The 120,237-nt window shown below is 38.1% G+C and overlaps 9 protein-coding genes across 18 annotated transcripts; 4 read left to right on the forward strand and 5 right to left on the reverse strand.

The window, feature by feature from the left end:
- Positions 1-13,329: 13,329 nt before the first annotated feature.
- On the forward strand, positions 13,330-30,490 carry apln (apelin). The gene is made up of 3 exons (XM_086158171.1): positions 13,330-13,563; positions 25,807-25,979; positions 28,433-30,490. The coding sequence occupies exons 1-2, from the start codon at positions 13,497-13,499 to the stop codon at positions 25,971-25,973; spliced, it is 234 nt and encodes a 77-aa protein (XP_086014297.1). The 5' UTR covers positions 13,330-13,496; the 3' UTR covers positions 25,974-25,979; positions 28,433-30,490.
- A 21,843-nt stretch (positions 30,491-52,333) lies between these two features.
- Positions 52,334-65,915, reverse strand: vimr2 (vimentin-related 2). Of its 2 annotated transcripts, XM_086158487.1 has the most exons (11): positions 65,770-65,915; positions 65,351-65,495; positions 65,061-65,219; positions 64,766-64,885; positions 62,912-63,007; positions 61,050-61,181; positions 59,739-59,870; positions 56,290-56,400; positions 56,044-56,168; positions 53,307-53,367; positions 52,334-53,191 (listed from the first exon to the last, which is right to left on the reverse strand). In XM_086158487.1, exons 1-10 carry the CDS (start codon positions 65,877-65,879, stop codon positions 53,325-53,327), a joined length of 1,173 nt encoding a protein of 390 aa, XP_086014613.1. In that variant the 5' UTR covers positions 65,880-65,915; the 3' UTR covers positions 52,334-53,191; positions 53,307-53,324. The 2 variants fall into 2 exon arrangements, with proteins under 2 accessions (XP_086014613.1, XP_086014612.1); XM_086158486.1 differs by having other exon boundaries at positions 52,345-53,367.
- Positions 65,916-66,527: 612 nt separating this feature from the next.
- Positions 66,528-84,308, reverse strand: ocrl (OCRL inositol polyphosphate-5-phosphatase). Of its 6 annotated transcripts, none has more exons than XM_086158580.1 (24): positions 83,861-84,308; positions 83,171-83,242; positions 80,514-80,605; positions 80,167-80,205; positions 79,501-79,614; positions 78,757-78,942; positions 78,411-78,648; positions 78,158-78,331; positions 77,929-78,030; positions 77,710-77,824; positions 76,876-76,992; positions 76,553-76,734; positions 76,168-76,279; positions 74,963-75,072; positions 74,585-74,720; positions 73,170-73,280; positions 72,861-73,026; positions 72,292-72,527; positions 71,605-71,628; positions 70,140-70,259; positions 69,650-69,734; positions 68,922-69,049; positions 68,655-68,766; positions 66,528-67,946 (listed from the first exon to the last, which is right to left on the reverse strand). In XM_086158580.1, the coding sequence occupies exons 6-24, from the start codon at positions 78,917-78,919 to the stop codon at positions 67,822-67,824; spliced, it is 2,556 nt and encodes an 851-aa protein (XP_086014706.1). In that variant the 5' UTR covers positions 78,920-78,942; positions 79,501-79,614; positions 80,167-80,205; positions 80,514-80,605; positions 83,171-83,242; positions 83,861-84,308; the 3' UTR covers positions 66,528-67,821. The 6 variants fall into 6 exon arrangements, with proteins under 6 accessions (XP_086014706.1, XP_086014703.1, XP_086014701.1 ...); XM_086158577.1 differs by having other exon boundaries at positions 78,158-78,328; positions 83,171-83,249; positions 83,812-84,308; XM_086158575.1 differs by having other exon boundaries at positions 83,171-83,249; positions 83,812-84,308.
- A 1,329-nt stretch (positions 84,309-85,637) lies between these two features.
- LOC147227832 (protein eva-1 homolog C) lies at positions 85,638-91,351 on the reverse strand. Of its 3 annotated transcripts, none has more exons than XM_086158568.1 (8): positions 91,226-91,351; positions 89,834-90,039; positions 89,626-89,749; positions 89,107-89,259; positions 88,718-88,861; positions 88,562-88,633; positions 88,403-88,483; positions 85,638-86,834 (listed from the first exon to the last, which is right to left on the reverse strand). In XM_086158568.1, the coding sequence occupies exons 1-8, from the start codon at positions 91,323-91,325 to the stop codon at positions 86,449-86,451; spliced, it is 1,266 nt and encodes a 421-aa protein (XP_086014694.1). In that variant the 5' UTR covers positions 91,326-91,351; the 3' UTR covers positions 85,638-86,448. The 3 variants fall into 3 exon arrangements, with proteins under 3 accessions (XP_086014694.1, XP_086014696.1, XP_086014695.1); XM_086158570.1 differs by having other exon boundaries at positions 89,834-89,960; positions 91,226-91,344; XM_086158569.1 differs by lacking the exon at positions 88,403-88,483.
- Positions 91,352-92,886: 1,535 nt separating this feature from the next.
- On the forward strand, positions 92,887-97,709 carry clic2 (CLIC family member 2). The gene is made up of 7 exons (XM_086158598.1): positions 92,887-93,024; positions 93,123-93,211; positions 94,547-94,656; positions 95,165-95,290; positions 95,427-95,527; positions 95,789-95,964; positions 96,844-97,709. Exons 2-7 carry the CDS (start codon positions 93,158-93,160, stop codon positions 97,003-97,005), a joined length of 729 nt encoding a protein of 242 aa, XP_086014724.1. The 5' UTR covers positions 92,887-93,024; positions 93,123-93,157; the 3' UTR covers positions 97,006-97,709.
- On the reverse strand, positions 97,620-99,270 carry urp1 (urotensin-related peptide 1). 2 transcript variants are annotated; one of them, XM_086158600.1, is made up of 5 exons: positions 99,152-99,270; positions 98,775-98,894; positions 98,641-98,678; positions 98,441-98,546; positions 97,620-97,747 (listed from the first exon to the last, which is right to left on the reverse strand). In XM_086158600.1, the coding sequence occupies exons 1-5, from the start codon at positions 99,252-99,254 to the stop codon at positions 97,716-97,718; spliced, it is 399 nt and encodes a 132-aa protein (XP_086014726.1). In that variant the 5' UTR covers positions 99,255-99,270; the 3' UTR covers positions 97,620-97,715. The 2 variants fall into 2 exon arrangements, with proteins under 2 accessions (XP_086014726.1, XP_086014725.1); XM_086158599.1 differs by having other exon boundaries at positions 98,775-98,897; positions 99,152-99,254.
- A 2,701-nt stretch (positions 99,271-101,971) lies between these two features.
- Positions 101,972-104,777, forward strand: c1galt1c1 (C1GALT1-specific chaperone 1). The gene is made up of 2 exons (XM_086158538.1): positions 101,972-102,112; positions 103,179-104,777. The coding sequence occupies exon 2, from the start codon at positions 103,189-103,191 to the stop codon at positions 104,143-104,145; it is 957 nt and encodes a 318-aa protein (XP_086014664.1). The 5' UTR covers positions 101,972-102,112; positions 103,179-103,188; the 3' UTR covers positions 104,146-104,777.
- Positions 104,778-106,731: 1,954 nt separating this feature from the next.
- On the reverse strand, positions 106,732-108,593 carry mcts1 (MCTS1 re-initiation and release factor). Its single transcript, XM_086157987.1, has 6 exons — positions 108,385-108,593; positions 107,662-107,814; positions 107,494-107,591; positions 107,284-107,417; positions 107,040-107,107; positions 106,732-106,948 (listed from the first exon to the last, which is right to left on the reverse strand). The coding sequence occupies exons 1-6, from the start codon at positions 108,393-108,395 to the stop codon at positions 106,867-106,869; spliced, it is 546 nt and encodes a 181-aa protein (XP_086014113.1). The 5' UTR covers positions 108,396-108,593; the 3' UTR covers positions 106,732-106,866.
- A 1,052-nt stretch (positions 108,594-109,645) lies between these two features.
- On the forward strand, positions 109,646-119,828 carry cul4b (cullin 4B). The gene is made up of 20 exons (XM_086157696.1): positions 109,646-110,247; positions 112,248-112,363; positions 112,465-112,568; positions 112,663-112,732; positions 113,323-113,396; positions 113,485-113,647; positions 113,861-113,950; positions 114,941-115,023; positions 115,098-115,165; positions 115,292-115,410; positions 115,943-116,135; positions 116,236-116,340; positions 116,437-116,547; positions 116,659-116,744; positions 116,925-117,032; positions 117,141-117,254; positions 117,342-117,447; positions 117,536-117,708; positions 117,806-117,958; positions 119,280-119,828. The coding sequence occupies exons 1-20, from the start codon at positions 109,788-109,790 to the stop codon at positions 119,373-119,375; spliced, it is 2,592 nt and encodes an 863-aa protein (XP_086013822.1). The 5' UTR covers positions 109,646-109,787; the 3' UTR covers positions 119,376-119,828.
- Positions 119,829-120,237: the final 409 nt, after the last annotated feature.

Below are 120,237 nucleotides of genomic sequence, written 5' to 3' on the forward strand. Positions count from 1 at the left end.
TGGTCAATAATCATTGCATGGAGGGAAGCAAAGGGGATGATTAGCTGCTGGAGGACCTATGTCATCTAAATGTGAAAAGCAGAGTGGTGATTGGTCCCATTGGCACCCTACACTCACTGCCATGCTCATATGGGATAATGTGGAACCAAAATGATGCAGCAGTTGAGAAGCCCCACCAGCTGGTACTTGTTGAAAGGCATTGTACGGTGCACCTTGGACCGGTCATCAGTTGATCACAGGGCCACATAGTGAGATATTCAACCATTTACTTCCGCAATCACACGTCTGAACAATTTAGGGTCTCATATTGACCTTCCACGTGCTTTTGGACTTCAGGAGGAAACCTGAGAACCTGGAAGAAACCAAAGAACTCGCAGGAAACCCACAGAGGCACGGGGAGAATATGCAAACTCCTCACAGAAAGGCCCCCCTGTCAGAATTGAAGTCAGACCTTCTTGCTGAGTCAAAATTGCTAACCCCTGTGCCAGCGTGCCACTAACTGTTATATTTTTGAGTTGAAAAAATAATTCTGTGTGTTTAAACTAGCATTAATTTGGATTATTTGGGGGTAGAGCCAGCCTTCCCAGTTCCTCAAAAAGACAACCATGATTTGAACAAGAGGGTTACCTCAGACACAAAAATTCAGTCCACTGCTGCAGTACTGAACTGCAAACGCTGACATTAATCCTGAGGTTAAAGTAGCCCTTCCTGTGTCTCATGAAATCTGAAGCTTTTAAATGGCTGCCCCTAATGATACTACCTGACCGTTTTTGAAATAAACAGCTATGACTTCTGTGAATCTATTTAATAGCACACAGGTGGCCAACAACAGAGTTGTATCTGCCCACCCCCCACTGTTGTTTCTCCTAAAGATTTTGAATCCTTAGTGATTATTTCAACAGGTTTTAGTGATGAAACAGGGTCCTGATTTTACTCCTGATCAAGATTACCAGATGTGATACACTCATTATTGTATTTAGAATATATTTTGAATGATATGTTACAACATATATTATTTTGATTTGCAGCCAAACATCTGATCCATATTGTTTGTGAAGACTGAAGCATTGGGCAATTGTCAAAGAAAAAGAAGGACCACTTCTATTCTGAGGCCTCAGAATATGAATTTATGTTTATTTTTTTACCCTACAGAGAGTGAAATGAAAAATAAAGCCAATAATTAAGTTCTTATTTCTGTACGCTCTCCGATGGCCAGTAAATGGCAGCTCCATTTTGAGAAGGTCATTCGTCCTAAAATGATTCATAACCTTCACAAATGGGTTTGAATACTTCATTTGTAAAATTATGCTACTACAGAAAAAATACAGTAAAAGACATTATGGTGCAAGTCAAGTCACCACCATGGCAGATGCAGAAAAGCCCACAGCCCACTGTTTTGTTTGCAAAAGGTTATAAAAAACAAAACAAAAAAAGGCTATTCTTTTCTGTAGCCCTTTTTTGTAACTACACATAAGACTGTATTAATGCTCCTCAGATAACTCTACCATTGTGAAACATTTATTTAAAATCAGTTACAGAATATTTGTAAATGAACAATGCTCCCTTTCCCCCCCTTTAAGTTCCATTATTGTTTAACCCTAACAGTTTTATAACAGCTGAAAACTAAGAATCATTATAGTATCCCTGACCTTTTTAAGTTAGGTTTGGTGAAAATAAAATGGGAGAAACAAAGTAACATATCACTATCACTGTATTTCAATATTTCATGTTATTATGTTCATGGAGGCTGGGTGTGTATACACAGATGGATTTTAAAAAGTGGATGCACAGTACTAACATCAAGCTGACTAGGTTAACCCATGGCAAAAAAAAAATTGTGTACACTATTTTCAAAAATCAGTTTTTTACTCACATTCCTGGAATCTGCCATGTGGAATTATTTTCATGTGTTAACCAAAGTTGACCATTCACTAAGTTTAGTATCACTTCGACTTACTAATACTAATCGAAATAAGCTTGATTTTTACAACTTCATGGGGTCAAAATTTTATTCCCAGTGTTTGACACGTAAAAGGCAGCACAGTGGCACAGGGGTTAGTGCTTTTGCGTCACAGCATGAGGGACAGTGGTTCGATTTTTCTCCGGGCCCAATAAATTGGAAAAATTGCCCAGATATGTGAATGAGAGATTAAATCTTTGTTTACCTCTATATGTGACCCTGTGATCGAAATGACAACCGGCCCAGGGTTAATCCCGCCTCTCGCCCAGTGTCAGGCTCTGTGCAGAATAACTGGTAGATAATGGATAGATGGATGGATGTTTGACAAGGAGGAGTGTGTATTTGACTGCAGCCTCTGTTTAAAGGGGGCTATATCTGTTTAAAGGGGGACATATACTGACAATATCTAAGTATATGTCCATGGGTATGCAAACCAGGACCAAAAGAATGTGGCATAGGATTGGGAAATTAGAAAAAAACATCTAAGGTTTAACAAAAAAAAAAAAAAAAAGCTATATAGAGCGCCATTTTACAAGGCTATTCTCAACTTGATTTGGGGTCCAGACACACATTTGGTTGTGAGGCTGACTCACAAGTTGGACAGGGATGAAAACACTATCTGGACGTTGCTTCCAGCTGACTCTTGAATTTGCTGCAGTCATTTGGACCTTAATTACAAAATTATGCAGAAAAGCCCTTTTTTAAGAAAAAAATAATTATACTGTGATGACCATTGTTTCTGAATATGAGAATGGATGGAACACACCAACATCCTCGACAAATTAAGAGACAACATAGAAACATGTACAGACACTGGTCGATTTTGGCCAACTGTCTTAACTGTGGACACTTGGCCCTGAAATAATTCTGCATATGTATTCCATCATGAACTCTGTGTTCTTGCCTTTCATTGCAACAATTGCAATACATTTGGTCACTATCAATCAATCCAAAACCTGTGCACAAGGAATAGAAGCCAGGTGGAAAAATACAAGGATTTGTTTTTAGTACTGAATATCACTTCTTCCCGCCAGAAAAAAGATGCTATTATTTTATAATCCTCCTTCTCAGCAATCTTTTATGGGTCTGTTGGCATTATCTTGGAAATAATAGGATATGTTATGTTGTAGAGAAAATATACAGGACTTCTCCTACATGTAATTTAATATAGGATATATTATATGTGCAGCTACAGTATTTAGTTAATTTGCCCTTCACTGGTTATTTGTCTGTTTTTCTGTGAGTCTTAATTCCTTAAGTATAGCATATACTGTAAAAAAAAAAATTGATTGCAAAATATTTGATGATGATATCAAAGGGCCTTAATTGTATTATACTGTGAAAGCTCGGTACATATGTTAATGGCCATAGTATTTATTTCTATTAAGTCAAGTATTGTATGTTGTCTTTACTCAGAATGTCAAGCAATCATTCTGTTTCAAAAGACATTAGACTAAGTCAAGAGATCTCTGGGGATATATTTTGCTTCTCACAGCTGGATGAAATCTCGAAATTTGAAACTGCATAATAGCTGAATTGATTGCTTTAAATATATGATGTGTGCAATCTTCCCAAACCAAATAAATCAATTAATTTACAACCTGCCAGGCACTGTGAGCAGTCTCTCTTGGACTTTTTTGAAACACTGTCACAGTGAATAAACAACTGCAGAAAGCAGCTCAGATCAATTTCTTTCATGTGAAACAAACAATCCAGCAACCCGCAGCGGCACACCAAGACTGCTGCCAGGGAAGATATTGTGTGAAAATTATTTTAAATGGGTTGAAATCATGTTGCAAAACCAGATGAAATTGGCTATTTCACACACTTTAATAGTATTTGATAGTGACAGTTTTGCAGAAAGCTCAAGAAGATGTTTGGTTGTTATATTGCTTGTTGCAAAGTAATTTTGCCAAAATGATGATAACAACAACAAAAAAAGGTAACAAATTGCTTTACAGTGCAGCTGTTTGCTATTACATTTGGTGGAAAAGATTTTTCAAACACCTTCAAATTAGTCAGTGCATTTTGCATTCTTACTGCATGTTTAAAAGTCACATCTAACTTGCTAAGTACCCTTCTTATCTGAGCTGAAGAAAGTCCCAGAGGACAGATCAGGTGCAACACCCTGACAGAGAGTGACCACAGGAGGGGTTACCATCTCTTGATCACAGATTTATCAGGGAATGAATGTTCTGCCATGTTGGATATCTCATCTCGGCCCATCAAACACCTCACCATTGTTCTCCTGAGATAATAGTTCCCACAACACCTCACCTGGATGACCTGCGTGGTTCAGGCATAACTGTAAAGACCTTCAGCGATGCTGCTGAAATCAAGACAGATACTACGTGACTCAGCTCAAAAAGCCTGAAGCAAGTAGTGCTGATCCCTAATAAATAGTGCCTTCCATGAATTGCACACATACAAAGAGTGTAAACTGCATACAAATGGAAATGCAAAGTACATATCGAGAAAAAAAAAAAAGTTCAAGAAAAAGTAGTTCACATGAACAGTTGAAATTAGAATATGGACTAATTGCTCTGTCTGTGACACTGAATTGGTTTTTGAATTCAAAATTCTCGCAACTATGCATTACCTGTGATGAAGGGAGATTTGTAATGAACAGTATCAGTACAACCTTCTGTGTCTGTTAATCCATAGAGAGCTGTCCATAAAACTAGCACACTGTCACACTGATCTGTTGCATGTCCTGCTGAGCTAAATTACGTGATTATCGCTCTCTTGGTTAATGCAAAACAGATAAGATTAGCGTTCTGTGCCGGTAGGATAATTGGGACACCAAATGCCGATGAAGTAATGCGCGGAGCTTGGATTCTTTAGGATAGATGGGAAATAATGGACAGAGACAAAATTACTGTATATGAAAATAACCCCCACTCCCCCCAAAAAAGTTGACCTTATTTTAGATGTGTGTAAATGTAATTTTAGATTTACATATATAAAGGTCCATATAAAAGTGGGCTGCAAGGGTTTGATGAGAATGTTAAATGTCTCTGACAGCTGTAATCTGAAGCAGGAGAGGTGAGAGTGAACATGCAGTACAGCCAGATGCTTAACACACCTCTGAAACTATGAATACCTCACCGGTCGTCTGAGTGACTCTCAGAACCTTATAACATCAAAGAGCAGGACAGTCAAGTTTGAAATACAGAGACTTTTGAAACCTGCTCCAAACTTGGGGTCTCCAATGTCCTTTCTGACCTAAAGTATAATCACTAAACACTATAAAAACCACAACTTTATGTGTTAAACCTTTCAATTTATCTGATGTTTCTCTTCCCAAACCAAGATTTATGAGGATTTGCAGCAAATAGCATGATACTGTAGTTCATAAAAAAAAGGGTGCATGGGGTTTACCTTACAAAATGATTTGTAGCCACTTTTTAAGGTAATGTTTATTCTCTTGATGGTTAAAAGGTTTGGTTTGAGTCTCGTGTATTATTTATTATATGTGTTTCAGAACTGCCACAACAGGGTTTGTCCTATGAGTGTATCATTTTTCATCAAAATGAATCATCAACAAGTGTTTTGTAGGTTTTTTTTTACAGTAAAAATGTGCTCACTGTACATGTTGACATACTGTTAAAGGTTTGACTCTAGTGTGAAAGACTCCAGTCTTCCTGTGTTGATACGCCAGAGTGGTTGTGTACATGTGCTTCGTGTGTGAGTGGTGAGAGTTTAAACTGCGGCATTAGCCATTTGTTGTTCCATGTCACATGTAATGTCAGAAAAACAATGTGGCTGGCAGTTAGCAAGACCAAATACGAGGAACTCTTCAATTGACACTTAAATACAAGCTTGAGAGAGAATGTTTTAAGAAAATATTATCCCTCTTATTCTAACAGAACTCTTGCTTGGGTCAAATCACAGCTCTGGGCATTGACCTATAAATTCAGTTTCTAGCACTTTTAACATTTCAGCAGCTATGTAGCTGAGACGCGTCTCAGCTACTAAGAGACATGGTTCCTTTAGAGACTTTCAGTCAGCAAGTCGTCACAACATTTCCAGTATGAAGAGCAGTATATCTTTCAGTGGCCAGATTTCACTCTTTGTTTGTACCATATATCTCTGATTTGATTTCTTTAAAAGTCACAAGATGACAATATTTCATTCTTCTATTTTTCACTAGGTGTACTTTAAGGGAAACTATTTTGCTTTTGCATTCTGTAAATTGAGGACATTTGTATACGTCACAACCAACTATTGAGCAAACTGAACGAACAAGAAAAAAGTTTCAATTCATCCATCAGGAGCTCTCCATCTGTATTTCATTGAGGTATACATAGAGGTCTATTTAATGGGTCTTTAAGCTCATGTAGAGAAATGCCCTCCATCTACCTCAGGTTAGGCAGGTGAAGACCCAGGTAGTTCTCATAAAACAGAAACAAATTATTGTCAGGATACCTGAAATTTCAAGTCGACATAAAAATAATGTGTCATTAATGAAGTTGCCTTTTGATGCCTCCTCGCTGCCTCTTTTTGTTCTTAACAAAGCAGCTGGGAAAACAGTCTGTGGACCTCTTTAAACTTTATAGTTTGAGATACCATCAATTGCACAATATCAGGAATATAATGAGGGAAATGTTCAAATGGGTGGTGGTGGAGGTTTTTGTTTTTTTTTCCCAGGGAGACTTCATATTAAAAAAGTGACTTTGCATCAAAGAGAACATCTACAAAGAAGAGACAAAAGGACAGGGGATTCAGAATATTCAAATTCAGAATATAATATACCTGCTTTGTTCTGCCAGAATCTTTTCATGTTTTTTAATATTGAGTATTGTCTTAAAGTCCTTTGGCCTCAAGAGACAATAAAGCAAAGGGGGTTAACAAGAAACTTAAGGACAAGATTTTTTTAAATTCAGTTCAATGTCCAATGATGATCATTTTCTTAATAGCTGTAGACATTATTATACCATTTCATGAATAAATTACATGACAGATGACATTTTCTCTGTGTAAATGCCTAGAGGTTTATTGCACCAACAGGACCTGCCAAAATACGTTCAATATGTGTGTCTCAAAGGTGCAAGTCAAATTTCACCAATTTCATACTTTCACTCAAACGCAAGGAAATCCACCGGCAGTGGTTGTATTGCAGTGATGCAATGAAATTAATCGGGAAATTTCAACTTGCATGTTGCCTAGGCCTTGCACCTGGTGGCAATTGCTCTTTTCTAGAGAAGAAAAGAAAAAATGTAACCGTTAGCCAACTGCAGCAACCACATTATTGGCCGTGTAGCCAATGCCTGCTTCAAACCCACCTGTTTTGATGTTATCACTCAATTTAAAGCACATTATGATTAAATTAAGGTGTTCCCTTACAAGAGAGGAATAAGGTCTGGATCATTAATCATGTCTGATAAAACACATCTGGATTAAAGATTACTTTCAGAAGTCTGCTGCCTTCTAGAACAAAATATATAGATATATCATGTCAGAAATAATATTTGTTTTATGCTGATGAAGGTTAAGCTTGAACACATAAAACACATGGCGGGGGACACTATGGCTTAGATAGAAGCTAGGGTTAAGTTGGTTAAGGGAACATACCATCCCATGTCCTGTTACCTTGAAAACAGAACAAATCTGACAATCGCAATTGTTTTTAAACTGCTTGTTCATTTGGTGCCTTCTAATTCAGCTTAACCCAGCCACAGTCAATGAAAACCAGCTATCTCACATGTTTCTTGTTAAAAGGAGGACAAGCTGGTTGCCACAATTGAGAAAAAAAATCCAGCATGAAGTAAGCAAAAGTATTCAAGGCTGTGGTAAATAATTTGTTAGCGGCACAAGAGTATTTTTTACCCCAGCATGTACCCTTACTGTCATTTTTGTGAATGCAACATTGCACATTCTTTCACTTTTTTACTTTTGCGGGCCAATGGTCTGACGATGACTACTTTTTTACAGCAATGCTCATTCCATAGCTGTTAGAAGGGGGGACCAGACCAATGTGCTTTGCCAGTTTGCAGAGGACACAATACCAAATCCACATTCCCAACAACAAATGGTCATAACCAAGTATTGGACTGATAAAGCATGTAGCATATAGACCTCGGTTGAATTTACCTGAAAGTCACCTCTTTTTCCTGTTTTTTTTTTTTAAAAAAAAAAGGTTTCAACTTTAAGAATCAAACGCAATTTCAAAGTGATCAGGCATGACAAAAACAGATAACCTGTTAATCTTACAATAACCTGTAGGACATGATTTTGTGTCATTGTGATGCAAATGTCAACAAAATGTTATCAAAACATATTTTCTACCGGCTCATTGAGCAATGGGGGGGCGGGGGGGTTATTTCTGTTAATTGTTTGTGTTATTATTAAAAGGATCTATGTTATTTTGTTTTATTTAAAGGTGTATTTCTCTTTAAAACGTCACGCCACTTGTATCAAGACTGAAGAATGTAATGAGAGATTGGGTGAGTTGTTTGTTCCAAGTGATGTTGATCTTCAGATCCTTCACCATACAAAGCAAATTTAGATTTCAGGAGATTTCGAATACCTTTTCGGAGACATATCGTGTATGTTTTCGGGGTCTGTCGTCTCTCACGGAAAACAGTTGCTTACCTCATCTGTCAAGTCATATTTTTCCATCAAGAAGAGCTTTATGTCAGACGGACCAAGCCCCGGCACGCACAGCCCTCAGCAGAAAAAAAAGGAAGAAAAGAGATGCACTCATAAGAGAGAAATCAGCCTTTTCCAAACTGTGAATCACTGATTTCACTTCAGATAACTGCAACAGTGTAAAAGGGGAAGGGAGTGGTTACCCACTTTGGATTCAAAATGTCTTTCTTTTGAGTTTTTTGAGGTTGTGTCTGATACTGTGTTATAATGTCCACCATAATTTCAGAATACTTAGGAACAAACAACATTTAAAAACTGTGCACACAGGAGCCAGAAGGTTGGTGTATATGAGAAAAGCTGGCTAGCAGCCATGAATTCCCCCCCACAGTAGCACAGGCAAATGCATATCAACTCCTCCTGCAGACTTAGAGGTGAAGAGTCAAGTTGAAGATAGTTTCTGACAACCGCTGAGGCATTCAACAGAAGCAGTGAAACATAGAGCTCTGAGGGTGCTGTCAGAACCTGGTCAGTTATCACCTGCCGTCAGAAGAAAAGCTTCAGAAGATTTTCATGTCTGATTAGATGGCTCAAAGTGCCGATGAATTCCTAAGATATCTGTTATTTGTTGTTTTACAATATCCTAATTTGACATGTGCATGAGGGTTTGAAGCACGCTCTTTCGGTTTAAACCGTGCTATTTTTCACACAATGACAATGGACATTTTTTTAATCCTTATTATCCATTTCATCCTTTTTTATCCTTTATCCTCAAGGTATCAATCTAACTTTTTAAAAATATTTTTTTCCCGACAGTTGCAGTTGCACATAAATGTTCTTTACTCTACGCCTGGATCCAAATAGAATATTTTAATAATATATGAGAATACCAGAATTAAGTGTCCTGATGCCTTTAATTTTTAGGTTGTTATACGGTTGAAGTTTTGTTTGGAAAAAATGAGTGAGAGGTAGTTAGCGCTTGGTTTTTAGGGTGGTATCAGGGAAAAAAAATCAATAATTTGGATGTTTCTTTTTTGAAATGAATATTACATTACAAAGGACAATACAGTCTAACAAGTGAAAAGGTGGAAAATGAAAAATTACATTGTAATCGTAGGAAAAATTAAATGCATTGTTTTCTACTCTAACTGTCAGACCAACGATGTTAAGGGTCAGACATTATTCTCAGTTTGCAAATGAGTCTAGAGCCTGTCCAACTTTAGATGAGATAATCTTCAGCTGGTATCAAAATCTAGAGGACTTATCTGTCATTTTTTTCAAGATTCCTACAGATTCATTGCTGAATCTATAGGAAGTTACTTCTAGAAATACTGAATGTGTGCTAAGTGTGTCTGCACTGCAGTGCAGACAAAACAAGAACCAAGGATAGGCAAAAAGCTATTGTTCTATTTTCCAAGGAGCTATCTAAGGTCTGGGACATGTCTCATTTGACTGTGAAAAGCAGTACTTCTGGTCACAATTAAACCAGATTAAATGCGTATTTTATTTTTGACATTTCATGATATGAAATGCAAGACACCTGATTCATCTCCTGGTTCAAATTCAACTCAGATGAGAAAATACAGCTCATGAAGATGCTTATGAAGATGTCACAGTTTCTTTTTTTCTTTTAATCTCTCAAAAGAATCTTAGTCGCAGTCACAACCTGATGTAGCATTGAAATTCGATATTCATTCATGCTGCTAAATTTGACCCTTGTCGTGTGGTTTATTTGTTTTCTATCTTAATAAAGGTGTGCTTTATCTGATGGATGATCTGGAAATGGAAACGGAAGTGTGGGGATCAGTTTTGCACAACAATAACAAGATGCACAGCCTGCCACTGTTCATTCAATCATCAAAACAACACAAACAAACATCCGTTCTCTTCATTAGCATTTCAGATATCAGAAGCTTTAAATAGAACCGGATAATCAACAGGAAACACATGATTCGTCAATATAGTGAATAATGCAATAAATCTCTTCAGAGATCACTGGACTAATTTATCCACCATTGAGGGGCCACCTGTTGACTGCCCAACTAAATGCGGAAATGAAAAGCTACATTCTCCATCATCTGTGCTGCACTTATCTGAGGAATGCCGGCATGTTATTAAGAACTTGGGAATCAGGAAAGACATACAAGGCATTCCTTCTCCAAAGTTCCTGTAAACAGCCAAGTGTTTCCTGTGTTGATGAAAATGTGATTGAATTGTTGCCCCCTGACTTCTGTCCATGTTGTGTTGCCAAGTTTTGCTCCATATCTATGGATGTTAAAAGCGGTCTTGCACTGGCTTATGATCACGTCATCCTACAGCCTACCGATGCACTCAGAGGAAACACCATCTGTTACATTTTCATTACAAGCTTTGCTTCGAGCTAAGACAATTAAAGATAATTGGGTACAAATGTCTGAATTAATACTGCCAACTATATAATGTCACACATTTTCTTATCTGGATCCATACAGAGCTTTAATGGCTTTTACATCTACCTTCATAAATTATCTGAGCCAGCACCTGGAGTTGTATATTTGCTTCAATTTCAATTTCGATATCCACCTCTGGTGAATAAAATGTTAATTAAAAATAACTGCCAGCATTTATCTCACTGTAATTTAAAATTATTATGGGATGTTGGTTTTATTTTTTATTTTGCAATAACTCAAACTACCGAGTAGGCTGGTAATGGCACCATAATCCTTACATTTTCTCATGACTCGTCTCACACGATGTCTTCTTTTAGTAATCAGTGAGTGCATTTGAGAGAATGCTGTGAACAGAAGATGTGAATTATCTTTTTGCTAAAAAAAAGGACAGAGTTAGATAAGCATCTTTAGCCCTGGCCATCCCTGAGGTGAGAGGGTTGCTTCCCATAGTTAAGGCTTTTAAGTACTGCATGTAAAAATGGAAAGTACCCTTGTTGTTGGATTTTGAGTGGGTGATATAGACATGTTGCCCTCCGGGTCCAGGGGCCTACAGGAGACAATGGCTGGGCTGTGTGAAGCAGTAGCTGGAGAGTTGAGGGTCACAGGACCTCTCTTCTCAGGTCTGCACTACTAAAGTGACTGTTTAGTGACAACACATAGAAAAGGGGTTGTGTGGAAGCCAGGTTGAGGGGGGTTGGTGTCTAGAGGCTGTGACCAAAAGCAGCCCATCCATCATGTGTCACTGCATTGCCTTTTTGAGTTGAATCAGCCATCTCAAAGTGAACAGGCAACAAAACTTAATTTGACTAAATATTTGATAATATGAAGATTATTTGCACAAAAGGCGGGTCCATTTTCTTCAATCATATCCAAGTATTTAACCATTGAGGCAGCCACAATCATTAGTCCTACTTCAGATGATAGCTCACTGTGTAATGCTGTGGTGTAGAGAGTGCAAGGATTGGGCGGAGCACCCAAGTTTGCTAATGTTTCAAATATCCTTTGTGCTGTTTAAGATGAAATTGATGGCTCTCCCCAAATTATATTCTTCCCATGGCAGAATAGCAAAAGATGACGCCTTGATGTTGCTCAATGGCTGAACGCGATAACAACTTGTTGTAACTCCAGTGCTTTGCTTGGGGTTCTCACAATTGAGAGAAAAATATAGTCTTTCCTGTTTATTGTCTGATAAACAACTGAAAAGCATCATGAGTTGACTTATATTATTTCCATGTAGGGTGGTTTGCTTGCAGCTTTTGTTCATGAAAAGAATATAATCAGCGAAGCAAAATAAAACAAATGACTTCTTAGGCAATGAAACATAGTCTGAGCACTGGGATCAGGCAAAGTCTGATATGTTTTTTCCTGGGGTTACTCCCAGTGTCACGGTCCCTAACTTCAAACGGTACAAATGATTTAAACCATACCTTTAGCTCGACGGGACTACAAGAACTGCTGGTGAAAGAATAGTGTGAGGAAGAAAGGTCTATTCATCTGGCGTAGATACAAAAGCAGGAAAGCATGAACCTCATCTCACACCTTCCCTTCTTTCATCTACTTCCCCTCATAAGCTGGTATTTTGATTCCTGGATTCCTGGCAAGAAGCCCTGTTTGCAATTCAAAGACTTTTCAGCAAGAGCATCTGTTTGGGTATTATCATAAACCTGCATGCACCCCCACCCTTCACCTCCCTCCTCCCCCTTACTCACCACCCCCCCTCCCCTTTGCCACCTCCCACCCCTTTCTTTCCTCAGCTGTGTGCACTTGCATGCGTGCGTGTTGTCGGAAAGGGGTGGAGAGGTGGAGTTTGGGGGGTGTTCCGTGACCCACAGAGTCAATGATACATAAGCCACATGACCACCTAGTCTCCTTATCCAAGCCCAACAGGACTTATACACACGCAGACACATATGCTGACAGACAGATCTTCAAGCTGACTCCCACCACACTCGCAGATCCACTGAACTTGGCTCAAGCTGCCAATTCTCTGACAGAAGACACATACACATATCTGTGGGAGAGCTCAGATAAAGACGTGCCTTCAGTCTTGGAGTGGCGCTGTCACACACTGATATACAAATACGCATTTAGATAAATACACAGGCACAGTCAGGGAACCACAACGCACATTCCCACAAATTGACACACTCATTTGTTACATACACATACACAGGAGAGCAAATACTCTCCCTCTCTTTCTGTCTTGCTCAGCTTCTCTCTCTCCTCTCTCTTTCTCCTTCTCTCCCTCCCATCCACACACACACACTAACACACACACACAGACACACACACGCGCACACACATACACACACACCAGAGCGTGCACGCACGCACGCACGCACACACACACACACACACACACACACACACACACACACACACATACACACACACACACACACACACACACACACACACACACACACACACACACACACACATACACACACACAACACACACACACACCACTACAGTATATCAGCGAGTGACTAGCGGAGAGCCAGAGGGGAGTGCAGAAATGAATGTGAAGATCCTGACGCTGGTGATTGTGCTCTTGGTGTCTCTGCTGTGTTCTACCAGTGCTGGTGAGTACAGGAGCGGCCAGCCTCGTCGCAGGTTGTCTCTTTATGCTCTTTATTTCTCTCCTCTTTGCTCTTTGCTCATAAAGGCAGCTGTAGTTGATCAGTTACCCAGAATGGTTAGCCTTGTGTGGGCTCTATAAAGGCAGAAATATAAGCACCTGGCTGTGTACAGTACTGCACTGCAGTGGTTATACCGTGTGCTATTGTACTGCCATTGGGTTTATGATAAACTTGAATGCGAGCTTAGATGTGTCATTTTTCTCTCTGTCCCACCTTGATGTAAGCAGAGTCGTTGAGTTCTGGATAAAATGTTGCGACTTTTTTGTTGATGGGTATTCTTGTGAAGCAATATGTCTCAGTGATTGATAGACTTGACAGATGTGTAATTGTTGTGGCTATTATGAAATGTACAATGTGTGTGGCACATGTTCTGTAAGACGTTGAGGCAGATCGGAAGAATATGATTCATTTATGGCTTGATGTGTACCATCTGACCTGAGAGCTATGAAATGATCACATTGCTCTGATTGCACATCAGGGCATCACAGCGGCTATAAATGCCCGCTTGCCTCCTTTGGTGTTGATAATGAGGACTATAATTGTTGTATGCATCAGTGTGGGGGACACAGATCCCAGATGCATGGATTGTCTCCTGAGGGTCTCAGTCTTGTGTGACAGTAAATTTCCATAAAATATAGCTGCATCCCTGTAGGCATTGTTGGACTAGATATTAAATTCCACACTAGACCTAAAATGCTTAATATCTGGAACAAAAATATCCACTTGGGACAATTGTACTGTGGTAGACCACATTTCCTCAGATTGCTAAAGGGAGCAATAGGGTTTTTAGAAATGTGATTGGTTAGTTTTTAGGACTGATGGACAGCCTGCAGATGTGGTGCAGGTAACACTATGGTGTGAAAAAACAACAGTCAGGCCTGTGTAAATGTCTGTACCATTCTTGAGATTATCACCTACCTACCAACAGTTGGCTGGAAGACACAAGGGAAGAAGCTTGAGTGTCCATATGTTTTACATATATATAGATGTAAGATGTAGAAAAGACCAAGGGTTTTAGATCCAAAGAATTGTATATAGCATTTTAACTATAATAATGGGATGCCAAACAAATTACATGCTGGAAGATACAGACCTTCAAATATACAGTGCAAGATGTTGTATAAGATATATTTGGTTCGGCACTGAATGGACTGTGGTTGTAAGATGCTCTGTAGACTTTTAGCTTGGTAGATACAGTCCGCTCTGTGTATCGATCCATAGCCACAGAGCTCACAGTTCCCATGCCTCTCTGCACATTTGTTACAGCGACATGCTATTTTTGTCTAAGGCTCTCAGCACATGAGTAAATGGGAAGCAATTATCTAGCATCATGGTTAGTGTCGTTTTTCATGCCCTGCGTGTGGCTAAGCATGTTCCACGCCTGAGAGCCCGCTGTGCTACACCAGAGATGGGAAAACAAGGCTGCCGTGCCTTGGGCTTTCACGAGAGCTTATCCTTCCAAATGCTGTTCAACTCATGCCGCTTATGTGTTTCTCTGTTCCCTAGCTGCTATCATAGTATCAGCACTTCATTGACAGAGAGAACTGAGCAAGAGGAAGGGATGCACAGTGTGTTGCACCGCTGATGGGTGTGGGGAGGGATGCTAGCTGGAGTGTGTCTGCTAAGCACAAGCCTCTGCTACAGTATGCGCTGTCGCGTGAAGGTGTCGGAAGAGACTCTGCATGTAGGCAGTGGGTGTGATGCCTTTCATCTTGAGACAAATACTTTTCCAATTCAGAGGATGCTCTCTCTTCCTCAGGTACATATATATGGATATAAATGTCTCAGAAAACAAAAGATAGTCATCATGAGTAAGAAAAGATAAATATACTTGCAGCCATTCATTAATATAGGGATGAATCTAGATGATATAGGGTGGGGTACTTTCCAAGAATGTGAGTCTGGATGGTATAAAAGGATGGTTCTTTATATCAATGTAAACCTTCAAGTGCAACAGGCAATTTAGCCCTACAACCTAATCCCAATCATTCATTCAGTGCACTGAACAAGTTGTGACCTTCTCTGTGTAATATTAGGATCCTTTGGCAACGCACTTCAATTACCCATCCCTGAAAAGCACTCTGGCTCAAAAGTGGGCTCCAGCTTTAGCCATGTGGTATCCATAATTCATCTCAAGGCCGATCACTCTTTCTCCCTGTCTAACTCTTAAGACTGGTATATAAACAGACCTTATTCTCAAAACATTCTTGTGTCTGTCACAGCCTCTCAGAGATAACACCTTATTTTCTTCACCATGGAAACACCCCGTCAATCCCTACCTGTGGGCATTCAGAATAAAAACAATGCACGGACCAACCCAAATACACTTATATGGGAAAAAAACTGTTAATTGTCCCTCCCAATATAGACAGGTGAGAGGGCTCCAAGCAGTAGTGGAGAGCAAAGCCCAGTCAAAGCTTGTCTGGCAGAGACGTTGACTGTTCAGGAAGGGGTTGACTTTATGAGAGCAGTCATAGTGCTATTATTCCATATTAAACTTTGATGCATTATTTGGGCTGGCTATTCTGTTGCACAAGTATTCATGCTGTACTGTTGCTGGCCTCACTCAGATGTTCAATCAAGTGTTACAGGTCAAAGTACAAAAGAGGATGGCTACGGTCCAGGCAGCAACTTATTAATGCACCTCTTGGCAAACATCCCTTTGCAGGGTCTGATTGTTTTGCAAGAAACAAAAACAAAAAAAAAAACAAAAAAAACATCCATCACCCATAGTCCCAAAGTATAAAGGAAGCTTTAAATCATTTAAAGCAAAGAAGGTATTTGTGTCTGTGGACATGATTATGATGACACAAGAGAGAGAGCACAAGCAGCAAAACTTTTCCAGATGTCCAATAACATAACAGTAGGCAAACAATTGTTTCAAAGAAGGCACAGTGGAAAGGTAATTATGGGATTTTGGAGAATCAGAAAACCTTTATTTTTTGAGACACAGGAGGTTTTGAGCCCCAGCTGGGTGTATGTCACACACACACGACACACATGTAAACACACTAGGCAAAATGAAACACCTCATTTATGAAGAACCAACATTTCCTTGTGTTACAGCTTTAGCATGAAATAATTGAAATAGAACAATCAGTCAACAACAGTGGAGTAGTTTGAATATAACAGAAAAGACACACAAACACATGCATAAACACACACACATGCATAAAGACACACACAAACACACACACACACACGCACACACACAAATAGCCACTGCATGGGGTCTTTGGATGAGCATAAAAAAGGGTTTTGTTTTTGAGTTCCAGATTGATCGACTGTCTGCCTAGATAATATTGGATGTTGAATGGCTTTGCCAGGATCTTGCCGGGAGCAAATGATTGATCAATAAATACCATTAGAATATATAAATTAGTCAAGAGGTTTTGCACTACTGCTATTGAGATATCTTGAAACTAATACATGTCTGCCTGGATGCATTCATTATGGACAATGTGGCAAGTTCCTTTACGGGGAGGATTTCAATAGATTCTTTTCCACGAGCGTGATCAAGTTATTTTGGCAAATTATTTTTCACATCCATGATTTATCACAACAGCAGAGTATTATTGCAAAACATCTGTATAACGTCCCCTGACATGAGCTTGGTGAATGGCACTCACAATTGCCCTAAAGTGAGTGGGAGATGAGGAAGAGATTTAGAGAAAAATCATAATTCATTTGGTAGGGATATGAGGGTAACCGCTGGGCTAAAACTCCCTGGAGACCTCAGCTGTTGAAGACTTTGGCATATGTGAGTGTTGAGCTGCTGTAATGTAATTCAGAATCCTTTGAATGAATAAATCTACCCACTTAGATCTTCCCTTGAGAGAAAATGCAGTGGAGAAAAAAGTGCAAAGGGAGAGAATGAAGGGCCATGGGACAAAAAATCAAAGGGCCAACAGAGTGAGAGGCTATGTCAGAGCTTAGAAGTTGCAGTCTCTGCTGAAGGAACTAACATCACATCTACAATCTCATTGCTGGTGATGTAGACTACCTTTACACATTTCATATGTGAAGACATTACACATCTTAGCTGTAAAAAGTCTGTTTCAGTATATTTATATACTCAGTATACGCAATAACTTGAGAAATAAAATCCAACTCAGCTTTAGTTTTCTTTGCACATTGCTGATCCCGGAGCCACCCAACCCCCCATTTGAGTTTGCAAAGCCATAACCTGAATGCTTGGGCATAAAGCTTGGGAATAGGGGTGCAGAGGTCCTGTGTTAACCAGACCTCATCTGATCACCAGACCCTATCCTCAGGGTGCTCCTAACAACTTAATTAGAGCCAGATATTTTTAAAAACTGTTCTGTTTTCCACCAATGTCCAACAATATACTGATTTATGAGTCTCTTTTTGCGCATTAAATGTTACATATGAAGCAGTAGTTTCAGAAGATCACATTCCTGATCGAGATCTGACTTAAGTTTTATTGACAAGAGTGCCATTCTTCAGATGAAAATACTATGGGGTTGGGGAATGCAGGTACTTCAATTAGTTTTAGGTTCAATTTGCCGACAACCAGAAAGAAAAAGTATGGGTTCTGTATATTACTTTATAATAGATATCACAAATCCATATTGCTATATCATATCATAAAAAATTGCTCTTCAGCAATTAAATTAAATTGCTAATCAAATACATAGAGATTTGGGTATTGATGCTTTTATAGCAATATCTCCAAAAGTAATACTATGGAAAGCAGCTGAATTTATTGGTGACCATAGGCAACACACAGCTGGCTGTGGTTAGGCTGATCTCAGGAAGATGAGGGATTTCACTGTTGTGAAGATGGCAAAGTTAAAACAAGTGGTGGTGAGGGATTTAGCAGATTTTGGATTCATTTACTGATGTTCCCTGGGGATTCGATGAAACTCCTCAGGCGATAAGATGTTTCTCTTCTTTAAAGAAAATTGCATACCAACTTCCACATACGCAGATGCTCTGACTGAATAAAATACTTGAGAATGGATAGTCCAAGTCACCGTCATGACAGCTAAGACATTTATTTTTCAAAATAACACATTATTCACTGCAATCAGTCACTTTATGAAAAGGTGTTCTATTCACAGGAAGACTATTTTATACGAATAGGTATCTTCTAGACCTGATAAATCAAATGATTTGCCACAAACTGATAGTACAGACCTCCCTGGCTGCTGTTTCCTTGATCGTTGCAGGGCCCCCTTGCCATATCCTAAGTAATGTTTTATATAAATGTTCACATATCCATTATATTGTCAATTTCATGACACCGTGGGATTGTGAGAAACGTATTCTCAATTCTTCTGTATGTCCAGTGCATGTGGAGAAATTTTCAATAAAGCTGACTTTGAACATTGATCCTTCTGTTTCACATATTGTAGAGACTAATGGCCCATAAACATAAGCAAATATTTACAAAAACGGATAAGCAAAGCAAATTCTAGAGTTCATAAACACTTGAGCACTTCAAACAAATTGTTTGTGTCAACAGTGATCGAAAACTTGAGAAAAAAAAGTAAGTAGGTGAACATGTCTGAATCCATTAGTTGAAGTTATCATGACCTAAAGTGAAGGAATATCTGAATACTTTTGTTGCATAAAGGGGTTTCTTTCCACCAGATATATTATATTTGTTAATGATTGGAAGTATTTACATTCAGTATGTGCTTGAACTACTGATTGAAGCAATACTAGTATGCCATTCAAACAGCAACTGTAGCAATCTGTAGCAAATTACAGGATTATTATCATGAAAAAAACACACATTATGGCCATACGTAAGAATTGAAATGTTTCCTAAAAAAAACATTTTTTGTAAAAGATAATTCTGACTCTCACATACTATCGATTACACAATCATTTTTTGTCATCTTTTTCATTATAATTACTCCTCTAGGAATTCAAATCATGTGTTAAACATCAATATCTTTACATTGTTACTGGACAGAGGATTGCTGTAACATGACAGCTAGTTTTCACAGTCTAATACATTTACTGTGAGTGATGATATCCTGTTTAAGTGTCAGAGCCACTGTTTAGATTTGTTTAGAGTGGCTGTGGGGTACAACAGCCTGATGCAATGTTGATGCTGTTTCCCTTTTTCCACAGTATATGCAGTGGAGAGAGGCAACAGCCCCCCTCAGGCATTAAGAGCTGCAGTGAACCTATGCAATGATGTTTTTCCCCTCTTTCTGTTTCCCTCTCCTACATCTCTAATGGGAGTAGACACACAGGTTCACAGCAGGGGGTGATGAGACAGGAGAAGGAGGGGCTGCATTTCACATCTGATTAGCGTGCCCATGGAAACGGATGGTTGGAGGATCCCTTTGCCCTTGACATACAATCTCTGGAGATTAGGGCAGGGGTTGGTGGCCTCACCTACCTACTGTAGTTGCTATACGCTCGCATCTATCCGATTCTGTGAGTGGAAACAGCGACGCCAGCATCTCTGTTGTTCCTTTCGAGGCACAGGGGAAAGTTTGGAAAAGCTATCTCCCCTTGGAGTTATTTTTTGTTTGTTTCTCTGCCTGCTTGTGTTCGGAAGCTCTCAACCTCCAGTAACCTTGTAGCCACAAATTCACCCCACCATAGCAGTGCGACTGTGAATAATCTGACAGTCATTTGAGTGGTGATGGGGAATCTCTGGCTTCATTAGCTGGCTCAATGATGCTGTCGGCCCTTTGAACTGGAGGAGCTCTGATCATAACAGAGTACGCAGTCTCACACCTAATCATTTCATACACTCCCTAATTCAGGATCATATATGGCACCACACTTCACAAGTGGCTGACTGACTCAAGGGGGGCATCTGCAGAAAGCCAGAAACTAGTGGGCTGCTTGTTTTTAATTAGTTCTGAACCTCCAGAGTGAGTGGGGGTTGCCTTCAGCGCAGGGTGGGCAAGGGGTTAAGTGTAAAAGCTGCAGTAAAAGGAGAAACTTTTCATGCACTTTAGTTTCCTCACCGGAGTTTTTACAGACAAAGCCGTCTTTCAGCTCAGCTATAAGCCAAGCGGTATCAAAGAACAACAATGCTGCATAATAAACAGTCCCCAACAGGAATAAAAGAAAGACCTCACAACCAAAACAAACCTCTCTTGAGAGCAACACTCAAAGGCCACAAGAGGTTAACCACCACGGACGCAGTCAGAGAGCTGATCATGAATTCAGACTGTGCACTATGAAATTGGTAAATTTAGAACCTGTTCGACTTCAGCTGACAATGTCATTCTTTTTGCTCTCAACTGAGCGCCTTTCATGGTGGCTGCCATGGTAACGTGGTCTGAAAGTCGGCAAGCAATTGGTACCAGTTTCTGCCAAGGCCCACAATTACTGGGAGGCATGCGATAAGCAGCATTTCTGACACTAAACGTTGAATTGTGAAAGCTGAACAACAAGGGACTGCCTCCTTGTTTAGGCACCAGTCCATATGCCCTGGATGAATTTGTCGGGAGGCTTTCGGGAAGCTGACAAATCCCCAGTATAATGCTGTTGCGGTGCAAGGAATTATTATAGGTTAAGAGAATGTTTGGATTGTTCTGGCACAATTAACACATTTCATCCTTGGCTAAATAATCCTGATCCTCTAATGTGCTTAAGAAGTGGGAAGCATCTCTGCATTGACATGTCTCTGTCTGGCTGTGTGGGCTGTCTTGGGTGATAGCATGCTAGAGGAATTCATTAGCTATGGCTACTCCTCTCCTTTTAGTGAATGAAGGAGGAGGCACATGATGGAGACAACAGGCCCTCTGCTCCAACGTCATGGTAATAACCATGGCTACACACACCAGGGTATTTATTCTTCCTCTCCCCCAGCTAAGACAAATATAGTCTAGTTACCCACAAGGATTAAACATGCACGTAACAACCGTCAACAACCTACTGTAAAAACACAATAAAAGGCGGCTGCCTTTATATTACACTATGGAAGGTGTGTAAGTACGTGAGAATAGTGATCAATTAATTCATATTAAGGCTCGTGAACAGGAATTTACATGTAAAAGGAGGGATAAGCCTTCACAAGATCTTTGCTCAGTTTACTGGCAGGTTCCCGGCAGGTGCTTTGTTATCAGATTTCTCCATAATATTGTTGAAATGCAACATGCCAACAAGCAATATCTTACTTAGTGATGGGTTACTTTACATTAACATGTATTTCTTTGATCATGATGTGTTGACGGAAAACAAATACATTCTCAATTACAACACAGAATGAAATTTACTTCTCTACTTCAAGTCCCACACCAATCCATCCTGATTCTATCAGCCTTTTCTCACAAAACAGATCTGTACATCTGGCTGTGAGGAAGATTTGTGACCAGGGATGTCAGATGTTGGGAGACCATGAAAAAAAAAAAAAAGATAGTCGTTTTTGAAAATGGATCAATGAGATTGGAACACAGTTTAACAATTATCAGTGTAACCCGAGCGACATGCAATGAAAGTGAATGTACAGATATCGAGATTCAAGAGGACAGTGAATCAATAGGGTTGCCACAGAGAAAATTAGCCGGTATTAATGAAATTTTGCTGGCCATGGTTGAATGTGCATGTTTTCATTCAGTGAAACACTTCAAACACAGCCCTCTGTGTACTTGTTGCTATTCGACAAACAAGTTAATCTCTTAGTGGCAGCAGGACCATTATGCTGTGGCTGCATTTACAAGTGCAGACATTTGTTTTGTGGTTGTTTTGGCAGTGGGCGCACAAATCAGCTTTACAACTATTAATAAGAAGCTCCAAACCATTTGTTACGCTGTCTCGGGCTCTGCATTGACTCAGCACTGTGATATACAGTTTGCTCTTGCCAGCCATGAGGGCAGTTGATGAACTTGCTATTAAGCCGAAGGACAGACATTTTTCTCCTCCGTCTAGATGGACAAGTGCTGGAAGATGTATATCTCTCCAGGCTCCACTGATGAGCTGTTGTAGAATCAACAGGGATAAGCTGTCAGTATCCATCTTTTGGCTGGGGCAAAATAAGATTGAGAGTCAGCCATTCGAAAAACAACTACATAACACATATCACCCAAGGAGCTGGTGACAAAACTAGAGCGAGGAATTAGGGGAAAGCAAACCAGTTATTTGCCATTAGTCTGGAGAATGGTCAATTTGTGGCTCTTTCTATTATCTACAGAGTTCCTGTCATTCGTATACCCACTCATTTTGAAGAGCCAGCTGCAATAGAAAAACAGCAACAAAAAACATGAACCCATGAAATACCAGCTTTATTAAACTTTAATAGCGGAATTACCAACTTGGAAAACATGTATTTAGATGGGTTATTAGATGGTAAAACCAGGGGGCCAAGGTCACCAGAAATAGCGATAAGAGGATTTTGAGTCATGAAACATGTGTTATCCAGCCATTTTACAGTGTTACCAGAAAATCATGAAATTGAGCTTCCTTAGAAGAAAAACTCAAATAAGACACAGCAGAGACTGTTTCCAATTTCAGGGCAATAAGATGGATGAGATTACTCTGTTTATGAAGATGAAACAGGAGTTACCCAATGACAGGCCTGCTATATTACTAATGAAAAGGCCTTATGTATGTTGGTTCAATATTTGTCCGTTACACAATAGAAGGACAGTGATATAATGCTACATGCTATGCTATGTCATGTCATGCCACATTGCAAGCTTTTCCTTTGGGGACTGCAAGAGTTAAACCATACTACCAGCGTTGTCACTGGGGCCTATTTTTGGCAGCTTTCATCACACTTTTCTATCCTGTTACTAGATTGGATATTTTGAAGGAAAAAAAAAAAGGAAATGACAAACAGCTAGAGTCTGTTGCCATCGGTTACATTGAAATTTGGATAGTGAGGTTTACTCACAGCACAGTGATGTATTGATTCCATACTCATATATGCAGTGGCCATCAGTTGCTATATGTCTGCTGTGCATCAGTTACTAATCGCAGCAGTAGGACATTTGATATATTTTTGCTTTAATACAACACTTGGGTGTCTCTCCCCTTGTACTCTTTACTGAACTTAACAGAATGTATCTAACAATTACTTATATAGGCTGTCAAAATTTAGGTATTTTTACTTCTTTCTCTTTTGTGTGTCCACCCATGATCTCTTAGAGGCCATAAAAAGTTATGCTTTGCTTTTATGGGCACAATCAAGTATCACAATTTAGATCAGATATAGCATTTTTTTTATGCTCAAAAATAGTGTTGAGTCAAAGAGCAGACCAAGAGTACAGTCTTGACTTTCAGTATCTCTGACTTGGAAGGGTGATGGTGTTATTCAAGGGCAAAAGAAAGCAGGGCCCTCTATAATTCTTCTGTTAGCCTCAAAATCTACTCAAACACAGACTGTATTGACATTCAATCTGGTGGATTTGAAAGAAATGAGCTGAATGGTTTCAGAATGTGTGAACGTCCCTCATTCATTCTGTATCTGGAACAATAACAAAAGGATAATGTGCAGATTAGGGCTCCTAGAGGCAAAGATGGGCTTTAGATGCGGAAATATGCAACACAGGCTGTATGAATAACTGCACTGTTCTGCCACAAATATAGTGTGTAATATGCTTGTGGAATAAGATTAGCGTGGAAATGGAACTTGAGATGTCTGGCATTTCAGGGATATGAGCTGAAAACATTCTAGGAGCTGTAGCACGCAGTCATGCTGTTTGAGATGCCTTTGACTTATTCTTCTTTTGGTATCACAGGCTCATTTAAAATTTCCTTCAGCTTTTAAAACATGATTTTAAATTATTCTTAGTTCAGTGATACAGAGAGAGGATGACTTTCATTTTCTGCCATTATGGGCTCTGCTCTTGAAAACCACTTTTCATTCAAACATGGATTTCAACAATCACAAAAAAAAAAAAGTTTAAGATTCTCAAGGTGGTTACAGCTGCACATTTTCAGAGACCAACCTGAAAAACAAAGAAAAAAGCTGTTGTAATTTTAGATAAACTAAATGCCTTGTTTAACCAAAGCTTCGGTTAACATTCTAAAATAAAGTGTTACCTATATTAATGCTCTTCAACAACAGTTGACTGGAAGACTTATCTTAAGCAGCTACCTTGCCTAAGCCTTTGTAAACCTCATGAAGGTCATTCTCCTGGGAATTCTAAAAATGGTGCAGGAGTCTTAGGGGAAGACTGGAATGTCATGACCCTGTGTGAGTAATGTCAATCAGCTTTTTAACAGAAGATGCCACATGGAGATGCGCGCTTCTTTGAGCCAGAAAAAGGTGACCATCTACCTATGACGAGGAGCTGAAGTACCAGAGACTGTAGTCTGAATACGGGAAAACAGAGATGCAGTGCTGAGGGGATTATTTAAAAATGTAGTTCACTGTTGCATTACTCTAATCAAAACATTCGTGCCTTGTTAATTCTTTAAATTGCCACCAATGGCATAAACCATTAATACAAATGTTGCAATTTTTGATTTTGTTCATCAAAATAATTATCCACTTTTCACTTAAATACACTTGTCGTAGTATCAGCAAATCAGTTTTATAGCCCTAAATAACAACTACTTCTCTGAATTTATTGGTTTAAAGGCACTAAAGAGCTGATAACAGTGTGTAAGGTCACCTACAATAAATATCCCGTTACAAGTAATGACAGGTTCTTACTTTCTGAAAAGTAAGTGTGTTATAGGTTTGAGGGTTGTGGACGTGCAAGCAATCAGACTTGAAGGCATCAGATCACACTTACTAAGAACATCTGCAATCTCTCTCAGACACACACATGCATATGATGTCACACAAAGTCTTTGCTGTGGGCTCTCAAAGAAATACACTGTCATTATGCTCATCTATGATCTTGAACCAAACACTACAACGATTTGTACCCCCACAATGTCTGTGGTGGTGTCATGTTTTTAGTCTGTAGTGAGAGTGACAAGAGGCATAACACAAGGTTTAGGATTTTGCGTTAGTTAAGCTATGTTTTTTCTGTGCTTGGGTTCTGCCACATAGACAATGCTGGGTTGCTGGGTGGGCTTAAAACAGCCCACACACATACACACTCTCACATACTTATCTTTACATGTCACTTGCTTCCTCATCCGTTATCCCTGTGATTTCTCTTTCAAATGTACTCCACTATTTTCTCAGAAATTCACTTTGCTTAGAATCAAGACTTGTCAAGGTTGATATTTGGCAGTGAAATGGCATTATTTGGAATATAAAGTGTACTATTTTTGTCTGTGCATGCATAGGTCCCATGGCCTCCACAGAGCATGGCAGAGAACTAGAAGAGGTGGCCACAGTGAGAAAGCTGGTCCAGCAGAACCCTATGAGGGGTGGTCAGAGCCACAGACCAGCCGGCTGGAAGAGGAGACGCCCCCGGCCCCGTCTTTCCCACAAGGGGCCCATGCCATTCTAGAGCAAGGTGAGTTTTAATAAGGGGGTCAGAGGACCCTTGTTGTAAGCAAAGCATTCCTTTTAACCCCGGAAAAAATGGTTGCCGTCACACATCAACAGATGTTATCTTTACTTGGGTTCTGCTTTGATATGATGCCGGCCCACATCTTCAGGATTTGTCTAATACCCTGTCAGCCATTCTTTCAAGAAAATTCTTATCTAGAAGCGAGAAGTTAGCAATTCTTTTGGGATTTAATATCAGGATGAAATAAATTGGCTGAATATTTTTTTGTATATGTGTATATGTTTCCTGTAATGAACTAGGAAGTAAGGCTCCAATATGATTCACAATTCACAGCTAGATCAACGCAAGTATATTGTTTTTGAATGAATGAATGCATTTCTTGAAAGAGGGATATTTGATCAAATAGTAACAAATACTTTTGATCTTATCAAGTCAATTACATTCCTTAACCAATGGCGTGCATTCAGGCACCAGGTTTCTCTCCAAGCAGTATAATGCTGAAATCATCATACAACATAAGAAATGTCATTTCATAGGCAAATTGATAGTATTTACAAATCAACAACAAATATGACATTGCTTACATCTTGTTTTTGATGAAGACACTCAGAGACAACTAATAATGTCTGTACATTCAGAGACAGTAGATCCATTTACTTGTCTTTTCTAGATATTGTGAGAGGAAACTCAGCAGGAATACAATATCCCTGTTGGAGGTCCCAATCAGAAAACATTGACCTGCAAAGTCTCACTATAAATTAAAGGCTTGGTTGGATGAGGCCAGAAAGTGACAAGGCATGGTTAATGATCTTAAGAAAAAATACGATGAAAGCCATTGAAGTTTGGAAGTCTTTTTTTTTTTCTGAAAAGGGGCCAGGACGCTTTTACAGACTATAGCAAATTATGGGTCATTGTTTTGTTTTTTTGTGTTTTTTTTATTTTTAGGTGAGGTAAGAAGTCTTTTGAGCCAATTTTTCCATCCCTTGCTGGATTTCAAAGGCAGTTGTAAGTTGAAAACAATGTGTGGGTCAAGCCATGGCAGGATGCACTTGAAGGACATCATGGGTCCTCCAATTTTCCTTGGTCTGCCAATAAAATGTGAGAACTGGTCTGCTGGTCAGTGCCTCTGTTTATTGCCAAAGTGCTGGCTACACAATAAGGGGAGCTTCACAGAATGGTGTGAAGCTCTATAAAACTGAATGGCTCAGTGGATCACAATACTGTCTGCAAACATTACTCAACCACAACACTGTGAAGATATCCAGTTCTTCACTTCCCTCCATCACCTAAAGTTATTTTAGTTAAGCATGCATGCTCATATGATCACATATTATTTTACCTCAGTCTGATCATAGTCCAAATTAGCCCATGGGTTTCAAGCATTGAATTGGAAATGTGTTCCGCGTTTCATCTTCAGTTTCACCACCAAGAGGAAGCTGAGGGCACATTTCATTTAATTCAAATTTAAGTATCTATGTTCAATCCCAGCCTTCATTTGAGATATCTGATGATTGTGAGGCTCACAGTTGGCCTTAATTACTTTGCCATACGCATGAACATTAAGACAAAAATTGGTAGGTATTCACTGAGTGTATCCAGTTTAACAACACCATGCAATTTCAATGTCAAAAACAGCTCTGCTTTTATTCCCTGATACACTGAACACAAAGATTACCTTTCCATCATTGGAGACTCCTGACATAAGCAACCCTGAGGAGAAGATGATGTCCAAGGTCATCCTCTTGAGCATTTAATTAGACTCATACTCGAACATTCGATTAAACACTTACAACTAAGGCTGACGGTCTATAAGATGGCAGGATATTGCATAGTTAAAGCCACGGGCAATTTATGACGCCTTAGTGGCTCTCCATGTGAGTGACATCATCATGTGGATACAACAAACAAAGGACACAACAACAACAAAACTCAGTAGATTAGATATTTACATCACTTCTCTTGACATTACTTTACTACAGAAATATGTCAACTGGAAAAAGGAGCTGGTCCTTATCAGTTAACCTGTTGTAATGCAACAAAGCTTACTGCACTCCTCAGCGATCTCAGGAAACTATCATAGGACAGGAGAAGATAAAACGCAATAGAAGATAAAAGATTCCTTCATCAACAAGAACTGATTCCAGTGCCCCGAGCACAGAATAATGTTGGGCTTGTGTTCCACAAAGAGAATTGTTTTCTTTCTCTCTTTCGCTCTCTTCTTTCTCTCTCGTTTTCTATCAAAGACCATGAAAGCCGGTCGTAGCATGTCCATGTTTTCCAGTTGTTTGAGAGCAAGACAATATAGGGTGTATGGCTGTGAAAGCTCTGGTAGAAATTCCCTGAGGAGGCCCTTATTAGAGAGGAAATTGAAATGTCTGCATGACTCGCGTGTTTCTAGATGACAAAAAGCACATGCTGATGGTATTTTTTTGCCGTTATTTTTTTCTGTTTTGCAGGCACTGCTTTGAGCGCCCACCCCCAGGTTCTGATTTCTCCGCTCTTCCTTTGCCTTGGGGGGCCTTGCAATGAAGGGCCTACGCTTGCCCAGCCTGAAGAGTGATGTCCATAGCACCTGCTGGTTCTTCAAGCAACTGTCCACAAAAAAATCAGGACAAGCCGCTCACCCTCAGCTCTAGGTGGCATTGGGGACAGGGGTGGGGGGGTGGGAGGTATTGAACTGGAGCTATGCGATTCTATTTCTCTGTCTCTCTCCTTCTCTCACTCCCTAATGACTTATCTATCTCTGTCTTCTCCCAAGTGTTTTTTTTTTCCTTTTCTATAATTTGCTTAATGGAGCCCAATCATAGCAGTCTCCTTGAGTGTCTCACACACTTTGCATGACATCTGGTGGAGAGGGAGCCAGTTCAAAACAGTCTCTCTTAAAGCATCTCTTACTTAAGACATAGGTTGCTTACCCATGGTATTTGTTGACCCATCTTTCTGATTAAAGGCTACAGTAGCTGCCAAATCCATTGCCGCGTAGTTGATCAAATTTTTAAAGATTAATAAATGACCACATCAATTAATGAATTCACCCTGAATGTCTGCTGCAAAAAGTGATAAAATATTCATTGTTCTTAGACAAGCAAGACTGTTTCACGTGAATAACATTAAGTGATTATGATTATCATTATTAGTAACGCTGCCTCCTTTCTAATGGCAGTGTATCCACATGCAAGAAAAGTTGGACTCAGAATAGAGCACACAATGTTTTGGTGACAATAAAATATCTTCACATAGAAGACTCTTTAATCCAAAGCTATTTTGGTGTTTTTGAACTCATTAACACCTTGGGGGAGGTTTAGTGATGAGCTCAAGGTTACTGTAACATGTCCCACTTTAAATGAGTCCTTTGACCCCAGATCCCAATCCCATCCCTAACCCCCAGCCTTTTCACCATACTGCTGCCCTGCGCAGTTGCTCTACACGACTGTTAACTGGCAGTGGCGATCTGCTCTGCGGACAGATTGCCTTGCCTTTTAATGAAGTGCCAAATCATGACCTCCTCCACAATGCTGCCAGAAAAGAACAAATGAAAAGTTAGGGAGAAATGAGAAACACATTACCTCGAGTTTAAAGTCTTGATACACTGATACATTATGCATTTAAAATGGTTCATAGCTGAAAGCTATGGTGACACAATGTTAGCACGGAGGATATTAATTAGACCAAAAAGAAAGAAAAAACAAAATAAAACAAACAATAGCATCAACTCAGCTAGCATCATGTTCAGCCTACCAGTAGTGCTCCGGCTGCGTTGATATTCAGCAAAACGGCGGTTAGAACCTTATCTTTCATTGACAAAATGCTATGCCTTTCCATCATACTGGAATATTACTGTTTATGCTTATTTCTTTCTTTGAGTAGTTTCGTTTTGTTTTGTTTTTTTGTTTGTTTTGTTTTTCTCAGGGTCGTGTAATAGAGGCTTGTATTAGAGAAGTCTATTTTGTGCATTTATTTAAACAAAACACAAGCATACTATATGTTTCACACTTATATGAGCATATTTTGGTAAACTTTATCTTTACCTTACCTGTATGTAAAAAACACTATAACCACGTATCCAGATTCAGTCATGACACTCTCCTAGCATTATATGGGGTATAGTTGCCTTTCCAGTCTGCCCTTCCACAGCACAGGTGGTCGAGGCTTTGATCAGTTCGTTCATTAAATCCAAGAGTTAATCTTTCTCAGATGGATCTCCCCAAGGCTGACCGGGGCCACTTAGTCTGAGCTCATTGTTAAATTGGCTTAGACTGACACCACACCCTTCCCCCCTTTCCAGTCTCTAAACCCCTGCTGATTCAGCGAGTAACCATGCAAAATAGCGAGACTGTATCCTGTTGAGCTGGTAAGTGTGCAGAAAAACTTCCAAAATATTTCGTTTGAATTTAGAGGAAAAAAAAAAATGATGTGAGTACATGCACAAAACCTTGTAATCAGCAAACAATCCATGTTCAAAACAGTTTTTGAGTGACTGGCAGGTTAAAAGAGATTTTTAACACCCTTCCCTCTCGCCATATCTCATGCAAATATTTTAATAAAATGCAGAGTCTTCACAGTCAAAGCATGGGAGGCTTTTATTAAGAGAGCATCTAAAATCACAGTGGTAATCCACATAGCCAAGCTCACCTTGATTAAAAATGTATTAAATCCTAGGGCACTGTGAAGAGTAATAATTTCAGTTCCACCATTATTTTTTCATATCCTCTCAGACAGAGATGTAGATTTCATTAATGCTCCTCGGGTATGAGACAGCTTTGCTCAAGATGCCTCATGTATTATTGGGGAAGATAGTAGGAAGATATGGGCTGGGGATGGAAGTTCTAAGCTGCAGGATTCGGTATGCTGGAAGCAGAATGGGTCATGTCAAGGGGTTCAAATCAATATTTCCCCATCTCAGAAGTTGTTACGGAGCCGAACGTCTGTATCCGCACTGTTCTTTATGAATGTATCCTCACCATCTGCACCAGCCATGCTGCCCTTTCAGAGTCCAGAGCAAACCAATGTAATTGTAAAGAACCATCTGAATCTTGGAATGTGATTATCAGATTAATCCAAAAATCAAAGCCAAATATAACATTGATCCAAAGCCTCTGGTGTTAAATTGTCCCAACAAGTGCGTTGTAGATTTGGCTTTGCTCCAAGACTTCTCTGTATGGGTTTGCAAGGCTGCACTTTTGCAATTCCATTATGCTGCTGGAAAAATACACCCCGAAAACAAGAGTCTCTTGATATGGAATGGTTTTCCAATGTATTGTGACAATTTTTGTCTGATTCTTGTCTAGCTGGTTGTCCAAAGCTTACTTTTTTTAAATACAGCGTGAAAAGCTGAATCTTTTGTGGATTTATCAAAATAGAAAAGTAGTCTGCAGCACAAAATGTCGTGGACACGTGAGAGCTTTCAGGCATTCTTTTCTTGTAGATCATAGCCCACATAGCCCTCCCCTGCACATCAGGTTAATGGGCCTTGTGGTACGGAAGGACAAGCACGTCCAGGCTCAAGCTGAAATGGTAAACCAATACATTATGCTCGGGGAGCAAAACCATTTTCCTTAATGGTCTTTTCCAGCAAGGCTTACAGAAGAGAAACGATTACTGTCCTCTCAATGTTTCCTCTCCAGTTCCTCTTCTCTGTGACCATCACAAGGCCTGAGTAATGTTCCTATGCACTTGTTAGCATGTTTTCCCGGTAGAAAAAAAAATGTTTGTTCTGAGAACTTGCCCCTTTGTGTTTAGTTCTTTTTGTCCAAATGTACTTGACTGGGAGTGTGTATGGTGCTGGGATGACAAAAGAAATAGGTGTGTGGTAGAGGTGGATGAAGATGAGAATAATCTAGCGGCAGGTTAGACAAAAGTAGCTTAGCCATTGATCTTTCTTTCCCCGAAAGCTATAGACACAACCCCCCCGTTCAATAACGAAAGTTTTTTTTTTTCATCCTTCTGTCACTCTGTACTGTTTGTTTTGTACCTGACGAACATATTCCAAACATTTCACTCACTATGGAAATCCAAACAGATCCAGTGCAACACATTCCATGATTTTAACCTTGTGAATCTCCAAGCCCATCAAACTGTCTCATGTTGGCCTTCAGTGTGGGAGTCTACAGGATCAAGTGGCTGATATTCAATCCGTTGTATTCATACATCTCCTCCGGCTTGCCAATCCAAATGATAACTAGATTTTATCTACTATGAGAAATGACTATAATCGGTCATTATCTTGGAGCCTCAAGAAGACTCCATACACCTAGAATAGCACATGCCCGTTCTGCCTTGATCATGACACGTTCTCCATCTACAACCTTTGTCTCCAGCATCAAATATGTCCGGAACAATTTGAGGAGAGATGCAGTCTGCAGGCGTACAGGCCATAGCAACAGTGTTACAAGATCTCAAACAGATACCACTTGAAAGACAATGTATTACTCCTGAAACTTGTATTCTGTTTATGGTGTGTGCTCATATTACTCACCAGGCCAAATGTACAGTCCCTGTCTCTGTTTTGATGTTGAACTGGGCAAAAGTAAATGACATAAACAAATAAATGAATAAATAAATGAATAAATAAATAAAACAAGTGTATCAGAAATGGTTGAAATACTGTGTACATATTTGAACTTTTGGTTTCTAATTTATAAAAGATAAGCTTTAGCTCTTGGAGTACTTATTTTATTTTTTTTCCTTTCATGCGTAGCTTTGTGTTTTTATTTTCTATTTCTGTAAAGTGTGTAAATATATCTTTATGATAATAAGTAATATTAAAAATCTTATTTTAAGAAAACACTGTGTCAACTCTCCTTCTTTCGATAATGAAAAAAGCAAATGCAAATTAAACATAAGTGCTTCTCAATAAATTATAAACAGCGTTTCGACTGGCCTACTAACACACTATTCAAGTATGATGTCAAATGAAATATGTGGTGCATTCTAGCTGCCTTACATGTGATTCATTTGATTTATTTTGTCACTTCAGAAATGATAAATGCCTTGATATACACCAGATTAAAACAATTTTATGTACATGCATTTTGATCTCACAGTACAAACCCAGCATGCTTACAATGCATACCACCTGAGGCAAGATGTAGGATACGGCCAACAAAGTGGTCCTTCAGTTGTGTAAGTCGCACTAGTGTACGACCTACACAATGTTTCAGTGTCCCCTTTGGAATGCTCTGAGCTGCTTGTGTGAGAGTGTCACGATAAATTATATACACATCATCCATTTTGTAAGCATTAAACAGTACATTAATGGGGAAAATGACCAAATCAGATAAAATGATGATTTGAGAAAACTGTAATATGGTAAACGTTAACATGACAATATTCATACACATTGCCATCTGAATAACTTTTCATGTTGACTACCGTTTTCGTTTAAAGTGTATCTTTTTGAAATCTTGATATTTTTACGTAGGGAAGAGATGTACATTAACATTCTTATTAATGTCTTGTTTCGGTTAACAAACCAATGTCTCAGCACATAGCCATATTCAGGGTAACAAAGGAAAATTCCATGAATCAACTGAAATACAACATGGCCTCCTGGGTGTGGGGTACTGCTGTGCTTGTGCACTATATTTAGGTCATAAACATTTGGCTTAAGATAACACAGATAAGTTAATCCACACATACATCACAAAATGCCAGAAACACCCTCCATAGACTCAAGAGTCTACATCTTTCATTGACATTTAGAGTTAGTCATGTCCACATAAGTGTTGTCATTGTTAAAAGCATCAAAATCAAAAATCAGCCAACACAATTTCAGATCCAACACAACTCATCTAAAATGTTTTAAATTCTAAGCTCATAATGTATGAGAAAATTCAGAGTCACTGGATCTCATGAACACTTTTAAGCTCAAGCCATACTATACCAAGAAAAATGATCTCAAATCAAATTCGTTGGTCAGGTCTTGAAAGCTGGGGAAAGAATTCCTCAGCAAAGCCATCTCAAATTCCCTACTCTCTTAGATTGTTTTTTTTACTTCCTGTTTATTTAACAAAGGAACTGCACTGAATATGATGAATAAGAGAACAAAAAAATTAAACATCACGAGAAAATAATTGCAGACAACAGTAGCAATACAAATATATACACAAACATATATTTCTAAATATGTCATGTTTTTCACATTTCTGTCAAATATTTCAGTGTTTCTGTATACTCTTTTGTATTTAAGTTATGAATTCAACTTCTTTGTTTTTTGATGGCTCCAAAAAGCCAACTGTTTTTCTTTTGTGGTGAAATCTTAGTTGAATGATCAATTTATTGCAAGAAGAAAGGATTGTGGAGATGTTCCTGAAGAGCTACATGTCATCGTAAATACTTTAACGAATGTAGGTTTAATTTTTTTTGCACATGTGCGGAATTGAGTTCCTGAGTATCCTTAAAAAAACAGCCATATTTACTGCAGGAACCACCCTGTATACTAGATTTGAACACAAAAGTCTTCACTCCCCTGTACTTGTACCTTTTCAAATGTAAATGAACTAATCATCCTTGAAGAGCAGCAGCACCAGGGACAGGTAGCCTTTTCAGGGCTTTGGTGCGTTGTAGTACTCCTGCAATCACAGCTGTTCATAACTGTTGATGTGTCTAAATCCAGTGAGACTGAACATGAATGTATGTGCTATCTACATGGAGGACCATAAAGGCTTGATTGCAACTAAGAAGTGAAAATACTGATTGTTCAAACATAGACACTGTTTTTCTGCATTTTGGGAACATAGTATTAGATTCAAGTTCGTGACGTCAACCTTTTTCCATTGAACACACATAGAAACCTTTGAATTTCAGAAGTAGAGAAAATTTCAATGCAAGTTGCAACATTTACATATAGAGTAGATGTAAAGTAAATCTTACAGCTATGCATTGAATTGTACAGAGCCATGCATGAGAGCCACTCTTCCGCCTAACCCCCCACTGGGACCACTCAGGGAAGTGTCTGGTTAACGCATAGAGCTGACATGTCCTGATAGACAAGACGTGCACCCCTGAGCCCAAGCAGCCCCAAAAGACACTCAAGGTTATATCATCAAGCCTGGGTCAGCTGTATAATTGAGCTTGGGGTCAACGGGAGGATATGGAGCGTGACAATGAGGCTATAGGGTTACAGTTTGTTGCCAGCCAGTGAGTGCCGCCAGTGTGGCATTACTGTGAGGCCAGGCGTCCCTTTAAAAAAGTTCAAGGTCCATCTGTGAGAGTGGCTCCAGCCCTGTGCACTGCCAATGCAGGAATGTGTGTCACTGCCTGCTTGCCACCGGTGAACTGCTGGGAGGGAAGGGGGCCCGGTCGAGGGAAAAGTCGAGTATATCGGGTTTATATAGAAAAATACAATTCTTGGGATCATGAGCAAGGCACTGTGGATAATGAATGTCAGACACAATTGTTAACTTTTGTAATGCCCTTTAATTATCAGTGACTACCCCTCGGCTTGAGAAAGGGAAAAAGAAGTAGGATTCAAAGATCAGAAGTGTTTTTGTGTCTTCTGTAATTTAATATATGTATGCATATCACAGAATGAGACTTTGGGAATTCAATCTGGATGGTTCTTTGTCGAGACTGTAAAAATCAGCTTCTGCCTCAATATAAAATCTCAAGTTTTGTCAGCTGTTTCAAACCACTAAGAAACCCTGGAATCACTGAAATGTACTCTGGATGGATATTAGCCAGCTCACTGCTGCTTGTTCTGCCACCTCGGCACAAACGAAACATGAAAATTCTTTAACTGATCAAACGTACATGTTAGGAGATATTGAATAGATTATTTAATTATTTCTATTAATTTAATGATTAGGTAACTACAAACAAAGAGATTAACATATGTGTTCTAAAACTCAATGCATCAGCTGTCAAATTTCATGTAAACTGGGCTCTATTCTGTTGGTCTTTTAGATTTCAATTCTGTAGATTGAATGGTTTGAGGTATAAATTATGACCAAGTAATTCTTGTCTATTGTTTTATTCCAAGAGTAAAGGGGGAGGGGGGGGGGACATTAGATTATCAATACAAGAAATGATAAATATGTGGCTGCACATGAAAGACCAAAAGAAAGAGAAACAAAAGAATCATGATAATTTTTCATTGTCTTCTGAGACAAACTCACAGATAAAACTCAGAAATACAAACAGTCTGGAGCCAAATAAGAGGCATGAAAATAGTCTGCGTAATGCATCTCAGCTGTGTTAACACCAGCAGCTCTGCAGTGGCAACGGATCAGTGGAATGGTCATAAAAACAAAGTCAGCAAACACAGAAAGGGGTTTGGTTAGTGCAAATGCTATACTTTGAGGCGAGTGACTTTTCTTTCCCTCTATTGTTGTTTTATTTGAAATTCAAGGTTGTGCTCAAACTGGCCTAGTCATCATTTGGACAACAGTTCAATGTTGTTTATGATTTTGCACTTCGCTCTGAACTTCAGTCCCTTGTATACGAGCCAAGACTTCCGTCAGGATTACCCGGCGCAGCTTAGCCACATTAGCCTTAACTCACAGGTCAAGAACAAAGTGAGTGCACTAGCCTGTAGGGTAACATAATCAGGGTTATAACTTTCCCATCCTTATACTCCTGCATATAATAAGATGGACTTCAGATACAGCCCCCCTCTCTGTGAGTAGTCAAGTGTCCTTGTAGTCTACTAATGGGGCACTTGCTTTCTTATTCAATATATAAATGTTGACAACCCTCTCCCACCCTCCATATAAAGCTCCCACAAGGATAAATGTGTGATATGAAAGAGATAGAACTCACTTTGTGATATATTGTGACTTTTTAAGTCCTGACATTTCCAGTTGTGACACAGCAATATTTCCCAGAGGTTTTCCTGGCACTAACTGTCTTATCACACATTATGATGATTTGTAGAAATAATTAGATTCAGTTAAGGTTAGGTCCAGTGACAGAAGCTCACTCCTCTTCAGTTCAAATGCAAAGTATTTAAGGAAACACTTCTTGAAAAATCAGGGGAACCTTTTGGCATTATTATCCTGTTAGGGCCAGTTAGGAGGCCTTTTCTTTGAGGGCTGTGTTGACCCTGTCAGGAGGGGCATCACTTTACTCTGTGGGCTTCCGTGTCACCACAGGCATGTTGATGGTCATAGACAGCTAAATCATTCTCCTCATGACATTCAAGGACAAAAATCAGTCAAGATGTTCAACAGCCAAAAGACTGAGAAGACTACTATAGACTACTATAGCTGATGAATGCTCTTAAACAATATCTGCTATACGTTTATATCACTAAATATATTTTTCCAAACCAAATAACTGAACTTTTCATTTGTGAGGACAAGAAAAACACTGTTTTTTAGGAAGACATTGCTGCTCCAAGAAGTGCTGTGCAACTCACTTAAGTAAAGCTGAATTGGCCTAAATAGTGGGTGCCTTTGACTTCGAACCCTTACCCGCAACTATATTGTTCAAAACATTTGTTGTTGCTTTTAGACCGAATCTCTGCAGTCATGGCCAAAGGTTTTGAGAATGACACAACCATAGAAACATCTGGCAAACACCTAAAACCCCTGAAGGAACAGACTTTGTGAAAGTGTCATTCTCAAAACTTTTGGCCATGACTGTACACCAGGCATAGGGTGAATTTACAATATTAGACAATGTTACAGTGATGTGCCAAAAGAGGTTAACTCTCATATCTGTACAAATCGCAAAACAGAACAAAAATTGAATTGGTTATACAACGTGTTCGGCTTCAGATAATAAAGAGAAAAAAAAAACACAAGATGGCGACTATCAGTGGGCGCTTCGATTGTGACATTTACAGGGTGGACAATATTCTGAGACAGAACTGACCTGTAATTGCCGACAGCAGAGTACTGAGGGTCAGTGATTGGCTTGCACTTGGGGTCCCGTGGCCTTAGTGGCTGAGAAACAGCATGCAATTGTCCAGGATCACCAAATCACTGTCAGATGCTCTCTGGTTAGTTAACTCCAGAGAACATCTATTTACCAATCTGCAAAAGGCAGTTGCAGCACACAATACAGATAAATTGTCTACAGGAATAGAGGAATTGTGTTGGGATGTTTGAAGCACAAAGAGAGTAAGATGGATTAAGGTGCGGAGGGTTGTACTTTGAATACCAACTCCAAAGACAGCTTTCTAAGTAGGGAAGTATGAATAAAGAAGAAATGGGAAAGTGACATGTTGTATTATGCTGTAACTTTCATTCATTCACTAACCGGTAACAATATAGTTAAACTGTGTAAATAATACACAATTGTGACGGAGGTAATCAAGACCAGCACAGCAAGGAAGTATTGCAGTTATAGTCTCACATTTTTCTCTTCCAACACATATTGTTTGAGCTGAATTTTAACCATACAAGCAGATTTTGTTAAATTATTGTCACAACTACACAGTGAAGCAAACGCTTGAAGATGCTGAAGAGAGCGGTACTGATTAGCCATCAGGCATTTACTGATGACTTAATGCAGGTCATCCAACAGACCTGCAGCTGCAAAGTGAAAGACAGAGCAGGAAAAGGGAGGGGGTATGGAATAAACCCAGCATCAGCAGCTCTCCCTTTGCCTTTCTCCTTATCTGCCCACACAGCCAGATGAGAGGCATACAGACACAGCATTCTCAAGACACAGCCAAGCTTTCCTGGCATCTCTCCCCCACTACAGAGAGATAGGTTTGTCCTCCTATAGACACCTCTGTGTGAAATCCAACACATATCAAGCAGCAGCAGCAGCCACAAGCACTTTAATTGGCCACCTCTCCTCAATGGATGGTGGTTTTAATTTCTACAGAGTGTGCAGACAGCAGGTTTTCAACAGTGGCTCAAGCTACGCAGCAGCTCACATTGAAAACCATAAACAAGAATGCAACCATGAGCCATAATGCAAATATAACAATAATTCACTGTGTCGCCCCCACATTTGAAATGCAACGATATCACCACAATTTCCTCTTCATGATGCTAAGTGATTAAATATTCAACATGTGACAATTCAGAGTTTTTGATTTTGCAGCCATAAAATTAGAGCCCAACCCCCTGCAGTAAATCAAAGTTTTTGCTAATTATCTCAGCTACATTGTTTATCAAAGACAATTCCTGACAACTATGTACTCATTTCCCTTTGTCTCTGTATATCGGTGTATGCATTGGCTGGTGACATCTTGGTGTAAGGCTAATAAGTGCAGGCATCAGCAATATAAAAAGCACTCTGACCCTTGGAGTCCACTGGGGTGCACAGCGGAGATGAGTCAGGGGGTCCACAGGGCGGAGGAAATGATGGAGGTCAAGCAGGTCAAAGCTGGAAAAAAAGAACATGTTGCTTCACTGAGATATTCAAAAAATGTTCTGGATGTGTGATCAGAATTCATTGGTATGCAGGCTCCATTGTACGAAATTGAAAAGTAGCTTACACTGCTAAGGTTGGCCCCCCAAATGATGAAGGACAGCAATAAAATGATTATGTGAATATACCCACAATTTATTAATTTCAACTAGTATGTACTAGAACATGTGAGTCACAGAGATTATGAGAGATGAATCCCGAGAACAAACTTTGTATACCCAGAAGCTTGTTCAATACAAAAAGCATTCCAACTGATACTTGTCCACTTGCATCATAATAATGAAACAATCACCCCACTGGATGATGAAAATATTGCTACCTGGCCAAGTCTGTTCACATCACAAAAATGAAAAATAAATGGTTTCTTTTTTTATCTCTAAATTCATACAATGACTAAATAAGATAATGAAAACCTATAGATCCTGCCTCAAGTTAAAAATGACACATCAGCTTTTCTGTGTCCACAGAATTATTTCCCACTCAGCATGACAAATCTGCAAGTACACCAAGTACAAGCTGACATGATTGTATTTCTGTTTGTTTCCGTGTTGTATGGGTTCATTGTAGGCGTGTATGTGTGTGCGTGACTTTGCATGTATGTGCGTGTGCATGTTGCTTTATTCATATTGCAATAAAATGGTCCACAACCAAGCTATTTCTTTTCCTTTTTCATCTTGAACAATTAAAGGACACCACAATTTCCTTATGCTAATGTATGTTAATATGGGTCATAATTTCATGGGGCATTTTTGATTCCAGTTTAAAAAGGGCATAGAGACAGGTGCTAAAGTAGATGCCATTTAGTCACATAATTGTTCCTGGTGCAGGTCATTTACTGTAACAAAAAACGATGGGTTTTCAGAGCTCTGAAAACCAGCCACATTGTTTTGTTACTTTTCCTGGGGAAAATCTGGCTGCAACAAGTAAACGTTGGACAGACCACACACATAAGCCCAAAGCCAGAAAACTATTTTACACAAAAGCACAAAGCCAGAAGTCTAACCAGAATCCACACTGATCACTGGGATTTAATCAAGATAAATGTGTTTTGACATGATTGATCATTTAAGTGTATGGGCTTTCACTGAAACACATTATCTAACACAAAAGACATCTATATTACCAAGGGTAGAACTACATTATTGTTCTCTCTGTTCAGGATTCAGAGGGCTAAGGTCTTGCGAGACAAATGGAGGTGTTTTGTTAAGTATTAAAAAGTAGACATTTTCAGTTTGTGTGCAGTTTTACAATGTTCCACATGACAAGATATAGTTTCTGTTTTTATAATGGGCTGCTCCCATTATGTTACAAATCATCCTGCTCATATTTATATGACAGCATTTATAAAATGGTACCCACATTTATCATATTTCTTGCATTTCTTGCATTTTTCACTATCACTATTGCTATTTTAATCATACATCTTTTTTTGGATTCCCATAGATGGCATACCACCTGCCCCTGAAAATGGCTATCACCATAATTACACACAAATTTACACCCATTATCATGTAAATGTCAAATTACATGTTACACTAAATTAGCCATAACCATCAAGTAAAGGAGTGCAGTGTTTTGTTTTGTTTTCAGAACATGAACTGTGTTGGGAAAGAGTTGTTATTATAAGTCATGGATACTCAACATAGATGATGTGAAAAGAGCACAATTATCTTGTTCATAATGCTGAACTCCACAGTGTTGTGTGTTTTTGTATTTCAGTAAACCGCATTTGTGTCTTGAGGCTGTCCTCTGTGCCATATCTCACAACTGTGACCTGTGTCTGAAATTTTAGATGTAAACTTCTTCCAGGGAGACCAGCCATAAAACCGCACCTGACACTCCAAAATCCTCAGGTATTTGTATACCAAACACATGGCTTAGAGAAGATATACAGAGAAATTCAATGGCACTTTCTCAACTTTGGCTTAAAGATAAATCATGGAGCTGTGTGGCTCAGGGGATTGGATGTGAACGCCATGTGTTCCTGTCATCTCCAGTTCAAAACTACCTTGTGACCCCTGCTAGACATCATCTGTTTCCTTCCCATATATCCTGTCATGTTCAAGCATGCACAATCTAGTGAGGCAGTACTTTAAACACCAGATAACATTGATATTCAGGGGATTACAATGAATTGTTATCGATGTATTCCTTGGGAAAAAAAAGAAGAAGAAGCTAATTCATCACAAAAAAGCTTTCATTCATATACTTAATGTCAATATATCCACTCAAAATGTATTGCTTTTTTTTTTTTGATAAGCATAATGCTGCATTACACCACCGTCAGTCACCGAAGAGCTGCAGGAAGGAATGACAGTCAAATCCAGGAAATAATCCCTCAAATTCACAGAAGATTACAAGCTTTACAGAATTTATTCTAATGGAACAGTTGGTACCATTTGGTTTTGAAATCTAAAACAACTTACAGAAATAGGAAAAGTGGATATGCCATTTCAACTTAAATAATAATAAGAAAATACTGTTGAAGGAATTAAAAAGGATTTAAAAGGTTTTAGATAAAGGGTTGCTGTGATTATGTTGAATTTAAGATATGGGCACCTGGAAAGCCAAGACATTGAAGAAGTGTCGGCAAGTTGGAATATTTCTAACCACCGGTGGGGTTTGAATTCACTGCCGAGAAAATGATGCCTGATTGAAAACGGGTATATTTTATAATGCCCAGCATCCATCAAACCATTTTTCTCAGATCAAAGTGTCAGGTCCACCTCTATCATACCACACTTGAAAGTGCTTTACAGTAGAGGTGCACAGTTTTTTTTCAGCACAGAAAATTTTGGTTGCTATGATACAGAATACTCGCTGAAGAAAAAATGTCAGCTCTGAAAGAAATAAAACCAGGGAGAGGGAGGACCCACTGGTGCCAGAGGGTTTTTTTTAGGAAAATGTCTTAAAAAAATGCCATGATTGGTTCAAGAATATTGTCATAGTTTGATGGTGAGATATAATGGCACAAGGAAGCACAGCATTGTGCCCAGATTTGGTTAAAACAAAAAGAAGTTCTTGATTTTCTGAAGTCAATTTTCAGTGGAAAGTTGTAAAGATGAATGTTTTGGCTGCCAGGCTAAATTTGTTGTGATGGGTTTAGATACAGTTAACAGAAACACAGAAATTTTTGCCTTTCCATGTACTACTCCCAGAAATAATATCTGATCCCGTACTGCCGTATTTCTGTGTGTGCTCTGAATCAGTATGTGGTCAATCTTCACTAGAAACACACTTTCATGACCTCAGACACTGGCAGCTCCCAACAGACATTTCACTGCGTGCCAGAAACATAACTCAAAAAGGCAACAAAAGAGAAACCCCAACAAACCTTTGGCTTTTTTTACATAGTCAGCATCTCCTGAGCAGCATCCATCTCAGTGCTCGGAGTGCACATCTGACAGCTTCTTATCCCATTAGATGTGCTTCATTTGCAATCCAGACAATATACAAAGCCCACTAATTCAGGCTGAAAGATAAAAATCTGCTTCTCCTGGCTGGACTAGTGCTTTTTCAGCTTATAAATGGACAATTATGTCTCTTCTGAATGTTTTTTGTGCCAGCACTATTTCGAACTATCCTTTCACCATTCTGATGTGTTTTGAAAACACTGTAATGTCGGCATGGACGTGCTCAACCATGAGGATTTGGCAGTTAACTAACATATCTTTATTTTTGTAATTAAAGAACAGTGACTTTAGGCTCCTATTCTTCCTTCTTTTTGGACTGTACATCTAAACCAGGTCCCCAGTTCTTACCCCTGACCCAGTGACGTGCGGTGAGGTTCATGGCCAGTGAGCCACTGACATCATTAAATTCAGATTTACAAACACATGAACCCTACAGAGTAGCTTATTCACCATTTTATTGGCAGCAGTTGACATGTTTTGTTCAAAATATCATATCCCCATTCTTTACATCCAGGACTGTCTCAGAAAATTTGAATATTGTGATGAAGTTCTTTATCTTCTGCAATGCAATTACAAAAATAAAAATGTCATACATTCTGGATTCATAACAAATCAACTGAAATATTGCAAGCCTTTTATTATTTTAATATTGCTGATTATGGCTTACATCGCAAGAAAACTCAAAAATCCTATCTCAAAATATTAGAATATATTAAGAGATTTTTGTTCTTTTAATAGCATTACAGAAGAGAAAGAACTTTATCACAATATTCTAATTTTCTGAGACAGTACTGTATACAAAGTATAGCATAGAAAAAAAAACACAGGTAAAAAAAACATTATTATCTCTTACCTTTACTTAGAAATGAAGTCCATGCGCCGCTCCCTCTGAAAGAAAGCATCGATAACTTCCTTGTAGAAGTCTACCTTATCCTTCTTCAGTTTTAAAAGTCTCTCTGTGTCAATGGAAATCGCTGCCAGTGAAGACAGTCGCCCTTGATCGGTCATGTTCCGACTGAATGTTTTGAGTCTTTTCGGTGCCGATGCTGTCGTAGCCGGAACGGTGACCACCGGCCGGAGCAACTTTATCGCCTCAGGAACAATTTGAATGAGATCCTTTTAAGACAAAAAGTTGAGAAACTGCCCAGGAGATTTACATTCATCCCTCACCCTTTGTGAGCTATACAGCCCGATGAGATCGGCAAAATAATAGCTGGATGGCTGCACTTGACTAGCTAAGTGTTTGCTGTAGCGTGCTATTGCTTATTCTATTATTCTGTGTCCGAGTAGTAAGAAGGATCCCTGGGATCAGCGGTGCCCCCTACCATGAGGCACCGTCACTGCCTGCCTCACTTAATGTCCCTTCGCAGTCATTTTATGATTATGAGAAATACATTACAGTTGTTGACAAAAAAGATTAGACTCATCAGCTAAACTATGGAAATTTAGTACATATATTAAAAGTGTTGTTTTAATAATTACATCCAGAAAGACAGTAATACGGTCTCAGTGCATAGCATGGCAGCACAGTTGGCAGAATCACTGAGCCATCCATAGTGGGCTCCGCTGGCTGCCGCGTCACAGCACGTCACTTCTTCATATTTGAACGGTAAATGAGAATTTTTTTTAGTGATTTTGTAAAAAAAAAAAAATCTAAAAATGGTGAAACTACGTGGAAAATAACTTTATCCTGTATCAATGAGGGCTATGCATGGAGCCCCTGCCAGGTTGACCGTGACATGGCAAAAATCTCCTATGTGAGTCCACCCCACCACCCTTGTGGATTCGGAGGTATCATCCACTTTTGAGGGGAGTGGAGCTCCTCTCCCCCATCTGTACAACTGGGCCCTGTCCTGCGGAGATGAGACGAGGTGGGACACCTGTGTCTGCATTGTTCCTGTTTCACAGACCCTGGGGTGTTTCCCCGAACGCCTGACCACTTGGTGCACCGCACGCTGATATGGCCGGGCTGGCCACACACCCAACACAAAAGAGGGCCCCGATGAGGGCGGGTGCTGCTGCAGGGTTGTCGCAGTGATACACCTCTGATCAGTTCTGCCAACTCATCCACATATATCCACATATTTCCTGGACCCGGTCCATGAAGCTTTCACAACAGGCCCAGCCACGACATAGGCCTCCCTCTCTAAGGCCAGCTCCAGTGCCTCCTGTAGAGTCTAGGGATGCGCTAGTTGTGTCTGTATGTGCAGCTCCCTGGGAGTTAAGGCCTGGAGGAACCGGTCTCAGGCCAGCTCACTCTGTACCTCAGCAGGCATGTGGGCATATGCTCTCCTCACCAGGGTTTCAATGTTATATGCCAACACACGGCGCACTTCCTCGGCCTGTCTCTGCCTATTCGATAGCTTGGAGCATAGAACATCAGATTGGTGGGACTGACCAAACCGCCAGTATAGAGACATTATCCCGACACCGCTGGCCGCTGCACTCGGTGAGCCAAAACCAGCATCAGCGGTTAACTTCTTTACCACTTGTATCAGGCAAGCACAATTCTCTGCAGCTCCATCAGATTCCACCTCACGTCTAAAACACCTTCACAGCCAGTCGAAAAACACAGAAATCAGAACTTCTGCTATAAGTACTGCAAGGCCCTTAAAATATTTTTTGCAGAATGGGTAATAAAAATACCAAATTTCTTGGCGTTGCTTTCATTACAATTATGCAATTTGACCAAGATGAGTGTTTAAGAGTCATTTTGATGGAGTCGAGGGCAGAAATGCACTAATGTGGTAAATGGATTCATGGCCTTAAATCAGATTTTCATAAATAAGTTAAACGCATTGGTGAAATGAGGCCAGTGACTCTGGAGCCTCCATTTTTAAGATGAGCAAATTGTTCCTTGTCAACTCTGAATATTTAAGAACTGTCAGCAATGGGTCGAGTGCTCCTCTGTGTAATGAAATCATACGGTGGGGATGAGAATCATCTGTGAAAGGATCACTGAGACATACCCCCCAAAAGCATAGAGAAAAGAAAGGGAAAAGTGAAGCCTGAAAACACATCCTAATCAAGTATTCCATAATACTACTGTATATAAAGGTAAATAATTTGTTCATAAGTAGTCGATAATTGATAATCAATTTTTTTTTTTTTTTTTTGAAGTTTCCCTGCTCCTGCTTTGCGAAGCTAATGAGGCCCACAGTATATTTTTTACTTGAGAAAGATCTAACTATTTGAAAGGAAAGGTGCAAACAGCAAATCCTTGCTTTAAACTCTTATCAAGCAGTTTACAGTGAGTTCCTTCTGCCATCAGACTTCACACATGTTACATCAAGGGAAATGCTGCACTCGATGTATGAATATCAGCTCCCATGCCCTCATTACAACATGAGGGTCCATTAAGTAGTAATTCATTTGTGCAAACAAGAACGGTCTCTTTCTTCCAATAAACTTTAGCCACAAGACCTTTATCAAATGGGATTATTCAAGAAGGGTTACTGGCAGGGCAGCATCAGCGTTGCATGTTCAACATGAGGGCTTCAGAAGTCAGACAGTTCTGGTTATTTTAACTGCTGAAATACCATCTTCTCCACAGGCAGGGCACGCACACATTAAGGAATGAGGACACATGGTGCAAAATATAGAAATAATTTATTTTCACAGGAATTACCATTTTAACCTCAAACAAGAGTGAGGTATTGATAGCCTCTACACATGTTCAAAGATAAATATTCCCACCGATGAGACCTACATCCGGCTAAAATAAATTGAGTTTTTTTTGGTTTGGTGTGTTTTTGCTTGCATGTTAAGCTTTCCTTTTCAACAAGGTATTGTATTTCCTGAAAGGTTATATAAATATAAAAATGGCCAATAAAATGAGCTTTCTCATAGAACTGCTATCACAAGATATGTTTGGATTAAAAGGAAAAAACGGGTTTTAATTTCCTTTATTTCTAAGTTAGGAGTGCCAGGGATTTATATATGGAAACTCACAAGGATGTAGTCTGACTGTTTATTAGAGAATTATTCCCTCTAAAGAGTTCAAACATGCTGTAAATTTTCAGGTTCTTTGATTTAATAAAGGCTAATAAATCAAAGTGTTACCATTCACAAGTAATTTCCTACTGATGTTGAAATCCCTCCAGGTTTATTGCTCATTAAATGGTCCTGTAATATATATATATATATATATATATAGGAAGTCATATGAAAATAATTAAAACATATTCAATGCAGTGCAACGTTAATATGACGCTTGAGACTGTTGGAAAGAATAGTGGAAAATATATCCCCCTAAACATTCAGTTTATCAACAAGGGGAATTAAATTAGGGGTTTCAGCACTCACAGATCTTGGGGAAGCAGATTGGCTGCTCTGTCTGGCCCTCTCTCCAAACATTTGTCTTCATCTTGAGGAGGGCTGCTGGCTCTGGTCTCTCTGCCAGCTCCCTCACTGCTTGTTTGATGATTAAATACATTTTGATTTGCCGAGCCATGTTGTAAACTTCCTGTGTGGTTGTGCCGTCAGGTCTGCGTTCCACATCGTTGCTCCCCGAAGGCCTTGTTCGAACAACATTATTACCCCTGCAAATTAGTCCAGTTAACCCACCTCTGCTCCAGATCACTCTTTGTTAACCTCTCATTTTTCACTGTGTCTGGATGCTGGACAGAGGGTTTTTAGGAGTCAAGGCCCCCTCCCCACCATTACCAACAACCCGTACCCCAGCAGATCCCTAACTCTGGTGAATATTGAGTAGAAAGGCTATAGGCTATAGGAATGCCCCGTGTAAATTGGCTGCAGATGTTGTTGAGGGGATTTGGTTGTGAAGTGTTTTGTCTGTAAATGCGGCTGTAAAATGTTGCAGGCCTGACAGGTCCACTGGTGATCATCTAAGGTGAAACAGCACAAGGGCAGTGCTGCCCTGTAGCCACTACCGAGACTCACTGGTGGCTAAACACTCAACAATCCACTGAACAGTCGTTAATGAAGGATTTCAAAGACAAGCTAAACTAAGAGTCTTCAGGTTGATGTGCAACACAGACCGAGTTTGTGTAAGATAATTGAACTTGTCCAACTTCTCGATACCGAAAAAGGGATACTCCGTGGTGAAACTGGAGCATAATTGAATAACAGTGTATCTCTGTTTGGGTTTTGCAACACAAGGAAAGGTTTTTGTCAAATTAGAATTTAGTTGCCAAATGTGGAAATCACATCTATTTAGACGCAGATTGCTTTTTAATGTATGTTAGAATTTTAGAAACCTACAAGGAATTTACAAGGAGAAAACGTTCTTACTTGCCGGTCATGTCAGTTTGAGAGAAAGCAGACCTGAAATGTCAGGGTGTCTGGGAAAAGGTAAATGAATGGAGTGCAAAGAAAATGATTTTGTAGTTTGTACAAAATTCTAAACCAGCCATCCCTCCAAGCAATGGCTGCGGACATAAACTGTGACACATGTAATTTCATATTCCCACTCAAGATTATGTTGGTTTGGACTTCTGGCACTCCGGCTGGAAGTGCTTGGAAGTGCAGGAAGAAGAACTGATTGTAGGTTCACAAATGTCAGTGCATTTTAACAGGAATACAAGCCTCTGAGATTTCAAATAAAGAGCAAAGCATTCTCAAATCTAATACATGGCCTCCTCTATATGAAGTTCATCTACTTTTTTTATGAATGATCAATGTTTAAAACGACTGAAGAGGACACAGATGTTAGTTATTGTGACTGATACAAAATTTTCACACAACTCTGCAGCTCCTGTTAGTTATTGGGAAGATTCAGATACCTTTAGTATGATTTATTTTTTAAACTCTGCATAGATTATGGTTCTTATAAAGATGCTCTAACACAATGGTTAAAAGTGTATCTTGAATGTTATTTGTCTTACTGTCGAAAATGAGGAAATAAGATTCTCCGATAGCGGTGGCTGATGCCAAGCTTTTTTTGTCTGTAGCTTATCTGGTTGCTGCGGTCAGACAAGAAGCCACCTGACATCACAAAAGACACGACATCACAAAAAAAACAAACAAAAAAAAAAAATCAAATTGAGGAGTCTTGAAAAGAGTTCATATTTAAAGTTGTGGTAGTTGTGGGTGATTCCTGAATTTGAACTGGTCAATTGATAGATATCTCTTATGTGAAACAACATCATTAAACTTTTAATATTAAATTGTAAATAAACAAAAGCTCTTGGAGGCTCTTCACTCAGTGGACACCGTAACAATATTTATTTAGTTACAGTCTATGAGAGTCATATATCTTCTCTGGAACTCCAAGACAATAATAGCAGCATTAAAATGAATTGTGGAAGGATCTCACACTGTAAATATGGAATAAGCTTTAAAAAAAAAACAGATAAGATACCATTATAACGAAGACATACTTTGTAATATGCAGGGTAAGTGCAGGGAGCAGCCCATTTACTGGCAAGGTGAAGCTTAACATGAGAAATTCACGGCAGGCCAAGATCTATGTGGGCCATCTGCCAAGAACCCAATACCACAAATGGTTGGATCTGTATAATCCCTAAGCCGACAATAAAGTTACAATACTTAAAAAGATGCTAACATCCTTTAATGGGTATGAAAGCCACTACAGAAGATTACAAATCCTGGCCTTTTTTTTGTGTGTGCTCCCTGTCGTATTGTTACATTGTACTTTTATCCACTTCCACCCAGCAAGCCCCATGAAGCTGAATAATTGAACACTCAGGGACAAAAGAGAAACTTATATCAACTTTTGAAATGAAAAGAGATTGAAAAAAGCAGCTTTATCTTCTGAATGCCAGTAGAAGGGAAGTGTTTGCCAAGAAATAAAGGTATCAAAAATTCACATAGGTGGCAGATCAAAGGGAAGGTGGTGTTTACCACCTGCTTTGGGGCAGACATGGAGTGAGGGTGGGGTAACTGTGGGGTCACAGCTGTCAGCAGTCTCTCAGTTATTCAGGCCAAGTGGGACTTCAGGTTTGAGGGGGGGCATCGATGATGACAAGATGGGGGAAGCTGGGTGTAATAGGGTCCCAATGCAGCTATCTTTTTTTTCTATAACTGTAAACATTCAGTGAGATTGTTTGGAAATGTATGAAACATATACTTAAGAGATTCTTCATTCAAGACTCCCACAGTGAGAACCTATAAAGAAAAGAGGGATGCCCACTTCCTGCTGGTCTCTGGCATACGAGTCCTGCCTCAAGGGAGGCCCCATAATTCATTATTCGTTCCTCTCTCATTAAGGAAATACTTTCTCAATAGCTCTTTTTCCTTTGTATATTTTTACTTCTTCTTATTTTCTTCCTCAATTCAACCATGTCCTTTTCTGTTTATTTGCTTTCTAAACACCAGCTTGCTTGGTCACGTCTACACTGCCATGAGGAGACTTTAAAAATTACCTTTGTCCTTTCTGAGGACAGTGTTTATTTGTCTTTGTGAAGCCAAAGGGTATAGATTATTTTGTTGATACCTACGCGTCGGTGACAGGCCAGCTGACTGTTACAAGCTGACCTTGGTTAGCATTACCGCAGACCTTAATCAGATTCCTCAGCTGCAGACCAAAGATATATAGACTTAAAGAATAAGCTTGGGTGTCATAACCTAAAGACCTGTGCTGCCACTCTTAATTCTTTAACACATTCATTCACCATGTGATGGTGATGATATGTTATGTCTATAATATACTGTTTGAAATTGCTTCTTTCTCTGTTGGTCAAACGTTATCCAATGGGAGCCGCAATTCCAGTGCTCACTTATTTTTTATTTTCTCTTATATTTTGCTGCGCTGCTTTTCTTCACCCTTCGTCCACAGAAACCATCAAGACTAAAGGGATGAAAAGGCCAAAACACTCTCTGACCATTGATCCATGACTCAGCTTTGAAAGTCTCCATGTTCTAATCAAATTGTCCGGCTTCAAGGAGCAGCTATGCTGAAGTCCTGCTCCAGGCCACTCAATGTCACCATCCAGCACCAAGAGGTTAATATGCATTTTTCCTGTTGTCACAGACTTGTGATGGGTTCAAAGAAATACAGAACACAAAGGTCTCCACTCCACTGTCACATGAGTAAAGAGTCTTTGAAATTTTAAATTGTGTAATAGAAGTAAAAATGCAAACCCCAATGTATGTTTCTTCAATTGCATCTTACATATTGTGCTATGTTCCCCTTAATGGCTTGTCCTCTATTGCTCTAAATATTTTTTAAATATCAATGATTTTGCTCTCATTTTCATACCCTGTTTCTGATTCCAGTCATAACATCGATCTTAGTGTTTCTTTAGAGATATCTCCAATTGTGTGCAGTTTTCCCACAAGAAAATATTCAGGGTTGTCATTGCCTTTTATACATGATCGCCATGATACTGATTGTTTACACTCAAATTCTCAAGTTCTCCATGATTTTATAAGAAATGAAAAGAGTACCATGATTCAAGTCTGTATTGCCAGTTATACTGGTTCAATAATAACTGCAGAATATAAATTCTCAACACAAATGAACTTAGCTGACAGTGAGCATCTAATTTCTTTTGATATATGTACCAAATGGTAAAATCTGGGGCTTGTAATTTGAATTGCAATACTGAAATGACCCCAGGTCAAGAAATACTTATCTAACAGTAGCAGAGTAAAAAAAGGTCAAAAGCCTAATAGAAGAGAAAAAAAATACAACCCAAAACTCTACATTATAGATATTGAAAATAAAGATGTAAAGAAAGAAACACCGTCCATTGAATTTAAGTGATTATCTACCACAAATTAACTTTCTGGTTAAAAGACATTTGCAGTGTTTTCAGTGAATAAGATGTACATTTGTAATGAAACATAATCAGGTGGTCTTTTACACATGAATGATCGGTTTCATATTAAGAACTTCGGTGAATGGGTGATTTTTTTAGAACAGTAATAACTTACAAATCTACATGCAAAGCATAACCAGGAAACCTTGAGCACAATCAATCGTTAGCGTTGTTCAGTGGCAAATTGTGATGCATCTAGTATAGATTTAGGTTCCCTGTCATGTTTCTATGACCATCAAGATCAACTTTTACCCTCTTACAACTATTGTTAATCATTTATTCTGCTTCCTGGGCAAATTATTTAACTACAGGTGTGCAAAGATCATAATACATTTCCTGGGAGTTATTTTACTGTGCATGGTTCATGTCAGACTTATGTATTCCAGTCCACCTCTTTTTCCTCAGGAGAGAAGATTCAAAGAAGAGGAAAGCTCTTATTTTCATATTTACCACATGGCAAAGACAGTTTTAGTCCCACAAGGTCAGAAATATCATGCAGCTTGTCAGCTCACTTTCCTTCAGAGATACAAAGCGGACACTTGGGGAAAACACATCTTCTTGCTTCCCCTGATTGAGTTGAGGCCCTGAGAAAACAAGATACGGAGGCTTCCTCTTGGAGCATCCATGTTATAGAATGGGACTATTATACAAGTCCCTGTATACCATTTGCTCTCTCAGAACTCAGGAATTAGTTATTATGGAGTCTATATCATCTCCACAGGTTCACCAAATGTTGCTAATATTCAGATTAATTACTAGCAGCATTTTCATCTTTGTGGCAGCTCTACCTTGTCTTTTATATCATTTAGACCTAGGAATTTTCAGATATCATGTTATGTAGGGAGATGAATGAAAGAGGGAGCAGAGAATCAGTCTTATTCTCGCATAGTTATATTTTGCTACAAAGGTATTGAGCCAAAACAGTCAAATGCATGGAACAGAGGAAATCAGGGCTACAGTCTTGAAGCAAATAGATTTATTGAATTTAAATCTAAAGCATATTCTCATGCTTGTGCAGAAGTAGCCAAAGATAACTTATCACACTCGGGCTGATATCATGGGGAGAGTTGGAAATGGATTATGGCGATATTAGATATTTATTACAAAATTGCTTTGAAAAAGACAAGGGTGATAGAATGAATAACACTGGCTTTTTTTTTTTGATAACATCAAAGTGTTTTCAAAGAGCTTTTGCAAAACTGCAGAAAAACACTTTTATGAACCATTCACAAACCAAATAAAGGGCACTTCCATTGTCAGTTATACAGTTAAGGAAATACTGAAAAAGCAAAAGGAAAGTCAATTTGTCTTTTTGTCAAATTACTGAAGAGAGACTTGCCAATATATTTATTAACAGTGCAGAGAGCAAGGGTAATGAACTAGAAATCAATCTATGTTGATGAGACAGGGAGGGCACAATCAGGGAATGCCTTCTCAAGACAGTGCATGTTCTTTTGAAGATTTCTATTTGTATATCTATGTGCACTTGGATCTGTTTAAATGAAAGCACATTTCTGAATTATATCAGCGAGCAAGTCAAGATAAAACCCACTTAAGGAAATTTCCTTGCCCGACAATAAATGGATACACACTCACTGCAAAGCTCCCATCCTCCCCCTGTTTTGGACAGCTCCATCTTTCTTTTAGTCGAAGGGTCATCTGCCAGTGACATGTTATCAATTGCACAGCTTAGGCCTCCAGACAGCTCTAGTCTGTCATGATAAGTTTGCATCTGCAAAGATTTTGCTGCATTGGTACCAGAAGCTGCTTTGTATCTGCTTTTTGCGTTTCCCTGTGTGTATTTTGAAATCTGTGTGGGGGAGCATTAACACATCACTCCAGCCAACCTGTTTGATTAACTGTCCTCACAGACTGCACAGTCTTGCCTCCTCTTCCTCCACCAGACCCCTAAACCAGATATACATAAAAACATAATTTGCAGGTGTATAAGGCAAATCACTCACACAGACAAGAAATCCCCTGAAGTCCTTGTTAACTGGGGAGTCAGTATACCGCTGTTTGAAACCATGCAAAGTGCACACAGTCTAAAAAGAAAATTAGAACGTAACTATTTCAGAAATTCAAATAACAATTGGTGCCAAAGCATTAAATAATCAAGCTGCTTGACAATAAGAAACTCTTTTCCATTTTGAAAATACTTTTCTTTAGTCAACTGAATTGACTGTTGATTCACTATTTATTTAAGATTTCACTCAAAATCAAACCCTCTCGGTGAGAGTATATATCTCAAATACTGTTTCCAAAGTGGTAATTGAACCTCATCATGAATCACATGTTTTTCACTTAGGTTGTTTTTTGAGCATGACTATGGCAGTTTTAATGACCTAAAGATACAAGACAAATTATCACCTAATAAAAAGGACACCCAGCAGAGGAAAATTTAAAAAAAAAACATCCTCATACCAATTTTACTCTCAGTCCTAACAAAGTACATTGTATGAATATGGTCAAAAAACTTAGACAATTGTGGTTCTGTTTCTATTACCTTAAAAAAAGAAACATCAATATTCCCATTGCTTTTAATGTTTTCCAACATTTCAATGAAACTGGTGACATATCTGGCTCTTTGGAAACTAAATGCCTCATGTCACTTAATTTTTCCCAGTTTGTCAATTACTGTCAGTCTGCTGTTTGAAAGTGTGCAGATCTACCAAGCCATTATTGGACCTTTTTGTCTTAAATGATGATGAGAACAAGGTACAAAAAAACACCTCTAAATCGTTCAAATATTAACTACGAATGGGGAAAAAAAGACTTTTGAACACAGATATACTGTAGGTTTCAGGTCTGCTTCTGGCTGTTGTGGGATGTGGCAGAGTGAACAGACCACCATGAATTACAGTGTAAAGTGCCTCACATTAGCTGAGAGCCAAGGCAGAGATCATCTACTTTGAGATGCTTTCACAGGCGATAAGCCACCCAGTGATGGCAGCCTGAAGTCATTAGGGTCTGTTGTGCAGAGAAAGTATAAATAATCATAATTTTTATTTCTTGCTCGTAGTTTTATCGTGGATGAGAAAAGAGTCAGCAAATTAAATGAAAAAGAGAAATCAAGTTAGCACCATCTATGTGCCCTGTCCTGTGCCTTAACGGTCTTTGGGACTGTTTGTTGGGTAGCAAAGGGACATTTAAGGCTGGGTTGAATCTGTAAATGTGTAAAAAGAGGATGGGGGGGTTCTTTGACATTAACAAGCTGGCATGAAAAAGAACTGGCAAAGACCCAGTGCACAGCCTGACAGTCTGAAGTCCCCTTTACCCATTCTAATGAGGTACTGCAAGGGTCTGAACTCAGGCTTGCAGCTGGGCCCCCTGGGGGTCACAAGGAGTCGGATGGGAGACGAATGAAACAACTCAAAGTACGTCACTCCACATACCAGGATGGCAGATGGTTCAGCAACCTCAAAGGAAGGAGGGGTGACACGTAGCTTCTTCAAGGTCACAGACAGGAAGCTGCATCATATTCAGAAGCTGTTTCCTAAGATTCTTGTGATGTCAGCCCATTGTTTGTCAATATCTTGTTATGGAATTTGCAGATGTCAAGGTGATATATGAGGTGCTCAGGCATTATTGAATTTTCACGGAAATACTGCTTGAGTTATTCATGTTGATGGCAATACGAAAACATCTTGTATTGTTGAAGAAAGCAAGTGTCAGTGGACATTTCACATGCGCTTCAAAATTTTCTCATGTGTAAAGAATGTGCAATGTAAATCTAGAAAAAATAATTTTAATCTAATCAACTCATGCCATGATTGTTATGATTCTCCTCAACAGGTTTAATTAATGTGTAACACCATAGGGAGCATCTGTTTTCATTTTAACAGCTACAGAAAAGATGGAAATGTACATTTTATGTCAGAATGTCTGCTGGTTTTTAATTCTAATTAGAAACAACAGTAGGTGACTTCATAACCTGACGACATTAATCAGAGGGCAAACTAATCAGTAAAGTGGTCTGATGAAGTGTTTTTGATGAAATGAAAACATTGCTGTCCATCTCTGGTTCAGCATCTCCTTAAAGTTGAGTCACAATGTCCCAGTATGAATTCTTATCTCCTCTGCTTTAATTGTACCAAGCTGTGTATGACAAAAGAACTGTGTTCAAATTCTACGAAATGCAGTCTAAGAAAATAAATATCAGCAGATCTTATGGGAAGGAAAATGGAGTCATGAAGCAAAGAAGGCCACACCAGATGATGTGAATTTATGGCTGGATGGTACCAGTTTGAGTATGTTTTAGGGTTTTGTGTGAGTGTGTGTTTGCTTTTGCCACAAAAAGATAGATTGTTAGCTTTAACTAGTGATGATAGTGATATGGTTAATGTGAATAATAAATGTATTCACTTTTTTAAATCTATAGTTTAATCCCTCTTTAAAAGGTTTATTGTTCTCTGAAGTTCTTTTTTGTGAGAGTGTGTTAATGGCAGCGTCCAAAATTAATATTTCAAAGGACATTTTACAGTTAAAAACTTACCTCCTGATATGTACAGTCAAAACCATGATGTCCATCATACGTGCACCTCAAGTCACACCATTTAACAATAACAACCACAGCACACTGACCTGTAGGCAGCAATCTCAATGTCTCTGGCCATCTTCTCATTGAGCAACTCCTTGTATTCCTCACAATGCTCTTTCATTTGTACTTGAAGTTCAGCCTCCTGGTGCTGCATTTCATCTATTTTACACTGAGAAACACAGAGCACATCCACAAACAGGCATATTTCAGGGGATGCTTAAATGTCAAATCTGCTACAAACCACTAATCGATTAAAAACAATGACTGCAATGATCAGTGCACTCCAGTACCTCAAATTCTGCAATCTCATCCACGTATGAAACCTTTTTTATCTCAAGCTCATCCTCCAAGGACTTGTTGCATTTTTCAACCTCCTCAAGTTCATCCTCGAGCTTGGAAATCTATAAAATTACACAGACCATACAGGAATAACTATCAATCAAAAAAATTAGTAGACAAAATAAAAAAAAATAAAAAATATATTTCATAGTAATTAATGTGTCTATTTTTGTGACTTGTTTTACAAGAACTACTTGAAATCTGCTGTCTTTCTGGCTTTCTACAAGCAGTAGTTGTATTGTATGTCAGCTAAAGCTTTAAAAAAATATTGACATTGTTTCCTTCAGTACTAATGGAAAAAGATCTTCTTTATGAGCTGCATTTGTAGATGTTAAGGCTGCAGGGATATCGCAGATTTCCTTCGTCATGACAAAATATTCCAAATGATCAAGATCCATAACCAGAGTACCATTTCAACAACACAAAGCAGATGATTTCTGCAGTGGTTACAGCAGCTCAAAGCTTATTTAAAGAGTTGGTGGCTATAATACAACCAAAGTAATTGGAAATGAATCCTTGTGTTTGTTACAGATGTGCTGTATTGAAGTCTTGGATATGGTTTGATTAACCCAACGAGATGAACTAAGAATTATTTACAGTCTCCTAGAGTCAGGGAGTGATTTTTATCCTGCACTGCCTCTTTATTGATGCCTCACTTTGCTGTCCATTTCAATCAAAGCTGACTTGCTTTCATGGCATTTTTTTGCCAGACACATGAGACCTATGATGGTGCACAGTCAGTGTGTGTGAAGTTTTAAGACATTTATGACACTGCATGTACTGTGAAAAACTCTGCTTAATAACGGAGGACACAGAGGGCAATAAATCCTGTCAGAGCTGAAGCCGAATCCCTTCACATCTCCTGCTGTAGGTGTAAACATTGTGGTCAGCAGGATCTCCCACACTGTTGCTCTGCTGCCACTCAAATACCCTACACTTCCTCTGTTTGGTAGGGGGAAATCATTTATTTTCAGCATTAAGTGTGATTTAGGAACCGATAGCTGATGCAGTCAGTTGTGGTGGTAAGACTCCACTTTTATTTAAGTGCAGAGAGTATAACAGGAAACTCTGAATCATTGGAAGGTTTAAAGGGACCTCTCCTGAAATATGTTAATGTGCTTTTTTGTAAAAAGAAAAAAAATTATATCGCTTTCATGCCTGTATGCTGAATAAAAAGATTAAGCCAAGGGATGATTTGTTTTGCTTTGAATAACAGCAGTGGAAACTGAGAGCAGAGGACAACCATGCAAAACTGCAAAATTGGGGGGATCCATTATTTGCAAAATAGCATAAAAAGTGATGTGCCCTTCTCTTAGCTGGAATTTAAAGCTACAGGCCCCCTTCTTCAAGCTAGCCCACCATAATAACAGGGACCAAACATATCAATAACCTAATTCTGTCAGTAAAACATTCCAGAAACTTAAGAAGTTCAAGTAATCTTTTGTTTATTCCATGACCTCTGCATTTTAAATGTTATTCAACAATTATGTTAATTTTGAAAACATTATAATTTTCAAAGGAAATGCATTGACAAGACTATGTACTAGTTGTAAACTCTCTAATGATATGGAGTCTGCCCTCAGGGATTTTGTCAGATAAGAAGTGTTTGAAAGATTTTGGTATTTGTAAGCTATAAATGTTGAAGCATTTTCAATAGCAGCTAATAATTTCGACATAAGGCAAGAATCTTTGGCCATACAGCAAACAATACACAGTTAATGAAGAAATATCATATTACACAACAAATTTGTCAATTTTGATGAATACCAAAAAGTGGGTAAGATCGTGGGTGGGACCATGGGATTGGTTATGACATTTTTATTATTACGTATACACCACAATAAATTAGCAACCACTTGATGGTCATTCAGCCTTTCTTTTCTTTTGTCCTCTTCCATTGCTTTGTTGTAGCATAACAAAGCAAAATAAACAGTAGCATATAGCACCACCAGCTGTAGACATGGGCAAATGCACATCTTTGATAATTAGCTGGAAGATGGTCATGTATCAAAATAACAGAATAATCTGACTGTAATACTGCAAGTGTTGCCAGCACAGTGGAAGTAGTTTAAGGGCCGCTGATGTATTTCAAAGAAACTCTTGAGAAGTGGCAGTTGCTGTCCATGACAAAGGATACAGCACTATAAAAAATGGCAGCTATAGCCAATACAGACACCAGGCTGACAGCTTTATAATCAAAACACTCCGGTCTCCTGACACCTCAGCTGTAATCTTAACATCCGCCAGCCCAGAGCTTTAGAGAGTGGGAGTTTGGTCTCAGCTGGGAAGCTACATACAGTTTCAAGGGAGGGTTCAGTGAATGGAGGTGAACTTTTATGTCACTAGTTCTTAAATTACTTTTAAAATGATATCCTGTGGCACATCCTACATACATGGGATCTGAGTAAAGACATATTTCATGGACAGAGCGGTTTATCATGTCAAAGATCCTATATGTATGGGATTTGAGTAAAGACATATATCACAGATACAGCATTACCTCATTTTGAACATCCTATGTGTAAAGGCTATGGGGTATGTAGAGGATGATTCAGGGATGTACTGGGGTTGGGGAATTAAAATTTCCAACTTTCTGTGAGTCTCAAGTTAATAATGGCTTGAGGACAGGGATTTTGTTTTCTCATCTATTTGGTTTCTGTAGGTTTTCATTCTGCAAAATGGGCTTAACTGTCTCCATAACTAAATGTTTTGGAGAACTATATCAGATATAGCAGTATGGAGTCATGTATTGCAGTTTCGGGAGCTGGGCACACCAATTGGAAAATCTCTGATCTTCCCAGCTGCATAATGTGAGCAGTCATTAGCCGGATAGTCATCATAAAATCTAATTATTTTGCATGGTAATTCTCCTTACCTAAAGTATTGCATGCTATTGTAACAAACTGTGGTCAGTCTAATAAACTGGAAGGAAAACCTTTTTGATGCTTAGGGAATCATTTTCCTTTGAGATTGGCAGGTTTGCATGTTTTATACATTTTCCTTCATTGGGGGAAGTTAGCTAGCAACCAGTTGTCGCTAAGCTCTCATTTGCACACACATAGCAAAGAATATCAATCTTCCTGTCATACCATGGATAATAAAATAAGCCAATTTTACCTGAGCAGCTACTCTCATCTACTAACCTTAATTACAAATTTATCAAGTCTGTTGAAATGACTCCAAACACAAGTTGTATATTTTTTGGATTGCAACTTGGATAACATAATTGGCAAACTCAGGAAAAGTAAGGTAGTAATAAATGGTATCTAAATGATTGCAATCATACTAAAGGAATATATGAAAACTAAGCTATTACTAGAGCTTAGAAATTAACCAAAAAGTATCAAAACAAAGGTCTTCATCTGGCACTGGTGAAGAACAAAAGTGAAATACCACTCACCAGCATCTTCATTTTGTTAATGTCCTTAATCTTTGGTGATTCTTTGAATGATGACCCTGCAGCTCCTTCCACACCTCCTTGCTGTCCACCATCAGAGGCAACCACAGCAGTGGAGGATACACCACACTCATACTACAAACACAAATATGAGTACCTTGTGATGGGATTTGTCAAAAAACTAATTTAGACAATCTGCTGTGAACTCAGTTGGACTTCATAATGTACAACAGTATGGAGGTCATTATTCTGTTGAAATAGATAAGTGTACTTGGTGACAGGGAAGCAAAGGGCAATCAGAGCCTCTCAGCTCACCCTCAGACAGCATGATGGTTAAAATTCCTCCTTGTGCACATCATATTTGTGATTGGGTAGAAGAAATGTAGCAGAAACAAGCAAAAGAGGGTGCACAGTGGTATGGTGGCCAGCCAGCAATCACCATTACTGTTCAGACCCAACAGCAATCATTTTAGGATGGAGACAATTGTATTTGGTAAACAAGTCCAGACACAGCTGGCAGGGGATTAGTCAGGTGGGAGGAAGAAAACGGATGGACCAGGTTTTGAGGAAACAAGATTTGCTGCCTCCAAGAATCACACCTACACATTGAGACAGACACACAAATATATAAAAACACTAGATAGTCCTTGCCATTATGACATACACATTCATGCGCACACACACACCATTTCTGCAGCCTGGGAAGGCGGCCAGAAGTCTGATTACAGCCCTGACCCTTGAACCAAGCAGACATCCTTGCCCAAGAGGAGGTCAGACCCACAGCCTGACCCCAATACAGCTGCTTCTGCAACACACACACACACACACACACACACACACACACACACACACACACACACACACACACACACACACACACACACACACACACACACACACACACACACACACACACACACACACACACACACACACACACAGTGTGGGTCCAGATGTTCGCTTTAGACTTTCAAATTTCTCCCTGATGTTGTCTGAAGAGAAGAAGCAAACAACCAGGATATCTTGTTGCACACTCTGCAGTTTACTATACATCTAGACCACACTTGATTGGAGAATGGCTGATGTGATAGAAATTGAAAGGATTAAGAGGTGATTTGGGGGATGAAGATGGAAGCTGCCCACCATTCTATTACAGGTTCATTCATGCAAATGAGAGTCTGTATAGCTCAAAGAAAGAAATGAACCTGTGATGTAAAGATGTAGAAATGTGGGCCTCCTACTGCAGAGCATTTGGCACAAAACTGCTTCCACTGCATGACATGTTTATGTGCATCATGCAACACAGTGGTGTACCTGGAGGCAGTCAGCCAGCTGGCAGTAGTACTCCTTTACATCCAAGGCCGGAGTGATGTCAGGGCTGCAAAATTTAATAGCTGCTGCTGTTCGAGTGATCCCTTTGCCTGGCTCCAGTAGCAACTCCATTGCCTGTTCATGCAAAAAAAAAATTATACATAAATGGGGGATGACTTTGATAGTTATGCACAATAAATAGCAGCAGCTGAACTTTGAGAATACTGTCAAGCTGTGCAAAAATTTTGATCAGAATTCAATATCTTCTTCAACACCGATCCATGAACCGTAAAATTGGTTGTCTTGGAACTATTTGTTACTAATTTAAGTCCACATAAAATGACAGCTCATCCTTTTGGATGTGTGTGTGTGTGTGTGTGTATTTACTTTACCTTTTTTATTTTTTTATAATTCTCTCAACAACCAGCTCTCATATGGGCTGCCTTAGCAGAGGCTAGACCTTGAACACTAACTTTGAGGATCTAAGATGGACTGAGTGTATGAAAATATTCAAAATAATAATCTTACTTCATTTTGATTGTATCGGCAAAGATGACATTCTTATTTTTGAATTAGTTTTACTCAGTTTTAATCAAGTATAGTCCATTCTCAGAAGTGTCCAGAGGCCAAATTTGGCACAGGGCTTTACACTAGAGAACATTCACCCATTCACACACAGACAGCAGCATCATGAATTGATTAGATATTGGGGGTCAAATGTCAAGGTCATTGTGATTGAAAGTGTATCCCATTTCCAGAACTCTGAGAATTTAATTTCAATTGGCACAAACATTCACTCAAGACAGAACAAAATTGAATACATTGAGTTGCACCTGTTTCATAACCTGTGTCACACACACATACACACACAGACACGCACGCACGCACGAACGAACATATGAACACATGCATACACATCAGCCATTATGCTGTGAGCCTAGGTCCCCTGAAATATTAAAAAATGCTATTTCACCATTTTTGAGTTATGACATGGACTGACAGTAACCAAAGGGAATATAGAAACACATTTAGAGAGGTAATGTAATGTTCTTCATTCTTCTTGAACATTGTTGCTGGCAAGGTAGCAGAGCTACTTCTGACAGGCTATCTTCTGTTTAAACAAACATGTGTACCGTACTACATATACATGGATAAATGGATGAAATGGAATTCCACTCATAGGCCATCTTCACACAGTAGTTCTGATTGCATTTACACACAATGAAATATACACAAAGTGAAAATGGCCTGTTAAAATAAAGATGACCTGTTACTAAGCTCCAGTGGCAACATTTGATCCCCTTTTGTCTCCTTGTCTCCTATTTTTGTTCACCTGAATAACAACATGGCTTATGGTTTTTCAGAAGAATGTGGGCTATCTGGAAGTGAAGATAATAGTGGTTGATAAAACAAAGGGAACTTCTGTTTTCATTAGGTATTCAGATGCATTTCCCAGGCTAAGTTATTGAGTGTATCCCAGAGGAAGTACGTTAAATGCTATGCAACCAAGGTTGTCAGGAAAAACACTATGTGATGGAGGTCCTCCTGTGTCTCTGTATATAGTCTACTGATACACTTTTCTCATCTACTGGCAAGGTGGAGAAGAGTGAATATGCGGCTTGACCGTGTATCACAAATATGATGAGGGATCATAAACCTCTAAGAGATGCAAAACTCAGGCATTTTGATCTTTGTCTCACATCAGTGATTTTAATGTTACCATGGCAGAAAGATGACTGAGGTCACCACAGCTGGGATGGACTTTAGGCATGTACATTTCTTAAATGTTCCTGTCAGATGCTGTACTGCAGAGTTCTTCATTGTATGGAGCTAAACTGTTCTTACATATGTCCCCTCCTGCTCACCATCTTATGTCGGGGCTCCATGTTGGCTAGCTGCGCCTCATAGATAGCGGCTTGTTCCCTCAGTGCCAAACACTCTGCTGTCACAGCATCCACTTCCTGTGCAGAGAAGGAAAGAATATATTCAAATGAGAACAACCTGTCAAAAGTTTAGCTTCATTTCTGAGGGATGCATTGTTACCCTAGACTTGGAAATCAATTGTAACACACATTGAAGTATTGTGGAAATAACCTGGTTTCCAACCAGAACACCTGTCAACACCAGCACCCTGTTTCACTGAACAGCAAGTATACCCTGCAATGCAGAGAAAGGGGGAGGTGGAAGAGCAGGAGGAGCAGGAGGAAGATGAGAAGGCAGCTAACTAGATACAAAAGCCCTGTCCAACAATCTATCTGTCAGCAGGGGTTCTCAATCTATCTGTTTTTGGGAGGAGGGGGGGGGGGGCAGATTAATTGGAGTTGGTGCAATTACTGAGGGAGGCTGCATTTTCATCTGGGAACATGCAGGGAGGGTTTGGTGGAGAAGTTACAGAGCCTCACTGTGAAGTGTTGGCAATGTCTTTAATGGATGGAAGACCGCAGACGTAGTCCGGTACGGCAAGAGACTGTTAAAATATAATTCAGCAGCTATAGCGTCTATTTAAAAATTAATTTAATACTTTGAGACAGAACCAATCTGGGCAATAGAAGACAGTGTGAACAAAATACTGATATCAGGAAGTGAAGTCTTTCTGGCCAAAACCTCAATTAGATGCCCTAAATGTACAAATACTGATTTCCACCCAAAGCAGGTAACAAAATTTCAGAAGACACTTGTATAACTGCTTATATCTCTAAACCATACGAAGCATCGATGTGATTTTCTTAATTTGACAAATTGCTAAAAAATTATAAAGTGTAGACATTCATTAAATAAACCCAGAATATCCCTGCTCAAAAATGGCAAAAAAGTTCATATAGTGTTGATCAATAGCAGTAATTACTGCTCACTATGAGACATTCAATAGATCTGAAGGATCCTGGAAATGACCGATCAAAGCTACACATAAATAATGGGAAATCTGGCCTCTGATACCCACAACTACATCCAGAACATAACAATTACTGAGATAAATTCCTACTGAATAAAAAAGGGAGTGCCATGGAAAAACACTTGACACAGATTATTTCGAGGTCATAAAATGAAGCTGATCCGACATGACCCAACACCATGGCCTCAATTACTGGCCAGAACAACCAGTCTATGATGATCTTTGTCAACTGACAGCTATTTGTGAATTGAGCGGTGCTGAAGAAATTTCTGCCTTTTCTTCCAAATGTCCCACAAGTACTGTCACTGTGCAATCGTTTCCAAGCTACAACCACAGAATCTCAGCCAGAAGGAACATTACGGCACCATGTCGCAGCCTGTCTTGCATCTGTGCAGAAGGTTCAAGCCTCCCTCACATCTGGTTTGATGGGATGAGATGCTTTTTGCCATGTGTGAGGGCCAAGGAAGTGAAAAGTTGATGACTTCAGTTACTGTTTGACTGCTGGTGATCAAAACTCGTTGCAGAGCACCACATGTAGCAGTCATGTCTCACTTCATTCACAGTGAGGAAAAGACAAGAGTACTCTTGGCAACACTGTCACCTAGTGCTAACGATGTGTTATCACATGAAATTTTTGTAGATTCAAAATGCTGTGGACATTTTGCATAGAAATTTTTAATATTCTTCTTTTGCTTTTTAAGCAAAGCAAAATAAGCTTTCAGCTCATGTATACTGTCAGCTACAGAACCCATACAAATATTGACATTTTCATTTTTTAAGAAGGGGCCGCAACTACCAGTAAGTGCTTTGCTGTTCAGTATCTTACCTCAGCAACATCCTGTTGTTCCTGCTTGACAAGAATGATGAGCTGCGAGGCTTTCTCATATTTCTGTTTCAGACAGTCCAGCTCACTTCGTAACTTCTCGGTGTCACGCAGAATACCATCCTGTATGGAGAGGTCATGAAGACAATAACATGATAGTGTAAATATTTGAGTAAATTTGATTGGATGGAGTGAGGCTTTGTTTCCATAGCTTCACATGTGGTGTTAGTGAGAAAACCCTATTTAGGAATGTCACACACACAGAAATATGTGGCAGACACACCCAGCAGAGTCCTACCGTGTCCTGACGCAGTCTCTCCAGAATTGCATCGGAGCCCCAGTCTGGTTTAACCATCAAGCTTTGGAATCCAGATGAAGACATTTGACTATTCTGCTTATCCTCCAGCTCTTCTATCTGACATTCAAGCAATTCATTCTCCTCCTCAAAACAACGGGCCTGGTAGTTACAGGGTCACAAATAAATTCCAGTATTTTTACATAGTAATACAGTAATTGTTTTAGTGAACCAAATTAAAGGCATGTTAAGTTCTGCTGTGTCACTGGGGCTGAAACAAGTTATGGGCTCACCAGTTCAATTAGCCTGACCAGGCGGTCATTGAGGGCAGAGATGGCAACACGATCTTGGACAAAATTATTCAGACCTTCCTTGTTGAGCATCTTGGCAGCTGCTAAATCTAACTTGTCACAATCACATTCGTCAGCCTTTGCATTCCTTTGAGGAATAATTAAACATATTAGTTCACAACACAAAATGTTCTTAAAACAAAAAAGAAATAACTGAAAGTTAAAGGGTCAGCGCCACCCAAAGATGGAAGATATTTTTGTCAGCCCGAAGTGCTCACTGTATTAGTTTTAATAGATATAGTAGACAAACTTTCCATTAATATTGCCTACTCTCAAGTTCAAACTTAAAAAAATATATATTAATAAATAACATTTTTCAACTGCAAAATACCTCAGTATCTACAAGTTGGAACAAGACTCACCAGACAGAGGCACGGTACTGCCCTGTAGGCTGCAGACAGAAGCCTCCATTTCGACCCTTGTTCTGCTCCTCAAACAGCTTGCGGTATGAGGAGACCCTAAGCATGGCCATGGCTTTAGATACTTTGAACTTGTTGAGCAAGTTGGTCTGAGCAGACAGCGACAGCTGGTCTAAGGTGGGAGTTTTATATATGCAGTTGATAAAAATGTAACAGCAAGGTGAAGGATCTCTCAGCATCTACTGAAGAGACCAACTGTAGAGTGAAAATCAGCCAATAACTATTTCACATGCAGCCGAGGAAAAATCAAAATCAGTTATTTTTGTAAACGCCATGTGGTAAAAAATAAGCTCAAAATAAAATAAGATATATACAATTTTATTTCAGTTAAAATAAATTAAAATGTACCAAAACGCTTAAACATCTGTCTCTGTGTACAATAATTCAAGTGGGAATAGTGTTAAACTAAAGACAGAAAATCAACATAAATAATGATTCAGTGTGTCAAATGCAAAAATTCAGAAGATGTCACTCAATGAATGTGTATACAGCTGCTCTCCCAATTCTAATAGACAAATAACATTTCATTCAGGTCAAAACCACCAAAGCTCAACATGAGGAGCGGGTAGAGTTCGCTATTGTCTTGATAGAAATAAGGTGGAAGAAATGACAGAAATTTCAGCCTTACAGAGAAGATTGGCAGTAAAGGTGAAATAAGAAAAGCACCAGAAGCTTACAAAAGAAAAAAATACATTGCGTGGATAAAGATAAAATAATCTTCTGAATGCTGTGGCCATTTCTGTGGACAGGAGTAGCCAATAATGATGTCTGTTTAGAGAAAATAATCTTCATTACAGAACAAACAAATTCCTTTTTGCTTAACAAGTTTTGCCACAATTTCTTCCATGGCAAAAATGCACATAGAGGCAGGCAATATCTTGTAATGATCTGTTAAATCTTAAACTTTCATCTCAACAATGCAGCATCTAGAGTAACAGTAAGCAACATAATATAAGTGTCTTTGTATACATACATACATATACCTATATCAAGGAATAACGAGCAGGAAATATAAGCCTTTAGATGTGAGAAAAGACATGTAAACAAATCAATAGTACCATCTTCATTGAAAACATAAAAGACAATTTGCACCACTGTAACAACAGTCACATCATCAGTATTTACACCATTTAAGACATGAGGACCCAGAGAGGGTTACAATTTAACTTGGTAAGTTAGTGTGTTAAACTTGTTCTGTAACTCAAGAAGAAATAAAACTAAATGCTAGGCTCATGGTTGGGGCAGAACAAACATTGCTAACCTCCATAATTAATGATTTTCACTAACTGGTTGAAAGAAAATTATGAAAATTTTGATAAAAATGTACATTGAAAGAAAAAAAGATGTATATGGTACAAAGCTAGTTGAACAGTAAAACACAAATAACAGCAGAAATAGAATGGATATTATATAATTCTTTGAGATAATTGTTACCTCATCTGAAATGCAAAAAACAGTTGATTGTAACTATCAAGTCTAAACATACTAAGTCGAAGATTGTCATGTTCGTCACAAAATTTTGAATGGTACACATCTATAAACATACACACACACACACACACACACACACACATATATATGTGTGTGTGTGTGTTTATAGTACTCTATTGTTATTTATTGAATTGATATCCATATCACTCGCTTTTCATTTTGGTTTGATTCTCGTTAAGTAGGGTGAGCTGAATAATAAGATGACCAGTCTGGAGGCAGAGATCCTTAAGGTCATCAGAAAGTGCATAGGAATCAGTTCAAACCGCTTCTTAGTGTTCTGGCACTGAATCTATGATACTGGGCTAAAATATTACTGTTCAAATTGAAGCAAAATTTGCATTAGGGATCTCAATTGAGAGTTAATGAATAGTAGAGTGCAAATAAAAACTGCACAGCTTAGCAAGAGATGGAAAACACTAAATAAAGCATGTTGCACAAAGGTCTTTGGGTCCTTCAAAAACACTAAGCAACTTGGAATTTTGCAGACACCTCAAGGGACTTTCATCACTCCTCGTCTCCTGCCATGAGGAAACCCAGAACAAAGTCAATAGCTTTTTGCCGGTCATGGGATGTTTGCCTGCTCACAAGGTTGGGAGGTGGTCGGATGAGGAGGCTGGCAAAGAGAGAAGCTAGAAGGATAAGAAAAAAAAACATGTAAGAAATTAAATCTGTTTCATCACTAATGGACCAAGTGAGATGTAATAATTTGCTTAATAAAAAGTGTACAAGTACACAGAATGTTCAGTCCCAGCAGAATCAAACGGAGTTGTGTAGAAAAAAATGTCTCCTAAATATGACTGAGCTTTAAAAACAAATTGAGACGATTCAGTCAGGTGTCATGTTTTTAATAACAATTATTTTGTTTCAAATCTTTGGAGGCTACATTTCAAGCTCAGACTCTGAAAACTTGTTTTCAGATCAAGTATCATAAAAAACTGTTAGCATATTTTAATGACTTCCGAAAAATAGCAGGTTATTTTTACAGAGCTACTCAGAGAATTGTTTTGGCAGATCCTATGGCTTTTCTGAGCTTGTATGATAATTTAAATCATGTCAGTAACTTTTTAAACATTGAGATCTATATTATTGGTCTGTGAAATTACCAGAGCTCAATATTGGCTCTCAAATGTTTTATATAGAAACACACAGTAACATAAAGTTGGCTAAATAGCAAACATTTTGTTGGTTGATTAATAGCAAATATCAGATTCCTGATACTCTCAACTTCAAAATGATCATACTGACATAAGTTAAGACTGTTATGTTTATTTGAGGTTTCTAAATGGGGAGCTTGACCTATGTGAGAAGTATGATAAACATCAGGAGGAATCTTATACCTATGAGGCTGGCTGTCAAGTTGTTGTTGAATGAGTGCTTGAGCAGTTCTTTCAGGAAGGCAATTAAGTAGCGGAACACATTGCGGTGAGCACGTGGCAGCTGGGAGATCAACTATCAATCAGAGACAAAGTTCAGTGGTATGCATCAGTTTATACATAAAAAAGGATAAATATCCTGTAAAATAAAGGGCTAAGAAGTTCAAAATGTTCAAGAACAATACCTCATGCAAAACCTAAATTCCCATATAAATAAAGAGACACACGCACCTGTTTGCAGAGGCGACTGTCATGAGCACACTCTAGGCACCGCTGGTAGAGTTCATAACATACTACTGGCTCTGGCAAGGCCTCCAAAAATATCAGCAGAGCTTCAGCCACTGAATGATTGCAACCAGCTACATCGGAATTAAGAAAAATAATCCTGTACAAAGTCCTAAGGGTCTCATCTTTGCATTTCAAATTTTGTGCAGCATACAAGCATATGCAGATGGGATTAACTTTGATTGGTCATTGCCCTCATGTCTTACTATATTACTGCTACTTCCATTACATTATGAAATAGCGAGGCCCTAAATTACATGGTTCAGCACTGACATAGTATATCTATCGATTTACTGGTATTTGGACAATGACATACCAGCCACAAGTTTTGTGAGCATGGATTTGAAATGGAGTGACCAAAATGTCTCTTAAGTACTGACTTTCACCGAAATGCTGAAATTCCGCAATTTGAAATAAACACAAGTTCGTTGTTCTGGTTCATTTCATATGATGAAGTATTCCAGGGCAAATTTGCTCACTGTGGATTTGCTATTTTCATAATCATTGGCATATTAACTCATTTTCAAAGCAAGTAAAAAAGATGCCTTAAGTTAGTGAGTACCGCTGTCTGTTTAACAATACTACTTAGGTGCATCTAGAATTTGACCTGTTGTCCTTAAGATTGCTGGCAGGGCCTCTGTGATATCTACTACTGGCAGATTGTATGAGGATACGGATGGACTCCGGAATGCTGGTGTCCAGACAATCAATGATGCTCTGCAACTCCTCTTGTAAACCAGGGGTTTGGAACAAGTCCTCCTGAAATAGAGGCAAATATAAAACATTACAAGTGTACTCATCAGTATATTTATGGTTTGCACAATAAATACAGCTATTTAAAAGTCATACTGTGAGGTCATACTTTGCTCTTGATTTATCATTGAATTTGTCTTGTGAATAATTAATTGATTGCATTTGCTACCATATAAAATTACTTGGTGATTGGATGTCCTTAAGGGTCCTTTTCTTTCATGAACAAAAGATCGAATACGAAGCATTCCACATTTAGTATGTTACAGAGAAAAGAACTGGTATACTCTGTACTTATCAAGTTATGTTATTAGCAAACATTCAAAGAAAAAAATTCTTATATGATAAAATCTGGGGAATTTTCAGACATTATCAGTTTTGTCTGTTTGTGGTATACATTAGGATTGTAATTACCTGGTCACAAGACTTGGTGAAGAGTTGGTTAACTAGAATCCACACCTCCTTGGGAATTTTTAGAGGTTTGTCCTCAGTGCTTGCATCATCCACCATAAGGAAGTTCACCTTGGACTTTTCCTATTGGAAAAAATGGTCATCATTACGACATGAATCAACTCAAGATGACATCAAGACTAAACTCGGTTCATGAAAAAAAGACAACACATTTCATGTTAAACTGACAACAAGCATGATTGACAGTCAAGTGCTGCTTGAGTGGAACCAATAAGGTTATCGCTTTGGTCTAAAGACTTGAAGTGGACCCATCTCACAGAGTGCATGAAAGCGCTTTTCTGTCGTCTCTGCAAATGGATTAAAGTCTCATAGGAGACATCCAAAAATAAACACAGCTCATAAAGCTGTAGAAAATTTTAAATGGGAAAATACTGAACCAATGCAATTCAATCAAAGAGTTATCCTTAACCTTATTTGTTACTAATATTACTAATCATCAAGATGAGGGCCAGAGCAAAAGCTTGAATAAAATAAAATACAGCATTAAGTTCATTTTAAAATTAGGTGGATGTTAATTTGTGCAGGCATTCATTTTTACTAATTAGACATGTTATGAAATGGAAGGGGGGGGCATGACAAGCTTGGAATAACTGTTTGTGCTTAGCTGAATAGATCCTAATATTTATTCTCAATTACCTACGATTATCTGTTTTATTCCCTGGTACAGGATGACTTATATACTATGAAATTGTAGTGTGTGCACATGTGTGTACCCTTCCCACACAGATATAATGGGCGAATGATTTATACAGGCAGAGCGGAAAGCTTGCAGAGCTGATTGCAAGTGGATCACCAGGTACTGCCCTTGTCAGCTATCTGAGATGCAAAATTAATTTTAACAAATTAACTATTGTAAGAGGATAACAGTGTTAAAGCAAGTTATTGTATGATCAGGACTATGTTGTCAGAGTGCAATACTGTTGCAAAAAAAAAAACCAAAAAACAGTATGATATAAATGATGTGATATAAATGATGAAAAGGTGCATGAAAAGATTATTTTAGTTGAGCATTTTTTCCCTGTCTGGTCAACTGGCATTTTGAAATTGTGCTTTAATGCTATCATCTTACATAGTATATTCAGCTCACAACCACATATCAAAATAGGTTAGATTTTGATATACTGGGCAGTTTATAAATTAACTCAGTATACAAACAAATGCATTTTATCTTTGTTGTCAAACAATACTTTGATTAATAAGTACTTAGTTATAGACTAACAATACTTATTCACTGAAATCTAATTAAGCCTTAATTAGTGCCTCTGAGGCATGATGTTGATAAAACATGCCTGGCACCACATTTCCCTCTCTTGAGTGATGGGAAAGTCAACAAAGAGGTCTAACATATCTTGTGTTGATTTGTGACTGTCTTGTTGTTGTCTCCTCATTAGAAGCATTTATGTTTTACCTTTTCCATGAAGCTGTCCTCTCCCTGAGCAAGAAGTCAGCCCACAACCACAGTGAAGAATTGGAAAGGAATGATCGAGGCAAGAAGGGGTGATGAAAGGAAACAAAAGTCGTAAGAAGAAGAAAGTACTACTCATCAGAATCAAGAAAGACTGATAGATGATGGATTGCATAAATCATGTCATCCTAACCAATGAAGGCCAATGGGAAACTGGGAACGCTTAAACGGAAAGTAGCACTGAGTGATGATAGCACTATTTAAGAGCCACCATTGGATCAAAAATAGCACAATGGAAAGAGACAGAAGCACTCATGTTAGTTCAGCCCACTATGGTCAGATTCCTTTAAATGATACTGAGTCAGTAATTTTTATGTAGGAGCTACCCTTTTTTGTTTTTGCCACTTCCTTTTTCACCATAAATAGATTCATTGTGACATTTTATCCTCTCCAAAAACAGGTTCTTTCTGTTTACCCTGAAGTAATAGAGAATCTATTTTGTATGCTATCACACGTTCCAGGTAAATGCAAAATGAAATCCAACCATCACACTAGAATCAAGTCAGTACAGCAGAATGTTTCGGTTATAAATTTAAGGTTTTAACTACTCTCAGGAAGTTATTTTTTTGATCTGTAATCCTATGGATTTTCACTAAATGAATAAATAATCACTCAAAAACATTCCCTCACCAGGTCAATGAGTTTGGTAATGGGGATCTCTCTAATGGGTTTCTTCATGCGGCACAAACTCTCCAATGAGGTGCCAAAGCAGCTGGGTAGATAGTTGCCTGAGATGGTAATGAAGTAGTCCTTGCCCCGGTCAAGATGAAGCACCAGAATATCTTCTATGGAGTCCTCTCCAGAGTTGAGCAGGGTGACGGAGTCTTTACTGACATATACTTCCAGATAGATCTCTAGGTTCTCATCTGTTCAAATGACAAATGCATTACTGATGACAACACTGTCAGAGGAGCTGGCTTGAAGCAATTAACAGACTGAACATTTAACAAAGAAATGAAGTTACTTCTTATTCTTTCATCTGTAGGTTATGACCTTCTTCTTAACCAGAAAAGAGAATTTGTAACTATTCAGCATAATGTACTGGGGAGTGATAGCTCAAATATATAGCACTTCCTCAATTTAAGAGTCAATAACTCTACCAACTGGTGAACGGTAAACACCTTACTGTACCTAGGACACTTCATTTTAAACAATTACAATTTTTGCAATATTTCATCTAATTTACTAAAATGACTTACTGGGCTCCAGCAATCCATCACTTGGTTCAGCACGTAGCCAGGGCTTACAGTACTGTGAGTCATTGAGTTTGGGAATAAAGGCAAAATGACAAGGTACCTGACCGTCATTTTTTATTATGAAACGTTCCCTCTGAAGCTGCCGGAATTTCACATTCTCAAATGTAAACTGGAGGACAGTGAAAAACAAAATGAGATTTGTCACACATCAAGTGAAGACATCCTCAAATGAAACACTGGTATATCCTGTCTGTGCCAGACAAAGAAATGTTAGCTACTGGCATTCAAATGCATTTTCAGTCTTATTCTTACCTCTCTTCTGCTCAGAGATACAGAGGGAAGAAAATCATTCTCCATTCTGTCCATTGCTCGAACAATCTCCTCAAATACCTTTTTGTGGCGTTGTTCATTCACAACTTTAACCTTTAATGAAAACCAGTAATATTTCATTATACAGTATTGATCAGGCACCTAGATACTAATGTAATGTATTACAACCAATTTGCGATGCTCCAATTTTAGTGTACCTGAGGGAGTGGTCGTGGTTTTAATTCCGAAAAAAGGGATGTCATTTCTGGTGCTATTGTACAATTGTGGGTTATGAAAGGTATATACACAACTACTTTTTGTTTGTGTTTTTATGCTTTTCGGACAGTGTTTCAGTAGCCTTATTTCTAGCAGTAGCAAATTTTGTGCACTAAAATAAGATAAATACAAATACTTAGCATGAAAATAAAAAAGATAAATGTAAAAAACTTAAGCAGCCTTAAAGCAGCTTAATCATGGCCTCTTTCAGTGCTGAAAAAACAAGAGACATTAAAAACAAAGCTAAGTTAAACTGTGGATAACTACAATTAGGGCGCACCGTTTCAAAAAGTGCAAATAGTCATGTACACATAAGTTTCATGAGGATTTCAGCAGTCTATATAGTTTATACTATATGGTATACGTCAGTGGTCCCCAACCCCCAGGTCATGGACCGGTACTGGTTCAAGGATCAATTTGTATCGGGCGCCCCAAGAAATAATAAATTATTTTCGTGGGATTTATTATCAAAGTCTGAACAATCTTTATTTTGAAAATCTTTTTATTTTGAAAAATGATTGGAATCTCTCGTTTATATCTCAGTCATTTGAAATGTAACCCACAAGCTAGCAAAGTGAGTGAAAACAGACAGTTTCTTTTCTAATGGGAATTCAAGTTTATTATTATAGTCGAAATAAAAACAATCTACGTGTACCCCCCCCAGTCCGTGGTAAAATTGTCAAACGTTGACCAGTCCGTGGTGATAAAAAGGTTAGGGACCACTGGTCTAAGTGTCATAACTTGATTTTTTTTTTCCCCCAATTTTTCATTAAATAGGGAGATGGATACTCATGTCATTCAAAGTGTCAGGATATTTTAAATGCAAAGAGTTTCATATTTTTAGCATTCAAATGCATATTCAGAGACTTTTCACACCGGTGGAGTACTTTTTATATTTAAAATGCAATTAAAATACTGCAATATCTAAAGGTGTTTCAGAAATCAAAAGCTTGCATTATGTTACTCTCCATTTAATGCAATAGCATCAGCTGTTAAATGATACCCAAATATTAGATATGGGTTTATCTTAAAAAATAGCTGCAAGCAGATCTTAAGCATGATATAAGTAATAAAACTACAATTTAGATTTAAGAAATGTAGTGTAATTACAGCATAAGAAATGTGGCATCAGTGCTTCATACCCCTATCTTAAAGATGGCGCTGACAGGTTTGTGGTCACTTGTTTGCATTTCCATGTGACTCCTGTACTTGAGCTGCTTGACATTGTTGCCCCTCCATAGGATTCTGTCACACCAAGCTGGAACACGGCACTTCCCACTGAAAAGAACAGTCCCAGTTTTAGAGTTCATCAGGAGTATTAGGGGTCTTGGGATGCACAAACAACTATTATAATATTGGAATAAGGCTGGAAATTGCTGCCTTTGTTCTGATAAATAATTGGAAATAATAAATAATTTGAAATTGAATGGAAATCTTATACTACTGAGTGAAAATCTTCAAGAACATTTGTACTTTTACCTGTAGTAAAAAAAAAAAAAAGAAATAGCATGTGCATTTACCTTGAGTCCCATCGATCACTTTTAGGGTCATACTTGTAAGTTGGAATGAAGTTAATATCTCCTTCCATAAAGTCAGTGAAGGCCCTTTTGGTCTGCCTCTGAATGTTAAGCTGCATATAAAAAAGGGCACAGTTTTAGCAGAGAATGAGAAAACTATTGTCAAACTGAAAAAATGTACAAACAAATAAAAGGAAGCTTTAAGAAGAATTCCTGAGTTTCAACCTATTTACCTTAATGCTTACCTAAACTCACTGATATCTTACTGATCTATAATGAAAGAAAACCATGACCTACTACAACAAAATAGACAGAGCATCATTTCTCAGGGCATTTCAAGTACAACTAGTGTTTGTCAGTGATTGTGTCAGCTTGTTTTCATCTGTGTATTTATAATGGTTGTACCAGTAAAAACAGAATTAAAATTACGAACATTTTGTGAGAGGCAGTGAACATGATTCACACTAGTTAAATGACCTACAGCAAAAATCAGTGCATAAGTTGCATTTGGTTGGAGATAAAGCTTGCGTCCATAATATAAAATACATTGAGGCACTGTAGTATTTCCATTCATTATCAATAACTCTTAAGCAATAAGTGGTCGAAGATGGATGGATGGACGGACATTAACCCTTTTTCTTGAATCCATTTTCTTGAATCAGCCAAACATTATGCAAAAGAAATAAACAGTTTAAGGCAAGTGAAAGTGGTTTATAATTGTTACTGAGATAAAGTTGTTTGCAAGGGGGCTACTAAGCTCAAAATCATGTCCCAAATCGATATTCTGCATTAAAAAAGTTTAGGTGAGGCTATCTTGAGTGGCTGTTTTGGCTAGTGTGACAGGTTTATTTAGGAGAAAGCAGTTTAGTTTTTCTAAGGAATACATAATTTACAAAATAATTTGAAAATGATGAAATCCTGCCCTTTCATTATTGAAGTTCATCAGAATATCACAGACTGAACATGCAAACTGTAATAGAATATCTATTTCACTGGAATCATGTTTTTTTGCAGATGGCATCGACACAGCTGATTGTCATCTTTAAAAGGAATATAAGAAAAGCCCTTTATGGGCGAAAGACTGCTGTTAATAAAGTGCATGGTACAGACCAGTTTATATTATAGCAGGTTTTTGCAGCAACATTTTGCAGCTGTTTGGTGTTCACCAACAACCAAATGTTTGGAGGAAATCATAAAATGTGTGTTACCTGATCAAACTCTTGAAGTTTCTTCAGTTCTTTATGAATAATGAGCTGTTTCACTTCATTAGCATCGTACATAAACAGGCGATAGTTTAAATCCCCCAGCCAAATTACCACACTAGAATGGACAAAAAAGGGAACGGAGTTAGCCTAATTTATTTCCTCAGACCATCAGTTATTTGTTTCCTCACATAAAACCCAACCATAATCCATATTAACCCAGTCAATGTTAGCGATGCAATTATCAAGTTGATTAAGACAGCCCAAAAGTAAAGATACATTTTAAGTATATTAACTTCACTTAGCTTCAAATGTAGTTTAATTCTTAAAAAAATAAATAAATGAAAGCCCAACTTTTAACTGAACTAATCTTAAAGACTGAAGAACTCACTCGTGTTTGACAATGCTTAGAGGTGGATGTTCAAGTAAATGGAAGGTCATGCGTGCACATATATCTTTATAGTCCTGGTTGCGGCGCTCGAAGTCCTCCACATGTGCTGCAAGATGTGAGTTGACAATGCAGAAGCTAGTGTTGTGAAAAACAAACCTCACAGCAACTCCTCCTTTGTTCCCCTTGGGAAAAAAAACAAAAACAATCATGAACTAAGGATAAGATAAAAATGTTTTGAGTCAGTCAGCATCTGTAATTCAAAAAAGGAATATATGACATGGATGTCCATTCTGTATTTCTTGTGAGAGCAAGTTTAAACATACCATTTTTCCCATGATTCCAGTTCCAACATGTTCTGCAGCGACTTCTTTTATATGATGTTTGTGAGTTTTATTGACATAGACCACGAGCATCATCCCAACTAGTCGTATAATACGAACCTGTGGACATTGGATATAAGTATAATTCCGTACCAATTTAACAACGGATGACACAACAGCCACCAAAACAGAAGTGTATGGCTACTCCTTCCCGAAGTTTATAGATGAAACTGTGGCTACACTTAAAAAAAAAAAAAAACATGTACAACGACATTTTGCCTTATTATGTATTTTGTTATTTAAATTAGTTCTCATTACTCCACTTAGTTCATTTCTTGTCTAACACCAGGGCAAGTCACAATGTTTCAGCAGCATGACTAACCAAGCAACAAAATAAAGAAATGTCAAATTACAATAAAAAACTATACACAGCGATCTATATAAAAAAATAATGTCTTTAAAAAGCTAAATACTCGAAGAGCAGTTTCCCAGTGTTCTGCATAAGTCAATCTTAAATATCAAGAGCAATCTCTAATTGTAATTGAATGAAAGAACAATAACATTCCCTTGCTCCACCTTTAATTCAAACCATTATAAAAACTTGATCTTGAGTAATCCAATTACCCATCACAGTTAAATTAATTCAACAATGCAAGTAAACAGTGGCAAGTTTTATGAAGGATTTGTTTTTGGTGGTAAGGTAAAATGTCCATTACTACATATTTGATGGATCCAGTAAAACAGATCTGTTCTGTCTAGCTAATATATAATACAGTGAATACTTTGGCAAGGAATTAAAAAAACAGAAATATAGACTCAAGCATCGATGCTACTCACCCTCTTGTAGTTAGCTTTTGGGTGTAAGCTCCTCTCAACAACCTCTAGCCACAGCTGCTCCTTGGAGGAATCCATGTAGAAGAAGGCCTCAGTGCTCAGGTCCAATTCTTGAAAACTAGAGAAATAAAGTAATTAAATCTGATGTTAAGTAAGCATGAGCATAAGAAGTGACATGTATACTTTTCTGGTCAAAAAATAACCATGGGAGATTACACTGACCCCAGAGCATAAACATCAGGAGCCTCAGGATCACAGCAGAGCCATGACTCAAGGCTACTATCTGGAGACTGACCATTTACATTCCATGTGCCTGTGAAAAACCTAAGGAACAAAAAAGGAAGTACAAATGAACGATTTGAGGGTAATGGAGCCCGGAGAGACAATTTCGATCATATTAAACTTTTCTTTGTATTCCTGCTTAAATTCAAGGCAAACATGCTTTTCCCACCTGAAATTCTGGATGTCCACATACTCATTTTCCTTTTTGCCCAAACGATGTTTTATGAGGTATTCTCTGTGTCCCGCTGGGCTGGAGAGCATGGCCTGTCTCATAGTGTTTGTGGTAGGACTTTCACACCAAGTTCCTGGCCTGTCTACAGTATCAAACCCTGATTGATAACTACTGGAAGATAAAGAACAACATTGATCTAATTGTTATATTTCAATTCAAGATTAACATTCAGCAATGGCAAATAACTTACTCTGGTTTGGTGTTGAAGGAGTTGTCTTTGGCCTGTAAGGAGACAGCTCTCTCTTTAGGGATTGGTGCAGGTGGAAGAGGATTAGCTGTAGTGTAGGACGCTTTGCGAGGCGGTAGAGGGGGCACAGGAGGAGGATCCCTCGAGGCAACTATGCGGTTCTGTTGATTCTTTTTTTCCTCCACTTTAAGTGTGTGATTGAAGCTGTCCTCAAAGCCGAAGTCTGAGGCCAGTGACTGAGCTAGATCATCAGAAAAGATGGCATATTCTTCTTGCAATGACTACTAATTTTGGAGATTTAGAACACATAAATGCAATAATAGTTTTGATGCTGTCATTGTGTTTATACCTGGGTTACTCTGATTTGTTGAAGTGCTTGAGTTGAGGGTAGGAGGTTGTGAATTACTTGATTTGGGTGGGTTTACTCCAGAGCCCACAGAATTAGCAGTCTTGCTTCCTCTTTGAGGTGGGATGGGGACTGGACCTCTCAATGATATTTGGGACAACTCCATTGCTTTTGCAAGTTCTGATGCAACTGAAAAAATGAAACCAAACTTAAAAAAAGGTGACAAAAGGGTTTCACCTTTTGAGTTGTAAGTTACTTTTTCCTTTTTCTTCCATGTATTGCATCTTTCCAGATTATTTGAGAGAAAATGATAGAATGACTGACTTCCAGAACAATTCAAAATATTTGCATGATCTATATATTGGCATTCATTTAAAAAGTCACCATCTCAAAATGTTAAAGAAATAAATAAAAAAAAGTCCTGGCTCTGGCCCATGAACCACCCATGAATCCCATGAATCATTCCCATTTAAAATGTCAATGGCTGGCAAGTTTGTCAGCCATGGCTATGGCAATATACAGTATAACATACACCAATCAAACAAAATTAAACAAGAAAAACAAATCTTTTGTTGAGTAATAAATAAATTAATAAACAAAAGACTATGCATCAGTCTTTTTGTTATGTTATTATATGTTATTTAATTGTTCATATCATACCACTGAATTGTATGGCCAATTTTTGGACTTTGGAAGAAATTATCAAATTGAAATGATTTAATCTACTATCAGCCAATGGAGACTCACCTTGTTGTTGAGCACTCTTCACCTGGGTGAGAAAAGTCTGAGTCCGATCATCATCCTGGAGTTCCAGTAAGAGCTCTGGGGCTTTGTCTCCTTTGAGTCGTACCCTGACACAGGCTGGGGACAGAGAAACATGCACAGACATTGAGACACAGACTGACATTAAACATAAGAATTGCAGGCTGACAAGCAAACAAAGCATAGTGATTTAACCATGAACCCATTCAGCATTCTTTCAGATAGCCCTGGCAACTCATGACCGGCATCTGATACTAAATAAAGATGTAAACACATGCCATAGGCATGCTCTAAAAATGCAGTTTGGTTGAATAGGAGCTGAGTTGCAATAAATGCTATGGTTTGGTTCTTTACTATAAATTGGATAAAATGCCCGTGATATGACAAAGTGAATGGATGTTTATCTCTATATGTGGCCTGGCAACAAGACTGGCAACTAGTCCAGGGTGTACCCCTCCTCTCTCTCATTGATAGCTGGAATAGGCTCTGGCATCCCCGTAGCTCAAAGTGTAGGATAAGAGCTGGATAATGGATGTATGGCTCTTTCATTACTATAGTGCAGGCTTAGTATTGTGCTCCTCCATGAAGTATTTCTGTATAATCTCATTTGAAAGCATAGCTAAAATCCACTGGGGGTAAAAAGAAACTTACAATTTACTGAAAAGTCAATTAGAAGAGCCTCCTCAGCCTCTGAAATGACAACAAAAAAAACATATTTTACAATAGAAACGTTTTAAAAATTCTTGCAAATGCAAAGGAACATGCATCCTGGACTTTCACCCCACAATGCTGGCACTGAACAATCACCAAGTAAGTAAGTAAGTAAGTAAATAAGTAATAAGCAAACCTACTGCACCTGGAAAAGGAGCATGGCAAACATCATGAGACATATACTCTACATAAAATAAAAGCTGGATGCATAAAAGCTGGATGCATAAAACACAATAAATAATCAAATATCTATATGTCTACTCAAACCAATAAAAAAAATTGCATACCTTTTAAAATTTCAAAGTTACCATTGATGGGTATAGAGAGTTGAGCCACTGGACGAGACACAACAGAATCAGGTGAAGCCAAAATACCCAGTCTAGAGAAGAACAGCACAGACTCACAATTAACATCAGCAAACAGACAGTTATATATAATTTAGGACGATCAAACATGCTTAAACATAAAAGCATATGCAGTACAGCTGCATAAGTTGTTTAATGCAGAGCATTCAGAAAGAAAATATTGGAATACATAAATGCCTGACAATCAATATGGATAAAAGTGCTGTTAGAATTTTAGTATTAAAACAACTTAATGATAACTTAAACAATCAACGTCAAAGTGAAATGTGCTCAAATACATGTTGAAGATGTCCAGTTTCTTATCACCAAATAACAAGACTGAAATTAAAAATACTAGTTGAATTTGGTCTTGTTTAGTTGATGAAATGGTAACATCTGATGCACATTCAAAAGCTTGGTATAAGAAGTTCAAAATGTTATATGGGTTAAACTTGCCCTCCCGAACACAGGGTTACTAATGACTAGTGGTGACGTACAATGTGTCAATCTTGCATTCCATTTCACAATGACAGGAGGTTATGACTCAGTTCTGCTAAACTGAATGATAGAAAGACAGTTCTTATAAGAGCCCTTATAAGAACCGAGCACTTGATGTGCTCAGAAATATGAAAAATACTTTTATCTGCAAGGAATCTGATATTGTAATTGCAAGAAACCTATCAAGAGATGCCAAGTGACTAACTTTTGATACAGTCTGTACAGCTTAAGCTGAAAAAACTAAATAACCATATTTTCTAGAATATTGAGCACATCTGAATATAAGCCGCACCAGCTAAAAATAAACAAATAAATATGTGTACATATATAGGCTGCACTTTTCTATTAGCTGCAGGTATCCACAGTGTAACATGAGATATTTACACAGAATTTTTTTTTTTTACTTTTGATTAAATATATACCAGTAACATCCACAAATATGTACTGGAAATGCTTTTTTCCAAACAGTGCCTGTAACACGGCTGATGAAAAACTCTAATAATAAATAACCCCAGGAAAAGTCCATCCATTTTCTATCCCCACTTTGTCCTACTCCAGCTGATCACTATCTTAGTCTTCCTCCTGCACACTAAAACCATTAGTATTAAACAGCCTCAGAATTTCATGGTAATTTCATTGTTCCGATGTGACGAGGGTAAATGTTTTGACGGCATGAAGCTCGTTAATACAAAAAAATTATAAATTAGCTGGATCATTGTTTAAGCCACAGTATTAAATGTGTGTGAAAAAAGTTATAGTCCGGAAATTACAGTAAATCAATTTCAACATTCTGTAAGAATGTACACGGAACATTGACAATTCTCAACAACTAGAGCAGTATAATGAACACAAGACACAAAAATTGAAAGGTACTGAATACAATTTTCCCCACAACAGCAGAAACACGGAACCTCAGACATGTACTGTGATGTTTAATGAAATTTTTAACACATTAACCTTTTTCCAATCATTCCAATAGTAATAATTTGGGTTTGATGTTCAACTGCACAGAGCAATCATTGTCAGATTATCACTTCAATGCAGTGTAAAACTACAATAATTCAAGACCTTTCAGTTACAGTACATCCCATATAATCTACTACTGTATACAACAAAATGTCCAGAGCCAGAACTTTCACACCTGATTTCCACATTTTCCTGTCAGTACTCATCTTTCCCAGAGTATATGTGCTTTCAACACTGTTAGCTTGGCACTGTGATCTTGTTATCATGTGAGTCTTATTACAGGGAAGGACAAAGTAGAGGAACTCTGGATAATGGGTAGTGAGCTGGACCATGGCTAATTAACGAGACTAACGGCTCTCTCTTTCACACAACTACATACTGCTTCCAACTAGAAAACAGCAGGTTTGAGTTTAAAACATGTTCTACCAAGCTTTTGGTTAAACTTAATATTCTAGCTTTGCCTTAAGATGTTTTACTTAAACTCACAGAAGAACCTTTCCACAGAATAAAAACTGAAGGACAGAACAATCTCTTGGAAAACACAGCACTGCAACTGACCTTATAAATCAAAGAGGGAAGGACTGCAAAAGTCTCTGATATTTGCAGTATCCACATTAACAATCACGATATAATGGCACTAATCTTTATTAGATTTGTGTCTTTAAAAGCTGAAATAAAATGTAATCCTAACCAAACTTATTTCTCTTGAAAAAGATGTTGTATATGCAATGCCCCTCATAGGGAAACAACAAGGCTTATGATTCAGTCACTCACTATCGCAGAAGATGGTTTACTTTGCATCCATCCAATGTACTCCCTACTTGTGCCAAGACCAGCAAACCTGTCTTACAACTCCCTTTTGGACAAGTGTGTGCCATGATCCAACACTACTACTCTGCTTGATACAAACTCCAGTATAACTGAGTATAATCCTAAAATGAAGCACAACAGCTCCCTAAAGTCTTGAACCTGTGCAGAATACAAGTCACATGGGCCAAAGCAAGCAACTCCAGTTACCTACAAAGATAGAGTAGCACATTTAAGGTTTCTTTAGTATTAAGACATTAGCACACTTGAATCACCAACACCCAAAGAAAGGAGAACCATCAATTGTCACCATGACCTCTAATACTTACATAAACTCTCCATTGCGCTCAATAAGTGACAGCAGCCTGGGCTCCTTGTGGCCTGCCCTCAGCTCCTGACCTCTGACAGTGTAAACGGCACAATCAAGGAATAATTGCGACTGGGGAGGGGAAAAGTGCCTTGCCGTCACAAGCACTTAGTTGAAATGTTAAAACCGCTGCCTAGCTTAATGAGGTTGATGCTTGTATTGGCATTGTCGTCAGTCTGAAGATTTTCTTGTAGTCATACTCCCCCGAAGTGTGAAGGCCAAATAATGTGACAGGGGATAAATAAATGAAAAGAACTAACAAAAGAAACGAATCAGTAGAGGAGTTTAGTCGCACCAGCCAATATGACCAACATCATGTCTGACGTCAATCGTCAAGTTAGCAAGCACAGTGAGACGAGTGTGTTACTGGCGAGATGAATTTAAGACAGTTAATATACCATGTATACATTAGCAAATTCAACAACATTATCTATATGAATATTCATGTCACTAAACCTGAATTACAAATAAGTCCTGCCAGCAGCCACGCTGAATACTAGCCTTAACAACAGCTGAAAATCAAAGTGGAACAGACGATGCTAACGTTAGCTACCGAGGAACAACAACTGTTAGCGTTTCCTTTCTCTTTTCCTTTAAAGGATATTGCCAAGCACTCTTCGTTGCATATTCCAGAAGAGGACTCCATTCTTACCGATTTACGAATTACAGCAGCTACTCATTGGCAGAGGACTTTGTGCCGTTGGGTCCAGACGTTAGAAACACAGTCAGGGCTCAGAATAGAGAAAGTTAAATCCCCACCCGGTTAGCCTCGGCCTTCCGGGTGACAGCTGTTGGCCAGTTTGTGGTCGACGCTAAACGCTAGTCAACGTTAGCTCGCTAGCCAGCTGTTGTCGCTAGATTGAGTCGGTATTTTTTAAAAGGGCCTTTACCCCAGAGTTGGCCAATAAATCTGCGCCATTCTAACATAAACGATAAAAGATCCAGTTCCTTTAGAGTCAGTAAGGACCTATTCCCTGCCCGACAAACTCACAATTGGTAACGGGTTGCGCTAGTTTAGCTACTCTAGGAGGCGATCGTGAATGCCCGCACTATAAGACTTGACTCCATTAAAAGTACGGAGACCGCAGACGGCTTTTCACCGATTGGCTTCATCCGGATTTTTAGCAGCAGTTTGCAGCAACAACTCCGTGTATATCGCCACCTTCTGCATTGGAGTGTGTAGCGATGACTGGTATTTTCATTCGATCTGTCCATCCATCTTCTACTGCTTAACCTGCAATTAGGGTTTTTTTATTGAACCCAAATAGCATAAACAAATAAACATATGTACAAATAAACATGGCAAGGTAGAATCGAATGTCAATGATGATGAGAGATGAGGAATCAAAGGACAAAAGGACATTCGTTCTGTATGTAATCAGAAGTTAATATTGTTAAAGGTTTGTGAGAAATGTTTAATACTAGACGAAAACGAAAGTAAAAGAAAATAATTAGATAAATAAATAGATAATTAAAATAAAATAAAAAAATCCTGAAAGGGAAATATAATATGTATATATATGTATACATGTATAATATGTATATATGTATAATATGTATACATGTTACGTGTATATAACTTGGTGGTTCACAAGGAATCTCAGACATCAACAGTACATTTTTTGGTTTTTGGATTTTCCATAATTTTTAAGGATTTTTTATTTAATTCAAAATTGTTTATAAAGAATATAAAATTGGGGGAACACTTTTGCATTAGGTTTTTGTGAATGAAGAACTTGGCCAGGCCTAAATCCTGCACTCAGGGTCGCAGGGGACGTTGGTGCCTATCCCAGCTGTCATCGAGCGAGAGGCGGGGTACACGCTGGACTGGTCGCCAGGCAATCGCAGGGTCACATGCAAAGACAGACAACATTTACTCACTCACTCATCCAGGACAGTTTCCTTAATGTTTTCCAATTAATCTGCTGGATGTTTTTGGACTGTGGGAGGAAACCAGAGGACTCAGAGAAAACCCACGCAGACACGGGGAGAACATGCAAACTCCACACAGAAAGGTCCCCTTGTTGGGTCCCCTTGGATATAAAACGTATACTGTGTATATGACATACACATCAATGACCATCCGATTAATCATTATTCAATTCGTTGAAATGTTGCGGTAAAAGATTTTGTTGTCAGCTTACAATCACTCGCGTCTAAGATGGAAACAAGGGTTCATTTGTATGACTACTACATAAGTATGACTACTGCAAATTTGCTCGCTGGATGTTACTCCAATATTTGCTGCAAAAGATAACAAAATCATAGGAGAAACTAATAAATAGGAAGAACGATTGTTTAAAAGATATTACAAACAGATCCATTTTATTATAATTGGTATATATGTAATTTTGTTGCTCATACAGCTGTTGCCAACAAGTCCCCTTTTTTGTTTGAAAGGTCAGACTCACTTTTAAAATCAATGATGATTTTAAACATATTTTATTGATCAAAAACATACAAAGGTGCTGACAGAAGAACATAAAAGTATATATGAAAACTCTAAACAAGAATTGCATGCTTTAGTTTACAGAGCAGTTAAACCTTTTGTGTAATGATTACTTCATCTGATGATCTGACAAAAAATCTCTTATTCACGCACTCTGTATATATCTTTTCCTCCCCTGCCATTCAAATGAGTTAACATAAAGGAGGATTCAATATCCCCAGCATGTAATAAATTCATATTTACTGTGTTTGATATAGTCACGAAAAATTCAAAATTTGAGTCAGTGTGTGTTAGTTACAGATATAGTTCTATTTGTGTGGCAAAACATTTTCATTATTCCAACCATTTCATAATTTCTTGCAATGGACACAAGTTGTGTTTTTTTTTCTTGCTTATTTGTTTGTTTGTTTCTTACAACTGGAAAGAGCAAATGTGTTTATACCATCTTGAGAAGGTAAGAACCTTTGAACTTTGAAAATGGTTAAATGCCCTGTCATTATGAAAGATGATGGAAAGGCAGACCTCATTAAATATATATTCGTGTAGATATCGGGAAATGAACAGGTCACTTTCTATTTATAACACAGCAAATCTGCTGGAAAGTCTTTATTGTATAGAAATTTCTGAAATATGTTATCTTACAAAAATTATACAGTCACGGCAAATGTGGTTAAAAAATAAATTAAAGTAAGGTGCAAGCTGCCTTACAGTTATTTTTTTAAGGGAAAAAAATGTAAATGCAGTCCATAACTTGAGTTTGCTGGCAAAATGGGGTTTAAAATGATCCCTATCTAGATGTGGTAGGTTTTTATCTTGTTCATCGCATAGGGACTGGCGTCTATATGTGGCCAGATGTCTCCATTGGGAAGATCCCTCATCTGCTCTACACTTTGATCCACCCTCTCTACTGCCAGTGTGGAAGGCACGAAGAGGTCTGCTGTGCGGTAGGCTTGTGTGAGACGACAAAAGGACGAGGTATCTGAAATGTTATCATCGTAGAGATTCTCCATCATCTCCCTGCGCTGTCTGCGTGAAGCTTTTAGCTCATCATTCAGGTCAGAAATTAGATCCTTGACATCTTTCACTAATGTGGAGCGAAGACCAAACAGGCAGAGGAGAAACACAAGACCAGCACAGATCCCAGAGACAAAGTACAGGGCCACTTTTTCTGGAAGACCTGGAAGAGAATGGACATTAATTAAATATGATATAATGAGGTCCATTGTCTGGTGCTTATCCTTCTCAGGGTCACGGGGGATGCTGGAGCCTTTACAGCTGCTATCGGGCGAGGTACATCCTGGATAGGTCACAAGTCAATTGCAGGGCCACATGAACAGGCAGACAACCATTCACTCTCTCTCGGAAATTTTTCCCAATTTTTCCAATTAACCTGCTGCATGTTTTTTGACGGTGGGAGGAAACCGACACAGACACGGGGAGAACATGGAAACTGCACACAGAAAGGTCCCTTGTCGGAATCAAACCAGGGTCCTACGTGTTGTGAGCCCAAAGCGCTAAACACCACTTTATAAATATATAGTATCATCTTTGATTATCAACATAACTATTGCTTTTTATACAAAACCTGCTGTCCTGGCTAATCTCAGTGCTTACCATGGTCAGAAAAAGCAACATAAAGAAGCCCCAAAACCAAGATTGGCATTATGGACCTCTGTCTTGTTCTTGTATGCTGTATATCTGTCAAGTTTACATTTTTAATGCTTAGGAAATTGTAAAAAAATTGGTTTGTTGTTTTTCGATGTTAGCATTGAAAATATGGAACTACACAACTTACACAACCAAAATATTTTAGAACAACTTAAATGCCCTGTTTCATAAAACAGTGAATACTTATAGATGTGTTTGGAGATAACCCTCTCCTCAGGACAGAAACATAACAGTTCCACCACTACTTTTCAGGTGACAGTTTTTTGTTTTTTTTTTGAAAATATGAAAACTTGGAAGTTTTTTTTTCTTTGTTCTGGGAAACTTGGACGTTGTGAGGCCCAGAAGGGCAGCATACACTATGATGCATCACCATGTGCTGTGTGAGAGGAAAGCAATGTAGTGCTATAATAACAAGACTTTGGCTACTTGCAGAGAAATATTCTGTACTAGTGTTTGATGGAGCCAAGAAGTCCATGCTGTATTTGGACTTGTCCTGACTGTCAAGTAGATGATGCCATAATTAGCTGCTCAAAGTCAATATCTAACACATGTGCAATGGCAAGTTTATGCTCAAACAGTACTGGTAGCTCTCCCAGAAAAATGGCTAGATTTAATTGTAAGATAGTGGAGGGGATTTTTGGTTCACTAGGTAAAATCTAATCTCAGGCATGACAGCCCCGATTAATAGGCAAAGAATCACATTACACATTACGTAAACCTTTATCAAATTGAAATTTAGATTTTGAATACACCACAACATAGTGATGTATCACATCTTAAAGGTGCAAATTATTTCCCAACAGTTCAAGCGCCATGCAGGTTTTATATTTGGTAAAAATTACTGAATGCAGTCAATTGCAGTTTTTCTGCGTACATGCGTGTGTGTGTGAAGATATTGAAGATATGGGCACTTTGCCTTCCTTTAAATCCATAGAATCAAGTTATCGACCTACAGTGAACATTAACTTTTAAGGTTTTGTAACACAATACACCTACACGGTGCATTGAAATTTGATCTAAAGGGCTACATTCTACATGCAGTCCTAGCCTGAAGTCGACAGGCATCCTTGAACGTACCCAACATTTTTTCAATGATCTCCAGAAAGTTGGTAAAGAACGTGTTTTGAGACCTGTAGGTGGGGCCAGTGTACCATCCACCTGCAATTGAGAGGGGTCTCGGCTCAGATGCCAGTCAAAATCTGCATGTGAGAAAGCATAAAGTTGTCTTATCCTCACCATGTGTGTAGTCTGAGATCATGAAAGGATCTGTTGATCCTTGTCCCACATCTTCAAGAAGATATCGGGGTACTGTGAAGGAAATGAAAGTTTTTTCTTTTTCTCATGAACCATATCACCTCAGTCATGAGCAAATGAATACATTTTTTCACTCACCACAAGTGAAAGATACTCGCAGGTGTTTCCTGGTCCCAGGGAAACAGGGGTCCCCAAAGGTTTGGGTGTCTGCCAGTATAGAGCAATTTACCCTGCCATGACATCGACGTGAAACCTTCCTTAGAGCCGATGATGACAAACACTCTGAATTTAAAATGAAAGAAACAGATTATTTTCATGGACTAACAAAAGAAATGAGTGTGACATTGTTCTCAGAAGAGATCAGACATATCTTTATTTTAATCAGTCAATAGTGAATAAATAATAGGATACCAAATAAAGAAATAATCAGCAAAATGAAAAATAAGACATGTTGCCCATTTTCCATCATTTTCTATGCATTTTATAATTTTCACAACAAGATCACACATAAGCATCCTGTTGCAAACCCATGTCGGTCTGCAGTCCAGGTCCCTGAGGACAGAAGGGACTGCCGTGCAGCAGGTGTCCAAAGGTTGCTGAGTATATGGCAAGGACTGTGTCATTCTTGCACATTAGCCGCAAACGCTCATTTTCGCACACAAGTCTTGTGCGGTGGTGTTCTGAATAGAGGACAAAAAATTGTGGTGATGACTATTTATGAAAACAATCTTTTGCAAATATTTATGATTTGCTCCTGTATTTGCTCTTTGACATGAAAGCCAACTTAATGATGTTGTCTGTGGCCTTAGCTTCACCTGAGCCTAGATGAGGTAATATCAAGTGGGTGTCATTCTTTTTAACTGTCAACTGAATAATAAAAACATGCATTTTTGCTCCCATAATAATTGTGGATGAGCAGTGTGGATAAAAAAATATTATATTGAAATGTTTTGATTTTTACTCAATGGGGATCAATAAAATCTTATCTTATTTTATTTAAATGGCTTCCACATCCTGAAATTATTACGTGGCCCATTGCAGCCTACCTGGCCGACACTTGTAGGAGACTAGAAGGTACTTGGTTGTAAGTGGACAAGGGTCTTGACCAAACACTGGGCTTAAGACAGGAATTTGACAGATCCGCCTATCCTGACACTCCGACAACACTTTCTGAAAGTATAAGACAAGTACTATAAAGACCTCTGAAACATGATCTTTTTCAAAAGACTTCCTGTATAAAATTCACTGATGTACCTCTATGGCCACTGGAGAGGTACATTCAACATCTTCGTCACGTGTTAGATTCATGGTTGTGGAGGGACATAAGTGTTGACTGGGAACACGCCGTCCATAAAATGCTGACAAGACAGCAACAGATGTCCTGGAGGGACAAGCTACAGTGAGAGTGTCTCCTTCACAAGCATGCGCTGTGTGGTTCTTGAGGATGGTCTGAAGATAAGCTAAAAGAACAACGCAAGAAGATAGAAATTTTATTTAATTTGTGTTCAATCGTCAGAGGGGAATAAATGGAATTCACCTGAGCTAATTTATGTACAAAACGGAAATAATCCCTGCTGTAGTCTCAGGCTAGACTTTTACGCACAGGCCATTTGGTTTGTTTGGATGATATGGTAAAGAATATTGACTATACTTTTAAAAAACATCCAACCTATCCAGTGTAAACAAGTCAATAGGAGGATCTTTGTTCCCTGTTTGCTGCTCACTATTGTTTGTTGCTCCAAGAGTGACTCAGTCTCAGTCACTGGGGCTTGTACAATAACTGATGTATTTAAACTATGACAACTTATACAAACTTATACAAACTTGCACAACAACATTCAGATAACCTTTAAAAAAAGGTCTCCTCTTCTACATTATGTATCCTTTCTGCATCCAACCCACTACAGTATGAGTACCAGGCATTCTTCATTTTATTGGACAATAAGATATGTTAATCAAAGCTATATGTATCATGGAGAAGGTGTGAAATACAATGAATCTGAATCTTGTTCCAGATTTAGTTTCCAGCTAATCTTCCTTTCCTCCCATGGGTAAATGCAGAATATTGAACAGCAAATTTAAAGGCATCTACGTTAACACAATGCATTTCATAAAAACGAATGCAAGCACGAAAACTGTTGACGAGGAGATATAAAGAATTGACAAGGAAATTCATATATTTTTTAACTGTAACCTTTGTAAAAACCTTTTGTGGGGGTTTGGGTATATGTACCAGGGATTGGGTTGGATTTATCTGCGTGCTTATGCCTGTGTACATATGTAAGTGTATATGGGTGTGTACATTTACACATGTAACAACCATGGAAGCAGCTCACGGCTTTTTGGAGCAAACAGGAGTCGGTACCAGACACTAACTCAGAATGATCTATTCTCTTGCCTTTGAGAGCCTGTGCTCAAAAACATCAAAAAATTAATTCAGAGATTCACTGTATTTAATATGCTCGAATAATGTTGTCTTAAACAGATTGTAAATCTTTGAAGATGTATGTCTATTTTAATCTACTTCTCTTTTAAATCCTAAATCTCCCTTTCTTGCCCTTCCACAACTCAAACATAATCCTTTTGCTACACTGTTCTGAGCTTTTACCATGAAAACAATAATAGCCCCAATAATCAAGCACTTACTGGAGAAATCGGGAGCCGAATGCACAGTTTTTATCTTCAGAGCCCAAAGCAGAGGCAGAATCAAATAGACCGAAAGAAAGTCCATGCTGACATTACGCATATCCTGGGTTTTGTTGAAATGTCCTGTATTTTTATTGACTGACTGGGGAGGGCTGTCATTAGGTCAATGATGCCATTGTGCTTACAAGAAACAGTCCCCCTTTGTCAGCAAAGGCAGCAGTAAACAGCGCAGGGAATACAGCTCCAGCCATTGCTTTATCTTCAGATGAAAACAGAGATTAATAATTGTACTGTCCATTCCTATTTGAATATATTGCTCAATTTTTTTCTGATATATTGCATTAAATGTAACAAGTGCTATGACTGTTTGAAAAATGACCGACATCTCATTCATCTTAGCCATACTAGAGGCGTGATTTGATTTGTTCATCTCCATAGGCCAAATAATATATAATTCCTACATATGCCCATTCAATATTATTTCAATATGAAAAATATTGCAGTGTATTGAGACTTTTTTCACAATTGAGTTTGGTTTGTTTGTTTGTGTGTGTGTGTGTGTGTGTGTGTGTGTATGGGTGTGTCAGGACATTTTCTTGGACTCAATTTTCAGAACAGGGGGTTCTATTTACAGATATATACATGATTACAAATACAAGATAAGGCAATTTTCTCATCCAGGACGTCATTTCCAGCAGCTGCATGTGTCCATCAGAGATACAGTATGTCTGTCATCACAAGATAGGGCTTTCGATTTTTTTGTCTTTGGAGTGGAAGTGAAAGGTCACTGGTGAGTTACACACTTCCCTTGCAGCCAGCTTTTTCCACAATACCCAGGAAATCTCTCCTGATGACTAACCTCACAGAATAAGATTTATTTATTCTAAAGCAGTTAAGATAAACCCATATTTTCATACTCAACACTATGTGATGGCCATGTCATTACACCAAACACTAACACATATTTGCTGTTAGTTGAATTGCCTTATTCAAAATGGTTAATCAAAATATATTTCAGGATAAAACTCTCAACAGTTCTCAGACAATCTCTAGTTGCCACTCCCTTTGTGGCAGCAGAATGGTCATTATAATAGAGACAGATCATTGTGGACATGTGGCACTCCCACCTAATGCTCCAGTAAAATTCCATAAACTTCCCATAAGACAATCCTTGAAGAACATATAAACATTTAAATTACATATATCGATATTTGGAAATAAAGATATGAAGAATGGTTTCATAGCAGGGAAATATTTCACACAAATCAAGTTATTATATTTAGTTGCCTTTTAAATCTATGCACTATTAATCGACTGTACAGTAAATAAAGGCACATTTTGAGTTTGTTCCAAACCTATGAACTAGAAATAAATATTTTATTATGTTATCAAACATAAAACACACAGTTTGTAAATGAAACTACCATGAGGTTTCTTTTCTATTATAAAGTTTCAGAATTTGTTTGTGTTAAGTTGAGACAATTCCTTATTTATCATACCATGTTGGAAGGTATGTCAAAATTAACTGACACTCTTCTGCTTTGAGTTACTTCCTTATCAGTTCCTGTCTACTGCAATATGCTTGCAAACCTATTTAAAGCTCCCTTCATTGAGTTCTGTATATATGTGGGTGTACCCCACCCATCCTTCGACCCTCCTTCTCCTCTGACTTGTGAAGTATGTTCAGGATGATTGTGTCCAAGGAGCTCTCAGACAAAATAGAGCCAGCACTGAGGTGTCACAGTTTCCTGACCTCCACGACGGCAAAGATACTTAAAACCAGAGCAGTACTTTTGCAAGTGTGTACTCTTATCTTGCTTTCCTGACGAGTGGATATCTCAAGGGGTTCAGAAAACTTGAAGGTTTATTTTTGGGCTGTCGTCTGGAATTTTCACAGAGAAAAAGTTTTAAAAAAAATCTTCTGAGGACGACATGGCGCTGCGACAGAACTCAGACAAGGAGCCGAGCATTGAGTTGTTTATTAAGGTCAGTCTCCTATAACTCAATTACAAAGTGCATTTGTAAAAATGTTTATATTGTTTGAGGCAAGAGAAGACTGTCAAATAAATATTTTGCTTATAGATTGGTTCAATTTGAAGTATTTTTCATTTAGGATTTAAAAGTAACAGAGATCCACTAAAATGTGAGAGGCATCAATCAGAGAACAACCCTCTTTTTGATTTGAGGCTTCAACAGATACATGCACTGGAAGTGTTTGTTTCCATGTTGAAGGTTGCTGCAGGGTTTTATCAGTTAGCTGTAGCCACAGGGTCTATCTTATCATCCAACACCAAGAGGAGAAAAGAGCATACAGGGTGACTGGCCCCAGCGCTTCTGACACACCCACTGACTCATGCACACATGTAAATGCAGCCCTGTATATTTGCTTTTTAACTTTATTTAATTATGATGGTCCCACTAGTAGTGGGAGTCTCTTTTTCGAGGATCACTTACAAGAGAAATGTCAAGTTATTCTTGTTACCATCTATTTTAAAAACATTAGTATTTACTATAATCTGACTTCCAATATTTCACATTGAAAAGCATTCAAAAATGTGAATTTATCAAATTTAAGTGAACTTGTCATTATTGTCTCTGAGGGTGCTGAATCAGTGAAAGAAGTTAGTTTGAAAATTGTTTCTTATTTCATGTCTACATTTAAACTGAAACTGTGAGATACTCCTCAGTCTTTTTTTACCTCAAGTATGTCAAACTGTGCTTAGGTTAATTGTACCAGAACACAGGGACAGTGTTTTCTCAAATTAAGAACAAAAAACTACATTACATTACATTACATTACATTGCATTTGGCAGACGCTTTTATCCAAAGCGACTTACAATAGAGGACATAGGGACTGCAAATACACTTGCAAATACACGATGCACAGGAGCTTAAAATGAGTTAAGCTCAATCAAAAAGCCATCCCAGGTGATTAAAAACTACACAGTTAAATAAATATTTCTACAGAAAAAAATCACCTGTTATATGATGATCTTACTCATTAACAAGATTTAGCGGAAGAGGTTTTTACAGCTCGCTATTCTCATTTTTCATTCACCAAATGCTTTTCTAAGTATGCTGTTATATTGATTCAAAGGCAAAAAGGCGGGGCTTTAAACAAATGGTCGTCCTGGTGTGGCTGAAGTAGGAGAGCAAATATTACTATTTCTTGTTTTCAGCCACAATACAATACTCGATTTTGCCCCGCCTGGAAATATCTTAAGGCATCTTCGTATATCGCTTTACTGGATAAAACAGGACTATTTGGACAATTGCAAAACAACATTTCCAAACATTTCTGTTTCGTTTTTTCTTTTCAGGCCGGTCATGATGGTGAAAATGTGGGCAACTGCCCCTTCTGTCAGAGGCTCTTCATGGTGCTGTGGCTGAAAGGAGTCAAGTTTACGGTTACCACTGTTGACATGAGGAAGTAAGCACCCCCAGCACCAGAAAGAAAATCCTGGGCATCTGGTCAAACTGACTTTCTCACAGTCCTCTCCTGGTTGAGAGAGAAAAACAGATCGCTGTATTACTATAATCCTTAGAATTGTTCATTATATCTACTAGGTGAAGAAGGAGAAGCTAATGAACAGAGTACAAGGAGCTCAGTGTTACTCCAACGCTCTCACCTTCTTCAAACAAATTTTCATTGTGTGAATTTCTCATCTGTGAGCAAATAAGCTCACCTTGAAAGGATGTTGATAATCGAGTGATTCAAAATGAACAAGAGGGCATTATAAATAGCTGACCACTCCCAGCACAATTTTTTCCCTTTAAACTTTAACTAAGCCACTGTTTAAATCATAAATTAATTCCATCAATTTAATTCTGATAGCACTGATAACCCACACATTTATTCAGTTTGTCAATTATAACCTTATCTCAGAATTGGACATTTATAACCATTTTAAATATTTTGACTTCTCTGTTCTCTGTAGGAAACCGGCAGAGCTAAAGGACCTGGCCCCTGGAGCAAACCCCCCATTCCTCCTATATAATGGCACCCTCAAAACCGACTTCATCAAAATCGAGGAATTTCTTGAACAAACATTGGCCCCTCCCAGGTACTGTGTACAATATCATCATATCAATATGACTGATGCGATATTAAAAAGGTGTCAGGCCACCAAAGCTGTATTAAATTGACATCTTCTGATGAAACAAAGGTTTTCTCTCAGACATCCCCTCCTTTCTCAACAGGTTTCCTCATCTCAGCCCACTAAACAAAGAGTCCTTTGATGTGGGGGCTGATATTTTTGCAAAGTTCTCTGCTTTCATTAAGAACACGCCAAATAATGCCTGTGAGTCTGGTTTCTCGTCATCGCTCTTCGTTTTTTTATTTCATTTTTTTTTGTAACTTTCAAATCATTACAAACAAAAAAGGCAAACAAGTGCAAGGAAGCCCTGTCCAGAAGGTTCTCAAATAAAGTGAGATTCTGAGACCCCAGGGGCTTCAAGAGGATGTAATCTTTTATTTAGTTTTTTTAACCTCCAACTGAATGGCATTGATCTCTTTGGTTTTTACTTTTCTGATATTTTCTTACTTTTTTCTGATACTAAAGTTCAGGAGAAGAATCTTCTGCGGGAGTTCAAACGTCTGGATGATTACCTGAATAGCCCCCTACCTGAAGAGGTCGACCAGAAAGAATCCACCACTGTCTCTGAGAGAAAGTTTCTGGACGGCAACCGCTTCACTTTAGCTGACTGCAACCTGCTGCCCAAGCTGCATGTTATTCGGGTAAGACAAACTATCTTTTACTTCATCGTTTTAACTGGCAGGACTTGGTGTGGCCAGGAGACGGAAAAATTTATAACCCAATTATTGATGACACCAAATAGAGATCACAATTGCCCCTCAGTTGTTATGGGCTGATGTTGATGATGCTGGAGTTTTATTAATAATGGAAAGACACAAACCATAGGAATTTCACATCATACTTAAACTCCCAATGAAATTTCACATTACTGTACACATGACTCCAGTTTGGCACAATTTCTCACAGAAAAACACACTTATATACAAGTAAATACTGGCCTCCACAGGATTTTGAGCAGCATCGCTCCAGCTTTGACTAGTTGCATCATTGCTCCATATGACGATTTGTTATTTTACTATTTTGTGTTATATCTAAAAGACCATAAAGGAATTTTTTTTTATAAAAGCAGGAGCTGAAAAGTTTGTAAGAGGAACCAATTAAAATGGAGATTGTTTTAGACTGTAACAGTAATGGACAAGGCCTGTCAATAACCTTATTTGACCATTTGGGTACTTCGAACTGTGCCTATTTGATTAAAAGTATGAATATTAGTTAATCAATGGTGATATTTAAATGGAAAATAATATTTTCCCCAAGAATTATAGTAGGAGGTCATCCTTTTTTATCAAAAGTTACAGTTTGCTCAATGTTTCAATAATTCTTTGTACATATTTGTAAGATTGTATTGTTTGTTGGCATGCTGAATGACAAGAGTAATCATCCAAATAATAAACATCTTATAGTAAGAACCTCGGTCTTTTCTTGCAGGGGCGAGATTCGCAAAATGAGTGAGCACCCTGAACCACTGTGAATAATGCTATTTAATCAGTTTGAGGACATTTCTATTTCAAACTTTTCAGGTTGCTGCCAAGAAGTACTGTGACTTTGACATCCCAGCCCAATTCACAGGTGTGTGGCGATACCTTCAGAATGCCTACGAGAGGGAAGAGTTCAAACAGACATGTCCAGCAGACATCGAAATCGAGAAGGCTTACTTCAGTGTGGCAAACAAAAGGAAATAATCATTAAATTCTCTGTAAAAGTTGCTAAAGCCTGCAGCAATAAATGGCAGTGACTAGCAAATGTTGGACGCTGAGATATGTTTTTGCAGCAGCATTACTCCAAATCCCAGAGTATGTTCTTTGCTTTATGTGTGTCGCTGCATTGTCCATTGTAGAAAAAAGAAACTGACAAAGGCAAATGTGCAATTTTCTTTGAATGTAATTAAAAGGATGATTTTATTTATAGTGTAAAAATATAATTTGCTTTTTTTTACAATCAAATCGCCCTTGTCATGATAATTTAGACAAAAAGTACTTTAAGTTTGAGAAACTGCTGCAGATATCTTAAAAACTGTTCATCTTTATGCAGAAACCACAGCAGATTTCTGCATCTTTCTTTGTGCAAACACAGTTAAGTATCATGAAAATGTCTTGCTACCACACTATTGAATAGTTTTCATAATCTCAATTTTTGAGTGAATTGACAAGTTAATTTAAGTAAGAAAGAGTTCCGGCTACAAACATGTCTCATAAATTTCATTTCTGATGTTCAAGTTTATTTCAATCAAAAAAAAAAAAGAAAGACTGGTTCATGACATCAAAAATATACTTTCTGACAATCTGGTTTATGTGATGACAAAATGGGTTCATAAGAAACAAAACTACAATTGCAGATGACTGGGCATCCAGGCCTGTTGCTCCAAAATAAAGAATTCCTCTGTTAATGTTGTCTAGTTGGTCACGCAGTATTTCCAGAAGCATGCTGTCAGAACAAACACAAAATACAAATCACTAAATACCTTAACACACACCAATAAAGTGACATCAATTTCTTCACCTGAAATGTTCTCAATGAGTATGAACGTATTACTTTTCTTTTGTGCATGTTTGAACTATTTAACACATTAAATGAGAGTTTCAAATCTCTTAATGCAAACCATCAACATTTATCTTTTATTTTATCTTTATTTAAAAAGGAGATTAAAAGTAGCATATTTTTACAAGAAACTGACCAAGGTAACTGCCCTATTGTATCATAAGAAATTAACATAGCTATTAGCTTCCACTCAGGCCTCTCAGAAAACACAACTCCCTTTAATTTATATTCTCAAATTTTATTCAAATATTATCCTTTTTTGTCACTGTTATTATTTTGCCACCTTTGTTATTTCATGACAAAGGTGCACATTTGAAAATGCCACATTTTAAATTGCTTTTATTGGAACTGAGGCGAGAGAATCCATAGAGTGTAGTGTTAACATTTTAAAATGTAAAAATAACAGTTTGGAGAAAAATTATGCTGAAAAATATTTGATAAATTTTTGTGCCATTAATAATCTTGGTCATCTAGGAGATCATATACAATAGCCAACAATAAACATCACAGTCCAGGATTGCCGCAAAAGGTTTTGCACTTGTAAGAGGTGTGGCTCGATGGAAAATAGGAGTCCCTGACCTCTTTTGTTTGTCTTTGGCATGTTCTGCTCTGATCTAAGAAAACCTTCAGAGCGAAGCTTGTCAGCTGCTGCCAGCTTCAAAACAGCTTCCCTGAGATCCTCAATCTACAGACAAGGAAGTCATGAGTTGATCAATATGATTATATTAACCACTTATCCATGGAGCACTGCCTGCAGATTATAATATATCAAGGCTTACCATTTTGGTATATGAATCTGCTGCTGACTCCTTGGCTCCTTAAAGGAAAAATTGAGCAGAAACTATGTCACACTAGGAGTTATAGAGAAAATACTCACTGGTATAAATAAAGAAAGCTTACATCAATTATATACCTTTATTCCAAGATTCTCGGTCCCCATTGTGTTGCATCAGCAGTGGATACAAATCATTCACCTCCGTTTGCTCCCCTTCAGTATTTGGTCCCACCTCTGATACCAGTTTCTGAATTAAACCTGCCGAGCAAAAGGCTTCATTATGATATGTTTTCATGTTGGGAATTTGAGAAAAGTATGTTTGAGGTGTGAAAGTGTATCTTAGATCAAAATAGACAGGATGAAAGATAATACAATAAAGATCAAGTTGCATTAATTTCAAAACATTTACTAAATGTTTCAAGGATGCAGAAAACATTAAGGTGCTGAGTTTTCAGATGTAAATCCTTCATAATCTTTTGGGATAATTGAAGCATTGTAATATAAAGAAGACTTACCTGGCTGTGGTTCCAGGCTGGATTCAGAATACAGAGGTAGCGTATGGGACCATCTTGCAGAGCAAATCACTGCTATGAAGTAAAACACAGCCACAGAATACATGGTGACTTTTTCTTGAAGCAGCCAGAGCTAGACTTTCCTTCAGCTTGGCCACAAACTTAACTTATATAGCCTTTAAGGCCATCAATCACAATCTGATCAATACATTATCATCACATCCAGTCTCTGTCTTAATGGATTTGGCGTCATAGACACAATTTAGGGGACCCTGTCAATTCAGACAAAACCTATCTTTGCTTGTACAGAGAGGTCTAACAAATGTTTACTCTCACACAGTAATCAGCAGCTGTCCAGTGAGGTGGCCATGCTTTATGTCTGACATCACATCTGTGCGATGGGCTGCCCAAAAACATCATTGCTCATGTCTGAGATTGTGGGTTCACAAAGCTTATAGAACTGTGTCATTGCAGGTTTCTACGTCATTTTCAATGGGATGAGCAAGATCTCAGATAATTAATCTCATTGGGCAAATAGGTCACAATATGGAAATACAATATGCTTATATAAGCTTTTATCTTAGCCCCTGCTGTCTATTTGTGAAGCTCAATAACCCTCTGTTGTAAATACTGAGCCAATTTGAAGTATTCCTACCCCATTTTAGTCAAATTTCCTTTTCTAAAACAGCTGCCATGGAAACTGGTGTTACAGCCTCTGTCGATTCCACCATAAAGTTTCAGAGCATACTACATAACACTCGATTTCAGTGAAACAGGTATTGTAATATTCAAAGAAAGAAACACTGAAGGCATTGCTAAATGATACCTTCCTATCCTCAGTCTCTTTGCTGATGCTAATGTTTGCAACTGTTCAAGAAAAGGAGCGTTTTTATTGATGGAAGTGGAAGTGAAGTCAGACCTGGATTATATGCATGTATTAAGATAAGATAAGATAAGATAAGATAAGATAAGATAAGATAAGATAAGATAAGATAAGATAAGATAAGATAAGATAAGATAAGATAAGATAAGATAACAATATCAATAAATATAAATAGAGGAGACATTGTTTGCTGTGCTGTGTCGGCGATTTTAACTTGTGATATCTATGGAAAATATGGAAATATGGAAAATAATATATAAAAATGATAGTGTGATGGCTGGCGCTGTTAGGGGGAGGCTGGAATTTGTCTGCAAGAGATTTCAAGTTAACGGAAGAGGAAACTGTGTTGTATGTAATATAAAAGGAACATCGTCGAGATGATGGGAAGTCATGTTCATTGCGGTGACATATTTATGGTTGTTGACATAGGAATTGCAGATGTATTCAGGCTGGTATCAAGGACTGGTACTTCAGTGGTTGATCTTAACATGTTTTAATCATCTGATTCCAGGAATATTTGTAGGCACAGAGGTGTCATCTGACAAGCTGTTTTGTTAAAGTAAGTGAGCAGAGTCGCACAGTTTATGTAGATCTTTGCTGTGTAATGGCTAAAAGGGTCACAAAGCTGATCCTGAGGCTGCTTACAGTGCTGAAAAACATGGCTGATTCAAAAGTTTTAGTCAAATTAAAAGTTAGCATATACAAGTTCTCATAAGCTTGATTGCTGTGTTGTGGAGCTTTTCACCTGGGTCATGATTTGATGAATTATAAAATCTTCAGTCTTTGGCAATACTACTGTGAGCTTGGCAAAATTCACAGCCTGAAGTATTCTTTCAAAGACTGATCTTAAAGTTACACTTGTAGATTACAACATATTATGTGGTCGTATCCTTATTTTTGTAATTCCCCGTTATTTTGTAAAGAACACTGAATCCATTGTATAGAAAGTACAATACAAAGTAATAATGATCATCATCATCATTTTTTACGAAGAAATAATGACAAGATTGGGGTGTTAATGTGTCTCACAACACAGTACATTGAAAAGACATTACCTCTAAACATAGAGGAAAAAGAAAGTTTGTTTTTGTTTTTCTTTTTTTTCTTTTTCAAATAATACTTTGGGCCATGGGGCATTTTTCAAACTGAAAGGTCAGTAATGTGCTTCCGAAGAGTGTATGTTGTGTCAGGTGATTTATAATGTTGTCTTCACGTTTTGGAAATTGTTGCTGAAAACAACATTTGATACATATGGTCACTGAGCTGTCTCTGCAAAGATGTGCTGCACATCAGGTCAGCGCTTAGATATCAGCTCAGATATTAACTTGAGGTCTCACAAGGGAATGCACAATGAAAAAACCAATCTAAACTTATGTCTATGTTGATGTAGTAATTTAGAGATATACACAATTTATTCAATTACTGTAAATTTAATTAGATTAAAAATTGTTTTAAAAAAATATATAATAAAATATATAACTTTCAGAGTGACTAAGTCATGCTCCAACCTATTGTTTTCTTATTTTTATTTTGATTATTATCATTATTAGTATTGTTTTTGTGATTATTATTGTTGTTGTTGTTGTTTTTGTTTTTATGATTATTATCAGTAAAATCATCATCATCATCATGAAATCCATAAAAGGGGTAAGCAGGTTCTGGGAGTGCAAGAATTCGATCGGACATAAATATAAGGCGATTGTCAACAATACCGATATTTGGAAATTTCATAAGATGCAACATACATTTGAATATAAATCATCCTAGTTGAAAAAAAAGATACATTGAAGTATGTATTAATGTGTGGGTAATCCAATTTAACAACGATGTTTCATTTAACAATATCTCATTTGTCCATTACTTCACACCACACACCACACACCACATGAATGAGAGTTGACTTGAACGGGAGGAGACTTCAGCGGAGTCACATGACCTCCGAAGCGGAAGTTGGTAGTGTTGACTTAAAATGTAACAACCATGCCCTTACCTAGTTAATAAACAAACATCCTGTTCATATTCTCTGTAAACAGCCGTCGTGGGATTTGAAAGGTACGGGACAACAGGCGCACCTCCACCAGGTACTGTAATATGAAATATACTCTGCTAGTAATGTTGCTAACAACACCCAAGTTAACCCCGTCGTCTGCGCTTACACGTAGCTAAATGCTAGCTTGTCCACCCAAATCCCTGAAATTAGTTACTTTACACCTCATGCACAGAGAATTAAAAAATCTCGCTTAAATTTCGGTGTAACGAAGAAATAGCAGATTAAATCATTTGACTCGCTCATAGCAACGGAAATAAACTGGATTGGTGGACTCTGAAACGAATGCAAATACTTAAAAATAGTCAATACAGAAGGTAACGCTACAGTGATTTCCTTTGTATGTAAAACAGTAAGCTGACATTGAGCCCGTTCACGCTCTTAAAATCCTTAAAATGCAACTGATTCGGAGACCAAACATGAGAAACTTAATGTTTTTCTTAAGTTATATTGAAGCTGGCGTGATGTGATTAAGTTGTATGTATTAATCCACAGTGGCATTTGCTCAATTCTTTACTTACGTGTCACATTGACTTGAAATATTGAGTATTAAAACTGAGGTTTTTTGTTGTTTTTTTCCACTATATTGTGGCGTGTTGCCTAAAGTCACGGGTAGTTGATAAAAACATAAATTTTGCTTGGAAAATAAATCTCCCAAATTATTTTTGGTATCAGAGCCATGTAAACATACATTTTATTGGACATTTTATGTGGTGATGTGGCTGACGTTGAATCTCATTAGAATGCTAAGTTCTTGGTTTACATTTGTACTTATAAAAAAAAACAGATACTGGTTAAGATACCTTAACATAGAAAATATAATTAATTCTATTACCCATCCAAATTCATGTCACTGACTTTGTATTTCTACATACGTAACACTTTCAGATTTGTTGCACTATTTTTACATTTATGGTAATAATACAATATTTGGAATCTCTACTTGAGAATTGCTTTTTCGGTACTGAGAAATATGTTATTAAAGCACATGATTCATTATTTATTCACTACTAGACAGAATATTTCTTACAAGACAGAAAGCAGCATGATTCTCTAGATTCTGATATAAATGCTTTCAAATGTTTCTTTCTTTTTTACAGTGCTGCCAAAATGTTGTCTGATGGAGGCTCGTTCATGAAGGGGATGATCCTCGGTGGGCTGTTTTGCTTGGTGCTCTCACTTCTGGGTAGTTTCAGCCCTGTCTCTCAGTCGGGGACAGATGAGTTCTCTCACCATCATCATGTTAAGGCCCCAAGCAAAGATGAGTTGAAGCACCTCTCTGACTTTGAGATGCAGGAATTGCACAATCAGGTTCGTGTCTATTGCGTCATCATGGTCCAGCCCAAGATATTGGTTTACTGGGCCACTGCAATTGACACCTGGAGCAAACATTGTGACAAGGCTGCGTTTTACACGTCAGAGTCGTCCAAGGCTCTTGAGGCTGTTGACCTGCAAGAAAAGGACGAATGGACCCGGTTGCGTAAAGCTCTGAAGCACGCTTTCGAAAACGCTGGAGATATACGATGGTTCTTTGTGGCACAACCCACAACATTTGCCATCATTGAGAACCTCAAGTATCTGTTGCTTACCAAGAGTCCTAGTGAGCCTTTCTACCTTGGAAACGCCATAAAGTCAGGAGAGCTTGAGTATGTGGCGTATGATAGCGGCATTGTACTTAGTTATGAAGCTCTAAGAAGGTTAGTTAATGTGTTTCAGGATGAGGACAAATGTCCAGAGAGAGGGCGTGCCCTATGGAAGCTGAGTGAGGATAAGCAGCTGGCTGTGTGTCTCAAGTACACAGGCGTGTTTGCAGAGAATGGAGAAGACACACATGGAAAAGGCCTGTTCAACCGAAAGAGTGTGGACAGTTTGATAACAGACAGCATGAAGGAAAACCCCACTAATGTGGTGGAGGGCTGTTGTTCTGATATGGCAGTCACATTCAATGGGATGACACCAAATCAAATGCAGGTGATGATGTTTGGCGTTTACAGACTTCGTCCATATGGCCATGATTTCCATGACTTGTTATTATTTTCCCCCCCTGAAGGTTCAAACAACGACTAGACAATTAGTCCTTAAGCTCTTGGTTTTTTCACTTCTGTGATGGCAAACTAATGTTGCGTGGTTTACTTGTTATATTAATCTAACTGGATCCTGATTGGGAAACAAGTTTTGTACCTTTTGCACAACCACCAGCACCTCATTCTTTTGATGTGCAGGGGTCTAAGGGTCGATGAGTGTGCTGTTCTTTGAATCAAGATAGAAATGAGAAATGTATCAGTGCTGGGGTATGAAAAACCAGGATGTATTTTGGTATTGTAATATTATTATAACTTACATTTTAAATGTTGTCTTTCATGGTATTTAAGCCGCAGTTTTAAAGTGACACTTTATTCTGAAAACATTGTCTGATTATTTACAAATTCTAAATGTTCAGCCGTATTCAACCATATCAAAAAAACAATAAATCCTATGAATGTATGGACATATGGCTGTGGAAAATAATGTGCTTGACTGCCAGTGTCATTGTAAAGAATAAGTCTTCCAAACACAAAAAATAAGATAGTCCTTTATTTGTCCCGCACTTTGGGAAAAGATTTTTTTTTTCTTTTTTTTTATCCCTTCAGATTCTGAAGTTTTAAATGTGATTGTTGCAGGAGATGGTTTTTCAAATATAAAGAAAATCATAAAACTGATTTCCGATGAAATGTGTAGTTCTTTTTACCATTTTATGAAGAACATTTTGTGTTATACATGTTGATAAACACAATTTCAAATGCAACTATAAAACTGATCAGGAAGAATAACAGCATTATAGTAGCATTACAGGGGAATGAGGTACAGTATGAATATGAAGATTTTAGTCTAAAAATATGTTTTACAAATCCAAACATGCTCACAATTTTATTTTATTATATTTATCCACTATTTTGTAAATGGTTATGTTTTAATCCCAATCAATTGAATGTCAGCTGAAGACCGGCCAGGCTGTAGTGATAGAAGATTTTCATGATGTGAACAACCCAAAGGTTTCGCTATTGGCAATTTATACATGCTACAGAGTGTATTGTGCTAAAAAATTATCAAAATGTAAAATCATGTTTAATGTGTTCAGTTGTTTCTCGTGATAGTAAAATTTTAATATTTAAAGTTTCCTTGATGACTAAAATATATCAGGAAATTGCCAATAAGTTGCTGACCCTAATATTTAGTGCAGTTCAGATGATTAAAAAAAGTTTCAACTAATTGCTGGGACTTTTTTTGAGTTTCGGTTAAATTAGCCAGAAAATACTTGAAAATGAGAACATATCTTGATTCAGTGGACTGCATGACGTTCAGTAGATTGTATTAAAATTGAATTTAATTTTATGCTTAAGTTAAAACAAGAAAATAGGACTAAGAAACTGGTGAACAAAAACCAAAAAATGTTCAGCGACATACACTAAGACATAAATGAAAAATTAAAGGGCTTTGGTTAAATTATTTATTATTTTCATTGTGAACTGTGAGCTTGTCAACTATTAAACAAAAAATCCTCTAAGTTCTAAATAACCTTGTGGTGAGAGATTTACTTCATGGAAGAGATTGGGGATTTCTTTCCCTTTTGTGTTATGTTTTGGTTCAATGAAATCCAGTGCAAAATTCAAAACTGCCTTATAAAGGGGTCCAATAAGATTATGAAATAATACTGAGAACCCAACTGCAACTTCTTATCTTTTGGAAGTCACATTTAAATTCAAGGATCTAGTCTTAATTCAACACAATTCAATAATTTTGCTGCTTTAAGCTTATTACATTTTTACCTTGACAGTGGAGCCATGGTATTATTTTTACTGTCTCATTCAAAACTATTTTAAGTGATAATGGCCTTTTGTTTTGGGTTCTTTTAGAATTTCACCTTGCCAATAAGCACTTAATATATACAATTTTCTATACCACTATCAAATAACAACTGTTTCTGTTTTCATCAAAAGGACAACGTATTTGACTGATTTTACCTAGATAGGTTCTCCAACCAACTACAAATATCCGTGTTGCTACACCCCAGTAAATAATCATTTTTCCTTTATTTATCCCTCATGGGCTGTCCATCAGTTCCAGGGGAGCAGTTAGGGGTTCAGAGTCTTCCTCAACAACACTTTGACACACTAGGAGCCAGGAATCAAACCAGGAATGTTTGGTTCCAAAAACAATTGCTCTACCCCCTGCACCAAGCTGCCCCCCAAAAAATCATTTGGTAATTATCCAGTATTGAGGAAAATGTGTGCAACATATGAAACAGGTTTTATTATATGTTGCAGAAGATCAGAATTACAAAGAATGCCTGAATTGATAACTGACCTGATTTGAAGTTTAGCATTACTGAGACTGCAACAACAAGGCTACAGGCACTGTTCCCTCTAAGCCGCGTGTTTGCATAATCGCGCACTGCTCCAGCGTTCTCCGCGCACAGCAAATCTATGCTGCGCACAAAATAAAATCCGAGCTGAACTGTAAATAAAATAAATATGTAATTTACTTACAGTTCACCTTTGTTGTGCGGTTAGGGTTAGGGTTAGACACTATGGAGCAGTGGCTACAGGTATCACACCCTTGATGGGTACCACTGATAAAAAGGGCCCATTCAAAAAGCACAACACACAATCACTGTTTAAAAGGGGACATTGGTTTTATTAGTGTGACTCCAGTCTCCTGGCAGATTACATTACAGTTAATAGGAGTAAATGGATGATGCAGCATGCCATCAACAGCTCCACACTTTCTGCTGAGAAGAGGGGGTCTTTATCATTTATAGGTCTTCATGTGCCATAATCCATCATTCAGATAGTGAACATTCTCAATTCCAATGCCTTTGTTGACTTTTTCTCTGTGCATAAAACACAAGTTACATTTAGGTCAAACATCAGAATGAGAGTCCCATTAAAATTTCTTACAGTCATGAAAAAAAAAAGACTTACATGCTTTCTGCAGACATTTTCATGACGCCAACGCAAAGTGCATGTTGCTTACCCTCTGCCATTATGGCCTGCATTCACTTGTCAAGGATGCACTCAAAAACTAAAATGGTGAAGAAAGGTGACAAATCTAGATACTCTAAGGGGAGTTGTTGCAAATCATGGAAATATATCTGCCTTGCCTTAGCAATTGCATTCTACAGAGCTGAAATAATTTCAAATGGTATTGTACATTAGAAAAGGATACAACCACTGTTTCAGATTCTGCCGGATAAAGTTTGGCTCCAGGTGATGTCAGTCCAGGGCACATGATGTTTGCCCCACTTAGGACAAATTTTATGGCCCCTTTGTCAACTTGCTGATGTGGGAGAATGAAAGGATCTATGAGGAAAAATGTGTTTGTTTTAAAATTAAGTACATTTGAATACATTCATCAACTAAAAATAGGAAATCTTACATTTATGTAACAGTCTTAGGGTGGGGTAGAATGGCCCTTCTCTCTGTCTGAAGAAGAGTAGCTCTCCATTGACTGTCAAGATTTCAATGTGTTCATGGCTGTCAGGAGAAAAACAAACTGTAGAAATTTCTTTGCACAGAAATGAGACAAAGAAATGAAAAATCGTACCATCTCACTATTTTGACAGGGTCCTTTTTTGGCATTATATGATTGAGCCATGCTTCGATGTCAGGAAACTGTTCCAACAAATTGTTTTTGATCCCTTTTATCACAGATGTTTTCAACTGGATACAGTTAGATACATTTTCCTTCTCATCAAATCTGCAAGATAAAAGATCAATATTATTATTTATTTATCTACCTATTCAAATACAGAAGCAGTCAATTGCACTTTAGTCAAACAGATTACATTATTATCAAACCCAGATTTACTTCATTATAACACAATCGGCACAATACAACACATTCACACCAAACATTACAATGTAATGTAAGTAAACTGATATTTTCAAAGAAGCTGTCAAAGTAACTCCCATTTTCCATTAAATAAATTTGTTGATGCATTTACCTCCAAATTCAAGCTAACATGGCTTTACCGACGAATCTTTAAATTATTTTTCTTAATGATGCCTTTTATCAATGACAGTTGTGATTACTTAAATACTCCCAATTTACAACGACAAAAATATCCTACGTTCACAGATATGAATTGATGATTTTCAGCGAGGCTTAGCCGTGTAGAATGTCCCAAGGCATCGCAAAGATCACGCAAATCTTAAATGTTATGACGAAAGCAGTTAAATAAATGTCTGATGGTAGCAAAACACGCTGGAAAACATGTAAGCTAATAAATTAGCGTTAGCCAGAACATGGTAGTAATTAGCTACGTACTTTTTAAACATCCTGGTTGGTCACGGTGTCCACCTTCCCGTATCGAGTCAAAACCTATCCCAAGTTGCGACTGAAGACCTGAGGGACCAGGAAAATAAAATCCAACAGATCTACGAAAAGATACTTTATGCTTCTTCGCCTGCTCCGTGAGAACGGGCCAGCATTGCGAGGACACCTTACGTCGTTTTACTACAGTTGTAGCGTTACACGGCAGCTTAGGCGCAATCCCGTTGCTTGAGTGTAACACTGCAGCACATGCTCTCACCAACATATATTTAGGTTTATAACAACTTTATTTGTAAAATATTTATCTTCCATGTTGTAATTATCGCCCGTTAAACTTCTATAGTGAATGTTAAGAACGTGCAATGGTGACACTGCCATGCTAAACTCCCGTAGATTGCATAGATAAGTAAAAACTTTATCAATGGTGTACAAAAACACAACCATGCATAGATAGATAGATAGATAGATAGATAGATAGATAGATAGATAGATAGATAGATAGATACATACATAGATAGATACATGGATAGATAGATAGATTATTTTGTATGGTGTTCCAAAAGAAACAAGACTGTCAAATAAGTCAGTACATATAGCATTCAAACGTGTGTTTTGCATGTAGACTACTTCAATAACAATCAGCAATTTACTGTATTCACATTCAAATGCAAAGTCTTTTATTAAACCGGTAATCCAGCAAAGCCATCATATAGAGGTGCGGTCTTTAAGCAAGCGGCCCCTCTGCCACAAATATAAATATCACCAATATTAATATGGTGGTGAAATAAAGGAATGTAAAATAAATCAAACAAAAGTTAGAAAAATAAAAGTATGACAATTGCAGCAAAAAAAGTCGGAAGATAGTATAGCGCCATCTTGTGGACAAAGCCTAACATCAGGTAGTCAACATAAAAAAAAAACATGCTTGTGCGAAAGTACTTTTCTACAAAGTACTTCCGGTGGGGTCACCGACTAGTTTTTAAGAGAGATTTTTTCCCCGTTTTACCAACAGAGCTTTTATGGTCAAGTGAGACCAATTGTGATTAATTCGATTTTTTTTTTGGTCCGTAACTATCTTTAACCGCCGTTTTACAGAACTGCTGTTCTCGAAAGACTACACAACGCGGTTAGACGAACGCGGCGAAAAGAGGAAGCAATAGCCAACCATCTTTCTTCTTATGCTAGCAATAACAAGAAAGAGATAAAGCTAGGTTGAAGTGGGGCTGTGTAGTTTTCTTTACATTTATTGCCTATTTTCACGGTGTTATCAAAACCAGTGTGAACGCGCCTCGTGCTCGGATACACGAACTCTCTCGGACGTTGAGCTCATCCTCCGGCTAGCCTGGAAGTTTCGGATTTGAAGACTGGCTGTTGAGAATTAGTATTCCCGTTTTTTCATGTTTCCAACAGGTTTATCTACCCCTAATCCCCCACCACCGCCAACCCAGGAGGCTAGAACAACGGCTACTGATGTCAAAAACGACAGCGGTAACATCACATCTCCAAAGAAGAGGAAAATAAACGGCTCAGAGAGGGAAGAAACAAGCGACTCAATCTCCCCTTCGCCTCCCAAGACCCTGAATTCCTCTTCCTCCTCCTCCTCCTGCTCTTCCACTCCTGTGCACATTCAGAAGAAGTTGAGGTTCGAGGATTCGGTGGATTTCATTGGACTGGATGTGAAAATGGCTGAGGAGGCTGCAGCTGCTGCTTCGTGCTCTAATAACAAAAGCAAAGCCATGTTCCTGCCCGGTGGCGTGGGGCACCATGCAAACGGACTGACGAAAACCGCAGGCTCCGGGACCTTTTCCAGCAGTAAACCCGGTGCAGCCAAGAAACTAGTCATCAAGAACTTCAAAGGTAGCAGACACTCTTAAGGGACACCGAAATCACCGAAAGCTCAGTAGTATTCTCTGACATCTGCATACAACTTAATTATGGTTGCCGCAGGTTCCTAGATCATTTGATATTGCCCCTACTGGATTATTTGTTGTGTAATTGTGTTACGAGACTCGACATAGTTTCGGACAGACTTTATTGGCCCTAAGGGGTGCTTCATTAGAGGAAAAACAGATCCATTAAACTAATTCTTAGGTAGTTATTTAAGGCGAAGAAGCAACGCGATCCAGTCGTATTTTCAAATGAAGGTAACATAGGCTTGCGAATGACTGACACCAGATTTACTAAATTCAAAGGTTAGTAGTGACCTGGTAATCCCACATTGTCTTTTTTACTAGCTAAAACTTTGAATTGTCTTATCTTTTAGCGGTTTTAAAAACGATTTAAACAGTTTGGGTCGTGTACAAAATATTTATACCGGACAAACAAATTGCCTAATTGTGTGATGAGGTGCAGCATACTTTGAGACAGATTTTACCGATCTAAAAAGCTGCATCATCACTAGAAAATTATGAGAAAACATAATAGCTACATAACACTTTATCTAGTAGTTACTGGTAGATTATTGGAGATATACATTACAAGGGCTTGTCAAAATTATGTTAAATTTAAGTAACAGTTATAGTGTATGTGTGACAGGCACCTAGTTATTTTGATTATTATTGATTGTTAGGTAGTCAGCCCTCAAGTTAATCAAACCAACACTTTGATTTACGTTCCTGACAATACCCAGTGTAAAACAATACCCCTTGTCAACTCAAAAAAGGCTAAAATGTATCAACATGTAAAATGCTATTTATTGTGATGCAGGGAAAACACTAATTAGATGTATTCTTTGATTAAATCAACAACATATACGGTGGGATTCTGCTGCTTTGAACATTATTTTACACATGCACATATTACACATGCAGTTGTGTGAAAATACTGATAACGGTTTAATTGATATTGCCAACTTTAAGACAAATGTCTTGATGTCTTGAGAGACCAGCTATTAGGGGATATTTGTGAGAGGAGTTGATAAAAACTTTTAAAACGGGAAAATGTGATAGATTTCTCAATGCTAGTTAAATGATGGCAGTGATAAATTTCAATCAGACAAATGGGCTTTTTCCTCATGAATTGTATACATATTGCAAATATATCTCCATGCAAAGTTACTTAGAGGGCTGCCGTCTTAGGTGCCTCAATATAAAAAAAATCAACATTATTATACAATACAACCAGTGTGCAACCTTGTTTGTCCACTGGCAGCATAGCTTGTGACAGCATCTAGGTTACAGTGTAGCTCAAAACCATCACTGCAGCTGCAAAAATATGCTGTGGAACAGTTACTTTGACTTTTTCTTCTTACATCACTGACTAACTTAACTGACATTTTCTGATAAAGACAAAGTAATGAAGTCACATTGATACTAACTTGGGTAAACTATAGGTGCTAGCATTGTTTTTAGAAAAGTTTTTCTGACTTGCCATTAAACACCATCCTGTTTTAGCTGATCAGCAGCCGCCTGTTCAGCTGTGACGTGTAGTTCTCTGGTCTCTCCCTACTTCATGTGTTAAAGGCAGGCCTGAGAGCATAAACAATCAAGTCTTAGTGCAGTCCACTTTACATTTCATGATTACCACATTTTTACATGTCCCAAGACATAATTACCAAATACTGTATTGTCTAATAAGTTTTTGTAACTGCACATTTTGCCAAAGTACATGTCATGGATTATCTAATATAAATGCCATAGGATTACTTTTGGGGCAACTCAGCCAAATTATTTAGTGAACTGTTTTATTAGTCTGGTCCTAACACTGATATCAGATTTTGGTTAATATTAACATTTGTTAAATATTTATATGTGATGAGTGACAGGACAGAATGGCCCAGAGGACAGTGGATGTCCTCTTGACAGTGACTGCCAAATTTGACCATGACCAGAACATATTGTGTTTTGCTATGTACACAGAAAAGCCCAAATTACCAGAGAACTACACACAGGAGACCTGGCAGAAGCTTAAGGAGGCTGTTGAGGCCATTCAGAACAGCACTTCAATCAAGTACAATCTAGAGGAACTCTATCAGGTATCACACCGGTTTACTTTGCTGTCTTTACTGCTCTCTTATCATATTCAAACGCTTCAGTTAAAACTATCCTTTATTGACACTTTTTTTTATCCCCCTAGGCTGTTGAGAACCTCTGTTCCCATAAGATATCTGCCAAGCTTTACAAACAGCTCAGAGCAGTGTGTGAAGACCACATCAAGGCACAGATCGACCAATTTAGAGAATATCCTTTCCCTCAAACTGAGTAACTGAATGTGACTTACTGAGATCATAGTACTACTGCAATGAAACTGTACTATCCTTAATGTTGTTATTACGGATGCCCTGGACAGTGTGCTATTCCTGAAAAAAATTGACAAGTGCTGGCAGGATCACTGCAGACAAATGGTACATTTAACAATTGTAGCTAGTGAAGTTGAAGTCACAGTTATCTAGTGTCATGTATTCCCCTTTGCATGGTGTATCTGTAGGATTTGATGTTGGATAAGTCGTGCTGAAGAAAGTAGAAGAAAAAGAACAGAAGTCACTTAAAGAATTTTCGGCAGTAGTAACAACAATGTTTTTCTAAGGTTGAGTTACTCACAAAGAATTTTAGCTATATTCTAAAAGTGACCTTGTGTTTTCAAACATAAAGGCTTCTATGAAGTATTCTTTAAAAAAAGCCTGAATGAACAAGATAGTGATACTGTGATACACAGAGAATGTTTTTTATCATTCTTACACAAAGGCTGAATTAGGAGCTCTTAGAATATTGTCAGCATGGTTTTGCGAAGATTGTCCCTGAAGCCCAGTCTGTTATAAATGATTCTGCTTCCCCTTTTAACAGAAATTTGCCTCACAGCAGTACAATACTGGGATATTTTTGCTGATTTTGTTTGAAATAGATGTATGCCTCTTTCAGTTTAGCAGATGGTTAAAATTACAGTACATTGGTTGAGCTTGTCTGCTTAATTTAAATTTTTTTTGTCATTTCTCAGATCATGATTAGGAGTATTTTTTTATTTTTGGACCGCACCTATGTTTTACAAAATTCAATGCTGCCATCCATCTGGTGAGTCATCTCTGAAGTTTGTCTTTTACAAATATTTACACCATTGTCCTCCAAAGGTATATATACAACAAGCTGCTCCCCTTTACAGGGACATGGGTCTGGAGCTGTTCAGATTCTACATCATCAGTGACCTAAAAGTCCAGAGTAAAACTATCGATGGGATATTGCTGCTCATCGAAAGGGAGCGAAATGGCGAGGCAATAGATCGCAGTCTGTTGAGGAGCCTGTTGAGTATGCTCTCTGACCTACAGGTGACCCAGTGTTTTTGACATGTCTGTTTCACCTAATGAAGGAAAAGTTTCTCCAAATCTTTATTCAAAAGACAGAATTAGCTGAATTTTTAGATTGTGCTTTTTGGCAGCTATATGTTGTTTTTGAGTCCCACTTGCACAGGTTATAATAACTGTCAGTGTCCCTTTGACAAATTGTTTTAATGAAACCATTCTTTTCTCCGGCTGTGACAGATTTATCAAGATTCCTTTGAGCAGCGCTTTTTGGAGGAAACTAATCGACTATATGCTGCAGAGGGACAGAGGTTGATGCAGGAGAGAGAGGTAATTTATGTGATCCTCCTTTTATTGTTTCACTTATCTCTCTATTTTTCTAATGAATAAATGAACAATTTTAGACAGTATGCTTCCACTTCAAACCGTGAGTGCAGACACAAGATCTTCAGCTTATCAACCGTGGCATTGGGGTTGGAAAGTCTTAAAAAACACAAAAATTCAATCACAGCTACAAAAATAGTCATACATCACAGGAGAGAAAAGTGATGGACAAATTTTTCTAATTTATGGCTTCAGTAGATTTCAGAAGTGTTTAGATGTGCTTATTTGTACATCCTGTCTTTTTCATTTTGCAAAATGGTAAATGGAGACATAATTTCCTGTTATCAGATCAAGGTTTGACTGCACAAATTTGTGATATTGATAAACATTTACACTTTGGTTCTAAAATTATACACAGGGAGCTAAAGGTACCTTGTTTTATCACAATTATTTGCTTATTTTTTGTTTGTAAATAGAATGAATCCTCAGTTACTTGAAATGCTTGTTATTTATATCTGAAAGTGCCATGAGCAAAGTGTTAATTAGTCATTTTTGAAATTAACAAACTATGACAAAAAAGTCAACAAAACATGACCTGAAAATTACCTGACAGCATTACCTGATAGTATTTAGATACATTTCAATACATTTTATTAAACTATAAAAAGGACTCAATATTTGATAAAGATGTAATAAAATAAATGCCTATACATTCGCACAATAATAAGCACATATGTATCAGAAAACCAATGGAATATTGATATTGTTTAAGTCTGATACATGATGCTGTTTCAGAAATCTTATTATTCAGTGATTTGTTACTCATAAATTAGCATATAATGTGCTATCTATTCAAATGTTCCTCTGAGCATTTCAGGTATGGATTTTTATCCATACTGTCTTGACCTATTTTTCCCCTGTCTTTTGATTAGTCTGTGAACAATTTCTATGTTCTGCATGTGCATTTAATTTTTTTTTCCCCTGTAACTTTTCAAGGTACCAGAATATCTCCATCATGTCAACAAGCGCTTGGAGGAAGAGGCTGACAGAGTCATCACATATCTAGACCAGAGCACACAGTGAGTTTGGTTGTTTTTTTGTACTCTGTAAAAACTCAAGAGTCCAACATAACCTAAGCTGTTTTCTCTCTTAGAAAACCACTCATTGCTACTGTAGAGAAGCAGTTGCTTGGTGAACATCTTTCTGCAACGCTGCAAAAAGGTATATTGTCCAGTCTAGCATTGTGCTATTTTCTATGTTATAATTACCAGAAAATCATACATGTCAGAATTGATTCTGTCAGTTTATTTGCCTTGGCATCTGATCTGTGTTGTTTGAAACTTTCAGGGCTCACTCACCTGCTTGATGAAAACAGAATTCAGGATCTTTCTCTTCTCTATCAGCTGTTCAGCCGAGTACGAGGTGGCGTTCAGGTCCTCTTGCAGCACTGGATAGAATACATAAAGGTCTGTCATACTAAAAATGAGTTGCATTTGATTGTGATGCTGAGCCATTTCTCATGTTACTTTTTGACATTTGGGAGTGTCAAGTAGGCCATTGTGATCCAAATGAATCATATTGGTATTTCTAATGATCCAGTTTTATTGAAAATCATTCTGCCTTAAAGACAATCATAAAATGTTCTTGTGGCAGCTCTTAAATGTTGCTTCTCGTGTTCTATTGTTAAGGGGCATGATAAGCTAGGGAAGGGCCATGTTTAGCATTTGTGCATGACATTAATTTTGAAGATTTGGTATAGTTTTTATGTTTGTAACTATCTATTTATTTATTCATTCATTACAAAAAAGAAAGTTGTTCCCTCTAAGAAACGTCTTATTTGATATTCATATTATTAATAATTGATATGATAATTTTTTTTCCAGAAATCTAAAATTCAAGCTTTTCTTTATTTATTTTTTATTCAAGTCTTCGAACTCTCCCATTTTGTTTTGAATGTGAGGCTTTGGTTTTCACGGTGTCATTGATTTCCTCTTCTAGGCTTTCGGAAGCACGATTGTAATCAATCCAGAAAAAGACAAAACAATGGTGCAAGAGTTGTTGGACTTTAAAGACAAAGTGGATCACATAATTGATGTGTGCTTCTTGAAGAATGAAAAATTTGTGAATGCCATGAAGGAGGCTTTTGAAACGTTCATCAACAAGCGGCCAAATAAGCCCGCAGAACTGATCGGTTGGTGTCCATTCCAATGCTTGAAGCCACTACGCAGCTGATTGTTTGGCAATTTTGAATGAAATGCACTCTTGTTAATAAATGTGCTTTTTTATCACAGCAAAGCATGTGGATTCAAAGTTAAGGGCAGGAAACAAAGAGGCAACAGATGAAGAACTGGAAAAGATGCTGGATAAGATAATGATCATATTTAGATTCATTTACGGTAATACTAAGTATTTTATTGGTTTCAGTGTCATTTTGCGCATTGTAGTTGTTACATAGTGAGGTATATTTGCATTTATGATTATTTTTTTTTCAGGAAAAGATGTTTTTGAAGCCTTTTACAAAAAGGACCTAGCCAAGAGGTTACTTGTTGGAAAAAGCGCCTCAGTTGATGCAGAAAAGTCTATGTTGTCAAAACTAAAACATGGTTGGTTTAATCAATAAGCACATCCTCTCTAAATACTCACAAGTATTGCTGTTTAAAATCAGTCACGGGGATGTTTATGATTAAGTTCTGATCTCTTTGACTTTTCACCAGAATGTGGTGCAGCATTCACCAGCAAACTTGAGGGAATGTTCAAAGACATGGAGCTTTCTAAAGACATTATGGTGCAGTTTAAACAGGTAAGAGTTAAAAGTAGTTAAAATCTGAAAACGTGTTTGGGGAACACATTAATAGGATGAGTACATTTGAGCAGGAAGGAAATGCAGTAATTGTCATCGCATAGCAAGAAATTGTAAATGTGTTTGGTGACATAAAACTGGATTTTGAGCAATGCAACTGTCTCATCTCTGTTTCTGCAGTATATGCAGTGCCAAAATATACCAGGCAACATTGAACTGACAGTGAACATCCTTACAATGGGTTACTGGCCAACATATGTCCCAATGGAAGTTCACCTGCCTCCTGAGGTTGGAAAAATAAAAAAATGTTGGATTTTCTGAAAGTGGTCTTTTTATAACCTGCCATACAGTAAATACATTTAGCTTTGCTTCAAACCACCTGTTATCTTTGTCCAGATGGTTCGACTGCAGGAGATCTTCAAGACCTTCTACCTTGGCAAACACAGTGGCAGAAAACTCCAGTGGCAATCAACACTAGGACATTGTGTCTTGAAAGCTGAATTTAAAGAAGTTGGTGGCTTTATGTCAGAGAAATTAATTTCTCACTTTTCTGAACTGTCTAAATGATACCTATCGTCTAAATATTTATCAAACCAGGGCAAGAAGGAGCTACAAGTGTCACTTTTTCAAACTCTTGTACTGCTGATGTTCAATGAAGGTGAAGAGTTCAGCCTGGAGGAGATTAAAGTGGCCACAGGAATTGGTATAACATATGATTGTCATGACAGCATCTTCACATTGTGTTATTCTGCACAAGTGACCTAGAACCCAAGGTGTGTGGTTGTTTGCAGAGGATAGCGAGCTGCGTCGGACTCTGCAATCACTTGCATGTGGAAAAGCCAGAGTGCTCACCAAAATCCCAAAAAGCAAAGACGTGGAGGATGGCGACAAGTTTTCTTGTAACGATGAATTCAAACACAAGCTTTTCAGAATCAAAATAAATCAGATCCAAATGAAAGAAACGGTACAACTACTATATTATTTTTCTTTCCTCCCTTCAGAGTTGTCTCTCAATATTTAGCCATAATTTGAACTGATTTTTTTGCTTTTCCCCCCTGTAGGTTGAGGAACAAGCCAGCACAACAGAAAGGGTCTTTCAAGACCGGCAGTATCAAATTGATGCCGCCATTGTCCGTATCATGAAGATGAGAAAGACTCTGAGCCATAATCTTTTGATGTCAGAGGTGTACAACCAGCTCAAGTTCCCTGTCAAGGTGATTAGCACTATCCTGAATTATCTTTGGGCATTTTATTTGCTTGTGTCAAGTTGGGAGTACATACAACATTGATTCCAAAACTTGAAATGCCTTTGCTAAATGATTGCAAATAGACATCCAAGGTTCTTGTTGTTTGATTTTTTTTTCCTCATCAAGTGACAAATTGGTCTATATGCTGCCTCACCCATCGTAAAACAAGTGTTTCAATCGCCTTGTTTTTTGTACAGTAAGGAGGCAGACACCAGTCCTCAGATTGCTTAGATTTCAGCTTTCAAACACACAGTGAACAATACAATAAAATGTTTTGGAAAAGAAGAATCAATCAGCAAACCTACTAACACACAGGATAACAGTAAATGCAAATTATAACTAAAAGTATCAAAGTATAGTAAAAATTAAAAGTATTAAGATAGATCAAAATTACTTTGTCTTCACAGATATGTAAGCTTCAGAGCTAGAAATTGGAATGTAAACTTTCTCAGTAGTGAAGTATCTGTTCATGACAGTATGGGGTTAATATAACATCTTAAACTGTTAATATTGAGTTATGGAGCCTCATGGACTGATGGTAAGAGCTGCCTTTCAGTTTTTTGGTTTGTGCAGTCTCACCTGAACCATCTGCAAAAAGGTATCAAGAATGAAGGACTTGCTTAGCACGAAAAACTTGAGACTTGAATTTACTTGATTATCCCTTCTAATAACCACAAGCTTTTGTCAGTGATTGCCCAATGGAATTTCTGATACTGACTGAAGACACAAATTGGCACAATGAGGCAGCTGTAGTCTTCATCTAACAGTGAATCACTATCATCTCCCAAGGTTCATAGTGGTAAGGCTGCACTAGACAAGTTGACTTAAATACATTGTACACTGTCCTTGCCAAAACCTGCCAAATTATGATGAAAGTGAAGGTATTGATCATCTGGAATGAATGATGCCCAAAACAAAGATGGAAATGAACTTGATATAATCCTCGTACCTTTTTGGCTAAATCTAAACAGAATATTATTCATGATACAAGATTTTATCAGCTGTATCACCGTTTTCAAAATGTGGTTAACAAAAAGTATTGATAGGGTTTGAAATATCTAATTTTATTTGATAATCTGTCCATCGTCTCCAGTCTATTTAGTAGCTTCTTGTCTGCTACTGATTCATGTAAATGACACATTTTTTAGAGGAGCACCAAAATGAACCTGAAGCAACTTGTCCTGAGGAAATGGAATGGCCACCACAAATCAGCATTTCACTTCAAGAATAAAAATACTTTCTGCATTTCAGCTGTTAACATTTACCACCTCCTTGTTCTTCCTTCCAGCCTGCTGACTTGAAGAAGAGGATAGAGTCTCTCATTGACAGGGATTATATGGAACGTGACAAGGAGAACCCCAATCAGTACAACTATGTGGCTTAGAGTACAACAAAGTGACAGAAAAGGAGATGGTCACTTCAGGCTCAAAGCACTTCAGAGTGATCAGTCACCAGATCTTTTGCCCCATTTGATGTTCACCATTACCATCTTCAACCCAGCAACTGACCAGTGAATGGATACTGCTCCACAGGATTTGTCAGGGGACTTGTGATTCTGTGGACTGCATGTCCATTGACAATTTTCTCAATGGTCCGTGAGAAAATTGGGTGACCTTGGACAAAGAAGAAACACAGATGTTATTCCGTTTGCTTTTTTTAAATGGAGGGGGAAAATATTTATTTTCAAACATAGATTCTTTTTTGTCCATAGTTTGAATGTGTATGCGCTTTGTTATCAAGTCACGATTTCCATTTTTTTTTGTCCACTCAGTATGCTGACACTTATCATTGCTCTAAATGTATGACACGTTGGAAAGAAAGAGGTTGAAAAAATAAATTATGCTTGTTTCTTCAGTCACTCAAAACTAGAGACAATTAGATTAACATTTAATTCAGAAAAGTGAATACGGGGGTGGTGTCTGACAGCATCAAAGTTTTGAATTTTAAGGTCACATCCAATCTGAATGGAGAAGATTAAGTACAAAGTAGCATTATGTGCCAAAAAAGGAGCACCTCTTGTTTGCAAGCTGCTAACACAGTTCAGATGTATAAGTATATGTATTTTGTTTCTCATTCAATTCATTGTACATTTTTGTACAGTCCAATTTAAACAATACAATTACGTTCAAGTAGGTTTTGTTAACCCGTAGAAAGAATGCCGAAGGCAGTTTCATTTCACGTTTAACAACCCGACCCTCCTCCTCCTCCCCCGCCCGATTATGTCCAACATACTTATTTCCTTGTCA

Source organism: Fistularia commersonii, chromosome 13 (assembly GCF_037954325.1).
Source record: "Fistularia commersonii isolate RoL2024-O1a breed Wild chromosome 13, RoL_Fcom_v1.0, whole genome shotgun sequence".
Taxonomy (NCBI): domain Eukaryota; kingdom Metazoa; phylum Chordata; class Actinopteri; order Syngnathiformes; family Fistulariidae; genus Fistularia; species Fistularia commersonii.

What these genes read in the sequence shown, in the direction of transcription:
- urp1 (XM_086158599.1), bottom strand. Translation starts at nt 99,254, where the DNA reads ATGTATTCTGTGGCTGTGTTTTACTTCATAGCAGTGATTTGCTCTGCA. An exon ending in CAGCCTGGAACCACAGCCAG is followed by an intron (nt 98,898 to 99,151) that starts GTAAGTCTTCTT and finishes CCTTTTGCTCGG; the next exon opens with CAGGTTTAATTCAGAAACTG. An exon ending in CAGATTCATATACCAAAATG is followed by an intron (nt 98,547 to 98,640) that starts GTAAGCCTTGAT and finishes CCTTGTCTGTAG; the next exon opens with ATTGAGGATCTCAGGGAAGC.
- LOC147227832 (XM_086158568.1), bottom strand. Translation starts at nt 91,325, where the DNA reads ATGCGTAATGTCAGCATGGACTTTCTTTCGGTCTATTTGATTCTGCCT. An exon ending in TTCGGCTCCCGATTTCTCCA is followed by an intron (nt 90,040 to 91,225) that starts GTAAGTGCTTGA and finishes TTGTTCTTTTAG; the next exon opens with CTTATCTTCAGACCATCCTC. An exon ending in CCTCTCCAGTGGCCATAGAG is followed by an intron (nt 89,750 to 89,833) that starts GTACATCAGTGA and finishes TTATACTTTCAG; the next exon opens with AAAGTGTTGTCGGAGTGTCA.
- clic2 (XM_086158598.1), top strand. Translation starts at nt 93,158, where the DNA reads ATGGCGCTGCGACAGAACTCAGACAAGGAGCCGAGCATTGAGTTGTTT. An exon ending in GAACACGCCAAATAATGCCT is followed by an intron (nt 95,528 to 95,788) that starts GTGAGTCTGGTT and finishes CTGATACTAAAG; the next exon opens with TTCAGGAGAAGAATCTTCTG. An exon ending in CCAAGCTGCATGTTATTCGG is followed by an intron (nt 95,965 to 96,843) that starts GTAAGACAAACT and finishes CAAACTTTTCAG; the next exon opens with GTTGCTGCCAAGAAGTACTG.
- c1galt1c1 (XM_086158538.1), top strand. Translation starts at nt 103,189, where the DNA reads ATGTTGTCTGATGGAGGCTCGTTCATGAAGGGGATGATCCTCGGTGGG.
- vimr2 (XM_086158487.1), bottom strand. Translation starts at nt 65,879, where the DNA reads ATGGCCATGCTTAGGGTCTCCTCATACCGCAAGCTGTTTGAGGAGCAG. An exon ending in TGGTCAGGCTAATTGAACTG is followed by an intron (nt 65,220 to 65,350) that starts GTGAGCCCATAA and finishes TGTAACTACCAG; the next exon opens with GCCCGTTGTTTTGAGGAGGA. An exon ending in TTAACAAAATGAAGATGCTG is followed by an intron (nt 56,401 to 59,738) that starts GTGAGTGGTATT and finishes GTAATTTTATAG; the next exon opens with ATTTCCAAGCTCGAGGATGA.
- ocrl (XM_086158575.1), bottom strand. Translation starts at nt 83,854, where the DNA reads ATGGAGTCCTCTTCTGGAATATGCAACGAAGAGTGCTTGGCAA. An exon ending in GCGCCATCTTTAAGATAGGG is followed by an intron (nt 73,281 to 74,584) that starts GTATGAAGCACT and finishes TTTTCATTAAAG; the next exon opens with GTTAAAGTTGTGAATGAACA. An exon ending in ACAGTCGCCTCTGCAAACAG is followed by an intron (nt 68,767 to 68,921) that starts GTGCGTGTGTCT and finishes TCTGATTGATAG; the next exon opens with TTGATCTCCCAGCTGCCACG.
- apln (XM_086158171.1), top strand. Translation starts at nt 13,497, where the DNA reads ATGAATGTGAAGATCCTGACGCTGGTGATTGTGCTCTTGGTGTCTCTG. An exon ending in GCTGTGTTCTACCAGTGCTG is followed by an intron (nt 13,564 to 25,806) that starts GTGAGTACAGGA and finishes GTGCATGCATAG; the next exon opens with GTCCCATGGCCTCCACAGAG.
- mcts1 (XM_086157987.1), bottom strand. An exon ending in CCTGTCAAAATAGTGAGATG is followed by an intron (nt 107,592 to 107,661) that starts GTACGATTTTTC and finishes TTCTCCTGACAG; the next exon opens with CCATGAACACATTGAAATCT. An exon ending in CCTAAGACTGTTACATAAAT is followed by an intron (nt 107,418 to 107,493) that starts GTAAGATTTCCT and finishes TTTTCCTCATAG; the next exon opens with ATCCTTTCATTCTCCCACAT.
- cul4b (XM_086157696.1), top strand. Translation starts at nt 109,788, where the DNA reads ATGTTTCCAACAGGTTTATCTACCCCTAATCCCCCACCACCGCCAACC. An exon ending in GGTTGATGCAGGAGAGAGAG is followed by an intron (nt 113,951 to 114,940) that starts GTAATTTATGTG and finishes TAACTTTTCAAG; the next exon opens with GTACCAGAATATCTCCATCA. An exon ending in TGAAAGCTGAATTTAAAGAA is followed by an intron (nt 117,255 to 117,341) that starts GTTGGTGGCTTT and finishes TTATCAAACCAG; the next exon opens with GGCAAGAAGGAGCTACAAGT.